We start from the raw sequence: 140828 nt of genomic DNA on the forward strand, positions 1-140828 counted from the left end.
ACATCATTTATCGGAGAAGAGTGAGCTGGGAATTGTTCCAGATCGAATGAGGGGTCGGTTACCGGTATGGAGAAGGAGAAAGAGCAGCCAAACGTGGGGAAGTGGGGGGAGAGGGGGGGGGTCAGAATGAATGGGCAGTATTTTCTTTCGTGCCGTGACAGCTTTGATAGGCCATGACAAGTCAGTGAATTGCTCTGGAGGATGGTCCGATTGTGGGGTTGAGGATTATTGGACCTAAGGACCTAGGGACAGCTTCAAGAGTCAATACCGTCAAACAGCAAAAGCTACGTCCTTTGGCGGCAGTCACTCGACCCAAGCATGCATAATTTATACCACGGCGGATGGTTCTATTTCCGCGCCTGTAGTGGTTTGACACCTGATATTGGTCCGATAGTATTGTGGGTTGATTTTATTGATACGCGTCAACGTGTTGCACGGTGGAGAAGATAATTCCACAGATAACTGCCAATGAAAGTATGGTTTTGGGGGTTTCGGGGGTTTTGTTTTGTTGTGTGCTACACGGGAAGGATTATAAGCGATAAGAAAGTGTCGCCCAATTTACGTCGCTGGGCGCGTGGAATGACCGAAAGCGAAAGCATTTATGACAAGTCGGGGTTAGACTTCCGGTAGATTTCATGAGCAAGGTCAAGTATTTTAACAGGCAATTTTTAAAATAAACGTCATCCGAATCTTTTGTCCTGTGCGACAGGTAAGGGTGTGTAGAAAATGGTTGAATTTAGTTCGCTTGAATTGCTAATGGAAGTGGGATATAAGTAACAAACAAAGCTTGTTTTGGATAAGTAGGGAGTAGGGAACATGTCAAATGTGTCGATTAGGTATTTTTAGCAGTAAAGAATAGGGGTCGATTTCTCGTTTTTCCGTAGTAGACCCGGGGTGGCCAAGTCTTTTACAAGACAGGCCCAGGATTCAAATATAGTGAGAGCTTCAACTACGTGGTATCAGCAAAGTCTAGAAAGCCAGTACATGAAGGTATAGAGATTATGCAGATCAAACTCCGATGGCATTGAGGCTTAACATTCAATATAGATACAGTATTGGACAAAACAAGTGCAACTCAAACAGAGCAATCATACGAGGGCTGACAATAAAGTAAGGTCTCCAACGCTGCAATTTCGCCGGATCACGCGTTAGGCGAAATCTGGCAACACCGCCGTGTTCCTTGGTTCCCCCACTACCACTTTGCTGCTGGGTGAGGCTTCCCCGACCGCTCAGTCTTGGCTGAGCAGCCGTCAACGATGGAGGTACCCCTCGCGTCAGCGTCCAAGTGCGAATTGCGTTCTGTAATACGTTTTTTGAGTGCGAAAAAGGAGACACCTATTGAAATCCATCGTCAACTAGTTGAATTTTACGGGGAAAAGGGTATGGACATAAAAAACGTGCGTAAGTGGAGCCACTAGTTCAATTCCGGGCGCACTAATGTTCACGACGAGGAGAGAAGTGGCCGACCGTCGGTCTCGGATGCGATTGTTCAAGCAGTGGAGGCAGAAATGCTCAAAAACCGCCGTGCGACTATTAGGGACTTGGAAGAGAAGCTTGGAGGAGTGTGTAGCAGCGAAACAATCTGTCATATCCTTGCCGTGTATCCTTGGAATGTGCGACCAAAGTTATCATCATCGATCACCCTCCCTATAGTCCCGACGTGGCCCCAAGTGACTACCACATGTTCCCCGCCCTGAAAAAACATCTCGGAGGGAAGAAGTTTGAAAGTGACGCGGAGGTTCAGAAAGAGGTCAACACCTGGCTGCGCGAGGCGGACGGAGAGTGGTATTCTGCCGGCATAGACAAGTTCATCGTGCGGATGCGCAAGGTGTTGGAAAAAAATGGCGATTTTGTAGAAAAGTAGCCAAGACCTTGGCCTTTCCAACGGTGTATCGCTTTTTGTAAATAAATGTCATTTTCTATGAAAAAAAATTGGAGAACCTTTTTTATTGTCAGTCCTCGTAAAAAGAATCAGCAAATCAATTTTTTTGAAATAGAAAACGGGACACTTACTGCAGTAAACGGTTTATTGCAGCAATCAGCTGTCAAATTGACAAAGCACAGCGAGTGTTTTTTGGACAAGAACCATTTTGTTCTGATCAAAACAACTGCAACTACTCGCTTCTTTGAACTATTATCTCTACCAGCATCGTTTAAGAACTTTGTTTTACGTTGGAAAAATATTCGTTCGCTGGAAAAAGTGTGCTTTTTGCATAATTGTACTGACGCTTTCTTTATATTTTCCTTACTAGACACCAAAATGACACATGAAAGCCTTGAATGGAAAGTAAGAAATGGAAATGGAAATGGAATGTCGCAAATAAAACAGATTGTTACAAGTATGCGTTGAAAAAATGGACCGTATCTAGACTGTGCAAAATAGAGGTGGAAGACCACGGTCCACCACGCTAAGAGAGGACACCATGATCGTAACGAAGCATGGAAAAGGGTCCTTTCAAATCTTCGTTCAAGGTGCGAATGGATATGCAGTTCTCTGTTTCGGGCCGGACAATCAGACGACATGCCATTGAAGCTGGATTGTTCTCTCGACGTCCTGCGAAGAAACCACTGATTTCACTTAGGAACCGGAATAAAAGCCTTCTGTTTGCTCAATCTCATATTTACTGGGATGTGCAGAAATGGCGGACGGTTCTGTTCAGTGATGAGTGGTAGTTCAACATCTTTGGAAGCGACGGGGTTTGCCGTGTACGACGACCAACTGTCAGAAGACGGTGAAGCATGGCGGAGGCAATGTAATGGTCTGGGGATGTTTTTATGCGAACGGTCTGGGTCCAATTCATCAAATCGATGGAATAATGGACCTGGAAATCATTAAAATGGATATTCCAACAAGAAACCCATCCCAAACACACCACCAAAGTGGTTGAACAGTGGTTTTAGGATAATGAAATCATGGTGATGAACTGGCCGCCACAATCTCCGGATCTGAACCCTATAGAGAACCTGTGGGAGTTCGAGAATCAGTAAAATTGATCGTGGAGGTGTTCGACGCAAGGATCAGGGCGTGGACAGTGGGATTTACAATGAAATATTGAATGCCAATTTAATTTTGGCAAACAGCACGCGAAGTTGCACTTGTTTTGTCCAGGAGGAAAACGTTGCACCCTTCAATGCAGGGTTTCATGATTGGGATTGATTGGTTGCACTTGTTTTATCCAATACTGTAAATGCTATGACTTTTAGAAATTAGAAGAGCAAAATAGAAGAGCGCATTTTGACAGGAAGATAGATCTCGAAAGATATGATTCCATTTCCCATCACATTCTAATACAATCACATTCCTAATACATCTCTGTTCATCTATGATTTAAATTTAAGACCATCAGAACATTCAAAACAAACATAATGTATGTTAGTTGAATCGCAAATGTTTACCTCAAAACATGTTTTGTCTGCTTCATGCATGAATGCAGTAAACAAATCGAAACCTTGCTCATTTTATGGACCCTTTAGGAGCCGATGATGATGATAATGATGAGTTGCACGTTTGGAGGACGCATATTGCGTAGGGTAGAGTCATACAACCGGTTTTAGAATTTCTACGCCAGCTTCACTTCTGTCGTGGCTTTTTTTTTTTCAAGACCTGTTCAAGACCATTTTCGTGCTAGAAATTGAGCGCAAATGTCAACAGACTGCAGAGTTACGATCTAGGGCAACAATGACCGTAAAGGACAGGTGAAGTGGTTCGCGAAAGGCATCACTGAACGCTACTATGCAATAGAAGCTGTGTGTAGTAAAAGCTTGTACAAAGTTTTGTCACAGTGCGAACAATTGGTGCGTTTTGCGTTTATTTTAACGTATGATCGTTAAGCCTGCGCGACAAAAGAGTGAATGATGAGTGGTATGAAGTGGAATGATACTTCACATTTTTTCGTTGAACCACTGCCGTAAATCAATGTTAGAAATGTATAAGAAACAAAAAATAAAACACTCAATCACTACTTTGTTTATCGTTGCGACCAAAAACAGAATAACGCACTCGTAACTCAACTCACGTCGATGTTCAAATTAGCGGATGTTCTGGAAACCGCCATGACCATCGTCACCTTTTTCCCCATCTTTCTCTCTCTCTCTCTCTCATGCTTGCGTGTGTGTGTGTGTTTTTTTTTGCACAGATCATTTTGGATAACGTCTAATTCATACTATTGCTAGATTTCACAATTTGTTTTTTTTTTATCTTAAAATTTCCTCTACTCATTCCGGTCAGCAACAATAGCACACGGGCAGGTCGGCCCGGCAGATGATCAGTAGGTCAGCTTTATCCACTACTGCAATCCGCACGAGCGACCGCAATAACACGAGCGAGAGAACATTCTTTTGTGGTCACGCTGTTTTCAGATAGTGAGTACACGTGGAACACTCCACAAGTACGGCTGTACGGCTTCATGTGAGCATAGCACGGTTCCATAAAAAAATGGTTGAAATTCAAAAAAAAAAAGGAAAAAAGGCCGCTCTGGCAACAAAACGGTAACGTGGCCCAAACCGCCACAAGCGTCAGCCTCTCCTATGGACAGTAGTAATTTCACACTATTATCATAATAACATCAGCGCATCTGCGCTTCCGCACTGGATGGACAGCGAGCAGGGAACCGACGGACGGATGGCGGTTGACGGTTGTGGCCCGAGGTGCACAATAGAACCGTGGCAGTAATTTGATCGTCAAGCGAAACCTGAACCGCGCGATTGGTTAAATGATTTAGCGAATAGGATTCAAAGTGTTTAATTGTGTAGGTATTTTAAAAATCACTTTCGTGCTTTTGATTTGCGCGTTTTTTTGGTAAACAGGTTCACACATGAATCATGAATTTGAATCTCTTGTCTAACTACACTATTGCTGTAGTATGTTCCCTTTTGCCCGGTACGTTACACACTGAAACGTCCGACAAACGAGCACCGTGAATAAAAACGTAAAGCATAGTTTTGTTGTTTTGCTTGGCACAGGGTCAAAACGCTCTGATACACACATTTGGTGGTTCGAAGTTTTGGCTGATCAACAACACACCCGTCTGGAAGTTTCACTCGATTGGCACACCGCGGGACATCGCGCGCGAAAGCTGCTCGACCACTTGTAAAATGTGCTTGCAGTGCGCACGGGACTCGATCTCAAACTAAGGCATGAGAGCTTCCGATGGCCAATGAACGCAAGAGCGAGTCTAACGTCAGGGATGCTCAACCGTTACCAAGTCGATGAAGTAATGCTTTTGAAAAGGAGGTTATACTTTTAGGAGAAATGTACTTTTTAAGAGCACAAACACAAACAAAAAGGAAGCATCATGACTTTATTAACAAATAATTTGTTGAAAAGTTGGGAACCGTTAGTAATATTGATAAAGTTTCTTGTTGATTTGGCTGCTTAAAATACCTGAAAATTCCTTAAAATGCATAGAATTCGTTGACTAAAATTTAAAAATAAAAATAAAATTGCAAAATCTTTTTAATTCTTTTCTCGATCTCATCGCAAATGTCTCTGCGGCCTTGGTTCGATGGGGGCTCTCTGTAGACTGTGCATTCGTACGGATGATGTCTCGACAGCTGTGGAATTCTTATGCTTTGAACGTCCATCAACAGCATATACCGCTGGCTCAGATGAAAGTGTGTGTAAATTAGGCGAAGGATACCACAATGTGGATCACCTTCTGTGGTCCTGTGAAAAATTCGAAAACTCCAGACCCTTGTAATTGAATACAGTCGAGAGCCTCGGCAGGGAACCGGGTAACGAAATTGGAGATTTGTTAGCCATGAGATATGTCAATTACATTAGACTCATCTTCTGTTTTGTCAAAGACAAAGGTTTTATCTTATGATTTCTTTATTATCCTCTCCATTCCTTTCCCATCGTACCATCATTACCATCGTCTACGATGCATAAATGGAGGCAGATAGCTTCTTCGTCTTGGCTTAACGAACTCTAAGGTCACGCCGGCCATCGAATGGTTTATAAGACTTGCCGATACCATGTAGTTGGATTTTAAATCCTCACTACGGGAGGACGGTCCGGATGGGATTTGATCTTCGGTCGCAAATAATAAGTTAATAAGGGATAAGTTAATAAGGGAGAGTTAATTGCCAGGATAAGACAAATTCCAAGGAGGAAATGTCTTGTAAAGTGTGTGGTAAGTCAACACACACGGCGTTGGCCATAAGGCAGCTAGCCAAAATATTGGAATTATTGGAATTAATAATGGAAAAAATAAATAAAAATAAATAAGAATTGTGTTGATGATCAATGCGACAAAGACGAAATACCTGCTTGCTAGGTTGCTCTGATCGTGATAGAGCCCGAGTGGGAAGCAGCGTGTTAGTCGACGGCGACAATCTCGAGGTAGTAGAGAAGTTCTGCTATCTTGGAACTGTCGTAACTTCGGATAACGATGTCCGGAGACATCGCAAAATCCGGAGACGCATTGTACTGGGAAATCGTGCCTACTACGATCTTCAGAATCTGCTGAGATCCAGAAGATTTCTAGAATGCTCGAAATGTGAAGTATATCGCACACTGATTCGCTCGGTGGTCCTATATGGCGGCGAGTCTTGGACCATCGGAGCGGAGGATGCAAACGCCCTTGGCGTGTTTGAACGTCGCATCCTCCGGACCATCTTTGGCGGTGTGTTCGAGCATGGAGTGTGGAGAAAAAGGATGAACCACGTGCTTGCTGAGCTATACGGAGAACCGGACATCCTGACGGTAGCAAAGACCGACAGTATACGATGGCTGGGGCATGTTATGAGGATGCCGGACTCATGCCCCGCCAAGAAGGTATTCGTCAGCGACCCCCAGTTCGGCACAAGGCGTTGGTGAGCACAGCGAGTTCGTTGGCTGGATCAGGTGAAGGGAGACCTGTTGGAGATCGGGTACATTCATGGATGGGCAGCTGCAGCCAGGGATCGAGTTTCGTGGAGATCTATTGTTGAACGGACCATGTCACGACGACGTGCTCTTTAAAAGAGCAGGCCAACATAAGTGAGATTGAAATAAATAAAGCTTTGAAATTACATTAAATGTACACATTTACCAAAACCATCTAGTTTTAATGATTTTGCAATCGCCGACCCTGTACCCTTGCCGATCCATTAAATAGAAAAATGTCTTTGGCACAAAGTCCTTTTTGATGTAACAAAAATTTAGTACATAATTTAAATGGTTTATTTTCAAATATTAAGTTCAATTAAGTTGACGTGAGGTACGTGCCGACAACCGTTGGGAACTCCAAAGTTTTTTCACTTTCTATATCCTTTTATTTTTAACTCCTTGAGAAAGCGGAACAGATTACAAAGAAGAAATAATCCGAGACACAGCAGATACTGATGAGAAAAAAGGAGGTAACATACACATCGTTCTGGTTAGAATTTTTGTCTAAATAGCGGAAAAATATCATAAACATAAAGAACATTATCATACATAGAATTAAAGTCCGTGTTTGAGACGAATATTGTGTTCTTGATTAAAGAGATTACAATCTGTCTCAGGAAGAATCTGGCTGATAGGGTGGGAAATAATGCGTCATTCATTTAGAATTCGGTCACTCATTACAGGCTGTAAAACAAGACCTTTTTAACGTAGAAATAAATTTTCTACATCAAACGAAAGGTTTTTTATTGTTCTTTTATCACACAATACAAGAAAAAATAATGAGTTTATGTACGGAATTTAAGCACCATTCTTTCAATACCTCTCATAAGCTGCCGCACAACTGGTTTATCCACTTCAGTAGCTATTTTTTCCGCGTTTATGCGTGTTGGGCATTCGACAGATCTGACCAGAGCTTAATTGGGCCTTTATAAACTTTATTAAAAAGCAAAACACGCTTTTCCAGACACTGATCTCCATAAATTGTCAAGTTCATGTATAGCTTTGTTATAAAAAAAACCCGTGTTTTGTGTCCACAGCTGCAGATGGCTTGAAATACCATAATTTTGCGGGCAAATTTGTCAGCAAAAAACGAACTTCTATTTGGTGAGAACATCGTCTCTTGCTGTGACAAAATAAAATGTTTGGCCAGAATCCTGCCTGAAATCTATTTTTATGTATGTTTCTTCATCCATAAGAATGCAACCCGCGTACCTCTGACCAGAGCTTAATTTGAGGCAGGATTCTGGGTTTGGCCAGTATCCTGCGTCAAATCTATTTTTATGTATGTTTCTTCATCCATAAGAATGCAACACGCGTACCTCACTAGAACCTGGCCGTACAATTTTTGGAGCACGTGGTTTGGCGATGTAATAATGAGAGTTCAGAGTTTTGTTTGGTTGATTTGAGGCACGAAACGAGCGGTAGTCTGCACTTAATCCGATTCTTCTGATGATAGTTATGCTGCACCGTATATTTGCAATAACCCGAAATAATCCGAATAATCCAAAAGTCCAAAGTGCAACGCACAATTAATTGTCTACGTTGCAGCTTCATCGTTAATAATAATTGAAACAAGCAGGATCATGACGAAAACACTCCATAAGAGGGAAGAGTTCTCCAATACTACTTCTCCTGGCTAGCCCACGAAAGAGGGTAAACTTTCTAACCGTAGCGAACCTGGTGACACCCGTCGTCCCAACGTGTTGTAGACACGCGGATCCACTGGTAGGAACTTGTCCTGCTCGACCCAGCCTATCCGCCTGATACAAGTAGATCTGACGACGCAACAAGGAGCTGTGCGAGGATTCAATATTGGTCATGTATCCGGGATGTTCCCGTCGGAAACAACAAGGTTTCTCCAAATGTTTGTAAAAGTTAGCAAACAAATGCTGACGATAACGCAATGATCGGATTTAATGATATCGGTGCTGTATCTGAAACATTATATATTTAATCTAATCAGTTAGATACTTTCGGAACATAAAAGGGTGCATGGTTAGGCAAACCATAGAGAAATAACAGGCAGCTCTGATACTATCTAACTCGTTACGAGCTAGTGGATATATTGCAGGGTTCCCGAGTGTCAATTTTTTTAATGAAAAAAACAACAGAGAGCCTTACGAAGTCAAGTTTTACATCGATTAGAAAAACTAAGCTACAAAAAATTAGATTGATGCAACTCTCTGCTGAACCAGTCTCTGAACCTGAAGTGTCTGAAAGTGAAAGCCAAAAATGTAGCACCAATACCTTTCTATGCCTGTAAGAAGAAGAAGAAGAAGTAGAAGGAGAAGAAGAAGAAGAAGTAGAAGGAGAAGAAGAAGATGATGATGATGATGATGATGATGATGATGATGTTGATGATGATGATGATGATGATGATGATGATGATGATGATGATGATGTTGATGTTGATGTTGATGTTGATGTTGATGTTGATGATGATGATGATGATGATGATGATGATGATGATGATGATGAAGAAGAAGAAGACGAAGAAGAAGAAGAAGAAGAAGAAGAAGAAGAAGACGAAGAACGAAATGTATAAATATCAAAAGCGTTATCTATGAAAACATTCATAATCTCTAAGGATGTTTTACTTATTTAGTAAATTTATGAAAATTTTTGAGGACGAATATCTTACACAAGGTCGCATTTTCTTCCATTTTTAGAACCACCCGGTGCAAATGTTGCTGTTATACCATTTCGATAAGATTAGATAGCACTGGTTGGCAATGCTATAGATAAGAAAGAATCAACCAACATTTTACCTTACCGGTTGTGTGCCTTAGTACGAGTTAGTCTACGAAACAGAGCGTGGGTTTGTTGTAATATTTCCAGCCTGCCAGTTTACTTTTGCAACGATTAATAATTAACCAGTGGGGCAGGATGTTTAGTGTATGATCGATAGAGGATCGAAACTTGCTTGATCTACTAAGGGTAAGATGATGCGCCAAGAATCGTTGCTAAGCAACCACGATCGACAGCCTCGTATCGAGGCCAACGCAAACAACATTAAGCAAGGTGAGTTTCGTAGGCGATCCAGCATTACTCACCTGGTTTCGTCGATTGCGTAGTCAGGTCCGCGCCCAGACTGCGTTAGATAGTGGTGTGTTATCAGTTCTCGCTTATCTCGCATTAACCTGACCCGATGGTGGAATTCGTACCAACTATTTTGACAGATTCCATTGACTGCGGCGTGACGGCATGCAGCTGTTGTAATGGGCCCGGTTGTATACGGTTGGGTACTGCCACCTCGTTCGTAATATGCCTGTCGTTGGTGGCTTTCGTCAGTGGTGGCATCGAGAGCTACTTCCGGCTGGCGGCACACCAGGCCGCTAGCGAGTTAAGCTTCGATCCGATCGTTCTGGACTGGCTGCTGGTAACGGCTGGTGTGGCGCAGGGAGCATTTGCATTATTAGTGAGCTATTGGGGTAATCGGTTACATCGGATATCATGGCTGGGAGGCATATTTATGCTGCAAGCAATCAGTCTGATCGTGCTTATCATACCGACGCTGACACACAAGTGAGTATGCTATGCGGGATAATGTCGATAAATATGCAACAGTGTCGATTGGCAGTGACAAAATGTGAAGAGTAGTAAGACAAGTGCTGTTTACGCTGAATCGTACAAAAAACCTACCCAAGATCAACAGTGATTCGTTCGACCTTCCGATCGTGTCCACAAACGTGTTTGGAGTTGTGGTACTTGATTGAATATTCACTAGAATTGATTCGTTTTCTCCACTATTCACCACTTACGCCACAGTTCGGAAGAAAGTAACACCATCGAATCAATGAACCTGGACAAGACGTGCACGCTCGAGCAATCATCGAAGCTGGTTATGGATCGACCGTACGCCATCACAACACTGGTGTTGATGTTTATCGCACAGGTATTGATTGGTCTCGCGAACGTTGCCATCTACGCTCTGGGCATCAGTTATGTTGACGATAACGTGCGAACACACCACAGCCCCGGATTGATCGGTACGTAACGTCGTGGCAAAGGTGAGCAACTGATCGCAAAACTCAATATTGTCCTTCTCTCAATAGGGTGCGTCATAGCGGCTCGCATTTGGGGTGCTCAGCTCGGACTTGCGATTGGGCTGGCGGTCGGTGCTACCACACTCGGCTGGTGGTTGGGATGGGCCATTATCGGACCACTGACGTTTGTGTTGGGTTTCATCATCTCCTTGTTCCCGAAACGACTGCTCGCCACGATGGTACGTCAAGCGGCGAACGATATCGTTGAAACGGCCACCAACAACAGCATGCAATCGATCGCCACGGCCGACAAGTGGCTGGCCGACATTTCGCTCTGGTCGACGGTTAGGCGGGTGTTCTCGAACAAGGTACTCATCTGCAATGTGCTGGCGCTGGTGTTCATTCAGACCGGCATGGTGAACTTCCACTCGCACGAACAATCCTATCTGCAGTCGCGATTCTTTCTGCCGACGTCGCAAGCCGACGGTATCAACGATGAGTGGGCCTCCCGGTTAATTACCAACCTGATTCGACCGTTCGCGGCTGCCATGGGTGTGATTGTGGCGGCACTGGTCATTGCAAGCGCGAACCCATCGGCGAGGTATGTACAACAGTGTTTAATGTAGTCATTAGCAACGGATGAATTTAAACACATTGTTTGGTTGATGATGATGATGATGATGATGAGGCCGAGAGAAAATGATCGCACACAGTGAATTGTTCAGTATTTTCCATCAAATTGTTTTATCAATTTTGTAACAGTAGTTGTTAACATTCAAACATTTTCCTTAGGAGAGAGAGTGTATTCTTTTTCCATCTGTATATCTTCATTTTTATAAGCTTGTGAGGGAGTGTTACATCTCTTTATGATAGAAGTCTTTGTTGCTAACCAAATAAATTGATACATTGGTTCTGTAGCTAACTAGCTAACTTAATTATTCTTGAACTGTAGCTGCTGAAGGCATTGAAGGCAGTTTATCTGCTGAATACGATTATGCGAATGCCGACTGTAGCGAGGACAACTCTCGTTAATTGATATAATTCAGACAACAGTTGCAAAGCAGTATTCGCCACAAAGCCTGTAAGGACAGTTATTAAAGAACACTTCAGCTGACTTTTTTTTAAATTTATTTATAGGGGCTTTGTGTTGTTTAAACCATATTTTCCTTTCTACCTTCTGCTAACGACAGTAATTGAATTTGATTTACGGTAGAAAATGAGTCATCCTTCAAACAGGAGCAATATTGGCATTATTGCATAGTGTAATATTTGCTTTATTTATATTTTTTATATTAATTTTAACTCAAAAGCTTTATGTTTTTTTTTCTCGTTTTTTTAATGCAGGAAATTGGCCGGATGGAACATTTTCGTTGGAATATTAGCCACAGGACTATTCATCGGTAAGTTTTCCTTTATTTACTTACATTTAATTAAAAAAGTAAATGTACTTCCAATATTTTTTTTGTATTGTTTCTAATACTAATCAAAGATAACTTGCCCGACGTGAACCTTGTTGGGCTTTGGTATTTAAATATTTATCATGGTACCATGATCGCTTCGTCCGTCTTGATCGTAATTGCTTTTCAAATCGTGCTAATTTCGGTGGCGCCATCTATTAGAGAGTAGCGCTACCACATAAACGAATTTTTGAAATTTATTTTCTTTTTATATTTCTTTAAAAAAACTCTACACCGTCAAAATTGTTTTATGCAATAGTATTATTGTCCCCCTTCTACACCTTCTTTCAGCTTATATTTTCATCTCGTGTGGCGAGGAACAAATAGCTGGTGCTTATCGTGGCCGAAAGCTGATCAAACCTTTCTGCGCGTCGAATTGCGTTTGTGCGGAAAACGTGCCGTTCACACCCGTCTGTCCCATAGACAGTCGCTTTACGTACTTTTCACCGTGTCACGCCGGTTGTCAGGATCGGGAAGAGATTAACAGTATCGTCATCTATCGGAACTGTTCGTGCGGTGTGGATGTTGACATTGTACTGGATAATGGTGGCGATGCGACTGAGGGTGCCTGCGGGATTGACGACTGTCAACCGTACTGGATCGTGTTTCAGGTGTTGACGGTAATTGTGGCGATGCTTCTAGCTTCGGGTTTGACGGGTAAGGTGATCATCAGCTTGCGCTCGGTGCTGACGCAAGACAAGTCGATGGCTTTAGCGGTGGAGCTGACATTAGTGGGGTTGGTGGTTTATCTGCCTGGGACAGCCATCTATCAGGTGGTAGCAAGTAAGTAATCGCTACTATAAGCCTCTTGCATGGAACAACTTAAATTGAAAATTATAATAATGAAAACGTGTTCTGTGGGGTCCACAGCGCACACTTGCCAGTTTTGGTCTTCAAACGAGCGACAATGCTTTCTACACGAGACGCCGACCTTTGGAAACATTCTGAACATGATTACGGCTGCGCTCATCATTATTGGCTTAATTTTTGAGATGGTAGTGTTTTACTTTGTTAAGGATATGTCACTGTACGGAGAAAATGACGAGACTTTTCTACGGTAATTACTTGCTGGTAATTAATTCGTCTACGATAACAAGTGTAACGTTTCATACTCACCACTTTAGCGATCCGATCGAGATGCGATTCATATCGCCAGCGAGGACACAAACCATGACGGAAATGATGCCACTAAATAACGCCGAAGACACCACCCGACACACGGCCGACCGATCTACGACTTCGGAGACGCTCGTACAATCCGCTACACTGATTGCCGATGAGGACGTTCCCTCGGTCCAAACGATTCAAAATACCCAACCTTCTTATCCAACGGTTCGGTCCATCTCACCACTTGCTGCAAGTTCCGCAACGTACGCCCAGGTGGTGCGACAACTGCCAAAGCGGGAGAACTCGAGCGAAATCGACGAACAGCTAGACTTCCGGTCAGCGACCAGTTTACCTCGTGGTCAAACGGACAGTGATGATGAAAGCGATTATCGCTCCAGTATGGTGGGCCCTATGAAGCAACAGCAGCCTGTATCAAACTCGAGAGCTGACTCTGCGCTGCGACGGGATTATACACGAAACGGGCTGTTCTCTCCTCGGGCTATATCACCGGAAAGTCCAGATTCGGGAAGAGATGCGCTTGCAGTACGGTCACGAAATGTTCCCGGTCGGCCGATGAGTCCGGAAACGGATTTTTAAACTTAAATCTTGCTAGCCAGTATAAAACTTGGCCACACATGCACAAAAATGGGAGCATCGCCATAAAGCAACCCTAGTGTGCCGTTGCTAGATGATAATATTAAATAAAGTTTGTAGTTCTATCAGTAAGTCTTCACACAAAAATGTGTCCAGCAAATGTCATTCGGATTCATTTACTTCACCCAAGAGCATGCTTTATCATTGATTGTGTTTTGATTTATTATAATCTGTTTCTGTTTTTCAGTACTTTCTCTTTTTTATCATTCGGCGATGCACGCTTTTCGGTGCACAGCGTCGTCTCAACCACGGCAATTGCGATATATAGTTTCGATTCAGCATATGTTCCAGTTGTTGTTGTTGTTGTTTTTTTTTTGGTATTTTATTTTGCATTATAGTAGGATTATTTGATAGGACCTTCTTTTTGTTGTGTTGCAATAAATAAAACAATGTAAATAAAAAGAGGGACCTACTTTCGTAGTGGAAATTAATTTCTCCCCATTGGCTGTACGAACACAAAAGGAGAAAGCCGAAAGTTGCCAAGCGAACGATACCGTCATATGCACATATACTTATGCTTCCGTTCTGCTCTGCTTTATCAATAAATTCGTTTAACTTTCCATTCGCTCTATGCTTGTCGGGTATTGTTTCTCTAACGCTGCGAGTAGGAGTTTTTAATAACTAAACAAATATTTGTTGTTCCTATTAAACTTAAACGCTAGGCGCAGTTGACAAGCAATAAGGGTAATCTACTATTTTTATGCTTTTCGTGACTTGTTGCCTTTTCTTTCTCGTTTCCAAACCAGTCGGATGCTTGTATCACCATGCTTTGTTTCATCTGTTATCTTCGGATTGTGTACGATGATGTGTTACATTGTTCGATAAAAATATATAACATATGATCATTTCCATATCTTTTTCTGCCGTTGATGGTGGATGCGTTGCGTGAGTTTTGCCACTCCCTTGCGGCGTGTTAATACGGAGTTATGTGTTTGCATGTAATATGTGTGTGTTTTGTTTTAAATCTTCTTTTCTACTTGGATAATCCAGTCGGTTCATCGGGACATATTACTGAGCATCTTCATTTTGTGATCTGGTTTTGATCTATGCTTTGTTTTTGCAGCTACACAATGATGATAACAGTGGCTTAATTTTATATTCCTTTTGCGTGAATCCGTGTATGCGCCTGGTACTTGGTACCAATTAGACTACGGGTACGGTATAAAAAATACAAACAATAAAAAAGCACGGGCCAGCAAATACCTAGCACTCCTTTCTCTGTCTCTCTCTCTCTATCTCTCTATGTCTGTCTATTTCCTTATGATCACATCGCATTCAATAGCTACAACGTTCTGGCTACTTTTCTGGCTGGCTTTTCCACACACTTCTTGGCGATCGATTTTTAAGGTCCAGTAGTTTTTTTCCCTTTTTACACATATATTCCTATACACCTATATCTCGGTCGCCCATGGCATGAACGTGGTACGGGCTGCGTCGTGCTGTCTGGCGCGACATAAATCTCTTCTGCTTGTTTCAACATTCTCTATCATCATTATGTACAAACGAATCACATTGTATTTTGCCCTTTTAACCATCTGCATGTTTTTCCTAATTCTTGCCGAATTTTCGGATTCTAGTTACTCTCACACAAAGACCTGCTTTTTCTTGTGATACTTTCCCTAAGAGTGATCAGTATTAGGACTAAGCTCAACGAAACAGACGAACATAAAAGAAAATAATTTAACAAAGTATTGCTTTCCACCTGTACACACACACTCGGGCAGCAGCGGAAGGATTCTTTCTCTTTAACCGGGGCGCTTTCTTCTACTTCCGCATACCATTGCCCGTACGGCGAACAGAGGTAGGGGCAGCGATCGGTTTTTGGCGTAGTTTGCCGGCGAAAAGTAGATAGTAGCCAATAAACTGTAAACTGTGCATTTGTTCAGTGACGACCAATATGACATAGAATGAAACCTATGTGTAGGTAGAAATCCAAAGGCTATTAACCACGGGTACACATCAATACTTTGAAATAAAAGCACATACAGTTTGGATAATGCTGCGTTACGACCAGCATACGTTTTACGGCGTTCGTTTATTACTCTCCGGTGCATTTTTTTTTGTTGTTTTTGTTATAACCTACTTGCTTTGGGAGTTGGCTAAATGTATGTATGCGTTCTGCTTTTTCCGCTCACAACAACACTTTGCCTTATATTCACTTGTCACTAGTCACTTCCTATCATTAAATCACATTTTAACGTATCTCAGTTCCGTTTGTTGGCTTCTTTCCGCGTTCTGCGTTACGTTTCGCTAACCGTTTGTCTTTCCATCCCCTGCACACAATCCGATCTCTGGTGGCATTAATTTGTTGCGCAAGCTGTACCACATTTAAAATTTAGACAACTGTATTTGTGTATTTCTGCTACTGCTATCTCAAAATAGGCCTGCACTTTTACTTACTCGATGCCCTTTTTGCTTTTTCTTTTTTAGTCAAGAAGAGGTCAATGGCTTTAGCTTTATAAACCAACAAACATTACCGTACCCTCCCTACTTCTACGAAGTGGTGCTACGCTTTATACGGGTTTGAGAATGCTTAGCTACGTTTTCAACTACCATTGGCAACATCATGTTAGGTTTTAAGGTTTCTTCCCTTACTAACGCGTGCTTCGTGCCCCACACAATAGAAGCAAACAGGATCGAATCGTGCTTGCATTGCTCTTCGCTTTCCCAGGGTTTTGAGCGTCATTTGGCGCTATCGTTCGCAGTCGAATTCACTTTAACGAATCATATCATGCCTTAGCTTTATGCATACATATCAATGTTTCTTAGGAGCGTGTCTATGTGTAGTTCATCCCTGCTCGTGCTGCATCAATTCCTCAGCCCGAACGAAGACAGAAGCAACGTGAACCGGTACACCATCGAGTTAATATGCAAACAAGATCATCCGTGGGTGGTGGTCTGGTGTGCAAAAAACGTTAATACTAACAGGGACTTGGAATTACAGTTGCTGTATTGCTAAGCGTCGCAGCTCACGTTAGGCTCCTCAGCCGTGAGATAACCGGTGGCCGGAGTGGGTACACTCAATTGTCCGCCTCACTTCACCAATCAAAGAGAGTCAGATACCCGCTGGGGCTAGGGCAGAAAAACATTGCAACTCCTTCGTTTTGCTCATATAATTTCGAGTAGTACGGAGCATGGACTCCCCCCTAACGCGAAATATCTGGGGCTTCTATACACGCATGCATTGATGCTTTCAGTGATGATGCTACTTGCTTCGGTTAGTAGTAATAGTAGTAGTAGTAGTAGTAATAATAGTCTTTATGTCAAGTGTACGTCTAACGGCTGTTTTGGAACGCTAAGCTTAGGAAACAGAACCGTTGGCAGGGTTAGCCGAGGAGGTTGGTACTTTGGTGGAACCGGCGTTGGTGGTGGAGGCGGTTGTGACCTGCTGCTGCTGCTGCTGCTGAGCTGCTGCTGCTGCCGCGGCAGCTGCTGCGACTGCCGCTGCTGCTGCCACGCTACTACCACCGGTAGTCAGTTGCGCTAGTGTTTCCTGCGATGCGTTCGCTTTCAGAATGTTGTTCTCGTACTCGAGCTGGTTAATGCGATCCATCAGCTCCGATATCCTTTCCTTTAGTACTTCAACTTCTTCGCGAACGGCAAACATAAGGTGCGATTTGACCAGATCCTAAAATGGCAAAGAAGAGGGGGTAACATACATTAGAACACATATGTTAAACTGATGAAAATGTAATCAAAAGCAAACTATCTAAAAACTAAATTTTATATTTTTAATGCTAACACTAATGCTCATTAATCTTTTTATTCAATTAGAACGGCCTGGTCGTATTGTTGTAGTATAATTACTTATTGCAATCATAAATCATACTGAAGCTACCAGTGAGCAAAGTACAATCCAACAGTTCTCACACAAAACGATCGTTTCTGAGAATGTCAACATTGAATAATGTTTATTAATTGTTTGAATCATCAATACTTCCGGTGTTTGAGGAATGGATCACATAGCAGAAAATTTGATCCTATAGTTCTCCGGCAATGGGACAGATGGTGAAAGGGAGATACACAACTACAAAGCTTGAAAAAGAAAGCAAAAAGGGAGGCTTTCGATGGCGTCATCAACACACCATATTCTTCGCACTCCATTTGAAACCATAACTCTACCGAGCGATCGTCATTCGATGACGCCAATAAAAATACTCACAACACGACGCAAAACTATGACAACATTGCGGAAAAACGAATCACACTGTCAAGGTACGGCCGCCGCGATTGAGGCGTACCCACCGCCCGACCGCACACAACACTAACCGTCGCCGATTGATCACGCGGGTGGTGGTTGTCGCGCTTTGTCTTGCCGATGCTAATTGATACTAAACGGTGGGAATCGAGCATTTGTGTGCTGCGAACTGAACTGCATCCGATCAATGGCATCTAAATTTAGAAACGCTTCATGACGGAAGAGCGTCCAATTGGCGTCTTACACAGAGAGTGTCTATATTGGCCCCCCACTGGACTTGGTAATGCAAGAGAAATCAACAATATTTTCCTTCCCAAACTATATCGAACCGTGACAATATACACAGCCGTAGCATTAGTTCAAGTGGACAAAAACGCGGTACGCGAAATCATAATGATTTAGACAAAAATTTCCACAATCAGGAATAACAAGTGAGTGCAAAAGAAACATGTCTTGTCGCTGTCAGAAATGGGGAAAAAAGATGCTTAGATAAGATAAGCCACCCCGTGTTGTGAGTTGTTCAAGCAGCTTGCTGCTTTATTATACAGTAAGTTATTTGTTTCCCGTAGCTGCTTCAAAACAAACCGCTTACTCTACTATCACACGGTGTGTTCTCGCCTGTTCTGCTATTGCTAGAGCGTGATAAGTAATCTCTACGTCATGGATTGTGACAAACAGGTAGAAAGAATCAGGAAGGTGCTTTTTTATCAACCACGGTTTTGCATTACTCCAGCCAGTAAGTACTGGCTTTTATCATCCAAAGATGATCGATTCACGCGTCAGTAAACATTATTAAATCGACAGGAATTAGCAGCAGCCATATTCGTTTTCAATTATCAGAAAAAAAAATTTTTTGTGAAGGAAACGAACACACTCTGCGTTGCGGTGCACCAGCCCCCTTTCGAAATAGTTATCGTTTAGTTCACAAAACAAATAACAAAAATATTACGCCCTGGACCAATCGTGACACACTCTGGGAGGGCACAGAAAGCATGAACTATTTTCGAGCCGATTGATTGCGGGAACGAAAACACACAGATTAACATATTCTATTTATATCCTGGTGGTGCTGCTGTTGCTCCATTCACGCGCTCCAATGACCAAAAGAAAAAAAACATTCGCCTTCTGGGGTGTGCATCATTTGAAAACTAGCAAAATATACATTCGCGGTACAAGCGAGCGCTCTGCGAGTGATTGGCCGGCTGCTCAATTAAAATCAATTCCAGCTAGTCGTCAACAACGACAGCACCGGAATGCTGTGTGCGCCATAGGGTTCGGGAGAGGAAAAATAAAAACAGAGCATCGACTCGATCGACTGCAAACGAAGATTTCGTGGCCTCGATTGAGGTATGCTGCTACCCATACTGGCCGGGTGTCGTTGATTGATCAAATAAACTGCCAGAAGGGAACAGAATTCTTCCACCAGCAGAGTGGCTTGTGTGTGGTTTTAAATGCTTAAGACAGCTCACTGCAACTAAAGGGCGTCCGGTAGACGTATACGTAACAGCTATCTGTCAGCGAGGTATGCTCAAATATGCTTCAAGATTGAGGAAACGAATTAAGGAGGCCGAACTTAGTCCCGGTTGGAGTGAATTATCACCTCCTTTAGCACACCTACGTGACCGAGTTCAAGGACCAATTCTCGATCAGTAAAGTTGGGCGACAGGTGTTATTGGTCGAGCTAGGAAATACATATACTCATACATTGATGCGTTAAAATGTCATTTTTCTTAAATTATGCCAAATTTTCTCTCAGTTTTCTACCACAGGGAAGTGCTTTACGTGCTGGACGGGCTCAAGGAGCGTTCTAATGCCACGTCGACCAAACCAATGACTCATCAACAACATTCTACACCGCTTCCCCTCCATACACATTACTACCTGTACCGGGTGAAGGTTATCGGACTTAATTTCAGTGAAATAGTAATCGAACCCAACCATGCCACTGCAATTTAAATTTAATGAGCCCCAAGAAACCAAACGTTGGCAGAGCACGGTGAGTGTAGGAACAGGCCACGTAAATCACACACAATTGCGCGCATTGCCTTCGACGACTACACTTAACGATACGCGTTCTATATGATCGACGGTGGTGGCCACGACAGTTCGCACGTGTTCCTAGCACATGCTCGGTTGGTAGCTTGGAAGATTAAAAGGAGTGTCCCCGGTCTGGCTAACTTACTTTCACATTTTGCACCATCACGTAGTAGGTGTTGTCCTGACCCTTTTGCTTAATCTCGTAAAGCCAGTTCTCGGCCAATGACGACGTTTGTTGCTGCTCCTGCTGCTGTCTCAAAACCGTCGACAGTGCCGGATACGGATTGCTTATCGCCGGAAGGGTTTCCATTCTAATGTTTCCCGTTTGATCGGACACTTTGATCAATTATTTGCGTGTGTGTATTACTTTAATGAAATGTTACACCTTGCGATAAATGTTACAACTTTTGAAAGCTTTTAGCACTTTGATGAACAATGAGTAATTTATTACGAAATACACTCCGCTATAATCACGTGTGATCGTGTAAGACGAGATTCTGCACAAACAATTGCCTATCGTAAGATGACGCACATGAGAGCACTCGCTCGGCTAATACACATTCGCGGGAACAAGTTCACTGGCAGCCGACTAGCTCGTTTGAAGGACGATCGCTTTTTGATAATAGCACAACAATTCACGGGTTTGGTGGTCTCCTTATCGCTCGTCCAGCTGATGCGTTTGAACCCCCGGCCGTTGTTATCGTTTGTGATGTGCTTGTTATTGCTGTCTCACCACGAACCGGTTTATATGCTCCCGGTACTGCTTGAGGCTGAAGAACAGAGCAACCGAAATGAATAATGTTACTGGTGGTACGACCCAACAGACTTTCGAGCGGCGACTGACTGTCTGGCGGTGGGATGTGAGCAGTTTTATGGTTGAACTACACCACAGCTCCACGTCAGGGTGGCGCAGCTTGTGCTTGTACAAACAATCATCTCCCACAGGCCTAGTGTGACACAAACAACCTTCCCTCTAATGGTGTTGTTTTGCTGTTCTACTGATTTCTTATCTCTCGCTCTCTTTCTCTCTGTCTCTCCCTTTACGATGACGACGGTGTGTGTGTGTCTGTGTTTGGGATATGCGGAGAGCAGTTACAGTGCGTGTGTTGCATACTACAGTGGGATCCCTCGCTCGCAGGTGATGTTTTCGCTCACCACATGTCACAGCTCTCATGGTCCACGAGTTGGAATGAAAGGGAAAGGCCTGCAGTTTTGCTAGGAAAATGGGAGAATGATCGCGGAAAATTGGGAAGCATTTTATGCACCCAGTACTGCAGCTCACCTACAAAATGGAGAAGACACCTTTATCGGAATGCTCGGTGCATCTCCACACATTATAAACTCTCCCTTTTCTCAGTCGCTCACTCTCACTATTTCCGTTTCGTTCGTGAATGGCAAACGAACGTTCTACACCTTTTGGGGCCGTGTAAGCTGATACACCTTTTAATCGTATACCGCTGAAACACGAGCCCATGGCGTGCTATCGCTGTGGATCCCACCTAGCCACACACACACACACGCGCCCCCGGCAGGCAAATGTGAAAGAGAGCAGTTCTCTATCAACGGAGGTGTGGAGGAATCTGATTCTAAATCTGTACATATGGGAGAGTGACAGGGCGCTTGTTGAAAGTTGTAAATCTTTCTTTTCATTACCGATCGCTTCACATGGAGGATAGACATTTCATTTCTATTTAGCATCGGTGCATTATAAGAAATGCGAAGGTCATTACGCTGGTACCTAACATCACCTGATCGACGTATAGGCGCACACACTCGTCCCAAGACAATCTCCTAAGGTTTGTGTGCTTGTATTAGCCATACATTGCTTGATTTGATTGAAGATTAGTATAACAACAAAAAATCCTCTATTGTTCAGAGCGAGTGGGAGGAATGTACAATAGCAAAACTGTCGATAGTGTGCATTGATGGAAATACTGCAAGACACAACACAGATTGAAATTTTACATAAAAAAATTGAATAAAAAATTCAAGCAATGCAAAAAAGATTATTGATTCCGACCACAAACAGAGTATTGAAAAACGGCATTGAAAAACAAACTCCGAAATGATTAACACCCTTCAAATGCTCTCAAAACGACAAACATTGATATAGCTGCAGCTGATAAGAGTTGTAACGAGGTGCTGGGGCTTGGCTTTTTTACTTTGAAATAACTGGTTTCATCCAGATGGCAACGTTTCCTTCATGACGGATAATTATTCTTTTACACAGTTTTGTTACAATCACAACCGATCTTCCATCGACCAGACCGTCTCCGCACAAGACGCAGCCGATGGCGAGATATCAGCAATGAATAAAAATTTGTTTTGTTTTGCCAGTGTCGCGCAAAGCCTGTTACACACATGGCAATATGATGGGGAAGGTGCAACAAAGACAACAAAGTATGGTTTGATTAAATCTTGTGTTTTGGATTATTATGCTTGGATGGTCGAGCTTCCTGTGATCGTACGATAAGAACGCACAGTAATTGAAAAGAAAAACAATAACAAAGAACGGAACAATATAGCACAGGGGCAAGGTGGTAGAAAGAACTGGAAGAAGACATGTCCACCAAACTAAAACCTTAATGGAGTTTTATCTTATTTTAACCTGTCTTGCAGGGGCGACCTAGTGGTGTAAGCGACAGCAGCGCCGGTCTTCAAACGGCAGGACCGGGGTTCAAATCCCGACCGGGGTTCAAATCCCATCCGGGGACCGTCCCCCCGTAGTGAGGACTGTGACTATCCAACTACGTGGTATCGGCAGTCTAGAAAGCCATTTCGATGGCCGGCATGACCTTAGAGGTCGTTAAGCCAAGAAGAAGAAGAACCTGTCTTGCAGCGCCGGTTGTCACTGTCAAATATGAGGTTGATTGCCAAATCGATAGGCCATGTAAATCCTTGAGGATTGTGAAGCTTAATGCATGACACCTAAAGGCATTTAAAAATATTGCATACCATACGTGCGAAAGAACAGAAGAATGTGAAAGACAACACATATTGCGGTGTAGCTCCGATATCCTTAATTGGATTGACCTACTTGCAGGGAATGGTTTTTCTTTTTATGTTTGCAAAAAAAAAAACGCGACAAACCACCAACAATCCACACGCACACACATCCTTAAAATCGTTGGCTCAAAACCGCTCGCGTACGGAGAAAGTGCATCATCGGAGTTTACAATTGGCCACCTGGCCAGATGACAAACCGTAGAAGGAGATGTCGCTAAAGTTTAATTCATCGGAAAAAGTCTAACGATGTGATGAAGCGAAGAAATCGTAACCAAAGTCCATATATGTACGGTAAGCTAACTGATGGAAGTCGTCAGCCAGATTGGCTAGACAAGAGTACAAAAAACTTATTGTGTGTGACGTTCATTTCAAGATAGTACACCCGATAGATAAGCTAAAAATATCAATAGGCTCACGCGATAATTGCTAGCGATCGTAACTTGGCATGCCTGGTGCTGTTTTTATTTGATATCAAAATACGGTAGGCTCCACTTTTGATTAGATTTTTTGTTTGTAACCTTGAGACTGTAGAAAGAAAAGTTAATAACGGCTCTTTATGGCTTAAACGACTACCAGATCATACTCTGCCATATAATAGGCTTAGTAGATTAATTATTGCTATCTAAGCGAATAGCCGCAGGCAACGGACCGGTCTTGTAGAGATTTTAGTCGCGTCCTTCGGAGCATTTGGTTGTGTGCAGCAGCTTGCCTGAACTATTGAAGAAGTAATCTTACTTTTGAAGGTAATTAAGATGATTGAAACTACAGCAAAAGAGCTTGGGATGTAAAAAAACACATTTAAAATCTAGAAAACACTCCACACTCAACACGATCATTTTTGGAAAATGTTTTCAAATTCTTCACGGCCCTCCATACTGACTGTGTTTGAAGTATGCAGCCTATCAGTGTGTCCATAAAACAAGTAACTATCTTCAGTAACCCTACTCTGAAAGACTGAAGTTGAAAATGGTGTCAAGCAAACATTAATGCTGTTATCACGTTGACGATCAAGTACACGTCAATGCAATTGGAAGAACTTTGAAGCTGACGAGATTTGTTCATTATTATGAGTAATGAAACGTACTACACCTATCAACCGATGCATATAGGGGCGAAATGTTTTATTTTTCAAATGCACACACACGGGAATCATCAGGAGTAAAATCAAACAAAATCATCGAAAAATATTTTAGTACAACAAAAGTAAGGTTGGTGATTGAAAACAAAATCCGTACACCGTGAGGAATATTTCGCCTGTCTCAAAAATCAACATAACCGGTTTCAGCAGCAGTATAAAGTAAAACCCCATCCTAATAGGTAAGCATTGCGCGATGTTTACGACGTCTCGGATGGTCTTGAAGCCTGGATGGGGCTGGCAAACAAGGAACGGGGAAAGAAAAAGCAGTTCAAGTAAACATTTCATCGGTTGCTTCGGCATCAGCAAAAATGTTGATAAGCCCTAGGCTTTGCACTAACACATCTTTACACGAACTTCGAAATCATGATATGTTTACCCGTAACGTTTAGTAACTCGTTTCATTGCCACGTGACATCATAGAATTGGGCAGGATTTTTAACATTAAAAATCAAATCTCGTGGTAACTTAAATTGAATGCTTTGTCTATTGCAAACTAACGAAAAAGGGGGATTAATTACAATCTTTATAATGTGAAAAATGATTCATAATAAAGACAATAAATGTGTAACACTGCATGGGTCAGACTATGTTGGATTTTATCATTCTATATCAGACGCACAAGCAGGTTTTTGCACTTGAAAAATTATTACGTGTTGTTGGATAAATACATAACAATAATAATAAAGAAGACATAATTCTTTCCATATCTTATCTGACAACAAGTTGACTTTTGCTTGTCGTGTCAGGTCTATGCGTGTATACATTTAGAACTAAACCCTGTGACTAAACCTACTATTTTCATACTCTGTGACTAATCCTACTTTAATGTATTGAATTGGATTTTATACACTTACCATTGCTTGCTCGATTTTGTTATCGATGGCGACCGCACTTGTTCCCGAAGCACTGTAAAACAAAAGATAAGTTCATTAGTAACAATGCTCGTGTACGAAAAAAAAGAAGATTATTTTGACTATTTTAAATAGTATACTAACACACTATCTACATATAGGATTATACGATTGTTGTATAACATATTAAACAAAGTTTAAGAACTCAAATCCATGTATAATTTACAGTGACGGGAAATAGGTTAAAACCACTCATATAAAAGTATTTTTTCAAACAGCTGATTTCGATACTTTTGCTAAGAATAACTTTATTGAAACTTTCGTTGTAGTAGATTCGTTGAAAGCTGACTTCACAATCTCACAATTTTTGACTGATGAACAATGTGGTCTTACTTTGTTGGCGGTGACTGTATTAGTTTGGTTCTACTTTTAGAACCAAAGAGGAAAAAGAGACTAAAGGCCTGATTATCTCTTACAAGTCTCAAGACAAGCTTGTCAATACAAACGGAAAATAAATTTGCATTATGAAACCATTCTTGTGACAGACAAGTTTCGTTGAACAGTTCTAGTTGATAAAGGTCTAGCTGAACAGTTCTAGTTGATATTTAGGATATCAAAATGATTTTTTCAAATCATGTGAGCGATGATAGCAATAGTGCTGATGAAAGAACAGAAGATCTTACTAAACAACGTCGGCTGCTTCTTAAAATATTCGATCCTTTGGAACTTACTAATCAAGCATGAGTGTTAAACTGTGTAACTTTTGTGTAAAACCTTTATGATATGTTCTCGAAATGTTGTCTGCTACGCTGCGGTTTCTTGCGGAGAGGAGTTACCAAAATGGAATGGGGAAATAATTCAATAAAGCAATTGCTCAACCAACTTTCTCCGTGGCATTTACCAAGATTTTAATGTTTCGGAAGAAACGTTGCCGCCCAAATACATTTCATTAGAAATGGAACCAAACGAGTAGTAAGATGCCCGACAATACTTTTTCCCGTCCTTTCTGAGCGTTTTTTCGGGAGGATCCTTTCTGGAGTAATTTACAATTGATTATTACGGTCCAGTGCCGTATTGTCCTTTTAGTGTTTGTGTCAGTGTCAGTGTTTAAATATTTTGGAAGCAACGTTTTCGCCCAAATATAGTTCATTAGAAATGGAACCAAATCAGCAGCAAGATGCCGGACGATACTTTTTTCCCGCCCTTTTCGGGAAGATCCTTTCTTAAGTAAAATACACACATTTTGATTGGAACTGCACAAGAAAACGAATTGGAAACACACAGGAACGAGTGGTGCCTTTCCGTTTCGAATAGGTGACGGGTGACTTTACAAATTCTTGGCAGTTTACTTGTAAGTTTGCCTTTCGTTAAGTTTTTTTTTTCAACAGACAACACCAGCGGCTGTCATAATTCCAATCTTCCGTTTTTGAAAACTTGTCTTGACAATTTGTATATGAATATCAGGCCTTAAGAATCGATTTCATGACTGATTCAATGATAGGAATATATTTTGAAAATGTTGAACATAGTTTTTTTGTTTAACAAAGTCAATTCGATGCATATTGACTGCAAAATCTCATTTCCGCGTTAAGGTCAATAGGAAATAGCCTTAAGGCCTGATTGTGGAACGCAAACGTCTTCTCAAACGTCTCATAATTGTCACTTTAGTATTATGACTTTCCATTTGGCTAAATCAGACGTTTAAAAGTCCATGACAGTACTTTGTCAAACGGAATATTGAAAATTTCCATTGCCTGAGCCAAACGGAAACGCGCTATAGACAAAAAGTTTTCCGTCAGTCAAGTGCAACGGAAAGTATAGTTTGCATTCATAAAAAAACATGTTTGGGCGTAAATCGATAGAAAAGTGTATATATTTTACGTGGATATGTTATAACAATCACGTTGAAGTCGTTTTAGTGATTTTATTTGGTGGTTTGCAGGAATTATTCTGAAGCAAGAACCACGAAAGTCCGTCACGAAAAAAAAAAATCCACTACAAAAAGTATATTATTAAACCAAACTGATTCATTAGTTAATGATTCTTTTCTTAAAATAATCAATTAAAGATAGGTACAACTCGATTGAAATTATCCCTGAATGTATGAACTAAGCAACAAGTGCCTGCATGAATTTTATCAAAAAATCGACGAAACATTCGTCGATTTTAACGGGAGACCATAATACAAATTTGCTTTCCTTTTGGTTAGAGTCTTTCCATCGGAAAGTTTTTCGTTTTGCTTTGACAATCAGGCCTTTAATCTGTTGTTCGATTCAGATATAAATAATAACAAAACCATTCCAGGAATTCATATTAATAAATTGTTTATTTATTTATTTTAAGTATGACAGCTTGCGCCGTATTGTCGTATCAGTAGATGATGTTAATATAATAAAAATATATTTAAAGTTCATTGACGAGTAAAAGAAGTCTTAATAATAAAGAAACAAAATTGACGCTGACGTAATAATGCCGTTTCGATTATTGACGTGGCAGATTACACAAAAAAAAAAGTTTGTATTGACACGTTCCCCCAGGTGATCTGAACAACGTTTTGTTCGTTCAAAAATTATTCACCTTATGATCACATCACGATCGCCAAACTCTTTCTCCCTCAACGTATATTTTTGCTTTGCTATTGCGATCATTTGCAAACTTGTGCTGCAAGTGGCCACCTCTACCGCAGACATGTGGCAAACAGGGCTACATTTCGTCATACTCTACGCACTGCTACGTCATCGAGCTGGGAAGATTGACTGAGCACAAGCAGAAAAAATGGAAGGTTTTGCAGTGGATCCACCAATATTGGTTTGAAATCGTGGTGTGGTGGAAGGACTTGGTGAGTGTGCTTGACTTTGACTAACTAATGACATCTGCATGATCGCAATTTTAAGTAATAGATTGATCGTGTACGTCCTATTTCCTGAACCCTGCGCTCAGTTTGTCTTGAATGTCTTCTTTTAATGTATGGTTTTTAATTCGAGTTTTCTGAACATTTTCAAGTAGAACTGAATGGTCTATTGGCATACAGATTTTTTGTTTCACTCCAAGATGACGAGTGTACAGAATTTGCGACTGAAAAAAATCTCTTTACCAACCAGAAGCAATATAGTTAGTATTATCATCACGAGAGCTATAAAAAGACCCCGTTTTACAATCGTTGGATTGGATTTAAAATTTAAATTTCGCTAAAAACAACCGCACCGTAGTCACCATCAGCCTCGATCAACCATCGATCGATCGCGGAAAGGTGATCATCGCACATGGTGAACCACCTAAATGGTGTGTGAGTCCGAAAAAAAAAAAACACTCGCACAATCGACCGGCATTGCTTACCCTCCCAATTGGGTTGTTGTATAGAAGTGGGAGGGTGTTTAAAATTCGCACCGTGCGAAACGATGCTTTTGTTTTTATCGCGATCGCGAAACAAATGCTACTGTTTTCTGCAACGGGCACTCCGATGCCGATTGCAAACAGACACCAGCTGCGCGCGTTTGAGTGTTTTGTATCTTCAGTGTTTTCATGTTTTGTTTTCCATCCATGTTCGGTTCGATTGGTTTGTTATGTTTTCATTTTATTTTATTCTCCTCCCCCCCCCCCCCCCCCCGGGTTTCGTGCTGTGAGTGGAAATTAAATAACTCTTTGGATGTTTACGGTATAATTCCCGCCACACACCAAGCGTGCACGATCGATAAGCGTGAAAAAAAAACGTATCGGTGGGAAAAGCGTGTTTCGAGTGTGAAAATTGTAAGCGTAGCGCCGATAACGTTTTGCTCTGACCATTTAGTCCTGGTTGATGCAAGCTAACGTTGAGGTAGTTGTTTAGGCGAGATAGTTAAGTAATCCTTTCGCGCGTTGCTATCAAAAGGTTGTTCTAAATTCTAATGGTTGAGAATGTCACATGTCTGAGGACTGACTGTCCAGCTACGTATAATATCAACAATTCTAGTAAGCCATTACTAGAAGCGGCCTGGTGGTGCAGGCGACAACGGCGCCGGTCTTCAAACGGCAGGACCGGGGTTCAAATCCCATCCGGACCGTCCCCCCTTTGTGAGGACTGACTATCCAACTATGTGGTATCGACAGTCTAGTAAGCCAATTTCGATGGCCGGCATGACCTTAGAGGTAGTTAAGCCAAGAAGAAGAAGAAGAAGTAAGTCATTCAGATGGCCGTCATGATATAAAAGGCCTTTTATCCCAGCAGAAATATGCGTTGCTTTCTTTATACAACAATTTTTAATTTAAAATGCAATCCTCCTCAACACTCTTACTAAAGACGAAACGCGAAAAGGAAATCAATTTGTGTGTTACATTTTTTTTTTTTGTTAATGCCACGCTTAATAATGCCAGCCATGCAAAAATGAGACTCATTTCGAGCATTATTGCAAAAGGGCCTGGCGTACAGCGTTAAAACATGCCCGTTCCCACTCGTCGCGGGAGCTGAAAGGCATCAATCAATATCGCTCCCTTCCACCACCGATTCGATGCATGATTATTAGTTTTTGTGTGCCACCTTTTACGCTGTATGAGATGTGTCTGGGCTCACAAATCGTGTTTCCTTCCATCACACGACGGTGAATGCGCGCGACGCGACGCCGCTACGAGCAGGGAGAGAAGGCAGACGGACAAAACGGACAGATATTGCGCAAACACGTATTTCTTGCTTCGGCTGTGCTTGGGGTTTTCCTGCCGTTGCGTTACACGGACGGAGCACGGGCAAGAATTCACCATTCTAAAACATCGCTGCACGATCGAAGGACACAGCAGCGCTTAAAGGGTCTCTTCCAGTGTTTGTAGGTTTATTGTTTTCGGAAGCCACAAGCATGGAGTCGCATTGGCGCAGTTCGCCGTTGGTCGATTGCGTTACAGCAGTTTTCACTTTTCTCCCGACAATTCACTCTCACTGTTAGTGGAGGAATGTGAGGCGCAAAACAAAATGGGTTCGGAGGTTGCCTCGAGGTATAAGTTCTCGCCAATATCAAGGAGTCGGTCATTTTGCTCGGCCGACAAATGTAAAATTAATGCAGCACGACGAGTATAAGAAAAAGAACACGGGACTGGCATGGGCATGGAGGATACACTGGAGCACTTACTTTGGATAAAAATGATCGATGTACTTGATAACGACCTCCCGCAGGATGTCCTTTTTGCCGGACACGGAATACTGGTGCATAGCCATTATATCGCTTTTCATTTTCGTTGCTTTTGTACGACTATTTGTACGGATGAAATAAAACGCTCGCGCGATTTCTGGCGGTCGGTCAACGGAGCAAGCAAACCGTCAACTTTGCGACGTTGCAATCTGTTAAATTGTTTGGTGTTTATAGTCAAAACACGGTAAGGAACTATGGTTTTATATCGGCGAAAACTACAGTTGCAGCATTAAAGCATGATGAATCTTGTATACGATTTGCTGCACTTGCACCACAAACACACACACACACGCGAACAACCCGCCGATATCGGAACATGAGCGTAACATAAACGAAAAGCGAATCACACCTCGCCTTGGCACACTACATCCTTTTCTCTGCCTTACGTTGCAAGCGCCTTGTCCTCAAAGGAGCAAACCATTTGTGACGCGCGTTAGTTGTCAAAAAAATATCACAAACAGCCGCCGTGTCGTGAGAATCACATTTTTCTAATCGCTCAGCTCACACGCTAACTGCCGACCGCAGCAGAGCCCTTGCGACAATTGATTATGGGGCTTTTCTCTGTCTATCGTTTGAGAAAGGATTGGTTTTTTTTCCGACTTTGGTTGACGCAATTTTCAATAACCACTGCTGCTGCTGCTGCTGCTAGAGGATAGATTATCAACATGCATTTCACATTTCACACGCTATGCTGCAACTGCTACTGCAGGGTTTTTCTGCCAATGCAGCGGCGGCCAGAGACACCTGCACATATATATATTCATGCACAAAAGCTAGCGTACACGGGCTAAATAAACGCACACCACGACGCTCTGCAGCAGCTTCACAACCATGCACAATCAATAATACAGACGAAACCAAAATGGCCGATTGCCTCCCCACGGTCGGAGGTTTGGATGAGCAATGAACATTGGTGGCTCCTGCCCTTTTCCCCTTGGATTCGACGAGAAAAAGGGACAAATTTGAGGGTACGGGAGTTTTGGTTTCGAGCACGACCTTGGTTACCGTACTGTTTTTCCCGACAAACGGGCTTCACCACGCCTGGAGCTAATATAACGCGTCACAAAACCTCGTCGGAACGGTGAGTGCACAGCACTTCTTGTTATGTTTGTTCGCTTTGCCTTCACACGCGGTGTTGCAGGAAAAAGGTTTGTTGCACTATTGCTGACCCAAAGACGAATAATTGAGCCGTTTTGGCGTAAGCTAGGTTGACTGCCAGTTGGCTCTAAACAGCGAAGCCTCTAAACGCAACACTGAGGAGGGTTTGTTATAGTTTCTTCTGGTCGTTGTCCTGGGTGGTATGGCACAAAATTTGCCGACTTGAAAGCGCAGTTCAGTCTGCTGATAAGCGAACAGGAAACAGAAACAGTCCGAAAATGCACACTTCTTCGCCCCCCTCCCCCCCGGCACGGTGGTTAGGGATTAAATAATTGCCATGCTCTTCGAATTGCAAACTCTGTAATTTGTGCTGCACTAAATGTACTTTTGTAATTAAGTAGATTTCTTTGGCGTTGGGGCGTGAATGATACACACCGCTTCTGAAACGCACATCGAAGCTTCCCGTCGAGCGGCAGTGAGAAAAGATGCAGCACAGCACCAAAGCACGGCACACCGAACGACGCGACGCGGTTGTACGGATGAGAGTGTAGATCACATTTTTAAAACTGAGCACAATTTGTTGGACTAGTTTCCTTATTTCGTTGTACTTCGATGCTACCACGACGTTCGAGTGATCTCTTCGAGCTGAAACAGCTGCGAAGGTGGCGATTCGCGCTCCCAGGAACGGACCAGATGTCTGTTCGCTTTGGAGGTTGAGAGTTGATTACTTGGAGCGCCGTAGTGCGGGCGCGCTTTGGTAGGTATTTTTACAACTTCTCGATTTACTTCAGAAGAGTCACTCGAAACCCACTTTCATGAACGGCAGACCGCCTTTGCCCGAGACATGACACGATGGTAGCGAACTGGTTTTTGAAACACTACGCAGTTGGCGCTTGCGGACGCCCCGACGACATGATGTGTTTTCTGAAGTCCGCACTTTACTACGAGAATGTGCGCCACACGATGCAGTTATTTCGAGCCAAACATCGCCCCAAACACACGCATACGGTCAGCTCTCAGAGCATTACGGCACACACCACATGCACGGGGGTGGGGGGGCTAGTTTCTTCGACGGTCTTTCTCATTTTTACTGGCCCCGGCTCTCACTCTTCGCGGAGAGCGGGACATTTTCCAATTTCTGCATTTCTTCTGATCGCGCTAAAATCTCTCGCGAGTACCAAACACATTTAATCGTTTTGTATTACGAAAAGGTCTTACGAATGGGAGAAGTTGTAACATTTTCCAACCATTTTCTCCAACAAATATGAGAGCTGAAGAGAGCAGCAACCCACCCTAGAGCTCTAATGCTTCGAGCAACCCAGAGATACGAGAGTGTACCGAAAGTAGCTGTGTATACATATGTGTGTGTGTAGTGCTTTTTTATGATTATGCTGGGGGCCATTTTACGGAGTGTAAAAGCCCCATCTCTCTTCTAGCAAACGGCCGTTCTACGCGAGCAAAGCAACATAAGAGCAGCAATAACGGTAGTTGATTTTTCGGAGAACTGATACTCGAAGAGCATAATGCAGCTAAAAGGGAGTTTGGAGGCTAGAAATGCGTTCCCTTCAAAATGGCAATGTTGAGATAGGTTCGAATAAAACACTGCAATTGTTCTTCACTTCGATCCACACATGTAATTCCAGTGAAGGTAGTCAAAACCAAAAAGTAGTCCAGCCAGTCCTTTCGGCGTAAAATAAAAAGACATTTTACAAAGGCATTATGCGCTGTAAATGCATGCTTTATGTGGCGTGAAGCATACGATTAAAAAGTAAAAGTCATTCGTGCACACTACTGTCCATAAACTGAGTTTAGACTCTTGCAAATTTGGATCATACTCAAATATCTTGAAAAATTGAGCATCCTCGTAGATTGATGCTCTCCAAGGAAAACGTTTTGAACATAAATTCTCGAAGAAGAGAAAGAGAATTTATCTTCTGGTTGTGTGCGTTATGGCGATTGCGGTACATCAAAACGCGGACAGAGAGTTTTGAAAAACATAAACAAACATAACTTCCACCTATCGTAGCAGTGGGCCTTGGTACGAATGTTTGACGAACGGCAGCAGACATAATCATACCTTTTTTATGTTATACATTGGTGCTGTTGCTGCTGCTGTGCCAGAATTATCTTTGCAAACACACATGCAAACGTAAGGGGATTTCGAAGTTGACAAGCAGCATAAAACAGCATAGTGTAGGTGCATGCCTCGGGTGGAGCATTTTTCGCTTTAGGGCATCGCAACATCAAGCGAAAATATGAGCCACAATTTGGTGCTACGGAGCGTGAGAACTATTAAACTGGGTGTGATAATATGCGACTGTATCCAAAAAAATTCAACCTCAATTATTCTTCCAAATCATGATTTTAATTTTAACATTCACAACGAAAAGCGCAAGGGCTTCCCATTTCCGGAATGTGAGTAATTGGAAGCGAACGAAGAAATGTTCTGCACTAAAAAAAATCTATCCCTAGCAAACTTGCATGGTATTTTATTTTAGTTCTCAAGGACGGCCGTACAATGCTAACCGAACGCGATCCTATTCAAGATCATCTGGGCATGATGAGTAAATCACTAGCCGGCTGGGGTATGCGCAAGCTGCTGACGAGGCAAACTACAGAGGCGATACGAGTTTCGACAAGGATATAGTGCGAGCAGATCAGTCGTTTGCCGAGCGCGTTCGACAGAGAACGGCCAAGGCAAATAAACGCACAAATACCAACGCGCCATCTTAAGCCGGTCCTATACTACGCACTGCACCATCAGAGCCATACCATAAAGATGGCATTAGCTCACGGTATAAAGGCCAACCATACGAAGCAAAGAAGTAAAAGTTTAAACCCTTCACAACGGACCAACACATACCGCTAGCAGGTTTCATCCACCCATGCCGGCTACATCTTTGGACCTGGCAAAAGAAGACGGATGAAGATTAAAACGATAGCGAATTAAACAAAAAAAAAAAAAAACAAGGAACGTGTCTACGCCGAATTGTGCTGAGCGTGGTGGATTCCGTTCCGAAGTGGAGACAGCAAAAACGAACGAACTGCTGCCTTGCTGCTGCTGCTGACCTAAATCCGATACTTTTAGCCGTTCCCTCTGTCTACCGTCTGGTTCCTTCGCAACCCCCGGCGGCGGGGCGGATGCGAACACATTAAATTTCATCTCGTCGATCAAACGAGAAAAAGGGAAGGGAAAAAGTGCGTACACTCACGAATACTTACGCACATCGTGTTGCGGTGGCGTAAGTGTGCGCCGCAACAGCAGTTCGACTGCCCGATCGGGGGATGGTGAATTGCGCGATTCGTGCCGTATATGGTAGTACTACGCACCGTTTGCACTAGACTGTACCATTTTCACACATTAATTATCGAAAAGCTTTCCTCTTATGCGTTAGTATGAAACGCACCAAAAAAAGAAGAAGAATGCCAAACTGCTATTGTCTAATTTAAACCCAACTTTCATCCTAACCACTAATGATCTCTCTCTCTCTTGATATTTCTTAACTACTAATTTTTATTATTGCTTTGTATATCTAAAGAAACGGGCTGGCCGTATTACTCACTAATTTGATCTAATAATCATAATCAACGTTTAAGCGTTTTGTGAAAGCTTTATCGATCATCTGAGAAGATGTCAAAAGAATGGTAGAGTCGAGCGATTTGATTATAATATATTTTCTTCGAAAAACTTTTTTAAAAAGAAGAACTTAGAAAACGAACTCTTACGAACAAAAAATTCTAAATGGCTCAATTAAACTAAAACTAGAGAAAACAAAATAAAAATATATATTGAGTTGAGCTTATTTTCAGGAATTTATAATCGGTTGTGATTTATAAAACTCTTTTCTAATCATAAATAAATTAGCGTTACTTATTAAAAAACGTAAATTAATAATCTAAGACTAATGATTTTGAAACTTTGATGAACTACTTAACGACCAGTTTAACGAACAGCTAGAGGTTTCAGTAGCAAACGGTCCCAATGTACCGTCGACACCTGACATCGAGGCCACACAAAAAGCTATCCGTCGGCTAAAGAACAATAAAGCACACGGAACCGACGGAATCGTAGCCGAACTGGTCAAAAAGGGAGGTGCCTTATTAGAAAAGGAGGTTCATCAACTTGTTACTGAGGTATGGTATGGAGGTATGGAATCTCGGCATCATCTATTCCATATACAAGAAGGGAGATATGTTGGACTGCAACAACTACAGGGGTATTACGGTGTTGAATACCGCCTACAAAATATTCTCCCTAAGCCTTCAGGATCAGCTTGTCCCAAACAAATAGTTGGAAACTATTAAAGGGGATTGCGAAAAGAGGGAATCTACTACTGTCCTGGTCTTCCCACGCGGCAAATCTTGGAGCAGATGGCTGAACAGCAATTGAACACGTACCATCTCTTCATAGATTTCAAGGCCGCATATGATATCATAGCCAGGGTAAAACTTTACGGGGCCATGAGCTCTTTTGGAATCCTGGTCAAACTGATTAGGCTTGTTAGAATGACCATGACCAACGTCACATGCCAGGTGAAGGTGCTACCACCAAAGGACTGTGTCAGGGAGATGGGCTCGCCTGTCTCCTATTCAACTTGGCGCTAGAGAGGACCATCTGTGACTCGGATGTGGAGACTTCGGGAACCATCTTCTATAAGTCATCCCAGATCCTATCATACGCTGATGATATAGACATCATTGGTCTGCGGCTCTCCCAGGTAGCAGAGGCCTACCAAAGGATCGAGCAGGCAGCAGAAAATCTCGTGTTGCAGGCAACAACTTTAACGAGGCAAAGACCAAATTGATGGTGGCACCATCAGCAGCCCTACTTAGAAATCCGGTACTATGTGGGGGTGACGTACGGATAGGTAACCGGAAATTTGAAGTCGTCAAAAACTTTAACTATCTCGGGTCAAAAGTCAGCACCGAAAACAGCAAAAAGATGGAGTTGCGCGCTAGAAGATGGAGTTGCTGGCGGCCAGCCGGTCATTCTACAGCCTGAGGAAACATCTCAACTCAAAAAACCTGTCGCGACGGTCGAAGCTGGGACTATATATCGTACCTTTATAATTCCAGTGCTCACATACGCCTTTGAGACATGGACCCTGTACAAAACAGACAAGCTGCGCCAGACCCTCTTAGCCGCGCTCGAAAGGAAGATGCTCAGAAGGATCGTTGGCCCCGTATGTGTGGAAAGACAATGGAGGAGCCGCTACAACGACGAGCTGTACGAACTGTCAACCTCACCGTCGTGCTGCGAGTTAGGCTCGCCAGGCTGCGATGGGCTGACCATGTAATACGCATGGCACCGGACGACCCAGGACTCAGAAAGTCCTTTTAGGCCGTCCACACGGACAGAGGAGGCGTGGTAGGCTCAGATTGAGGTGGGAGGATGGCGTGGAATCATCCGCCATCAAGGCCTGGATAACGGATTGGCGGACCAAGACCGCAAAGTATGAACAAAACTTTTTTTAACATTCAGGTAGAACGGCCTGATCGTATTGCGTACGAACAAAACTTTAATTGGCAGAAAACTTCAAGAAAACAAAACAGAATTAACCATTTTCTAACGTTCATTAATTAATCAATGTTGTGCAACATACCATCAGTAGAATGATTTTCTTATGCACGTACTGCATACAGAACCACGGGCATGGGAACACAAATGGCCAAGTGATATGATGTGTATATGTCGTTCATGAACTACACTTCAGATGCACGTTTTACTTTCATTTGTACTTCTCGAAGTATATGAAAATTACAAGATTCAACCACATACCACGCTTGATGACAGAACCGAGAATCATTTTCAGCGTTTCCGTTTAATATTTATAACGCGACCGATAATCACTTCTGTTTAACCAAGTCGATGAAATGTTGTAAATGGGATACCAGAATGGACGAACCACAAACTCAATAATTCATTGTAACTCCGTTGTATACGCTGTAGCGAAAACCTTGTCATAATTTTTTTTCCAGACGCACGTCGTATTTGTGTCCTTTTCTGGGAGAGTCAATGAACTTGTTTTCCATGTGTTAACTTGTGTCACTACAAGGGATGTAGTAGAACAGCATTGCACAACCGATAAAACTGACCCGAAACAGCTTTTACACTGGTTTATGGCACACTTTTTGGAATGAAGAACTAATTTCCCTCTCGCACGTTTGTTTCGTTCAAATTATTACACAAAAATGTCTTTTGATTCTGCATGCCCATTAGCCACAAAATTGGCGGGCAAAAGATGAATTCTGCGCGCACTTTTTCAACGGCCTTGACACAGCGCAAACATTCTTCCACTACACGATGAACATTTTTGCAATCACAACTTCGTCTCACGCCGTGTTTCGAAATTCCAAGATTGTTTTGTATGCGCGTGTATTGGTGGGACGGTTTTGTTCGTATTCTGTTTATGCGCCCCAAAACTAGGCGATAGTAAGCGAGCGAAGGGAGAAAACGCCTCCGATCGTGACGCATTTCCACACCAAACATCAAAACCAAGAAGTAGTGGATTGGTTTTGGCTGGTTTAATACTATTGATTTGGTGCTTGGTGTATGGGCTTGCGCACTAACAGGCTCGGAGACACTCACGAAAAAGACAACATTAACACACCAACGCCGGAATCCCATGACCTAGGGCCATGAAAGGGAGCTCCGAATCAGAAACAGGTTGAGTTCCCGAACGCAATGAGTGGGATTGTGTGTAAATAGTTTGAAGACTCCTGTGAACTCCAACTGCATCTCAAAGGTCGTGAAAAAAACCTCTAAACCTCTTGTGATCTGGCAAAACAAAACAGATTTTTAAACAAATTATATTCTATAACAACATTTATAGCATATAATCATTCACCAATGCTCCAATCCTTATTGTTAGGGCCGCGGAAACGAAAGAGTAACTTCGAAATTCTGTAACAACAATTTAGTTTCTCGCGATGTGTTGAAGGTTTCCGTACAAAACAACTGCTTGCCGATGCCATTGGCAAATTTCGCCACAATAAATGGTTCGTATAATTGCGAAGGCCGTTTGTCAAATTTTGCAGCTCATTAACGCGCTCCTTCACCTTCATTCTATGGTTTTGCCTCTTTTTTTTTGTTTGGTTAATTTCAAACACCTTTATTAAGGAGCTTTCGCGAACTGTGAAGGGAAGGTATATAGTGGCCACAAACGAACGAATCAATGGCAGCCCCCGAAAGTACAAGTACTCGGGTAAGGTTTCAGTGTCAGGTAGGTTAGGTTGGGGACTAATTTTCGTCCGCACGACCTTTCCGTTAATAGCGCTAAACAACAGTCTGCACGAATAATCACGCCACCGTTTGACTGACCGTCGTCTTGTATGCTGTGGCTCAACATGAACCAGTGTTTAACAAAAAAAAATCCGTCTTTGTACAGTAAACATTCATGCAAACACATTAACGTTTCGCACTACTTGCAAATTGCAGGCCAATGTTCTACGCCCGGAGGAAGCTAAAAATGAAAATTATTTGCTGTTATCGATACTAGACAGTGGGGCGAGTTTGGCGCGCTTAATTACATGCTGCACGCCCTGCTTATATAAAAAAAAAACAGCAAACCGCAAATCCCACACTCGACTGCATGCAACACTCGTAGAACAAAAACATTCCTCAAAAGGACAAATCAACACCAATCAGGTTACGGTAGCTGCCGTCAGTTGTCGACTACGGGTTGATAAGCGTAAATGATTGATTTTTTATTCAATTTCAGCATTGCCACTCTGCAGTAGTATGCAAACACATTTCCTTCTTTTTCTCTGCGAAATTGTTCTGGCCTGTGCGTATTCACTTTCAAGCTGGTTGTGATCTGGTTTTTCTGTGCTTTTTTTTGCAACTTGTCCCGTCTGATGGATGATACAATGGCGACGAGGACGACGATGACGACGGCGACGACTAGTTTCGACTAATTTGTTGCTAAACGCCGGTTCCATCAGTGGTGCTTACGTTAGACAAAAACGTGCATATACCTATTTCACCTACAGCACACCACCACCACCAGCAGCACTTATAATCGCATGCTGTGCAATCGCTGGAGTCTCATTTGAGTGCAGTTGAGCATTTTGAGTTTGCGTCACTCGCACCAGCTGCGCGTGGAGCAGAAGCGCGATTAGTTCTGCTAGCCGAGAAAGCAACCTCACTGACAAACCAAGTGCGCCTTTGCTTTTCACAGTACACGCTGCAGCACACTGGAGTCGTACTGGTAACAGATGACGTGATGATGATGGTGGAGTATACAGGTTGTCATTTAGACATGCTTGCGGCTCATTGTGGCTAGATCGACAGACATCCACCGGCATCTTGGGCAGATGTTATGCAACGTTTTCGATGTTGTGCGAAGTGTCGAAGTGAAATCAATACACTTGTATCAATAGTATAATATGACCTTTCAAGCAGGAGCTGCTGGTGCTTTGATTTCGCAGTATTCTCGATTCTTCGATTCCGGAAATGCATAATTGGCGATTAGATGTAAGTTGCTAAACTGCATTCCCTAACATCATTCCACAAAAGACATGCCAAGTGTAAACCATACATACTATTGCATTCCTCTGGGGATACAATTTCTGGCATGGTTTAACATTATTTTGACATAAATAAATTGTACTTTAAATTATATTGGTAGCGCACCAAAACAAAGATATGACTTTGCTTACACATTGGATGCTAACGACAGAAATACTGCTTTTAACACTAGAACCACCGGGTTTTTCAACCTTACTAGAACCTCCATATGGGACAATTTTGTTCTATACGTTATGTAAACATATTTTTACATGTTTATTATTACCTAAGGATTTCTTGTGGTAAAATAATGCATAAACATCGTAATTAGGTATAACAAAGCTTTCAATAACAATCAATAACAAAAAATCGAATCGAATCATTTGATCGTTTCAACTGCCCAACCAAGGATATCAAGGCCAGTTTTCTTTACACTAATATAAAATTATATCACTTTTAGTGATGAACACTTACAATTATTCCTTGCAGGGATGAACGACAGTAAATCCAGGCTTAAAGCTATAAATTATTTAAACAATCAAGTTATAAGTAGGGTTTTTATGATAATAAAACAATTTTTTTGTTTTAAGTTGTTTGGGTCAACGCGGGCGTCTATGACTTCCTTTAGATACATTACAAAAAATTGATGTCAATACAGTTTTATTTTGCCAAAAGAAGAGGATAAAGCTTCAAAAGCAAAATGAACGCCTAGATTAATTATTCAAAGCATCGATAACACATCTTTAGGTTTCAAAATATTACTTTGTTTCATCAGAACCTGGCTCACATGAAACGCATACGTACGAAATACTTTTAGTACATTTTTTTATATGCTGGTCTATTGCATGTGAAGCATTCGCTAGCACTTTTGCCCTTGTGACCAGACATTTGAACCTGGCAGCATCGACGAGAATCTCTCTAGAAACTGACACAGGCATGTTAACGTTGGCGCTCTTATTTTCAGCGTACTCTTTGGCAAGTTCTTCGCCTAGCTTGAAAAGAAAATTGCGGCTAGACATCTTTTCTTTTGTAAGTTTTTTGTACAAGACCTAAGCATTGATTCCCGCCAATTCCGGAATATTAAAATATGAAGAAACAGGTCATCTTCTACTAGCACATTTTACGGAGTACTTTCTACACATTTAGTCAACTTCATCTGCTCCGCATCCGCATATGGGACAAAAATGTTCCATATGGCGGTTCTAGGTTAGAAATGATTTTTTTTTAAAGTATCATACGGGATACACAATTTTGTATGGGCGCATTTGAAAGATCGTTTCAAATATATATAAGTAAGAACATTTCAATGGGTTGTCACGACGGCAATCGGAATAACACACCTTTTTCGAGTGCGATGGGAGAAAAAAGTCCCATCGGCGGTTCTAGTGTTAAACAACACGCCGTAAGATGTGACGTTTATAAACATAGTACGGTATGAATAGGTGCCACAAGCTGTGCCAATACTAGTGTTAATTAAGTTGTTTGATATTAAAGCAACGCTTTGATCTTCCGATTTAATTCACACGTCCATGCGTGGAAAGTCTTGTGCTATTGAATGAAAGGATACTCAAAAACCGATCGTATGTTTTGTAAATTCTTGCAAAATCAATCAACAACATGTTGGTGTCGGTTACCACAGCCTTACCGGCGACAAACTGTCTGCTGTTGCGGTAGGTTTCACCCATCGCATTGACATTTATGCCGATTTTGTCAAGTTCGTTTGCTGATAATTTGATTAGCACTAATTATATTAGCAAAGCGATTGAGGTCGATATGTTTAAAGTCGGGTCTTAGTCACTAACCCTCTCCTACCCGTTGCACGCGTCGTCTGTCTGGTCTACATAGAGTCTTAGGAGGAAAAATATTCAAGAGAAATATTTGAAAATAGAACAGCGTGATACATGTAACCCTTGCAGTTAGGAACAGCTGTTTAGCGCATACGGTGTGTTGTAATGTACTTACGTTTAGGGGATAGATTATTGTAACGCAACACAGTATTATCATATTCGATCATACCTATTTCGCGTAATACCTACGTACATAAACTCGCTGTGTTACGCTAGTAAAACATTTACCACAAAAACCCATACTGACCTGTAATGAAAAAGAAGAACATGGAATTAACTACTATCTCTAGGATAAGGAGATATGTTTTCTTTTTCTCGAACCAACCCCACATTTGGCAATTACTGAGAACAAAAGACAGAACCTTTCAAAATAAAAAAAGGACTAACGAGTTGCATTCTAAATAAAAAAGTGAAAAAATAAAAGTCAACCCAAAAAACAACATCAACATTAGCTACACAAAGAAAACTATTCGAGAAGGGAACTATTGCACTCCCGATTAGACGTGTACGCCTATGTGCATGTTTGTGTGTGTGTGTGTATATATATATTTTGGGATGTGTAGTGGCGTGTATGCAAGAAGATGTTAGTTTGCAGTAGAAAAACGAATAATAGAAACACAAAATCAACAGCTTTCCAAACGATGAGTACAACGGTTAACAATGATGTCGACAAGCGGACAGTTGTGTTACAGTAGAATTGCCTATTCCGGTACACGAGATTGGCAACTGCCTGCCGATGGTCGAATACTTGACCGCCTCTCGAATACTTCACGGCAATAAGCAGAGGAAGTAATGGAGCCTTGCATGCTTCGCAAAGGGTTTTTACATGATAATCCCGGTAAGTCCGCCAAACGAATCGAAATGTCGGTTGGAAGGTTCCTCAAGGGTGAATGAATCGTTAGAACATTCTGAGACCCGATCTAATTATTTCAACCGTTTTTGAGAGATAAATTTTGATAGACACTCGAAAAATGTTCAAACCTTGCGTGTTCGCCACCAGCGCTTGGATGAAGAACGGAAGGCGAGGGAGCTCTGCTAACGCGGGCACTTCCTCCACCACCACTATACGAAGGGCCGAGCGTGTTCAGGAATCGCGGTGGACTACCAACCGGTGTTGTGCCATGCATGAATGCTGGACTCGAGCGACCCGAGGCAGGATGCGACTGGGAACCGCCACCACTGAACAGATCCGAATCGGTGCTCATATTAATCATGCTTCCTGCTTTGCTTAGCCGATTGCCGCCCAGCTCCTCTTTGATCAAATCTTGCACACAACGGTGCGGATGCGTTGCCGTGCACGCGCTCACGCTGTTGCTGCCGGTAAAATTGCCCAGGAGGCTGCTAGCCGCTCGACAATAGCCCGTTCCTTCCTGTCCTTCTGGCAGCTCCCGACAAGGCCCAAGAGAACCGATCGAACGAGTCAACGATCCGCCGGCCAAGCGATTGGCCACTGCCGTCGCTAATATAGGTGTCGGTTTCATGAGGTTTTGGATGCTTTTGCCGAGTGCAATATCAGTATATACGTTGCTGGTGTTGCCCTGACTCGGTACGTCCGATGCGCTGTTTGAATTGGGCGTCCCGGCTGTGCTGCTAGAAGTAACAACATTGAAAGCGCGTGCAACAGGTTGAAATTTGCGTGCGTGCTGCTGCTGCTGCTGCTGCTGCTCTAGACGACTTTGGGCAAGTTCCTTCCGAAGCGATTCCTTTGCCGCGGCACTCATGGACGGTGGTAGTGAGTATGCTTTCGATAGCTTCTCTCCATTATCGTTGTACAGCGGAGCATGAAACTGTTGATACTGTTGCGACTGTTGTTGCGGCATTTGCTGAGGCGGCTTAGCTATCTGCGGTGGCAGAGCTGCCATATTACGGCCCCTGTCTAGGGAAGCATTTTGGAAGCTTTCGTTCGACGCGTTCGCTTCAGGGAAAAGATTTGCGTTTAATTGTTGCTGCTGCTGCTGTTGCTGTGCAGAAGCCAGCGACTGCAGTTGGTGCGACTGCTGCTGCGTCTGCAACCCGCTGTTGCTATAGACAATGAAATAATCATTCAAGAAATATTCAAAACTACATCGCCAAAACAACAGGACATCGCAACGATCGAAAGTAGGAAGGTAGGTGGTTTTTGCGATGATTCGTTTCCTCAAGTCGCATGGTAGTACATGCATTTGAATGATGGTGTCAGCACAGTCGCATACTTAACGACAACAACAAAACGGTCAGTGAACGTCGTGAATGGTGAGCGGAGCTTCGCGAGCCGTGAAATCAAGAGTAACGGATTACCAATCAGCAGCAGCAGATATGCGAAGTAAGGCACGCGCCTTTGTTAAAGCAAGCACTTGTACAAAATGCAACCAAACACCCCGACCCGCGTATATGAATGGATGGTGGATGATGCGCACCATGAAGCAGCCAGCAAAGCACAGTATATACATAAAAAAAACCGCAAACCATGCTCGAACGATTGCATTCCCATGCGCCAAACAAGGTAGTAATAAATCGCTGGCCATGCTTTGGCCCAGCAGCGCGAACAGCATCCTCGCAGAACGTAGAAAGCATTCCCTGCACCAACCAGAATATATGCTGAAAAAAGCATTTCAAATGAGCGAAAGCGAAACATAATGACCAACGAACTACACACAAAACGAATGATCATAAATGGGCTTTTTTATGGCGCTTCAGTCCATTGGGACGTATGATGAGATTTCCTATCCTTCAGCAAATGCTGCAGTCAACGGCGCCTGCAACGACGGACGAACTACGTGATCTGCAACCTATTTTCGCTACTATTAGTGACAAGATCGCTTGTATAACAGAGCAATTCGAAAACCGAACCGTCAAAGGTTTGCACGCTACCTTATCACTTCCACTACATCGGTCACGATCGCCAACGACTCACGTCATTCAGCACCAGTAGCAATATGGATACGCAGTAGGCACTTCGGAACAAGTGATGGAGAATGGTACGGGGGTGGTTGGCGAGCAGTATTTCCAAATCGCGTATCCAGCAGTACACATGTAGCATGCACGTGCATGACAGCATGGTTTTTGCAATGGGTTCGCCAGCATTAGATTCATTGCTGCAATTAGTTTTAACGATGAACCACCACCGGCCAGTCCGCGTTGCATTCAAGGGTTTGAGAAATAGTCGTATGTATGTTCATTTGCGATTGCATGAACATTATTTGCCGGTTAACGAGTAAATTATTCCTTCGCGACTATTGTACCCAACTATAATCGGGAAGAATAAGCTGGATAGCAAAAAAAAAAAAAAAGTTTCTGCGAAGAACGCTGTGCAAGCGGAGTACTCTCTAGGTGAACAACATTCAACATCCACGTGTGTTGGTTGTTTGGTTCAGCAATACTCGTTAATAATAAAAGAAAAAAAACAGCTGTTTGTTAGCGCATTATTACAATTCTGGGCGAGATTTTTTTTTGTCGCCACATAGACGTATAGACGGACCAGTTGTGTGGACGTAGCAAATAATTCGTTCTGTTCCAGGTGATCTCATACATGAATCGGTGATATCATTATGGCGTTACAGATTCAGCATGTGACGAAAGTGGTTGTTTGCGTCGGGTGGTATTTATTAGCGTAAAACTGTCAGCTTTGCACGATAATATTATGTATTACAGTGCAAATGAATAACACGAATAGTTTGGATTTTTTGTTATGTCATTTTAGATATCCGAGGTATAAATATGCACCGTAATTTTTTGTTATATTTATTTTAAAAATCACATTCACAGCCATCAATCGTGCAAAGGTAAGTGACTGAAATTTCCCTCAAAAGCGTCTAGCGCCATCTACATGCATGCAAGCGCTTACAGCGCCATGAACAAATATGGCGGTCGCTAGATGGTATACCAGTTTGAATTGTAGCTGTTATACGCATTGACTCGAACCAAGTTCATAAACGAATATGCTTTAGCACAATATGTAGCGAAAAATGAACATGAGCGGTGCCAGCTGTCTGGCGAGTTTGCCAAATTTTAATGCAAAACAAACGAGAAACAAAATTTGTTCTGACATCGTGAAACTATGCGCTTTGTTTCGGAATGATGCAAACTGACATGTCCCCTTCCCGTGCATTAGGAGTGGGCTTATTAAAACAAGTGTTTTTTTTTTCTTCAAATAAACAATTTAAATGGAAATCAAACAGGGCGTATGATCATGCAAACCACGATATCACCTACCCCAGGTCCGAATTGTGCGGCTCTTCTGCGCAAACGTTCGGTTGATTTCTTCTGCTAGATTTGCTCCATACGTGTGCCATTTTGTGAAAGATGCGGCACCATCAAAGCGGCACCAAAATGATGCCAAATCGATAGAGCACAGAGGCACCAGCTATTTGCACACAACAAGCTACTACACCGCAACGCAACGAGAACTTCTCCTTTGTTACGTAAAGTTAAATTTCTGAGCAAGCGAACGAGAAAGCATCAAGTGGTCACGATGAAATGATAGTGACCCGAAAAGGATAACACACGGTGGTTCCAGCTTCGATGACTGCCACAATACAACACTATCCTCATGTGCATTTGTGTCGGGTTCGTCGGGTGGGAGTGGACGTTGCACACATTAACGCCTAATGTTTTCGAACACGTGCACTTCTGACTTCGCCAATCAGCGACGGGTTGGGGGGTGGACGGATAGATCATCAAACGACAGATGGCACATCAGTTTCCCTCTCTTTCTACAGAGTCACACCGAAGTGTCGCACACAAAACTCGCGAGTTTGCTTTAATTTGTTGTTTTGTTTTACTGATTTGTAGCGCCTTTCTCAAGTGCGATTCCTTTTTCTGTGCACAACAATAACAGCAACCTGTTGTGAGGTTGCTATATCTCGCGTGCATGCAAACGACAGCGACAACACACACTGGCGGACGCGCATTTACCCAAATGCCTTATTGGTGCCCCGCGAGGAGCGCGCGACTGTAAATTGCTTGTGTCGTTGTCGTTTCGCAGATCGGATTGACAAGTGCACAAACACCAGTGGCGTACCTCGTGTCATGCATTCCATACCACCCTCGGAAACCACCAAACACAACCCAACACGTTCCTAGACGATCTTCGCTTTTGCTTTTCTATTTTCCATGTCCTTCGAACTACATGACGACGGCATACATGTATAAGGGTAAGTGCGGAACTCTCTTTACACTGTGAATCTTCTCACTGATGACGACGTTGTCGAACGGCACCATCTCGAAACGATGATCATTCGATCGCTTTTCAAACAAACAGCAGCCACACATCTACACAATTCCATTCCTTTCTCTTTCTCTCTCTCTCTGTTGAGCTTTAACCATGGGATGAACTATCACTAAGTGATGGAAGGAGCAGCAACAAAAAGCAGACACCCGTCCCCTGGAGGAACTATGCCGCTTGTCAACAACGAATCGCCCACAATCACAGGATGGGATGGGAACGGACGGAAAAAAAGGGAGCGTGATTGGCGGGATTTATATTTGGTTGAGAGAACGCGAGGAAGATGTGAGAAGACACTCGTCGACTATGCTCGCCCTGTCTGCTCGAGCGATCGGGAGGAAACACACGGCTTTTAGCTCGTTAGTGCAATAAGTGGCGGACCAACGGACACCAACGGATTATACACTATTTTTAGCCGACTTGTTATCATCTTCTGGCAGTTAGGTCGGACACCGCATCAACGTGGCCTTCCTTCCTTCATCTTTACACCGGCAGGGCAAACCGTACACCAACCACACTGCCACACAGTCGTGGGTATGGGCAAATTAGACGATGGACAATGAGGTCTCATCATCCCGCAGCACACCGGGGCTAACAATGGAAGCCGCGAAAGATGATTGAATTAAATTGAACCTTCGGAAGCATGTCGTTGTTCTAAAACGTATCACATTTTAACACACGTGGTTTTTGACAGATCTACATGATGACAGCTTAAAAAAATTCTCATTTGAAAAACGGGTGATTTACCCATACGATAGAGCAATGATTAATCCTTTATCGCGCACAATTCAAAGGCTTAGTATGATTAACCATCCATAGTATGCGTCATAACGAATGCAGGCCTTGTGATGTAAAATACAAATCTTAGTACGTTACGGAGTCCAACAAAAATAAACGGACCTGAGGATTTCTTGAGCTAATTTCTCTCCAATGATTCACACCACTCCGCACCGGTGCCTTTGCGATATTCACATATATTCACAATACGTGTAACGCATAAACACTTCATCCTTGCATTTCTCGCAAAGCATAGCGCAGGTCTGCCATTAGCCGCAAACTTTGAACATACAACAACAAAAGCTCAGAATCTTCGTTTATAGTTGAATGAATTTTATAATACTTCACATTTTCCCACTGTTGGCTGGAGTAATGATAGATACAAGCGCGAAGTGATTACCGCTGTTCATTTACCTTAAGGAGATGCGCCTCGGGATGCTCACAATTTTCGACGGTACACCACCGATGGTAATTCTGCGCACTGGCGGAGTAGACATATTTTCGCTATCCTGTTTCCACACACAACGCGGCGACGACAACAATAGCCGTTCTTGGTCGTATCGAGAACCAAGTAACATCGAATGCTGTTTATACCAACCCAGTTTAAAGGATGGATACCGTGGGTGAGGTTAATCAAAGGAGGTAACACACACTTAACTTCACGCAATGTTTGACTGGGAGTTGATCAAACCCTTTTTCGCAGCCCCCACTGACACGATGCACTTGTCATGGGCTAAACTACCTACACACGGATTCGCACGTGTTATCACTCGTATCGAGGTGCGTATAAATCACTAGGCTCAAATAGCACTGTTGACCATACAGATATGCAAAGACTAGTATTCCATGTGCGACAGCACCTATGAACTTGATCAATTCTATTTGCGTTGTATTAAAACGATCCAAATACACAAATACACTTCCCCTGATTCTGGCCCACCTCCACCAACCAGAGGCTGCCCTTTTGATACAATTCAACAGCAGCAAACCAAATTCTGTACGCTACAGAATTGCCGAATTCTGTATATAAAATAAATCGCTTCCAACGCCCGGGGGATTCGTTGGATCTCTTTACTGATTTTTGAAGTAAGAAAAACGCGTTCGTTTTTACCGAAAAACCACACAAAAGATTGTACCACGTCGAAGGGTGGCGCGCGCGATTTACTATACACGAGTGGGGCTAGAACACGACAATATCGGCGTAAGTAAATTGTCTGAATGAAGCGCTACGTTGGTGCATTTACGATCCGCTGCGCTTTGCTCTCGGACCGCCTACTTCCAACCCTAAACGGCCGCACGTCATTGTCGATCGCACCGAGATCATAATGTACTATCGCGTATGCCACACTATTACTACGAGGGCAGGGAAGGCGCAGAAATATAAACAAAACTGACCGTCGACCGCTGTGAGCGGCAAAAACATTCCATCCGAATACTAACAACTAGCACTTGATGGCACAGGGTGATAAGGATGTGTGTCGAAAACTTCAAACCAACAAAATCAACAAACACACACACTTGCTTTACTCCTTGCGTAGGTTCAGAGAAAATGCATGTAAAAAAAATGATTTGTTCTACGATGTGAGCTTAAATCAGTGTAAAGTTTTGTTTCACGAAAGCAATTTAATTCCCAATTTTTTTGTTACAAAATAGATTGGTTTGTCGGCAAACCATCCATTTGATTGAAAATGTATATTTTTGGAAAATGATCTCGATGGGTGCATTGCAATCCTATTCTAAGCACGTTTTAGCGAGTACCATTGTACCAATAGAGAAGATGTGGGACGAAAATTCGAAGCAGATTTGCATATCCTTCCCACTAGGGCTCACCCTGTATTTGTGGCACGCGTAAAATGGTGCATTTTAGCTGTTGATGATTCAATTCACCTAGGGGTATTAACGAGACGTGGCCGCCCCATGGGAGAACCTGGGGTAAGCAAGTGCAGCTCATATACACTATTTCACACGTATTTCATCACGAATTTCCAACTGTGGTTAACACACACACATAACGTTAGTTGACACTACTACAGGCTGACCGGGAAGACGACGAGAGATAGGCAAACACTCGTACGTAGCGGTTGTGCATCGGTTATATGATCACCCTGTTTGCAAGTGCAGTTGAGTGTGGCGACGCCGATCCAATCCCCGTTAGCGCAACGCGGAAGGATGAGCACACGATGGGCAGGTTAATGTAGGACTGGGGGAAAGAGGGAAAGCATTCTTTGATAAGGGAGATTGTGCTCGACGCAATGACACTTCACTCGACAATTCCGGTGACGACGGACGATTCATGGGGTAAATCAAGGATTTTTGAACCATTTTTAATATAATAAAGATTTGCAAAATTGACCCTTACGACGGATCTATTTCGAAGTGTGACATTTATCTAATCATTAAAAAAAAAATATTCCAACACTGCACCTCTAGGGCACCTCTAGTGAGATCGTTCAAAAACGCCCGTAGTGTTGTTTACACTATTATTCCATAGATGTCGCTAACGAACTGACGGAAAGACTTCCGAAGTAATCGATTGCGGGAGAGAAAATATTAATTCATTGTCAGTTTCCATTATCCTACCTATTATCAATGTGCAGTTCGATTGAACTCATCGACATCATGTTTGCATATTTTTAGAAATTCGATTGGTACACCACAATGGTACAACACCGACAATCCCTGCTCCCTACCACAACTACTACTACTACTAGAGGTAGTACCCGAAAAGATGCAGTCCAAAATAATGCGGATGGACTAAAGTAAACAGGAATTGGTTCAGTTTTCCCAGCGGTTTCCCGCATTGCATTTTCCCATACAAATAAACATGGTGTTATTCTGTCAACAATGCCGTCGTGTGGTTTGAAAAAAAAAATGGAGAAGAACAGAAGAAAGGCGTTCCAAGAAATTACATTTTGATTTTAAAGCATCTCCACAGCATTATAAAGCTAATAATCTGCAATAGTGTCTAGCGCGGTAAAGGTAATCTAATTATAACGTTTTTTAAACCTGCTCAAGTAGAACGGAATACGAAATCGGGTTCGATACGGCACGACTTTTGGTCAACAGGCATTTAATGACGCTGCGGCGAAGAATAATACTCATCCAGCATTGATAATTTGATGCGTAAAACATTAGCAAATGTAACACAAATTGCGTTGCATCCGGTAGTACCACACAATCTCCATTACTCACCATCTCGGAACCATCGAGTTTCTTCGCAGAATGTAAAAGTTGGAGCTTCGGTAATACGATGTACCAACTGCTAGGCTGTTCCCAAACATTGTTACTAGTTTTGCTTGTCCACAATTCATTCACTAAATCACAAAGCCACCTAATAGTGGCTCACACAACTGTCACTGAGGGAAGCAAGAAGCGTTAATCCGGCTTATATATGGGGCGCCGAACACCCGGATGGCTATGTGCACAACACAACCGAACGATGTAAACTGATCTTCATTCCAGGGCGTGTAAACGGAATCTGGGAACTTTGGACTGCTTTAGACGGAAAGCCGCACACCAGACTCACTGACCAAATGGATACGTCACGGCATCCGCGTGCGGTGCATGCTTCATCCAACGGCAAGGTCAGCAAGGTAGCTCGAGATGTACAAGAGACGCACTACTGCAGGAAGATTTGTTTGCTTGCGTACTGAACGAGCCACGGTACACGATCAAACAAAAGAAATACATCCGAAGAACGCACAGTTTTTGATCTAGCCCACATACAATCTGTTCACTACACTAGCTTCTTGGGTACGTACTACGCACTATTAAATTGCGGAAGGTAGCGCCTGAATTGCCGCTTTGGAATCCGGGAAAATAGTTGTAAGTTTAGTTCAATTATTGCACAATTTTTGGAATCACCCCAGACCTCAAACACACACAACACGCATAAATGGCAACAACAAGAATCGTTTCGTTTACATGGCAAACATCAACAAATACAGTTCGACCGCGTCGATCCTCCAGTGATGAAAGCTCACCATCAATCTTCGTGCACAGGTTAAAGGTTCGTTTTTACGTCGGACACGTCGACGATATCGATACTCTACTCCCAAACGCGTAGGATAAGCTCCGTGCACCACAACGCCACACTAAACTAAACTGCGCCGACTATGGCTCGGTCTTTCTAAGCGCGTACAGCGCCAGTTGTACCGCAGTAGACTGCTTCCGGTACGAAAGGATACCTTACACGATCCACTGTGATCGCCATTCGTCATGCTTGAGGAAGTAGAACGGAGCGCAAGTCGGTACACCACACACCGATGTTCTTTATTGGACAGGTTTTTGGTACTCGATCGCGCCGCGCTCGCTATGAAAACTGTTGGCACTTAAAGCTTGGCAAAATATAGTGGAAGCTTTGTGTTCACGACTGTTTACAGTATTTAAACAAATCATGAAGCTTCCAATATGTTGTGGGACAGACATGTCGAAACACGTATTAAACAGGTTGATGACTTTTCCAACTTAGTGTGCAGACAGACATTGGGGGAGATTATGAAATATTCCGAACGAACACATGTCACACTTTTGGCTAAGTATCAAAGTTAGAAGCACACTGTAAACATGCATATTTGCATGCAAACTTCCATTAGAAAAATTGGATTATTAATTAAAATCAAGTTACCATCAAATATGTCCACCGTACGATTAGCCATCGTCAATGAACCAGCACACGCATATCCCCCAACAAAAACACGTGCCGTCCGTAAGTAAATATCGATTCAACAAGTTCCTTTCACAAGCTCGCGGGTGCTTCTTACTAGCAAACTCGCGCACGCAAAACGCGGTTCTCTACCGTTCATTTCATAAAGCATTCACTGCTATATAAAAGTTATCGAATAGGATACTACCGAACGAGGGAGTAATGTGTTTAGTTGATGCTACAACCTGAGTCGATACTTTTTGTCGATCCCATTGAGTGGATGCCGGGGCATATAGCTGTACGGAAAAGTAATTGTACCTTAGGAGATGCGCACAATTCCATACAGTTGATTGTGCACTTTACCTCACCACATGGCAGGATATCAGCACACAAACACACACACCGATGGGCGTTCGCTGGTAGCCGGTAGCGTACTTTGGGAGTTCGTGATTACCTTGACTTTTTTGCACATCGCATCCGGCCACAGAATTGTCCATGACCTTCGATGATGGATTTTGCTTTCCCACAAAAAAACAAAACAAAAAAATTTCTACTACACCGCAGAGGGTTTTGCACAGGTTGAAGTGCAATAAATATTAGGAATCGGTCAAAGCGGTGCTCGCCAGCAATTGTGTGCTTAGTAATGAATGGAGTAGTAGGTTCGGACAAGCAACTACGGCTTCGATTTTTGCGACCAAGACGAATAGAATGCATTTACAAGCAGGCAATGCATTAGCGAATGGCAAAGAGAGTATGCTAATTAATTCGATTCCGCCAATTTAGAAACACAGTTACATATCCATTATGTAACTTTAAAAGGATTAAACTCTCGTAGTACACGTTTTGCATTGGATCGATAATAAAGAAGAAACAACATCTTGTAGAATATTTAAGGCTTTTGCCGTCTTTTCCCCGAAAAAGGCTCTGTTTTCATCTCATTAAATATTTATTCCGGACCGGTGCCTTTTGAACGAGATGACGTGCATCTCGGAGCCTTGCAACTCAAATTCACTATACGAAAAAGTGAGCTAATCGTTTAGTTTTTACAACTCATCGTTGTAGTGGCTCTTCAATTGTCCTTCCAAATACACACGATGGCAAGAATCCTTTTAAAACATCTGCATCTAGGACACCTACTAAAAGGACTCCTTCCATGTCCATGCCTCAAAATAAGACATAAATGAGTGTAATGAAACTATAAATTTTCTATAAAGTCGCAGCTACGTTCATTGCGGGAAGTATTATGAGGGAAAATGCTTTCGTTTCAATCCTCTGTTATTTACAAACATTCATAATCACTGTTTCAAGTTCCTATGTGTAATACGATCATGAATATAATAATATTTACAAGTATTACATAGTCCAAGGTTGTTAATAGTAAATTGGTGCAAACATCTGGTATATGTGGATTTGTTGATGCTTTGTCTAGAACATAAATATGTACAAAAAAACGGTAATAAGCACGCAAGCATGATTATATGCTAAGGCAGCTCATTTGGGAATGAAATATTTTCTAAAAAATGTAATTTGTATTATTATTTAATTACAAAACAGTAAATGTAACTAATCCATACAAGAAGAGGGAGTTAATATGCATTAATAACAGTTCTATTGAAATAAGATTGCAATCAAAGAAAAGTCTTATTTAATTTCCACTTTGAATAAGCAACAATGAACCCCTTTATGAAACAAACGTTCATATTCTTGATGGTCCTTCTTAGGTATCGTGACACGTGATCACACTATACATCAATAAAGACATTATTGCCTTCATTATACACGAGATAAAATTTGTTGTATGATGTTATAAACAGCGTAAGAATAAACAAATAAAACAAAAAAAGGACCAAAGGACATAAATGAATTTCGAATATTTTGGAGTGGTGAACGGTAAGGATAGTTTAGGGTAGCGTTTAGTAAGTACTAATATATGCGATTACATTAAGTAAATGTACGTAAAACAACAAGCGTGAAACAGAAGCGTTTGAGAAAAGAAACAATTAATCCCCAGTAATCCCTACCAACATAAAGCGCACTTACCTTTCACCATCTTCAGCGTTGACCTTTTCAGGGTCCTCGCCATCACCGGCCCCAGTTCCGGTCGTAACGCCAGAAACAGCGGACAGTAGTTTCGCTTCCGACGACAGCTGATCCGCTGCCGTATTTCCAGACCCTGTCGCTACAGTGATCGCGTTAGTTGCGCCGATAGCACCGTTGGACGACGGAGATCCGGCCGCGACGGTACCATTCGTCGTGGTGGCACCACCCACCGCGGCACTGTTGCTGCCGACAGTAACGGAATTGGGTGCTGCCGTGTTTTGTGCAGAGGAAGCAGGATCACCGATGGACGCGGCAGAAGCACCGGCACCTGGCGGAGGTGCAAACGTAGTCGATTGGGGAATTAGCTGACCGGATGAGGTCACCGGGGATGAGGTGGCCGACGGCGAGGAATTCATCAGCGGATCCGAGGCGATCGATACAGAGCCAGCTGTATCGTGTGCACTTACGCCACCGGCTGTCGCAAGGACAGAAACTGCATTTGCCGCACCGGCGGATGGGGAAAGGATATTCGTACCGGCGTTGGCACCGCCGTTCAGAGGAACGCTTTCCCCGGGAACGCCAGGGATGGTGTTGTTGTCGATCAGGGACGTGGGTACGACGACGGGCGAGTTCGTTTGAGAGGCTGTTTGCTGCGGTGGTTGCTGTGGTTTAAATTGCTGGTGGGGCGATGGGAAGCTCGATTGGATGGTCGGATTGTTGATGATAATGTTCATCTCCTGTGATGTTGGGATGGGCGCGACCAGTGGCGGAAGAATGTTGTTGGAAGGGACAGAGGTGTTATTGGCCTGTTGCTGCTGTTGTTGCTGCTGCTGCTGCTGCTGCTGGGGAGGAGGCTGTTGGGGGTGGATTTGCATGTTGCTTGGAAGAGTAGCACCGTGTTGATGGTGTTGATGTGCTTGCGGCTGATTCAGGTCGGCCAGATTCGTCATCGTGTGGGGATAGTATTGGGATTGTCCTTGCTGTGCTTGCGAGTATGCTGCGTTTTGTTGCTGCTGTTGCTGGCCCGCCAGCGCGTTCTGAAGCTGCGACTGAGGTAAACTGTGCGGTATTCCGGCCCCACCAACAGTGCCGGTGCCTGGGCCGGTTGCGTTAGACTGAACGTGACTAGTAGCGTTTCCGGCAGTTCCGGCAGCTCCAACCGAGTTGCCACCAGCAAGCGGAAGATTTAGACTCTGTCCGGGAGATTCGTTGTTTAGCATTCCGAGTACGACACTGCTCACATTAGAAGCGGTGTTGGTCGACGTCGATGTGGCCACGGAACTACCTACCACAACTGGAGACGAGCTGACCGCATTCGGATGGTAGTCCACACTGCCCATCTCGCCAGTGGCCGTACCGTCCGACGGTGCGAAACTAGCGTTATCGTTCAAGCCCACTCCACTGTCCTGTGTCGTGACAGATGCATTGGTACCACCGCCTGCATCGTTTCCCTCTGCACCGGTAGAGATTTCCTTCGGCTGCTGCAACGTTGTATGATCGAGATAATCCATACACACCCACCGGCCACGCTTGAACGGCTCGGTACTTTCAATTTTAACCACCTTAAACCGTTCGTTCCGATGGTGCAGTTCCTTCCCGTCGCTCATTTCACCCTTGCCGTGCCCCATTATGTTAATGCCGCCGTCTGTAACGCTGACGTGCATCGCATCTGCCAGCACTTCACCACCGTGCGTTCGATCATTCGGCGCTACGATCGCCAACCCGTATTGCGAACTTGTCGGAATGACTGGCACACTTCCGATCGCGTTCGTAAAGAAAACATCCTCCTTGCTAAACGTATCCTCCGAAAAGCTGGGCGTTTCATTCTCAAAGTCCGTAATCCGGCTATTGTCATCGGTGTGTGACTCGTCCAGATCGTCCGCCGAATCGTCCCCATTGTCCGCACTGTGCTTTCCAGGACCGACGATCACCGATGTGATCGTAAAGGAGGACGTTTTGCCACCCGCACCAGTAGCACCACCAATTCCACCACCTGCTCCACCATGACTGGCGCCAACGCCTCCACCACCACCACCACCACCACCGCTTGCCGACGAGCTGGCACTCTTCCGCGAAATACTGTTCGCCGATGAGGACGAATTTAGCATACTACTGCTGACAGAGTTTTCACTGCTTCCCATGTTCCCGGTTCCACCGCCTCCAGTACCGATCGTTGTTCCGCCACCACCACCGCTACCGCCAACACTGTTGTTCATTGCTGAGCCGCCCGCACCTCCTCCACCACCCAGTCGTAAACTTTCACTCGTAGTCCGGTGAATTACATTAGTGTGATGTTTACTTCCGCCACCTCCCGCCTTGCCCGTTCCGCCCATGTCCATCGATTTATGGTGATTGTGGTGGTGATGATGATGAAGATGGTGATGATGATGCATTCCGCCTGTTCCACCCGCCGTGGCACCGCTCCCACCAACCGTGACCTTTGACTGGGCTGACGACGGCGGCAGATTGCTGGAGACCGTGTTTTCGGCCATACCACTACTACTGCTTCTGCTCATCTGCCCGTGTATCCGCCGTTCCAGATCCCTCACGGTCCGGGAATTGGAAGCCGGAATGCAGATTCTTGTTGAACCGATTATGGTCTCACTTTACGCACGAATTCTACGCGAACGATGAAAATACGCACCAACAAACGCGTACGGATGTGTTTTTTTACGGTCAGTTATGACAATACCACAAACACACGCACACAAACACCAGCCCACGCACAAGACTAACTACACACGAAAATACGGAAACACACACGCACACACACCGACGAGCAATCTGCCCGATTCTTCGTGTCACAGTACCTCAAGCAAAAACGTGTTTTGTCGATCGGATGTTTTGACACCAGAAGACGTACGCACCACACGATGGGCTAGCAATTTTGAGGGGGTAGATACGGCAGTGCGTTGTGTACGTGTGTGTATGTGTGTATGAATTACGCGAGGGTTGTCTGGTGCTCTTCTCACACACCAATCTAGTAAACACTTTTACTGACAGCTGGAAAAACTATGTTGTGTGTGTCACCACCCAGCGATCGATTATTCCATTGCAGCGTGTTGATGCTCTTCTTCTAGGACACTTTTTACTACGGGGCGAACGTCGCTGGCTGTAAAAAGGGGTTTCACGTGCTTTTTAGTAATAAGTACGAAAACAATTCACCAGACGGTGTCGAGCGCTACACGGGCACGACTGCGACGACGGGGATGCTTACGAAAATACGGATTTTTTGTTCACGAATTCATTCAAGGAATTTCGTTGCCGTTGTTGTTGTTGTTGTTGTTGATCCCGCTGCTGTTGCTGAAATGGGCGACACCTAATTTTAAACGGGAACGGGTTTACATCACGGGATCGGGGTTTGGGGATACACATTGGCCACAAAACACTTCTGTTAACCCATCAGCACAATGCGAGGGTGCGATGTCGACGATTGCTGCGTCTGATGTTGTGCGCTTATTCACTTTGTTTGCATTTCTCCGTCACACAATTTCAACGCACACTATTCAATTTTACGGGGCTTTACATGCATGGTTTTACACATTCCCTTGCCTTGGACTTTGTAGGCTGGCACGATTGCTGCTTATGCTGGCACTGGCTAATGGAAAACTAAACAACAACAACAACAACAACACATTAAAAGAAAAGTAGAAACGTGAGAAGATCAATAATCCTTTCCTATTGCTGCATCCATTCCTTCTTCCTGCCTTCCTTTTGCTTTTCCTGGCTTCTCGTTACCTTCTTCTGTCAAATGCACTGACATTTTTCATTCATCGCACACGCACACACACCGCTGCAAGACGCACGCACGTACTACGCACACACACATACATAGCCATACGCTCTATGCGTCGACAATTACGAATGAGCACACCATGCAATTCCGAACTCCCCACCCTCTTTCAAACTACCCTCTTTTGGGGGCAAAACGCAATGGAACAAAAATGATGCCCAACTTTCTTCTCTCCAGCCGTATGCACCGTCCGTTTCGAAGCCTCACACACTGCCTGTCACTCCTAGGCGCCGATGACGATGGAAGGCTTCGGGGGGTAGGGCGGAACACAGGCGCCTCGGCAGCTGATGGCATTTAACCATCAAATGCAAATACTCTAGGTCATTGGCAGTGCAGCGTACGAAGCAAAACACGCCATTACCGAATTTCACCAAACAACCAACGCTGGCCGATTTTGGGCCCGTCCCTAGCGCTCTTCCTGATTTACTTTTTTCACCACTGACTCAGCCTGCACGGAAAAATGAATCTTTCTTGGTTGTTTTTCGTCGTATTCGCGCAATGTCGCGTACGTCGTCGTAGTTGAGTTCGTCACCGAGATAGTCAATTGCCTAATAATAATCGCTGGACGGGAGGCTTCTGGACGCACTGTTACGCACCGGAATGGGAAATAAACCGTACACTAACACCTTGCGGTCGATTCGCTATTGTTCAAAACAGTCGCCTCGCTTGCGGTTCAATTTGAGAAACTTGTTTAATATTGACAAAATCGACGGCAAAAATTTTCCACACGGCAGCCATGTTCGTTTTTTGCAACACGAAGAACGTTGGCTGCGCAAGGTTGGACAATGTGCGTCGCTTTTCCACGGACTGTGTTGACAAAGCAACACGAATGTGACGTTTGGCGAACAGTGCTGCCGTTACCCAAGTACCAAATGGAAGCCGCTGCTTATTTTAGTACAATACGCTTTTTAATTTTTCGGTTATATTTTGTATTAGTCGTGTGTTATTTGGCTACTAAGATGATTCTATACAGATATTCAATAGATTCAATAGAGGGACATGGACAAAATGTGAAATAAATAGAATTCCATAGAAACTCCTTCGAGAATTTCCTGGCAACGTGAAGTTCTAAAAGCATCTGTTCGATGGCTGGCATTTGACTGTCCGTCACTGTGCGGCAACTGTTTATTTATGTTGTGCTGCTTGCTGTACACTTGGTCATTTATTTTTATAATGACCAATTTCGGGCTCGGAAATAGTTTGATTGTTTTATTATTTGCCTTAGCCGTCTTCAAAGATCCCTCATGATGTGAGTGGGTTTTGTAATCTAAAGGATAGGTAAAATTACATACAGTTTTTTTTTTGCATTTTAGTGGAGCGAATTTGGAGTGCGTTGGAAGCAAAATTATTATCAGATTACTGGGAGAGGCCAGGAAGCAACCGGATCCCCAACCAAGGAAGAAATAGGATACCAGATTACCATCCGGCGTGTTTTAAAATTTTTAATAGGTTTTGGATTTGGAGGTCGTCGTATGATCAAAATGTTCCGTGTCGGACGCATTAGAGAATGGACGACTCTTCATCGTAGTAAGATGCAGAGGCAGTCGCGAAAACGGCGAGAGTAACGACCGTCATACATTTGATGCTATTAGAACTTGCCATTACACCCTGAGAAACAGATGCAGAGTTATCATAAAACGGTTAACGTGTTCCAGAATGTTTGAACTTGTTTGTCGTGTAAAGCTGTATAACCATAACTGAAACCGGTTGCCGCAACCATTATATTTATGTATAACTTCGATTGGTGTTTTATGACCGCCTGCAGAAGCCAGAAGAGGATCAACCCTATAGAAGTATCGAATGCCATACAGCAGTACAAATTCCCTGAAAAGCTGGAACGGCTGTTGAAGGCCCCTAGATACTGTGTAAAGTCGTGTATGGATTGCGATGAAATTGGCATCTTTGGACGGACATCGGAGTTTCTAGTACTGATATTTAGTCGTAGAACAACATAATCAGGAAAATTGGGAGATTTATTTTTCACTGAAATTCACAACTACATTCTTTACATACTCCTGCTATTCAAAAGACTGCAGGAAGTAACGAAATGCGCGATAAATTGCCCACTGATTCATCTGGTGATCATCTACGGGGCATGTAACGAAGATGCCGAATTCATGTCCTATAACAAAAGTGCTGGTCAGCGAGCCGTGCACCAAGAGGCGTAGAGATGCAAAATGAGTTTCGTTGGCTGTCAGAGACCGGACATATACGTAGCTGGAGGAATGCTGGATCAAGTTTCTTTAGAACGGATTGGCCACCTATCAATGAACGTGCTCGATAGAGTAAGGCAAGAAGAAGTAATTAATTGTACGACTTTGAGGCTCATTTTATAATATCTAAGGCTTTGCTTTACATCTTTTTATATCCGTTTTGCACATATTAGTTATATGCACCTCACTACGGGGGGACGGTCCGGATGGGATTAGAACCCCGGTCCTGCCGTTTGAAGACCAGTCGCCTCTGTCGCCTATACCACCGGGCCGCCCCAATGTAGGTTATTATATAATATCCTGCATTGCCTATGATCCAACGAGTTCTACGAGTTATTGGTACCCAGTGGGACATGTTCTTTTTTACCATTCTTTCCAATCCTTTTTTCAAAATAGATCCGTTCCGATACAGGTTGGCACGAGTATCGCTTGCACTGTGGCTATAAAAATTCTAATTAAGGTTTTTACACCTAAGCACCGTTTGCAATGAAAGTTTCCATAAATTTTTCTTTATTTTATACTTTTATATATTTACACAACTGTTTGACACTCTGGTATGTGTAGGGTGGGGTCCATGGATGATTTCAAAAGCAAAATGAATGGTTTTGATAAGTGATTTAATCGCCCTGAACAATGCGCCTTCGAATTTCGCTGCTTTCGTTGTTATCTGAAGTTACGATCATACCATTGTAGCAGAACTCCTCTACCACCTCGAGATCGTCGGTCAGGGCCTCCGGCAAGCAGGTATTTTGTCTTCGTCTCATTGATCCTGAATCCAATTCTAATAAGGTAACGCTTGGCATGACACCCTCCAGAGCAATGTTGAACAACAAACAGGAGAGTCCGTCTCCTTGCCTCAGACTCCGCTGAGATTCGAATGATTCCATCAGCATGCTCGAAACTCTCCCCTTGCACTGTACCCCGTCCATAGTGGTCTTTAGCAGTCGTACCAGCTTCCCAGGGAATCCGTACTGCTGCATGGTGTTCCATAGCTCGGTCCGATCTATGGTATCGTAGGCCGCCTTGAAGTCAATGAACAGGTGGTGCGTAGGGATCTTGTGCTCCCGGCATTTTTGGAGGATCTGTCGTAGAATGAACATTTGGTCGGTTGTCGATTTGCCTCCAACAAATCCAGTTCGGAAGCTACGAGCTTCCGATGAAATCTGTAGCAAGGGGCTATACTAAATACTAAAACGAACTAAAATACTAAATAAATGAAATAATAAATAAAAATAATAATATTAGGATCCGATTACGTTAGCCATCAAACAAATCCTTAATTTCCCTAATTCCTTAATTAGGAATTTGCTCATAAATTCCCTAATTAAAATCCCTCACCTTAATTAATCATATTAAATCAAGTATTATGTAAAGAAATTGCTAGAAAACATGATATTGTTAAAAAAAGCGATGTTACGTGTTAGATTTGTGATAGTTAGATTTGTGATGTGTTAGATTTGTGATCATTCAATATAAGATTCACGCGATTTTTATAAATGTTTTAGAGAATGGGGTGAACGACATGCTAATTGTTTTATTAACAATGCTTAAAAACACCGTAATCATATAATTTATTACAAGAATTGCTACTGTAATACATATAATGTATTCAAAGATTCGCAACGGTCACGTGTGGTATTAACCCTAATCAGAATGTTGACTCAGCAGGATAAATAATAAACAGTATAATAAAGCTATATTTAAACATATCTCGTACGAACTGCATGGTGTAAAACATTTTACCCATATTTGTTCGCGATATAAAATCGCTGGTAGGCAAATAAGTAAACCAACACATTTCGGCTACCGAAATGTTGTTTGTAGAGCCAATCTGTGATTTTGTTGTTTTGAACACGAGATACATATGTCCTAGATAACGTCAGAAAGATTTGTCACGTTGTGTAATAATCTAGCAAAGTGTTAAAGTTTCCGCTACGGACGTAGTAAAAAGTTCAACCATGCTCACGAACTACATTTCAAACGTACATCACATCCTAACAATCGATCCTAAATTGCTTAACAGTTTTTGTATTTTTAGAAGTAAATTTAGAATATATGAAATATTAATTAATTAAAATCGTAAAAGGGTGTGGAAAATTCAAGAAACAAATAAAGTTATAGAAATTGTGATAAGATTAGCATAATTTATATCACTCACCTATGTATGAAGTACTATCTCATGAGTCTCGTGAATCTTAAGATTTTGAGTACAGATGGCACACGTTTTGGGTAATCTTCGGTTCAGTTAACATCCTAGAACTAGGGACAATAGTTAGACATTACTCTAGCTAAAGTATACCTGTGCCAAAAACTACGCGAACACTGTTGCAGATAATAAGTAATTTAGTGGAAACAACATCAGGAGCACCAGTGTACAACCGAACTGATGAGACAGCTTCACCGGAGTGATAAGACAGATCAGATGGCAAACATTGCACAGAAACTTCTTATCGAGCAAATATTCATATGAACGCTTGTCTACGTTTGCGTGCGACAATGGTACACAATAGACGGATCGGATGCTTAATCTCCTCACCACATATTCGACCACAGTCACAGGGATCTCAGTTGCGTCTCTCGTATGACGTAGAATATCTTCTGGTCGTTGTCATCTGCTGCTACAGCCGGAAGATGAGCAACTGGACGAAGTAGCTTGTATGTGGTAGTGATCGGATCACGGCTCAACATGCGGCCAGAATGTATGATTGGAAGATTACCTGGAGAATCGCTTAACTAGCAGGGGACTGTATGCATCAAGTATAATCTCAGCCCTCTTGGCGGATATTCAGTACGTCTACGGTCGTGATCGCGAGTGGTTCGTTGACGACGATCAAGTTCTTGGGTACGCGTGAGGATCTACTGGTTCGGTGTAGCAATGTATATAGAGGGAAAGGAGTGTGATCACGTGAATAGACTTTGGTTTTGATATCTCTCAAGCGATCAGTGTTGCAGTGTTGAAAATATCTGTATTTTAAAATATTATCCTCCAAACCATTTCTATTATTCTACGACCGACCAACCACTACGAGTAGAGAAATACTTTTCGGTGCGGTGATATCACGGTTTTGTAATAAAAAAAAAATGGAATCGTACAGACGGTTATGATTTGCCATTGAATTTGGTATCACAAAAACATGCATGGAGGTGAATGAGATTTGATTGAAAAATTGCTCTCGTAAGCCCGGCTGTTTGCAACATTAGTCAGGAAGGCAAGAAAGCGGATGGCGAAGGTTTCCGTTGGGTTAAAATTAGTGAAGGGAATACCTGCGCTTCATTTCCAACGCCAAGTTTGCTTGTTTTAGGGGCAAAAAAGTGTGAATGTTAGTTCTCAAGAGTTCAAGAGCACAGCATAGGCAAGAATGTGTTTCACTCGAAAGATGAGCGATAAAACGGCCTGCGGCACGAGACTAGTAAGCGTCCGCAAGGCTAATTGAATTGAGCCATTCAGATTAGGGTTAATACAGCTCCCGAACTTTTCCGCTGGTCGCTCATTCGCTAGCAACCTGCGTTACTCCGGCCATCTACCAGTCCACATTATGATGCAAATTCAAGAGCATCTAGATGCAAACATACCGCACCGAACCGGTCTAATTATATCCGTCTTTTAAGCTGCTTTGTGGTCCCGACTGCCCCTCTGGACGCGACCGGTGGTGGCTGACGGCGATGGTGACGGATGCCGTCGCTATCAACTCGCGAAGGTATCGGCTCGTCAGGGTGGATGGATTCTGTGGTTAGCCGTAGTAAAGTGATACTAACACACCGCGCTCAATTACCGGAACGTGATGGGACTCGATGGACTCGGTTGGCGGTGTACGGGTTGAGTCCGTGGTGAGGATGTGCAGCAGGAGTTCAGTGTGCATATCAAAATATTTGTGCACATAAGACACTTGCTTCATCGAAGATGGTCAACTATGTGATCAGATCGGATGTGACGAATTAAAGAACCTTGCTTCATGTGGTCCAGCTGAGCACTCTGTCTCAAGATTCTGAATTAGCTGTAATTTACAGAAAATTTTCTTATGGTTTTCAGCGACCGTGCTGTGTGAACTTAACAGTTGGTGGTTTGATTATTGCGTGGAAATTGTTATAGACATAGTGAAAGGCTAGATTTCGTTTGGTGATCGTAAAGTGACCATAGCCGCCAGATATGGCAGCCGAAGAGAATGGAACCAGTGCCATCAACACTGTTGTCGGGCCGGATGATGATCCGATGCGTGATCCAACGCGGTGGGAAAAGTTTTGCCAGCGTCATGGAATCAATCCGAACCTGATCATGTTGAAGATAACACTGTTCGTGATGTATGGTGGTAAGTATGGTGTTTCTGTTTCTTATTTCGAATATAAAAGTAAAAATTGTAATGAGTTGAAGAACAACAGAATCAGAAAAATAATACGCACACAAGTAGAAAAAACAATATTCCAATATTCAAGAATAGTGCGTGGCGGTGAGCTAACACGTTCGATATCATGTCACCCAAATTTGAGTGACACTCTCACCTTTAGAGAGTCTCTAAAGGTGAGACTCATTCATACCTATTGTATGAATGAGATGAACTATTACGTTTATTTTTCATTAGAAAGAATCGTCAGGATCCTGCCGAACGTGTTAAAGTCTTACATTACGGCACTCCAATCAAAAGACACTCCAGAATTTTAGACTATCTCATATTGTGACCACATGCTGACTACAGACCACATGATGACTACAGACCACATGCTGAGTAAATGTTTAAAACATCATAGTGTACCATCTTCATATTGTAGTTTCGGGATTCTGTGAAGCAGTTACCGTCCCGAGACTGAAAACTGTGCAGTACACATCATAGATTTATAGGTGTATATTTACAAAGTCATCAATTAGTTAGTCCTTGTCGACCGAGACCTTGAAGGCCGCATCGGATGACATTCCATCTACTACATTTAGAGAATTAGACTGTTCAGCTTCGAAGCACCATGGAATCGAAGGGTTCTAGTTACTGGATCAGAATACCCCAAGATAGAAGAAAAGGATATTAAAAAAAAACCCTAGAAATATGTTAACTGGGCGGACCATTGGTTACTGACGGGTTTAACGGTGCGTGGAACGAGCGGTCGTTAGTGGCCGCGCAATCACAATTTACTCACACAGATTCACACAATTACTCAATCTGATATGGGCTTCCAGTAGCAGATCTAGAAAAGGGACTAGTAAAGGAAAAGCTAAATTTTTTCCGGAACGAAAAGAATCTATATTATTTTTAAAATGGAACGGAACGAACCTGGTAGGTTGTTTGCAGCTATTCAACAAAACTGAAAAGCGTTACAGTGTCTTTCTGTGCAGGTGTTGTCACTCTAGTCTTCTCGTTTACCTAAAAATATCGTGGATTAAGAATTTTTCTTGAATAGAGAGGATCGTAAGATCCTCTAAAACTATTTTTTTAAATCTAATTTCTTCTTCTAGACTTAAAGACCTATTAGGTCACACCTTTCATACAGCAGGACCGTTCCCGCGTAGTGACTATCCAACTACGTAGTATCGTCAAGTCTAGTAAGCCATTCGATGACTGGCGAGACATTAGGGTCGTTAAGTCAAGAAGAAGAAGAATAAGAAGAAAAAGGAGGAGGAAAAAGGATTAAAGTGCACGTTTTGACATTATTTTTCTTAAGGGACGGTCTGGCCATATCGGTACATTTTAACTATCTAATGGACAGAAAAATGTAGGTGCAACAAACCTACTTTGTGATTTTCTTTGAACCTAGGTTTGATCGTTAAATTTAAGGAACGAGTCCCGTTGTGGTGGAGAAGAAGAAATTACTCGGACGGTCGTCATGTGGCGGAGAAGAAGAATTGTATTCACGGTCGCCATATGGTGGGGAAGAGGAATTTCGTACTTATAATCGCGACGAGAACGGAACAACGTGATTGCTAGCTGTGCGGACCAATATCTTTCTTTTATCTGACTGTCCAGGCAGTCTGAAGATTCTAGATCAGAATCTTCCTTACTGGAACGTTGGAGAGATCGAGGTCTTACCCTTGATAGGGGGACTCTCGATGCTCATCGGCGGAGCAAGTCGGCCAGGCGACGTTGGATGTTCAGAAGGAATATCCCTTACAGGCATGTTGGAGGTTTGAGGCCTTACCTTGGGTAGGGGGACACTCAAGCCTCTAGAAAGAATTGAACGCAAGGTTTGGTTTGTTGTACCTTCTCTCTCCATCTGTCTGTCTGTGTGTCCTAGATCGCTTTATTTTTACTCAATTCTTACAACAGTTTTTGTAACCAAAAATTGTTTCTTAGTGGTTGTTCTTTTTGCTATTGCATTTAGTACAAAAATATTTACATAAGCACAAAATGCGATTGATTGCTGCACTTGCAAGAAATGTGTCGCTATTATTGAACTGATTGGTTGGTCAAAATAGCTAAATGTACATTTTTTACGTTCTTGGTTAATGCAGGTTTTTTGTTAAATTGGTGAATTTCTGCTCACCGTATAATGCTACGCAACGCTTGAGATGAGATGTTTAGTAGATATGGTACACCGTTGAAGGAAAGCATCCCTCCGGTCACATGGTGTAGATGTACAGGGGTCTCGGTACAGGAGTACAATAGCACAACTCTTCAAAGGACCTAAAAAATGAGAAGTTGATTAATTAAAATAAAAAAACCACCATTTTGTTCCACTTTATTGATCAGATATGATCGGGCAAATATCTGTAAGGTTCTGTCACTTCCAGAGAAGAGAAAGCCTGTAAAGTGTTCGCTTGGATCTGGCTGTACGATCATTTTAAGCGATTGGAGTATTCAACAGAAACAGTAAAACTGTGGAGCAAAACAATGAAAAGGGAGTCACGTTCCGTCTTCGTTTCTTCAAAACTAGGTATCACCTGAGACATTATAGTGCAAGGAGTCTTCCAAAATGTTGCCACCTGCACAAGGTCTCCATCAGATGCTCCAGTTTTGGGCTTCAGCTTGGAACCTTTTTCGAGTCGGAGGCCCCAAGGGTGTTACGAATAAAAACACTGTAGTACGTTTTTAATCGCGCGTTTATTATCACGTTATCCTTTTGCTCTTATTACCCGATAGCGGTTATCGGTTCGCGGTTCGCGGTTCGCGGGTTTTTCAGTCGGCTTATAGGAAAATCCGCCAGTGCCAAGCTTAGTGGAACAATTTGAATAGGAGAATACACATATGTAAACAATTTGTTGTCCAAAATCACGGGTAAATTGTTAAAATATGCGACCTCATAACTAAAAACAATATTCTGTTAAAAAAAATTTTGTCAACTATGGCTAAAATCATGTTCCACTGCGCAAGGCGATGTGGTCGGGAATAAAGAATTGGTTACTGTAGCTTTTTACATTTAATATTACCATCTGACAATGTCATATTTATTAATGCATGCGTCATTACGATAAGAAGAAACTGCTTCTGAACCAATGATAAATAAGATGCTGCTAGTCAAAGAAGCGGGCTAGACAATTCCTTACCTTCTGGCACATTCCGATGGTTTGATGGAAGTAACAGAAATCGTCTAAAAAGAATCCAGAAATGGTAGTTGAAGTCGATACGAGGTTGTCGTGACAAAATAGAAAAGGAAAGAAGAGAATAGATTTTTTTTTATCAACTATTGTAAGACCGCTTTCGGTTCACTGTTTCAGTGAAAAGCAATTTACAAATCTTCAATTCGAAACTACCCAACAAAAGCCAGCAAGGCGTAAAAGTCAAGACAAGAGCACGCCAAAATTTTCGCATCAGTTTCCCAAGTACTGAAATAATCAACTCGACAATAGACAAGTGGCAACTGCACCCGCAGCGCACACTGGGCACATTTGCATGTTTCGGTTTTGATACTGATGGGTTGAAGTTGCAGCAAGTGCAGCTTCGATTGCTTCAGCTGCCCCATGTATTGATAGTCAAATTTATCAACTTGTTCCATTTGCTGTTGGATCGTATTCTCAACGAGACTCTCGTTGAGCTAGCGCTGACCTCTTGTTCCGCAGCAAAGACACCGTTTCGTATCCAGCGTCCACCGGAACGTTTGTGTAGTGGGGGTTGGAGTTGAAAAATTGAACACGTTGAACCGGGAGGTACTTTTGCACGAAAGACGATGACCGACAGATCGTTAGGATAGGATCCAAGGGACCACCGCTGCAAATGTTCGTCAGACTCGACTCGGACTCAACCGGTTCGAACGGACCAAGCGGGTCGAAAGTCATCGAATTTACATGATACTCATGGTACTGTGGCCATCCTTGAAACTTCTTTCCTGGTAAGATCGGTCAGCCGTTGCACGGAGGGAAAGTGTGTAGAAAGGCAGCGGTAGGGTATAAATACAAAATGATGTTTCAAAAACCTATTTCTATTCATAACGTTTTCGTTTCAATTTCATGCCACAGAGATGCCATAGAGCAGCCGGGTCCTGTGCACTGTTGGGTGTGCATTAGTGGATGTGTGTAAATGTAGAAATGTCACTGTTAAAATGCATCTGCTATTGCTAATGTTGAGCAATAGCCGGTACGGCATTCCAGTACGATGATGACGAATGGACATAGGGTGGCACCGTAGTGGCCGGGCAGACTAAGTCTCGGGAGAGCCATTGAGTGATGCCGGGAATGCTTCGAGCCCTTCAACCAAACTCAACCGTCGTGTTGATTGGGTTGAAGGACCAATCTACCGGGGAAACCAACGAAACAGTGCGAGTTTTGTACGGAGTGAGCAACAACCGTGAAGGGGAGGAGCATGCAAAGAAAGTGAAGAGGAGAACGAGAGGGAGGAGGAACTGAAATGAAATTGAATTATGAACTTTGCTGTTTCGTAGTGTGTAGCTACATATGTTCAATTCGACCAACTCGATTCAGTGAACAGAGCCGAAGACTGCCGGCACTGACTGCTGGAAACTAGAAGCGTAGCACACGGGCATTGTGGGATGCTGATCGGTAGATCGGTGTTGCGGTGTAGCGTGTCTCGAATAAAACAGCACCTTCTACCGTCAGCGTGCTGGGTACGAAAGTGGCGTCAGTTTCAGAACTAGTTTCATTCATTTTCCTCGTAAGCTCCGGCAAGCTTACCTAACGGGTGCGACTCTTCAAATAAATGACACCACACCACTTGCAGTACATAAAAACCGTTTACAAGGGGTTGAGAGTGTCATAAATTAATTTGCTTGACTTATTTTTACATTGTCGCTTTATGGCGCCTTCCTTCCTTCCTTCCTTCCTTTCCTTACGATAATACCGTTGTGTTGCTGTTGTGTTTGATGTTTGATTAGAGCTATCAAAACACTTACGGGCTGCAGAAGGGAAAGGATCCTTTGGTAGCTGGGTTCACACTAAAATGGATATTAACGGCCACAATTAGAAACAATGAGTATTTTGTGTGTGTGTGTGTGTGATAAGGTATTCGAAGGACCTTACATATTTTCGTTCAATTTGTTTTGGTACCGAAATAACGCACTTGAACTTCTGAAAATATTCAAAAAATGCAATAAACTCAAGGACGCCATTTTTGTTGGCAGCAAAACTTTAAAACAATCAAATAACCATCCTCCGCTTTGTACTTTATATTTTAAAACTTTTTTTCCCCTCTCATCGCCCTACTTCTAGCCACCTCTTCGCTGCTTCCGTATCTGACCATCCACATGCAAAGTACCGGCCTGACGGTGGAGGAAATCGCAATCATCTACTTGGCGCTACCGTTCACAACGTTCTTAAGTCCACCGATCACCGGTAAGTATTCGGGCGGAAAAGTTCCGGCTCGTGCATTCGGTTTTGTTGCTTAAAGTTCCCATTTGCCGGCCAGCATCTTATCAAACGGTTCAGTTGATAACGAACGAATTGTATGCATCTACTTCCGTTTTGGTGAGGTGTTCCACCGTTAGAATAAATGTACACTTTACGCGATAACACGGGCAACAGAGTTGTTTGTTGCTTTCCGTGTTTGGGGGAAAGCAAAAATGTACGGAAAGCAGATTCCATGAAATAAGTTTTGGGTTGAAAAATAATGGAAAAAGAATAACGAATTAGCGGCGGCCGCCCTACACGCAAACAACGCAGACACCGCAACTGAGCACGGATCGATAAAATAAATTAAATGAAAGGGATAGACGAAAGCGGGTGGTACGCGGTCGGGATGTTTGTAAAATCCGTGGCCAGGAACTGTTTGATCTTGAGTGAAGCGTCTTGCGAAGGTACGCGCGCGCGCGTGTGTGTGTGTGTCGATTTGTAAGAGTGTACGAATTTTGGAGTGTACAGCAGCTTCTCATCGGTGGCTCGGAGTACTTAAGTGCGTGAAATCAGCCAGAAAGCTTTACAAATTGAAACCTGCCATCATTAGCTACAGCAAGACAGACGGACGACTGGGATGATGATGATGATGATGATGATGGAAGCCCACACAGCCCAAATATCGATACCACCGTTGCCATGCAGGATTTGCAGTAGTTCGTTCGCACGCGCCGGTATATGGTTGTGCTAAAAGTTAAAAGGCTAAATGGGGCAAAACGGCGACGTGGAGGGGAAAGGGCCGTGAAGGTGGAAGCAAAATTAATTATGTTTTTGTATAACATAAATTAATCAATCTCACTAACAGCATGTTAATTTAAGCGAATACTAATAGGGGGGAAAATAGCAGGCCGTGCTATTAATTGAAACGTAAGCATCTGCTGCTGATGATGCTTCCCAAGTCGCATCTGGTCCTGCCCTACCGGGACTCGGGATCCTGCTGCGGCACTTCGTTTTGTTTGGCTGATAATTGCATTGTAACTTGGCATCGGTTTGCCATCGAGTGTCGGTGTTTATTGGTGCATTCAATGTTTTCCATAAGCTTCACTAATGGATGCTCTATATTATGATACTAATTTGTGTTGTTGAAACAGAAATGAGAGGGAAAATAGTTGGTTTTGTTAGAAATTTATGGTAAATAGTACATGAAGGTAAAATATTAGAAAATGATTTTTTGTATCGTTCGCTTTTCTCCTCTTGCTTCTGTTCATTGATCTGTGTAGAGTTTAATTTAAAAAAAATGTTTTGGTCGGTTGTTTTGCTTGTTGCGTGTCTCATGCAGGATTTATTGGTTCAGTTATAAAACTGGCGGGTATCATACACGAATCGACAACGATACTTCCATCTCACCCATCACACACATCACATCCATACCCATCCACATGGCAGTGTCGACAAAGTGATGTCTAACGGTGATGTTTTGATTCGCGGCAGGATTCCTGGTGGACAAGTTCGGACGGTACAAACCAGTGGTCATCATGAGTTTGCTATTAAATGCATTATTCCACCATTCGCTGCTGCTGATCCCGCAGCAGGAAATACCTGGCAAGGTACCGGAAGCGTACGTAATGAGACATCCCGGCACGGGAAATGTAGAGGTGAGTGTTACAACACATTCATAATTCAATTACTCGGCAGGAGGGTGTTGATTTCGTCAAGCTGCCAGGTCGGGCCGGAGTTCGCACTAACGTACGACAATCGTGGCGCGGAAGGGTCCTGGCAGCGTGAGCTACTCGCTCGTCTAAAAACTAGCAAACATGACTCCATGATTTTCCATGGGTAAAGTTTTCTAACATCATTTGTCACACCTGCTGCAGCGATTTGCAAAACTGTGACCTGATTTTTAGCTGAGCTCATAGATGGAAGCGAACAGGACATGGGATTGAGCCTTTGTAGAAATGTGTGGTTTGTTTGCATGTGTTATTAAAAACAATGTTTTTCAAGTGAAGTCCTACAGCAATAGAAATATAAAATAATTTAACAACATGAAACTCGAATGGTTTTCAAACTCTTTCCAGGTATGGTGGTCACCCTGTCCTAGCCGCGAGTGCCCGGAAGAGGAGGAAATCGATATTGTTGTGGACCAATGTTTGGATCACTGCCTGCTGCAGGAACAAAATCCGAAAATTGAACTCGCACCACCACCGACCGATCTGCCGCTCGTCGTCACACCGATAGGCGTTGAGCCGAACGACCCGAAGGACGATCTCGATCTGTACGTGCAGAACAAGGGCAAGGGCAATAAGAACAAAACCGCGGACGTACTTAGCACTAGCAGCAGTTCGAGCACTACCGAGCTGTACATCGACAGTAGGTTCAACGGGTAGAGGTTCGTATTGACAGGGTTTGATATCTGAAGGGCAAGTTTCTCGATTCCCAGAGTCATTGCTTAAGGAGGTACCGGAAGAGTCGGAGGAAAGCGAAGAAGGTTGGGTAGTGGCGGGCAGTGGCGATTCCGCATTCATCGTGCTCGACATGCATCCGGATCTGGGCGAACCGATCGAGCAGCTGGGCATGGAAATTGAACACGATGACAATGCGACGGTGACCGACTTTAAGACGCGGTTCGGTGTGGCACTGCTCTGGAAGCAGGGTGTTAACGTGACCGCCCTGGAGGAGGAGGATCTTCGATGCGGTGGGCTCGTAATGACGTCCAACATGACGCTCAACAGCAACATCAAACTATCGGAATGGGCGGCCGATTGTATGGTACAGCGGTGCCGTTTCCGCCGTAACGGTCCGGACATCTGCCCACCGGACTATAAGGAAAGTGATGACAAAATCTTCTGGATATACTTTGCGCTTCGCTTCCTGGCTACGACGATGCTGTCAGCGGGCGTCACCATCATGGATCCGATCGCACTGACCATGATCGAAAAGTATGGTGGAGACTTTGGGCGCGAACGGTTGTTCTCCAGCATCGGTATGGCGATCTTTTCACCTATTACGGGCATTCTGATCGATTTGTTCTCGAAGGACCTGGGCTACACGGACTACTCGGCGGCGTTCTATACGTACGATATTTTGCTAGTCATATCCTCGGTGACGGTGTTTTTAATGCCGCTAGGGGAGAAGCTTCCGGCGGATAACGTGTTTAAAGATTTACTCAATCTGCTCAAGTTGAAGCACGTCATTATCTTTATATGGTTCCTGTTCCTGTTGGGCAACTTTTGGGGTTTCATCGAGAGTTTCCTGTTCCTGTACCTGAAGGAGCTTGGTGCACCCAACTACTTGCTGGGTAGGTTGAAGAGCGCAGATGTGTGATTCTATCATAAGACCGCCGACTGATTGAACAACTTTTCCCGATAGGTATCACTATTACCGTGGGTACGGTGAGCAGCATACCCTTTCTGTACGGCGCAGGACGCATTACGAAAATGGTGGGACACGTGAACTTGATCGTGATAGCGTTCATCGCACACGCTTGCCGCCTAGTAGGATATTCGTTTATTGAGTAAGAATAACCGTGCCAGCTGCGCATAGCGTATGAGTTGAATTCTACAATCGATTTTACCGACTAACTTTACTAGGAACGCTTGGTGGTGCTTTCCGTTCGAAGCGATGGAGGCACTCTCCTGTCACCTGATGTGGGTCGCTGCTGCAACTTACTGCGCTTTGTTAGCTCCCAAAAGTCTGCTAGCCACACTGATCGGTGTCCTGGGAATGGCTCACTTTAGCTTGGGTCGCGGTAGTGGATCATTCTTCGGTGGTTTTCTGATCGCTGAGGTTGGCACTCGTGAAGCATTCCGGTACATGGGTTTGGTTGCCGTGGCGGGAGGACTTGCGTACAAGTTCATCCATTCAATATGGCTTCGCAAATACGATAATCCGGTGGGTTGGAGCTCGCTTTCGGCGATGGCGATGACGGTTATGGTTATTCCAAACTTCTGTTTTCTTATCGCCCTTTGGCAGGATGCGGACGAAGAGGCAATAGAGAAGGGTGAAGCGGAGAAGCTCTACACCGACGGTGACGAGCCGAAGACGAAAGATCAAGGCACCTCGATGTCACAGGAACGGCTATCGCTCATGATAAAGTACAATCAGATAGGCAGCCTCACGTCCTTGCCGCGTGGTTCACGGGTAAGTAATGTTTTTTTTTTTTTGGTGTTGTCGTCAGGAACGTATCTTAATTGGAATTGTTTGGTAATGTGCGCACCGGGTAAGTGTTTACGTGCCGGTGTCCTACACGCCTTCACGGTGGTGGAACCTAAACGCGAACCAGATGAAGTTGAACCGAATGTAGTTGACTTGGCAAAGGACGAATACATGCATTCGCCGTTGTTGTCGTTAAGGAAGTACATTACGCTTTTTAACCGTACAGACAAGTAAGCGACTGTTACATCAAAAGGGATTAGGTGCGGTAAGACACAGCTTGATTCAGTGCAAGACACGAACAACAGCAGCAGGTGTCTTTGCGTGTGGGAGTTTTGATTTCCCTTGATATGCCCATCGTTTCATTTAGCTTTTTTTCTGTTTTGTTTTTTTTTTTGTGCTCTCCGCACGGATCCATTGTCCCAGAAACAGAGCGCGAGTAGCGAGTTATTATTATCAAAACACCTCTCTTATCGTTGTTTACTTTTGCCGGTACAGCCCAAGCGATGATGCTGTGGAACTGTGGAAGGAGCATTAATGTTGTGTGTGTGTGTGTGTGTGTGTGTGTGTGTGTGTTTTATCTTCTTATACACACACACACACGATTCCTTCGCTCACTTTCCGGTGGTACACATGGCAGCTTTCGCTCGGTTCAGTGTGACCCATGTCATCTGGTAGATTTTATACCACGATGTGAAGGAAAATAAAATGAAATAAAACACGCTTGAAAGTATAACTCACTCACATGGAATATGTTGTGCGTTCCATTCCAGTCCGATAACATTGGACCAGTACGGGGTGCTCATGTTTGTAAATTATTTGTGTTTTTTTTGGTTTTGTTTTGGGAAGAACAAGAACGATTGCTTGTTTTGCTGTTGCTTGCGGTTGTGGCTGGTTTGTCTGTGGTATCGTGAAGCTCCACTGGATGGATACATTTGTTAAGAACGCGAAAATAAAATAAACTTTGAGATAGCAGTACGAGTCGCAATAATTGTTTCGTTTCGGAAATGTCACACGGTTTGGTGATTATGAAATTATCAGGACGAAATACTTTCCATTGGATGACAATTAAGGGGCTGAAAGCAATGGCATTTGTCTGTGTTTTCATTTAATCTTTGTTGGCGAGACGTTCAAAACTGGCACGTGTGTTGGAAAAGAGAAACTCTCAATGATACGTTGCTGCAGTGCGAGCACGTTGCCTGATTGAATTCATGTCTTCCATGTTTCCAAAGAATAGCAACATAGTGTTTTATACATGAGACGCGGCAACCACACACCCCGGAACATTTCTTCCCTACCTGGACAATAAAGTAAGAACCGTACATGTATCGTTTGATTCGATTGGTTGCTCTCAATTCCAGGGCGACGTGAACGATGTCTTCGCCAAGCGTCGTAGCAGCTACAACATCGAGTTCGTACGCGCTCAAAAGGGTGGTGGAAGCGCTTCGAAGGTAAGTATCATTCGGAGACTACCATGCCCGGTCCGGAAGCATGGAACCTGCATAATTGTCGTTATCGTAAAAAGCGATTGATAATTGTTATCCGGTTTTTTTTTTCTCGTGTGACCCGTTGGTAGGTGGACCTACTGAAGTCGGCGGTCGACATCAACCACAAGGCGTCCCAGCAACATTTGCGCAAGGAGGGCAAAGCGTCCGATCAGTCACTCAACTCGAAACGTGCCGACAGTGCACCACGTTTGAATCAATCGAAGAACATCTCGCAGCCCACCTTAAGTGCGGTCGTGGATGAGGTAAGGCGATACTGGCAGGTGGCTTACTGGCCGCTTGATAGAAACGATAGCCGGTTTGAAAACATTTTGCGAATCTCCCAGACATAATCCATTCCCGTTAAGGGTGAACGTTTTGCTGCTTAGCGGAGATATTATGAGATGAGGAGGGGGGGCAATTCACCCTTTTTTGGTCTGTTTCACTGACGATGTACGACTGTGTTAATGGTTTAGGATTTGCCGTCGTCTGTACTGTCGCGCCACAGGAAGAAACATCATCAGAGCGGTATTTTGGTGGTGAAGGCCTGCAGCCAGGATGGTGATTTGGACCTGCGTAATTATTTGCGGGTAATTTTGCTAACCGTAGCCCACGTGGTGGCGCCGTTGTGCATGATGCATGATGTTTGCATGTCGGAATCGGGAGAATTAGTCGATTGATTGGGCATCGGTACTTAATCGAGATTAAATGGGCCCACTACCATCGTAAATCATGCGTGATAATCCGAATCCGCTGGAAAAAGGAATGTCAAATGCTTGTGATCCTAATTGGGAGGAGTGCGATGAGTCGTGAGACAATTGTGGGCAAAACGAGTGGCGTGATTTGGTGCATTGATTATTCATTTTTTTATCCCTTCATTCATAACAACATATTAATTTCCATTCAGAGTTTGCATCCAAAGAACTGACTTCACTAGAATTAGCTCATGAATGGCAGAATATTCAAAGAAATTGCTGTATATACGTAGAAAACAATCTTGTACCCTTCGGTTGGAAAACTATTTCGAAACCAGTTTGATTGGGTTTCATTGATATTCCAGGAAACGGAACAACGTGATTCGATCACCGAGGGCGAGGAAGAAAACTACAAACTGGAGCTCAGCAAGAAAGCTTCTCGTGGCCATGTGCTCAATGACATCCCCGAGCGCACCGTGGAAGCTGCAGATACTACCAGCGGAAGCGCTGGGCCGGTGGTAACGCCAGCCGTGGTGGAAAGCACGGAACCAGCAGCAGTGGCTGCCACCACACCTAGCATATCGGATGATCACACAAAAAACAATGCTTCTTGATAAACATGATGGATGTAGTAATGAGCCTAGAAGTAGTGTGCGCCAGTATTGTGCAACGTTTACGAGATGCAGTACGGCCCTCCAAGCCGCCCCTTTTTTTCTTTTCGCTACGAATAGTAGCAGCAGATTGCTTTCTTGCAATCTTTTGTTTTCCATGTGTCCGCCGTTGATTGCGTTGCAGTGAGCATTCCCAATTAGTATTGTTGGCGCGTTCTTTGGTTCAGACTATGAAATAATTGGCGCAAATTAGCGCTCGCCATAAGTACAAGCAGCAAAAGTAAATAAACACTGATTTGATTCCGTTTGAAACGAGGTAGTTTTGAAGTTTTGTACGATAAGACACAAGCGCTATAGAAACAGAAGTTTAATATTTTGCTGCTAAGTTGGTTGTAATACCTTCGTCAGTTTAGTAGATTAGATTGATTTGAAAGACGTGGAAAATATGTAAAATAAACTAACGAAAACATTCAAACCCCGTAGACTGAATACTTGAATCGATTTTGGGGAGAATTGAAAGAAAAAAAGAAAAAGAAAATGGGATAATCAAGAGAAATGTCAAGTTTAAATGGTATTTATTTACAAAGCGAAAAACAAACAATGTGCTACCAAATTGAACACTTTATTTAAAATACAAAAAATAAAAATCAAATGTTCTGTTGTCAGTGTATGTAGCAATACCGCACTGATACGGGTATGGTCCGACACCTCCTGAAGGTTAATATTGGATCTCCATGGTAACATATCTCTCCAAATATCTGTGCTTGGGTACACGGGGAAATCCAACGCGTCATCGGCATCATCGGATGGAAAACTGCGGCGGTGTGCGAGGCGTACACCCGACTGAAAATCGAGACCAATTGAATTGGATTCAGGATCAATGTGACGAAGACAAAATACCTGCTTGCCGGAGGCTCTGACCGTGATAGAGCCCGACTCGGAAGCAGAGTATCAGTTGATGGCGACGATCTCGAGGTGGCAGAGGAGTTCTGCTACCTTGGTACGATCATAACTTCGGACAACAACGTAAGCAGCGAAATTCGAAGGCGCATTGTTCAGGGGAATCGTGCCTACTACGGACTCCACAAACTCCTGCGCTCCAGAAGACTCCAACAACACACGAAATGTACGATTTACCGCACCTTGCTACGTCCGGTAGTCCTCTACGGGTACGAGTCTTGAGCTATGCTAATGGAGGACGCCAAAGCACTTGCCATTTTCGATCTTTGGCGGCGTGTGGTGAAAGAGAATGAACCACGACCTGGCTGAGCTTTTGCTGGCAATGCTGATATCCTGACGGTAGTCAAAGTCGGAAGGAAACGTTGGCTGGGGCACGTGATGAAGATACCAGACTCATGCCCCACCAAGAAGGGTCTCGTCAGCGACCCGTTCGGCACGAGGCGTAAAGGAGCACAGCGAGCTCGTTGGCCGGATCAAGTGGAGTTAAACCTGTCGGAGATCGGATGCAGCCGTGGACGGAAAACTGCAGCCCTAGACCGAGTTTCCTGGAAACTGATTGAATCCTGCTCAATCCTGAGCAGGCCAAGAAGAAGAAGAAGAAGATTTAAAATACAAAAAGTTACAAAAGACCACAGTACCCTCCAACTCAAAGTAAACATTTGTCATCATAAACTCATACAACAGTACATATGAAACACCATAATGGGATAAATTTTATAACAATTTTCTTGTTTATTTTGTCACTGTCTTGTGTTATTACTCATGCAGTTAGAAGGTAAAGGTTGCTGGAGCATCGTCCACCAGCCATCGCCTGTCGGTAGTTGGTTTTGTTTTTGTTATGTACGAATAAAATATTTGTCATGTACTCTCTACATTAATGACTATCGTCTCGCGGCGCTCACCCTTTGCGCTTTGCGTATTTGCATGCATGCTGGCGATCTCTACTACCGCACCTTGAACAATTATTGGATGCAGGGGGGGGGGGGGGGGTTGTTTTTTGTTGTTGTTGTTGCACGAAACGTAATCTAAAACATCATTACAAACAGCATTATGGTCACAGGTTGCAGATTTGGCAAAAAGGACGTGTTTGGATGGTAACGAACAAGAAGCAGCATTCTCGGGGCTTGTTTGGCTATCTGTAGGTGTATCAATCTCAATTCGGTTTGTTACGTCACCTTTTTTTCACTGTTTCTCGCTCCTGCTTTGGTGACATATTCTAGTGCCCCAAGTACCACCACGCCATTGATTATTTTATTAGCTAGCTTAAAAACCATTCTCCGTTGCATGCTTTCTGGTTCATCTTTCGATTTCAAGTCTGTACGCTTTGCTTCTAATGTTTGCTTATCGTTCTAACAGTTTTGTCAGTTGCCTTAAGAATAGAGAGCGCAAGCTGGAATGGAGCAGAAGCGTAATGCTCAAGAATTAATTGGCAATTGGAAAGGGAAACAAATGAACTTGTCTGCTACCGCAAACATTAAACTTTAAGATGGAAGTTTTTTTTTCTTTTCTAAGAAATTGAGGGAAAGTAACAAATAAAATACACCTCGTGTTCTAATACTTCGTACTAAATTAACATTAATATAAGAAACGTAACCATACTATACTAATCACTCGCCATTTTCTTTTTGTAGGGAGTTTAAAAAAAAATGGAAGCAATATCCTTATCCTTTCTTCTTAACTATAAACAAATACTTCCAGCAAGTACGTACACCCAACATCAGCGCCCACACTTTGTATTTCAATTGACAGCGGATCGGTTCCGATACGTGCTTTGTTCGCCTTTCTCAGGATCGATGTAGTACAACAGTTCCAGCAGTACTGCATCCACTTCTGCACACCCATTTCGGAAAGGACAACGAAGTGAAAATCAAAATTTTTGCTCCAAAGCAACCACTGCAATTTATCATTCATGGAGGGATTGTATGCTTTTAGTTTTCGACTCACACACACACACACACACACACACACACACACACACCGGACCAAGTCGACATGTCTGGTGTGGAAAAAAACTAAACAATGAAGCCGTATGGTGCGTTGCTTGCCTACATGTCGGCTACTTGATGTCGACTACTTCTGGCTGTGTTTCAGCAGCACACAAACACGCGCACCTACACAGGCTGAAGCGTACATATACACCACAGACCCATTTTAAATATTACCGAATGGTGCCAACCATTATGCGTGATGCTACCATACCATGTGTTGTGTCTGACCTGTCGTTGTGTTAAGATTTAAAATCCAGCATCCAGCGTACGAGCAGGATATATGGGTAGGGGGGTTAGCTTGCTTTGTTGTCAACAAATTATTGCACGATGGTGGTGGTACATGTTTCCTTTCGTATTATAGAGTACTTCAGTTTTGGCAATTTCGTTCAGTTAGTTTGGCTGTGGCGTATGTGTGCGCGTGTTTTCTGACTAATTATTAATCTACGATAAAGATGTACATTTGATTAAATCTTCTATTCTCTTGTAGCCATGGGAACGCAATCGATACTTAAAATACTCTGTTCCCCAACTGTTTTGCATATCGATCAAGGATCAACGCTGAGTCGCCGTATATGTTTGCTGCTGCAAGCACAGCGTAATTCCCCCCTTTCTGCTACGTTCTTTTTCTTCTTCTTGGCTTAACGACCTCTCTAAAGGTCATATGCCGGCCATCGAAAATGGCTTTCTGACTGCCGATACCACGCGTAGTTGGTTAGTCAGTCCTCACTACGGGGGAACCGGTCCGGATGGGATTTGAACCACGGTCCTGCCGTTTGAAGACCGGCGCCGCTGTCGCCTATACCACCGGGCCGCCCCAAGATCAGCTACGTTAAAAGCTCTATAAATGAAGCTATGACGGAGACGGAGGTTGAAGATGTTTGAAAAGGTTTGTAAATTGTTTTAGTGTTCTAGTTCACTAGCAGAAGAAAGCACGGAAGGGCTGGGCAAGTTGGGTATAGTTTTGTTTGTCTGTCAGCAAAACTCGTGTAACTGAATTTTTTTTCTATAAATGAACTATCATTAATATTGATTATTTGTTTCGTTTCACTACTGCAATGCAAGCGAAACAATCGCTATCAAGGGCGGAAATGAATAGAATAATCTTTTCCTTTATCTGCACCATGCTAGTTTGTTTGTGTATTTTTCTTTTCATGGAATGAATTGGCTGCGACCCTTTTTGTTTGAAGTGTTTTAAAGAGAGACTAGTTTCATAGAAAACTGAAATGGGCAAATCAGCTCGTTCTACTCTAAACTGCTACGAGATGCTTCTATGACATAAATGTGATTCTGAACCAGCCTCAGCGTTTCATACGCATTGTTACAGTGCCTTTGCCCTTTCTTTTTCTATGTTGGGTCAATGTTTTTTTTTGTTTTTTAGCTTGCTCGCTTGGAAGAGTTCAGTTGTATGGTTTTGGTTTTGTAATAAAGTTTGAAATTTGTAAGTAATTTTATCATTCTCTTGATGTATGTTATTAGTTTGTGTGTGTGTATTTCACTCATTGTCAAGTAACTGGTATTTTAGCTAAGATTTTGGTAGCTTAAGAAAAAGTCGTATTTATTTTTGTTATGTTTTTTTTTAAGATATCAGTGAATTTTGCTTAGTTTCTGTTAGCCTTTTTGTCTAAGCTTTCTGTTTTTCCGAAATTATTACACTTTAGGTAAAGTTGCTCTATCTTTCTATGCCCGCGGGTGTCTCTGTTTGTTCATTATCTCTTGCACACCGTTCCAGTTCCAGCATAACAGCATTTTGCTCTAAATTAACTTTCTTACTCTAATATATGCATTAAATGTTGCTACGTTCGTTCAATGAGATTCAAAATATATTGGCACATTTTATCCACCACACCACACCACACACACACACAGGACCAGCACATCTCACGGTACGGACAAACATCGACGATGAACGTGAAACAATAACATTTAGATAACGATTAAACACAAACATTGCTGCTGAACAGTCCGACGTAATAGCCGGTACCGTTCCAAAATCGTGTTACATCTGCACAATGCTGCTTTGTCCGGGAGTTTTCTTTAACATTTTTAGCTTTTCCCGCGATGCAGTGCGTGCGATTGTGCCTTGTCCATTAAGGAAAGAATATGGATAAGGTTAGCAGGAACGAAACCTTCTCTTTGACTTGTGTTACGCTATTGAATTCAATGAAATCTTTGATTTGCTGTGCTCACGATTTCGAAGAAGCATCCAGCATTTTACCTCATAAGCTTCCATTCACTTGTGACCTTTCTCTCCGCAACGGCACGCAAGGACGTTATCTTCTTTGGCCATCGTTTGCGCAACGATAATACAAAAAAAACTGTAAAGTTTAGTTGTTCGTTTGCCGAAAGATCCATTGCAGAAGGTGTGCGAAAAGAGTTCCTTCTCTAGAAAGGATTCTTCTTTCCCCGTTGCGAGCCGTTTTTTTTTCCTCGGCAATCCCGCATTGCTGGATTGCTGGTCCGGGCTAAAAGGACGGCCTTTGGCGGAGACACACGAAAGTTATTGGTTCGGTGTCGAACGAGTATCCCCGGAGGAGAAGGCTACGGTCACAAGCTGCTGAGTAAAATGTAGTTGTGCTGTTTTAGCCGAGTTTCGTCATGATCTTGTATTGGACAAAAAGACTGACTTTTGAGAGTCCTGTCCCCACGAAAATTCCCTCGACTTATTCAGCATCAATTTATGTGCGGATGGTTATCGGAATGTGGCTCGTCCAGTCTCAGTATCCTGTCGCTATTACCATCGCTTGCAAGTTTTATTCTTATCCAGGCAATGGTTTGTTGGATACGGATCTTTAATTTCCGACCCGTATTGTACTGATTCGTTGAAACGATGCATCCCGATTGTGCGTAAAAGTTGATTTTTTTTTAAATTCACACAAACCGGTTCCTCGATTTCCGCTCGTTCACTGTTGTAGTCAAAAGAGCTTTCACAATATTTGTATTTAGGAGAAAATTAGTAGCAACAGTCTGTGCATAAACATCAGCGCAATTACATACCATTTGGAACAACGAAATTTTGCACTTACATTTACGTTCGTAGCTATCGTAACACTAGTTCACATACTTCGTTCGTATGTCTCGTTGAAAAGGCTTCCTAACATGCGGGCGGGGATTTTTTGGAGGGAGTTTCTTTATTGATTTAATTAATTTTTAATGTTGTTTGCTCCAACTAACGTTCGACACGGCTCTCTGCTTATATTTGTCAATAACGCCTGTGTCCGCCTGCGCTCGCACACAGGCACATTCCAAACGGAAACAGTGTCATATCATATTGTACTTAAAAAATGCAGAACAAGAAACAGAACAGAAATAAGGTATCAAATACTTCCCGACAATCTACTCTATCCACTAGTTACACAACTTCACATTTGGCCGTGGCATGGTGTCGGGGTGCGAATGATCGACTGTATGGCCAAGGATCAAAGCGAATACTGGTCGCAATCGCGTACAGGGGTCGCTCGCCATCGTTTTCTCATCGCCAGTTTCCACCACTCCCAGTATCCACCCACAACGCCCATACTCACGCACAACACACCTCCGGTGCTCCCTGGTTGGGAACGGCGGTTGGTACTCGTTGCGCTCCTCATCATTACTGTATCAGCGGCGCGTTCTGCGAGTCTCCAAAGTCCACCGTGTAGTACATATCGTTCTCCAAATTCATCGGCAATGGTTTGTTGATTATCCGTTCCGGCTGGAGCCCGGCGTACGAGTTGGGCAGCTGGTGTGCGTAATTGTAGTTCGGGTTCGTGTGGCTCTGGTGGTGGTGCGGTTGCTGCTGATGTCCTTTGCCGCTGAGCCAGTGACGATTGGCGCTGGCAGGCTTCGCCCGGCGTCCGAAAATGGGAATGAGCTGACGGTGCTTGGTGGCAAAGTGCCGGTAGCTCTGGTGCACCTTGCAGTGACATGCGGTTACCTAGGTGAGGTAAGGTGTATGGTACGTGAAACGAGAAAAGGGTGCGATTATGTTTGCTCGCCGGTAGGTGGGACAGCAATAAGCGGGTTATTTGAACCGGTACTTTTTATTCAATGGAAGAAATTTTTAAGCTTTAATCAAATAAAATACTGTTGGAATTTGTTAAAAACAATTTTTTTTATTAATTATTTTGTTATACTTGAGGATAATAAATTAAAAATGTAACCTGCAAAACATCGTATCAACAAGTTATAATTTTTATAATGTTGTTCCATAACTGTAGCTATTTGATCACAGCTATCACTTATGATGAATAGTCACTTAAAATGTTGAGAAAACAAACGATAAGATATAATGCAACACCCTACTCAATATTAACGCACTTTTCCTCCATAGAACCAACGTGTTCGTTTCCCGTGAGATAATGAAATGGAATGGGCCAAAGGAGGATTATTATTTTCTTTCGCTTGTTGCTCGACACGCAAACCCCGGTCCCGGTGGACGCGCGCTTTCTTTGTAGCAAAGTTATTGACTTTTATCAGCAATCGATAGCCGCCGATAACTAATGAGCGACGATGCTCGCTCATGTTTGCGCTTCGCGTTCCCGATGAGTAATAAATTGCTGTTTCGCAACCCAACCTTCACGTCGGTGGGAAAATGGCAAAAATGCGATTGATGGAACGTGTCCCGGGGCATGCTACGAACCGCCGGTACGCTTCCTTGTGCGCGTAGAAGGAAAATAAAAACCCCGTGAGAAAGCTTACCAAACCCCGCAACCCGTACTTACCACGATTGCCACTATCAAAATGGCGGTGGCCAGCGTCCCGGCCGCAATGTACGCATTGTGTAGCTCGATCGCACTGTTGTGTTTGCCGGTGTGTGCTACAACACCGTCGTCCCCGTACATGGTGCTGCCGCTAATGGCACGCAGCCCGTTCTGATTGGTGAGCGTGTCGGACAGCATCTCGCTCGAGCTTACCATTGTATCGATGACGAAGTTTTCTGTGCGGAGGTTAAAGCGAACGTAATGATATCATAACACCCGTGAGATTAGGAAAGTTTTTGCCCGTACACGGTACAGGCAGGGAGTGCCGATTGCCGAGATCGCCTCCCAAAAAAAAAAAAAAAATGGCACAGCCTTTGGGAAGGATTTGGCCAACAGCAAACAAAAAAAAAGGAAGAAGAAAATCTACTCGAGAACTGAACGGGTCACACTCCCTCTGGAGCACTCTGGAGATGTGAAGCGGCAACTGTTTAATTTCGTTCGGTGAAAGTTTCTTGAAAAATGGTTAACTTGCTTTTGGCGTAATCCACCAGGATAGCACTCCAATTTGTTTGGTTCCTTCGAGAATTCACTTTCGACGAGAGCAGGACGAACAAATGCGAACGAACGAAATATCATGAAAATCGATACATTTTCAGCAGCATTGGAGTGCATTGAATGTGTGCACGTAAAGGATTTTTGTTTGTTTGTTTCGATCAAAGATTATAAAAATGCAAATGTTATGTAAAACCTAGCTTACCTAGGCCTGGAACTCAAGACAAAAGTAATCTTCATTAAAATGTAAGCATTCCGCTTTCAAGCTGTTCAATTCTCGATCGATTGGCTTCCTTTGAAAATGATAATTTGGAGCGTTGAGCTCTTACCTTCACACATTTTGCCGGTAAATCCTGGACGACAGGCACAGTAGAATGATTCCTCCGTTGTCCAGCAGGTGCCACCATTGGCGCATGGGTTCACGTTGCACAGCTGTTGTAGATGGGGCGAGTGATTGTATGTTAAGGATTGAAGTCAAATACGTGTGTGTGTTTGTGTACAACTCTATGAATACGGTTCAGCGGGATGAGTATATGAGGTTTTTTTTTTCTTCTATTCTTCTCCTCCATCTGATCCCTTATTTAATGACCTGACAAAGGGTTTCGATCATCTGGTTTGCATTTTCTATGACCCTTCAAAAGTGTATCCGGTATCCTCCCAGTGTTCTGATGATTGTCGGCAAATGCTGGGCAAGATTCTTGGGTCCACTCGACGTGGATAATATGTGGAGCTCGGAGGCATATGGGGCAGCATGGTACAGGAAAAAGATGGAATCGATTGCTATCGTTCTCAAGGGTTTTGCTTGGTTGATTTCGGCTTCTGATACATCCCTATCGTTTGGGGACAAAAGCGTATCTCTCTGCATTTAACGCACCACTTGGTGCGTAGAGAATGACCATCATTAAGTTGGGTATGTTTTTAATCTGTTTGTGTCACATGTCTGGTAATATACATGTTTCACAGTGAACTGCTCTTAACACGATAACCTTGTATTAAGAGATTATTATAGTAGACGTATCGTAAAAAGAGTGTTCGAACTTATACCAGTAGAAAATATATGATTGGATTAGACAACAATTAAATTCTTGTCATACCTCTATCCAAATATTCATCATTTGTCCCGATGTAATAAAATAACATTTTTATTCCTGTCACCGATCTCTTGTTCCACATTTTTTTCACGCCTGTTCCGATTGACTTTAAGCTCACAAAAACCGCCATAATGAAAATGTTGACATACACACTTTGTTGTTAAAGTAAAAACGTACATATCGTCATCGTGCGGCGTCGTTTGCCGAGCAAAAAGGCCGTTAAAATCCATACTCTAACAATAAGACCAAAACCTCACGGATTTGATTTGTGTGCTCAGCATGGGAAGGCCAACTTTAAGCTTCACTGTGCTTTGCTACGAACGGCGTCGGCAAAAACAAACCCGATTGAAAAATCATCAAACTTGCACGGCATGGAACTGGAAGCGTGTAGCCGTGCTTGGATGGATGGTTGGTGAGAAAGGCTTAAAAGAAAAAACGGCCCCCAGATTAATTGGTTCGACACCGATGGCAAACAATGTGTCAAACCGACGGAAAAAGCTGATTTCGATTCATGAGAGCGTTAACGGTGATGTACTGATGCAAAAATCCGTGGTGGCTCATGTTTCAACAAACGCTGGCGTGATTCGTTTTATAATTTTTTTTTATTAGTCTTTGTATTTTTGAATTATTGCGTTGCGCTTTGATCGGTACGAAGATGTTTGATGCCAGTCGGCGGAACGGATGTGTAGGATTTCGGTAATGAAATGTAGCATGTAATCGGTGTATCTGGCAGTGGAGCAGAAGTACAAAGTATTATATTTCCACAGGTTTGTTAACCGGGAAATGGCATTTCCCGGGAGTTACATTCACTCGCACGAAATGCGATCGGTGCAATAAATCATCGCTGATGAAGATGGATTCATCCAATGATGATTTGTATCACGTATCACCAAGATGAGAAAAAAACATATGCACTGAATCGTAATGAGCAGTAGCAGTTCAAAGAACTCAATCAAACAAATTGAATGGAACTTTCATGTTCATGGGGTATTTTGCGTCCAGTCTAACCCATTCTACGCTACTCGAATAGAGAAAAATTTTAAAAATATTCATCGACTCAGAAACACAACGACACACTTTATTAAGCTCTACTAAAATTGTTCATATTTTACGCAAACGATTGAGCAGCTATACTTATGGATGTCCAAATCAACCAACTTACGTCCCAGCAGATGCAGCTCGAATGTCATCCACACTGGATTTGACACTTACCAATTACGTACATTCTTTTTTTAAACCTAAAACAAGCACAGCACTCACCTCAGACCATTTACCCCTTTCCTTCGCAATTAAAAACACTATTACCCTAAACACTATTAAATTACTCCTTGATTTCAAAATCTCAGATTACCGCAAAGCCGATTGGGTTAAATTTAAGACCAACATCATTAGATTTAACATACCGAGACGCATACTATCTGTTGGAAAAAAGAGTAGAACACCTAATATCCGAAGAACGGAATAAAACATGGGATATTACACTTGAATGCATTAAACCACAATAAAATAACAATAATTGGCTCTGGAAACTAGGAAGAACAATAAGAAATCAACAAGTAAACTTTAAAGATCACTTCGCGAATGCTCACAATTTAACTCACAGCAGATTCATTCTCATAGAACAGAAAAATTCCCAGAAAAACACTTAACTTAACCAACACTTAACCAAGAAAATCAGTTAGATCCATCCGAATTCATCAAACCAAAAGAGCTGATGAAGCTGATAAAAAATTAAAAAAAACAAAAAATCAACTGGTTGCGATAAAGTTACAACAAATGTATCAAAAGACTCCCGAGGAAGGCCATAATCTATCTAGTCCAAATATTTAACGCATGTCTAAAACATGGCTATTTTCCTATTACATGGAAAATTGCTAAAATAGTATCCATCGCCAAGGCTGGCAAGGACCGTACTCAACCGGAAAGCTACCGACCAATTAGTCTCTACTTCTACTAGGTAAATTTCTGGAAAAGCTTATTGCCTCCAGAATTCGATTGCATGGTGACAACCACAACATCATTCCTGATTCTCAGTTTGAGTTTCAACCTTCTCTCAGTACCACTCATCAGATTCACAGATTGAAAAACACCATTATCGATGATAGGTTGTTTAACAAATCTACAGGATTAATGCTATTAGATCACGAAAAAGCTTTTGACTCTCGTATATGGCACCAGGGACTTCTCCACCAGTTAATCAAACAATCGAAAAAAACATTGTACATATCGGAAAATCTGAATCATTGCCCTATGTACCAGTGGCCGGTGTACCACAAGGTAGCGTATTGTCGCCTTTATTATTCAATATTTATATAGCTGTAACAGGTTGGCTGATAAGTCCCCGGTCTAACAAAGAAAAACACATTTTTTTTGTCAAAATTCGTTTTTATTTTTCTACATAGTTCCCTTCAAGAGCGATACAACGATTATAACGACCTTCAAATTTTTTGATACCATTTTGGTAGTACTCCTTCGGTTTTGCCTCAAAATAGGCCTCAGTTTCGGCGACCACCTCTTCATTGCAGCCAAATTTTTTCCCTGCGAGCATCCTTTTGAGGTCTGAGAACAAGAAAAAGTCGCTGGGGGCCAGATCTGGAGAATACGGTGAGTGGGGAAGCAATTCGAAGCCCAATTCATGAATTTTTGCCATCGTTCTCAATGACTTGTGGCACGGTGCGTTGTCTTGGTGGAACAACACTTTTTTCTTCGTTCTTTTTTCGTTCGTCAAGCAACCAAAAGTTGCTTGACAAAAGACGCTCTGTCTCACAAACTAATTGAAATACAGACGTCAAATTTTGACACGAATCATTTGAAGGTTGGTGCTATATAAAAATAATATGCATTTAATACTAGCGGCGCCATCTATGTGTCAGACTGGGGACTTATCAGCCAACCTGTTAATACCAAACGCTGACGAGTTTGCAATCTCGTCTTCTGCAAAAAATCGTAAAGTAATTACTAAACATTTAAACAAAGCTCTAGAAACATATGCCCATTTGGAAACTGAAAAAAAATAGCTCAAAATCTGCATCAATCTTTATCCTAACGAAAATTTGTACGAGGAAACTACCACAAATCGAACTGTTGATGAGTCACGGGAATAGTCCTTGGAAAACAAACACAAAATACTTAGGCGTCTACTTTGACAAACGGTTTACTTTTAAAACAAATATTGAAAATATTCTAGTAAGAACGAACAAATCGAAATTGAATTTTAAAAACAAATTACTTGTATACAAGACATTTTTTCGACCAGTACGTATACGGTCCCAGCTTGGAAGAGCATAGCATTCTCATATCGTAAAAAATTACAAGTATTGCAGAACAAGATATTAAAAATGATCATGAATCCTCCTTGGTTCAATACTAGAGAGCTTCACAGAATTACAAACATAGCTACAATTGAATTTAATTTCAAGTAATTTAAGAACATTGAATCAGTTAGCTATGCTGGTTTTTCGTGGGTTTTTTTTTTGTGAATTTTATGACTAGCAAAAATAAAATAAAAAACAGCAATCGCTAACCAAAAAGAGTCAGTGAGGAAAGCAAACGGTGCGAACCCATTGTTAGTGAACAAAAATTTGTTAAACAGCGCTATAAATATTAAGTCCAAAATAAACTACTGCTGCTACTACTACTACTACTACTACTACTACTACTACTACTACTATACTTATGGATGTGGATGCTTACAACGCATCATCTGTTTTCGATTAACATCTCAGTCCACCGGAAGGAAAATCAAATTAGTAGCATAATCTTATAATTTGCTTCAATAAAGTACAACACATTGATCCTTTCAAAACTTACTCATCCATACAGTGAAAGTACCACAGCACATTCCACCCCAAAAACCCGGGATGCATGGGATAGCAATGGCAACACTCGCGGACGGGGACAAAAAACTAAACGATCAACCCGTGTCAGACGCAATCTAAATTCCTTGCGAGATGTTTTCATTCCTACATCGGTGTGTGATGGCGAGAAAAAGAAAAACGATTGCCCAGATGGAGAAATATTTCTTTCCATTTGTTTTCTGTTTATGTTATTCATTTTCCGATTCCGACTGGCGCTGGATGTTCCGTCCAGGAAGGAATAAATAACGATAGCAAAGGAGTGGCTTACAACCAAGTAGAAAAGAAGCAAAATACAACGAATTGAACATTTCGTAATTTCTTTTCCTCCTTTTTTTCCTTTTACTTGTCATTCCCATTTTTGCCACGATGTGGCACACCATAAGCGTTCAACTTCCGGTTGAGGAGAGAGAGAGAGAGAGAGAGAGAGAGAGAAAAAAAAGGAAACCGCCACATAGCATCGACGAGTTTATCGAATCGAAGAAAATGCGACGTCAAGTCACTGGTACCCGACAGGCGACGGTGTTCCAAAAAAAAAAGGGAAGATGATACTGATGACGATGTCGAAGTGGTTGACGATGATGACGTTGGTGAGCCAAGTGACAGTTCGGGAAGGGTTTTGGCATCGCAATCGACACTGGAATGTGGTAGAAGAACGAAAAAAAAAAAAACACCACCGTCCAGAACCGATGAAAGAACGGCGAGACTAAAGCTTTTGCGATGCATACAAATATGAAAGTTATATCTGATTTATTCGATGTCCAAGTATGTATGTATGGTTGGCATCAGCAAACCGTGAGTTGTTTATCGTACGACCTGGGGAGCTCGGAAAAATGTCGGACGTAGAACGAAGGCTACGGAAAAAAAGGGGACGGTGTGGGACAGTGCCATTTTCGCAACAGCAAATCAATACAGATTAAATCTCCCCGGGGAGTGCTGATGCGAAGCAAAATATGAAGCATCACAAGCATCGTCGGAGTCGGGGTAAAAGTGGTAAACAGTGCGATGGTGCTGGCCGTGTGTTTGCAAGAATTTGTATGTGCATCGATTCCCCGAGAGCATGAAGAACGTAGCAACGAAATCCCTTGACAAGGGTGTATTACATTTTTTTCTACCACTCAAGGATTCCGTAGCCGTGCCCGTGCCGCAGTACGCATTCGAGTGGCCATCGAATCGGTTTTGATGGAGATGAAACAAGATTCCACAGTTTCGACATGCAAATGATGCGGCATACGCAAAATTGAACGTATGACCGAACACGAGCTATATCTCACCTGAGCTTCTGATTGGGTCAGAAGCATTCGAAGGTGAACTTGAGAAATTCAACTACCCGAGTACTTCAACATACTGTGTTCTTGGGGACAGTAAAACAGACTCACTTCTAGTGATTTGTTTTTCGTATTTTCCATGTATGAAATGTTTCAGAATGGTGTTTAAGGCGTGATATTTCAGACGAAATCTGGTTCTTTCGGAAGGAGTCATATAACATCCCGGTGGTGTTTGGTGCCCTTAGCTGCTAACACTAAAGGACTGATATCTAATCGAATGTTGAATCCAGCTACTACCAGCTTCAGTTGGTAATATTAAGTTCAGGCAACCAGAAACGGCAAAACACGGCCGTCAGGGTTGTTAAACCAAAGAAAAAGTAACTGAATAAAACATAGCAAACACACTACATTACACGTACAAATAACGAATAGCTTGGAAAAGAATATAATTTTAGCAAAAGCCATAAAATCTCAGGTGAATCTGCGCTTGTCCTCCACGTAAAATTTATCGAATGTTGCGTTGGAAAGACGCCTGTGTGAAGTCCATACAAAGATATATTTTTATGTAGTACGCGCAAAGCATCTCAACTCACACGACCTGCACAGCGACCGGGGAGAAGCAAGAGTAAGCCGGCAAGCTGAAAAATTCATTAAATATTTACACTGCTGCTCTGCACGTCTCGCATTCAATCTTACCAATCTTACCTACAAGAATAAAAGGCCCTTTCTTGTGTTAAATGTCATTCAATATCCACATGCGTCTAATCGTGTATTCACAGGTTATTTAATCAACATATATTGTGATGGATATGTGCCAGGAAGCTCGGCAGCTTATAAAAAGTTCCTATTTCCTCTATGGATCGGACGCAACGCTGCTGTAGAGCAAGGTGAACATGTGAAAGATGAGCACACTATCCGACAGGGGCTGTATTAACTTAAAATTAACACCATCATAAATTATTTTTCGTCCATCGTTTTATGAGCAAACACATGCCTTTCGTTTGGCCGATTGAAATTCTAGCCGTGTCGCTTGATCCGGTTCTACCGACGCAAAAGGGCACAGTTTTGAAGTGGGTTTTCCGAGGAAAAGGTTGATTTTACGCCTGTTTTTCTGGGGCTATCAAAAGGCAATAAGGAGAAATGCAGAGGAGGAACATAGGTTTTTTTTTTGTTGGTACGATCAAACTGATCCTGACAGCAAGAAAAACATTCACAACCTCAAAGTCCAACCTTTCCAACAAACGAAGTGGCGTAGGAAAACATCTTGGATCAGGATAGAAAAAGTTGAGTATGGTAGAAGGAAGAGCTGAATTGAAACACACGACTAACAGGAAAGCTTCTGGTCGTTCGGATGAAAGGTTTTAGGGGCTTTTGTGGGAGTGTTTCGGAAAGCGGATGGCGGTGAACGAGTTCGGTGTGGAACATGCTTCCACAGAGAAGAATAACAGGCCTCGGAAAATCTTTTTTGTATGGTGCTGGTTTATGGCACAAAGAGAACAATATATCTCACGGATAGGCGAAATATTTTCTCCCATTTAGGACGAAAAGTTGGTGTCGCCGGGCGATACCGGTGGTTTGGTTTGGCTGGCTGGCTAAATGGATGCGGCAAATGGATGCGGCCTGGTAAGTTTCCGCTGTGCGACCCTACGGTTCGGGACGTAAAGGTGACGGATGAGAAAGTCCAAACAATCGAACCAAACCGACAGGACAGAACCAACCAACCGACCGACCGACCGAACGGCCAGCTATAACAACAAAAACGGTTCTATCGCAAAAAAGCGGAAACGGCTTCCGAAGGTGGTTAGAATGAAACAAGCGGTGGCGAAAAAACCCGTCAGCGAGAGCAGAAAGAAGAACAAAAAAGCCAGTCAAATAACGAAAATAAGTGATTCCCATTTCCAGGTCCCTGGGTAAGCTGATTTATGTTTTAATCCTTTTTTCCGTTTCTACGCCCCCGGTCTTGCTGTTTGTGCTGGAAGCTGCTCCGGGAAATGAAAATGCCATCGATGGGTTCGGGGGCAGAAGAAGAAGCAGCAGGTGAGGAAGCAGGAAAAAAAGAGTAGTGAAAAAGTATAACCGAGATGAGGCGCGATGGAAGGGACAAAAAAGGGACCCGATGAAAATGGCCACAGCGGTTGACTGCCACACGGGTAAGTCATCCGCACTCATTCAATGATTTGATTTGTAGCACGGTCGGTTGACGGCTTGGGTACGCCTGGCCGGTTTACGAATTGAACCTTTGATTCTCGCATTCCTCGTACCATAAAGTAACCGTTGAACTAGTGTTTTTACTTCGGAACTGGCTTTGCTGGTAGTTTTAGACTGCATCAATAGAAGCTTTGCGGTTACACCTGCAACTGTGCTGGCACAAAAGAACCGTAGATAAAAAGATATTCTAAGCACAGCTGCAGCACGTCGTGCAGAGAATCTGGCGTAGAATGTTTAAAAAAAGACCTCTACCACACGGATATATCAGTGATGTGTGGATACGCTTGATGCACCGGGTTAAATTAACAACAAAGTCATTTAAGTTTAAATGGAGGCGCCCAGTCGTTTACTCTGAAAGCTCAGCTGCTTGGGAACTGAGCGCGGCGCCAAAGTCATGAATTTTAATTAGTTTTCAGCTGATTTCGTAAGGAGATATAGGATCATAATTATGCTACCTACCCACCTACTGCCACCGAGAAACTGCGGAACACGGAACTGTCCCGTTTGCCGGGAAGCAAGCGGAAGAATGTTGGTTCCAGAAATGCAGTGATGCAATCGGCACCGAACCGTGCACAGAGGGGATGTGAAAGTTTGCGGCAAAAAAAAAAGAAAAGAGTAGAATAGTGCCGAACAGCGCCGCGATGTAAACGAAAGCGGCTGGGCAACGGTAGGTTCCCGGATCGGATCCCGTAATAGCGGATAACACGCCACATAAATCAAACTAAATGACAAGATAATAGAGTGTAGAAGGAAATTTGATGAAAGAGACGAACATAGACGAAAACGGCAAACATTCTAGCATTACTGGTCCACCGTACGGGTAATGTGTAGTTGAGCAAAGCCACGGTGCGAAACTCGGCGCAAACTTGCTCAAAAAGTTTCCTCTATGCACCGACGGAAGCCGGAAACCTTCCTTTGCAGCCGGATATCCCAAGATGTTGCATCAACAAATGGAATACTTTGCCTTTCGTAAAGTTGTGTTGCATCCCATGAATGGTATTACTGGCTTTGAGTTTTTAGCATGTTACACTAGAAAATACCTCGTCGAGGAACCTTATGATGAAAGCAATTCCAGAAATAGATTATCTTAATAACAAAAATGAGCGAATGTTTGGGAAATATCAAGTCAATGTTTACCAATTAGTATCCTTAACTAATTGGTATTTTTCTTTGAAATCTAACGTATTCTGGCAGATGAATAGTATCCATTACGCTACACCGGATCGCTCGCTGAACCGTAGTATTAGGTTTTATACATTATTTGCACATACCGTTCGTGGAACTTGATTGCAGTCCGGACCATTGCGACCTCCGGGACATTCGCAGGTAAAGTCATCGCCATGGTCGATGCATCGATGGCCATCCGGGCAAGGATCGTTGGCGCAAAAATCAACCTGCAAATAATGAGAACATCATTAGTGTTGTAAATCGTACGTGAAGGCCTTTGCCAAAGCATTGGAAAGACATTTGCTACCGTGCAAGGCCCTCAGGCACCACGAACGAATGAAGCCCTACGCTTATCGATTTTGCTTTCCTTGTGCCACTAGACGAACAATTAAAATCTTCTGCACAATTAATTCTGGACGTCATCAGTTGGTCGGTATAATTTAAAATAAGTTTCACAGTGCAGAGTGCAAATGCATTTGCATCTGGTGGCACCGGAAAAAGGGGGAAACACATTGCGCACACACGATAAATGATTGCTGCTCATTTTCCGAATCCCGGATAGAGCTGTTAGCTGCTGAACGCCGCATTCAGTACTTTGCTCTGGGTAGACATTAGATTGGTGCTGAACGCCAGCCGGCAGGGATCGGTATTGAGCTTACCTTAATATGACATCGTTTGCCAGTGTAGCCTCGGGTGCATTTGCATGAGAATCCGCCAATATTGTCGATGCATTGGCCACCGTTGATGCATGGATTCGATTCACATTCGTTGTACTCAAAGTTGCATAGCTCTCCGGAAAATCCTGCAAGTGCGAGTGAAGAAAACGAGCGTCGGAAAAGGGAAGTTAGCAGAAAACGCAGTGCAACGTAGGACTGAAAGGGCTCATAACGTTAATGTGCCATGATAATGAATAATTGGCACGCCTTCGGGGCAATGGTGTAGACAGTTTTCTTTGATTGGTAAAACAGGGAAACCTGAGTGCTCTTGGATCGTTCAGTTTTCACCGATGCGTGGTTGTTAATGAAGTATAGAAGCAGTTCATGGATCAGTCGAAACACCGTCGGTGTGTGTGTGTGTGTGTGTGTGTGTGTGTGTTTTTTTTTTTAATTTTTCGAGCATATTGTCATACAAAATTAATATCCACTTTCTGATTAGAAACATCTCCCTGAGGTTGCTTAAGTTCGCCCTTTAGATTACATTTTTAATAATGAAAGTTGAGTAACACTTATCAAAAAGAAAACTTCTTTTAATTCTATAATTTTATTATAAAAGCAAGTGTTAAAACAGAACCTAAATAATGCTGTAATTATCCATTCAATCGTTCATGCATATGCGTTTTTGAATGTGTCGTGAACCAATGAGAATCGATTTTCGATATCATGTGCGAGGAATTTAATTTCACAGCATTTATCCATATGCACCGTTAGAGATTTACTTCCGCAAGATACATCACAAGATGAAGCTTAATATTATGTTCGAACCGAGCCGAGTATCGTTCCAGATTTCTCGAGATTGCAGCGCACGGGAGCGAATATTGCGAAACGGTGCAGAATCATAATTTCACGTCAATAACATCAATTTATTTTCCATCACAAGAAAATTGAATTATTTTCCCCACAGACTTTCATTTCTGTGGGTAGTCGCGAACTGCCACTATCGGGTGTCGACGTATTTGTGTGGTGAGGTGCTGTGGCACTATCGCCACCTTCGGCTACCCCCGTCCGGTAGTGTCGAGAGCGTTGACTTTCCATTTTCTCGATCCCTCGCGGGCATTGCCTACCGTGGGTTCGGAAAAACTATGTTTTGATAACGCCGTGCACCACCACCGTATGCTTGTGCATCTCTCTCTTTTTTTTTCTCAAACCATTATTTTATCCTACAAATGCTTGTGGTTGTCGGCACGGTAGCAGCAACCGTCTATTTTCGGCAGCCAATCTATTACAAACTGTACGAAAAATGCACGATCGCATATACTCCCTGCGGGTATGGCAACTGGTAGGTCTTTTGCGTGAAAATGGAATAAATTTGAAACATCGGACGGCTGACGAACACATATACATGCGAGGGACACACACATACACACACGGACATACACTTTCAATACAGGAGTGACATTGTTTGAGAGTGTTACGTTACACGTCGGCAAACTTACTTACCCGGTTGACAGAAGCAACGGAATCCATCCTCCTGGTCGACACAGATACCATGCACACAGGGTGACGATTCGCATTCGTTCAAGTTGTGCTGACACAGCGGCCCAGTATAGCCGGAAGTACAATCGCACCTGAAGACGGGACACACAAGCAAAACGAAACAGCTGATTAGTGTGCTGCACGTTCCTGGTATGACATTATGCTAATTGGGTTGGAGGCTCCGATGATACATTCGATACGGGGACATGGCATACTAACCTGAAATGTGTCGAATTCCCAACACAGGTACCACCGTTCAAGCACTGCGATGGATTGCATGGGTCGGACTCGAATTGACAGTTTTTGCCAGTGTAGCCTGTAAGAAAAGCCGAGGGGAAAAAATTAAAAAGAGGCCACTGGAACTATGTTTAAATAAACCAAAAAGGTATACCGATACATTGGAGAAGCGAGACCAGGCAGAGAAAGTGTACGGTTCATGTGAACACAAAAAGAAGAAACTGCAAGAAAAAACTGTGTCCCAATTGGATGGCTTGACCTATTGACTGCTGAAGTCGCCTTAAAAAGCTGCAAATGTAAATATACACGTCAAAATTGGACTGCTCGAACATATCCATCAAACCGATGCATACAGGCAGAAAGGACAAATGGAGATTGTGTCTAGAGTCCTGTGTAGCAGCCGGACGGACGATCGAGCAGGACCAAAGGCAAACGGTAGGTTTGGTCATTGGTCGTAAAATATTCAAATGGGACCCACATAAAACCGAAACAATTCCAACGGCCACAAACGCCCAACAAACAGCCTCAGACCAAAGCTCGGAAAAGGAGGTCCGGGTTCAATATTTTATCGATACGCGCCGTTCGGGACAGGTTGACTCTTTCGTTTCGGCGGTGGTAGTGATATATCGTCATCAGGTTTCGGGAGACGAGCGAACAAAAAAAAGCAATCCCTCCCATTTCGGTTCCTCCTCCCCCTAGTAGACCGATAGAAAGTGAGGGAAAGTGGAGCAAAAAAAAAAAAAAAGAAACAAACAATTCGTTCAATTCGTTGAAAGCAAAGGAAACGCAAATACAAATAAAACGCGAAGCGATATAAATTTTTATGTGATCCTGATTTTCGTCCCGCTTCTCTCGGCACTGGACGGAAAAGCGGCAAAAAAAAAACATATACAAAACAAAACAAGAAGCTCATTGGCATCAGCAGTAGCAGCAGCTGGGCAAGGTTGAACAGTTCAGGGCGCGAACAGGATTTGTTTGCAATTGCGGAACGCCGAACACCGGCACATAAAGAGCGGGATTAGGCATTAAGCTTGTTTTACTTTTATTTATGCAGAATGCTTCTTTTTTTTTTCGTCCTCAGCAGTATTGTTGCATTGTTCGTCGCAAGAACCGGCTCCTCGGATCCCTTGCCGGGGTGTGAGGTGGCGAAATCGTTTTCGAAAAATAGTGCTCGCCTTTTGATGTACGCTGGTGCCGCGATAATGCTGCACGCTAACCCGATGCAAATTGAGATTGTTATTGTGCGGTGATTGTGGCAATAAATGTTTCGCGCAAGTGTGGCCATGCATCGTGGTCATGATCGTTTGGCCGAAAAACCACGGGTGCACGGATCGATTTGTGTGTTTTATTTCGGGACATTCGGGAGCTCTCGCGGCGGCGGAGAATGAACGTGACTTGATGCGTTTGGTGGGGAAGTGTGGTGCAAAACGCATACAAAACTGGCATTTGGAATGTAATATAATGGAGCACCGTGGAATATTTATTAGTATTTGTTATTTGTTGGCAGTCAATGACAAGGAGGAAATATTTTGCCGCTATTTATAACTTTACGTCTCACACGTTTTATTACTATGCCGTTTGATGAGATAGCATAACAACGAATCTCTTCGAATTTTATTATTTTAATAAGATAGTCCTGGTTTACTGAACTATTTATTTTTCGAAAAAAATAAGTCTTGATACCGCGGCAAGAATATTATGAAGTTGTTTTAGTTTCTGCCTATTGAACGACAAACAACTGAAAGCATTTATGCTTAGCATGTTGTGATTGGCAATAAAACTAGTCATTAAAACTCTTCTATTTGTACATAAATTGCAATCGACACATGACTCAACATCAAGCACTTACCGTACGGGCAGAGACACTGATAAGCGTTGCCTTCATGTCCTTGTGATAAATCGACGCAAATTCCGTTGTTCGTGCATGGCGATGGGCTGCAGGCATCAATCTCCTCGCAGTGTGTGCCTGCAAATCCGCTGCAGCACTGGCATTCGTATCCTTCCTGCAGGCGCAATTGCAGCAAACAATCGGGGCGTATAAAAGAAGACACATGCACAAGAGACAAAATAGAAAGGGGGAAAAAGTCAAAGTGTGAGAAATCAATAGAAAATGCAACAATGGCACGTATCCCTGCGTTTCCGCGTTCCCACCGAACACTCGAATGCGCGAAGCATCTGCAAAGCTATGCTGCTGTACGGATGAAATCATCCCTTGCTGACGACGCCCCCATCGGTATTGTCGTCTGTCTCCATAAACGGCAACATCAGCAGCAGCAGCAGCAGCATCATCAGCAATGGCATTATCATCATCATTACCATGACAAATGCGGTAACATCGCGCTAGCATAGACTGGAAAGCGCTCAGCCCACCGAAGGACGAACGCCCTGGTGGACGCGCGCGCACACACACAGTCGCTTGACAGCAGCGTCGGGCATGAAATGTGCTTAATGCTTTACCATCCTCCGCATCGGCTACGACAATCCTCCATTAATGAGGTCACTATTTCATTTCGGCCCATCCCGAACGACGTTCAGCAGTGGTGCGCATTCGGGCGTCATCGGTTTCCGGTCATGGTCAACGAGCATAATAAACGCTGATGAGCTGCTGGATTGATTCGAGCTCACGCTAATGTCACATTTGTGTATATATTTTTACTGCTTTTTTTGTTCTTTGCAATGCTACGAATCGTAATGCTACGACAGATGCTGGTCAGCATGTGATTCAGTTGGTCCAGAAGCTTATCGCTTCTTATTTCGCGACATTATTACAGAACGTTGGGATGCGGCTCGATCTGAGGCTGCTCGTTATAAGGATGACAAGTGACATAGCAGCACGTTTACTTACCATAGAATTGTTCGAGTAGCATACACCCTTTCCGGAGCAGTCAGCATTTTCACCACAATTGTCTGACTTTACGGTCACCTTCAGACGGACGCACTGTTGGCCCCACTGCTCCGATACGACTGAAACGGAAGAAAAGGATTCGCTTGCTGTAATGGTCACTTTTGCCAATGTGTTGAACCGAAACGAAATCTACACAATTGATTCGCATCCTCACCGAACTCTGTGTCTATGAGTGTGCCAAAAGCTTTATAGTCTTTTCGTACTGTATAGCTCGTACTTTCGTACTTATAGCTTATCGAACGGAAACATTGTCCGGGAAAAATGGGTCGTCACGAATTATTTGATTATAATTCCAACCAAAGAAAAACACCAACCTAGGGGTTTCGTTAAATACTTCATTCCTCTTTTACATATTTTAATTGTCTGAAACCTTTTTTGTTCTTTAGATTACTCTAAAGTAATGACACATGAATTCTTCGTCAAAAAGTAGTAACGATTTGTAACATTTACTTTCCTCAGGGATTTTCTTTAATTTGTTTGATACTTACTAAACGCCTGAGAAGGTTTCATAAGTCTGTTTTGATTTCTGCTTAATGATCCGTTAAAATAGGTAGCAAAGTATTGACAAACAAGGGACAAAAAGTTTTATCTGTTACCACGGGCTACCCTTACTACCGATCCCTATGCCTTCTTCACACTACGTAATGATGATTCTATTATCAAATTAACGATATTCATTCGTGTCACGTAAGCTACCTTCACTGTTGTCGAAGCGCAAAATGTGTTCGAACGGAGATAAAAACACCATTTTTGGGCTCCCATCGCTCCAGGCTAATCGGTTTCCCAGTTAACGGACACCGATGTTTCGGTGCTTATTTTCTGCTGCTCAAGCAAAATAGCTGTATTGGAACAGCTCCAAGTACCGGATACCGACGAATTTGCGCCGACAAGTTTTGCGTTTCGGGAACGACCTCGGCAAACCTTTCGGGACCTTTCGCTTGTTATGGGTACCCAAGAAAACCGCCATCATTCTCGGATCAAGCTAGTATGGGTACAGCAGAAAAATCTACGAAAACGAAACGACACCAAATCATCGAAAGCGAGAGGCCGAATTGGCCTGCGGTATCGTGTCCGCCGAGGGTCCAACTAATGAGACGCACACCCAAATCGGCAGCCCCGTTTGCTGGAAGACGAGAAAGGAAACGTGAGATAGATCTTACTTACCAATTAGTAGATTAATTCCCTCCGTCAGATCCTTGTCGTAAAGGGTGACCAACTTCTTGCCGTCGGCCACCAGCGGTGTGATGTCGAGCAGGACGCCTTCGGTAATGTCGCAATTCTCGTGCCCAAGTCGAGTAACTTGATAAACGGCAGTGGTCGTGTGATGGGCGCTGATTTTAATTAAAAAGGTGGACAGAAATAGCGGCGTGAAATAGCGGTGAGTGGGAAATGGCCATCGGGATGTACAACATGGTGGTGCCGGGGAGCCCGGGGAGAAAGAAAAATGATGATTTATTTCGTGTGCAGCGCGCTGGAAAATGGTAAGATGCTACTTCTCCTCGTGTCGAGTCGCACCGACCGGATACATTACGGGCTTCCGGTGAGGGAAGTGAAAATGAGCGTAACCACTTGCAATAAATGACGCTTAGCGCTCGGGGGCGTCGGGTATCGGTTTAAAAACCCTGTACGCCCATCGGATTACGTCGTGTGCAGTGAGTTTGGACGATCAAAACTACGAAACGAACTCCTGCAGCTTCGTTGTGAAGGAAAATTTACTCACCGTTGCCCCAAAATGGAATACTTGAGGCTGGCATTTATTTGGTGCATGAAGTACACAAAAGCTGACGAGATGAAAGCTATCTTGGGGAAAGCGGCGACTATATATGCACTCATTTTTCCAACTAATTTCGTCATCTGCCATCTGCCATTCGCTCCAAAAGGTAGTGCGGTGTGATAATGTTTAGGAAATGCGATTGCTGAACGTAATTTTGATGTGATGCGTAGTTTTTGTGAGGCTTCCAGATAATTAACCCGAGGGATGTAATGAAATCTGACCGTGATCACTACTAAAACCAAGCACTGAAACGCAACCATCTTGAGCAGAGCGCTACAATTTGGATCGTTGTATAAATAGCTACAATTTCGGGCTGCTTCAGCTAGAGTTATTAATGCAATCAACGTAAATCCAGGATTCAGAAACACAGGACGAGACCCGGTAGCATCTAATACTGTTCGCTCGAATGAATGACCCTGTGGGGCCATAATATTCGGCAATAAGTCAACCGTCAAGACGCTGCCTTGGTTGAGTTATCGCTTCCAATTGTGGCTATTTCCTCCTTCAAACGGGAATAAGACCGTCCGCAAGCTTTTGGATTTAAACCTCACTCCACCACCACCACCACCACCAGCACTCAACAAAAAATGAATAAAATGTCACAATTCACAGATTTGGTTGGATAATTTTAAACCATATTTTTCGTGGAAAATTGCTGACATTTATATCACACAGAAGGAAATACATTCGCAATAATAAGCTTCTACGCAACACACACGACGCGTGGAAAGTTAAGAAACGGAAGAATGTGGATGCTTCGTGTGAATGAACTTACCCTTCCGACGACCTGTTGTAATTCGACGGTATCAAATGATGATCGTCAATTTCCACGATGAGTACATCGCCCGACTGAATGTCCGCTGTTCCTTCCCAGGAAATGGTAGTCGGAGTGCAGCTAGATCCTGCTGAACAATCTTCGGGTGTCTGGAAATACCGAGTCGTTAAAAGAATGAAAGCTAGTTAATTGAGATTTGGAACAGTTTTGTAAATTGGTTTCTTTTAATTTTTGGTTGAGATTTTGTTGTTGTTTTCTCTTCTTGTATTCTACTTCTTAAGGACCTACTCGATCATACCGGCCATCGAATATTTTACTAGACTTATTGATATGCTCGTAGTTGGAAAGTCAGTTCTCACTACGGGGGAATGATCTTCTTTTTATATCTTCTTAGCGCTGCCATCTTGAATGGCTCTGGCCTACCATCAATGGATTTCCTTAACTCAATCAGACGCGTAGCTAGATAGTTATTAGCATGTTTAGTGAAATGACTAATCCAGACAGGATTCGATACCCGTTCCTACCGTGTGAAGACAGTTAATGCTACCGTCACTAACATCGAACCGTGTTACTTAATTAAGCGTATCAATCCTAAATGGTTATAAGGATAACCGTATCTTGGCATCTCATTCTCAGTCCATATTACATTTGCTGTACAAATGAAGCTACAAAGAGCGAACAGGAAAGCTGATAACTGGTCAAAAAGAAATATCCTTTTCTGAGGATATTTCTTGACTACGAAGACACAAAATCCTTACTCAACGAAGACAACTTCCGTTCCCGGTAAACACTGTCTGCCGAGCCTAAACTTCCTATCCGAGAACAAATAGTCCACATTCCTGTTACTTTATACTCTTGCCGACGGGTATCTGAAATTTGTGTAGAATATCCCGGACAGATGGAATGCTGCACAAGAATGTTGGCAGGATCTGCTTTACGGAGAGAAGAATCAAAGGATAAGTTGTAGAAGTAGCCCAGATGTCGTTTTTGTTGCTGTCTATTTATGAATCCTGCTGCTCGTAATGCCACCACACAAATGATGATGATGGGCTGGATTTACTTCCAAGAAGGCGAAGCACCGTTTCAAGCTATAAAGCCATCATCCACAGGTAGTGCTTAAGCTGGACATTAACCACTCCGAACGTCCATCGGAGATAAAAGTTTGCTAGTGCGCGTGCCGAAAATTGGCGTACCCTTCCGCATTATACGCTTCGCAAACGTCAAAAACATTGCTGTCACGTACGCATTGCAGACCTAGTCCTGGGCCAAATCTATCAATTTTGTGACAGCTTAATGGATATCTCATTCCATTGAGGGGTCTAGCAAGTGATCGTAAGAACAAAACATATCTCGTAAGTTGTTTTGTTTTCCTATTCGGAGAATAAATGTGGCTTATACATGTGCTTAAAAATGTAACTTAAAGCAGAATACGAATGCGTACGATACTCTGCGATATGTAACTTAACTGTGGTAGAGCTTTAATCGGACTTATTAGCGTATCATGTACGACATGCATGATAAATACCGATTGTGCAAATGCACGCAGGGGACTGCTACCGACGAGCAGCTCATGCATATGCCATATCATTAAAACCGTGTCGATTGGTGGTCGGCGGTCGTAATTCTTCCGCGTGCAGGACACATTTGCTCAGCAATATGGGTGGATGAATTGTGGGATTTGGAAGCGATAAATTAACAGGCGCAGATTTGCATACAAATTGAAATATTATCACTAGCCCAGAATAGGGTTGACCGTGCGGCGCTGGTGGCAAACTCAACGGACCGTATCTCGCAACATTCACGACGATAATCGGACCCGCGGGCAGTAAGTACTGGGGGTGGTGGCAGCATAACGATAAGGTGCGTATAGTGGTGTGAGCGTGTTTTCATTATGCTACTCCTTGAAGCATACGGCGAACCGCACATTGTGTGCACCTCCTTCTGGCCGGAAGTGTTGACGAAGATGCGTTGTGCCAGCGATCATAAATTCGTTGCTAGAGTGGTACATCGATGGCTGTCATTAAGTCAATGATGATGGATGGACTATCATCTTATATTAGCTAAACTAGTGCTACCAAGATGTTGGTGATTGACAGGGAGGCAGGAAAAGGATAACGATAGACGGTTGAAAATTTGCTAGAAATGCCAATCAAAGTCATTCGTGACTCATTGATACTACGCAAATAGCAATCATATCGAATAAAAGCTTTAATTACCATCATCAAGCACTTTCAGTGCGGCAATCCGATTCTCAGTTTACATTTATTGATGAAATGCAAAAGGGAGAGATAGTGAGAAAAATAAAGAGAGAGAGAGAGAGAGAAAGAGAGAGAGAGAGATATGCAATCTAAAGCGGAAACACAGCAGCATATTAATTCCTTATATTCTCCAGCGACTCTTCTTCGAATTCTCTACAATCTTCTTTACAAGATCAAACGATGTTTGGTCAAACATTTAGCAAAAGAATAAATTCACCACCAAAAAAAAAAAATGAACGAATGAGCGCAGAACTGAATGGTCAACCAACTGTTTCAAAAGAGTCGCAAGAAATGAAACGAAACGAAACGAAATTTCACTGAAACGTTCACTTTAATTTATTCCATCAGAAGAAAACTAGCTATCAGAAAATAAAAATGAAACCAATGGTGCATCTCAAAACGATTGAAATGGGTAGTGGATGTTTCACATTTTTGCTTCTGCTTTTTTCGCAATCAAACGTTTCAAAAAATGGTAGATTCCGTGGGCGGGAAAGAGTTCATAGTTGAGCTTGCTTAATAACATTATTACAGCTATGCGAAAATCGTAAGTGTATTTTAAATTTTATGAAAACGTAACACAACAACGTTCCTGCAAAGCATGAACAGTATAGCACTGAATTAGATTTAGTTTACCGTTTTTAAACCATGAATAAATTCGAAAGAAAGACAAATAAAACAACTACAACAGTCAATGCTATCAGACTGTTAGTATTTGCTTTTGATAACATCTGCTTTTGCTTCACGTTGTCTATAACGACGCGAACCAACGGAACATGTATTAGGTTGTGTGTTTGATTAAGTTTCCCGTGACAGGATTTCATAATTGATGGTACTTTTAAAAATTTACGCTTTTTTGTTCGCTTGCTTCATGATCCAATATTACAAACATATACTAAACGACCATTATTCACAGTTACAAACGCTCATTCGAGCCCAACGGATATTGGTCGGTCATTTCTCTAATGAAATATGGATAAAGTCATCCCGTGGCGCACACCGAGCGGGATCGTAATAAAACGGGTTAGCAAACAAAGGAAAAACTGTAGCAACATAAACACCAACTTTCCGACCGATGGGTACTTTCGTATTAATTAATTTATTAGGTGGAAATTTCGACGGTTTCTGTATTTTCTTCGTGGACCGCCCGCGTTGATGAGAGCAGCAAACATGGCAAAAAGGCGTTACTTTTCAGCGGTATCTCAATCATGGTTTCATGGCGGTGCGCTAATTAAATCTTAGCCTTGTTCACCCCTTTTCGCTTATATTTCCGTAGCCAAACGCGAGCAGATTCCGTTTTTCTTTTATTCTTAAAACTATTCAACTGTAGAAGGAATAGCGTAAAATATTATTGCAATGTAAGAAAGAAAGTTGGCCACTGTAGACAAACAAAAGAAACCACCAGCTCATTCAAGGTTCGAATGTTTAGGGTATGAGATTATTCATTGATGATGTCGGTTTCGAACATCTTGCATTAAAAGCAATGATGTGGTGGTTTTAAACTTATCTTATACGCGCCATGAGCGTTACGGTTGTGTGGTAGTGCGTTGGTATCATTTCTTCGTTTTTTATGTTACTAAAGGAAGTTGAAAAAGATTAGCTTTCGGGTTCAAATGGAATTAGAACGCAAAAAAACAAAAAGTACTTGTGGAAGCCCTTGTGGAAGCAAATATTAACGAACAGTGAAAAATCAATCCAAAAGAATCAATGGATAAGTAAATTATAATCATTAAACAAAAAGTATTAATTAAAGTAATTATTTCTGTAAAGTAAATATCAAGAGTTAGCTTTATAGAATGTATGAAATGGATCGACAGATATTAAATAATATATATCAACGCTTGTGACTAAAATAGTGTTAAGCATTTTGTAAAATAACTGGTTAAAACAGCTCGAGTACAAAAATGTTCCGAGTTTGTTGTTGGGTTTAATGTGTTACAATCTCATTTTATAAACGTTCCGCAGATGAAACATCATACCTTTCGAGTACCCTTTTACTAACCGCAGTGACCTTGCACGAGTCTTCATCTCGCGCACGGAGATTAACTGCATGATTGCAGCAAGGCAAGAAAGAGGTAATTACGAAGTAATTACCCCGACGGGTAAATGCACAACGAAAGCTGCTACCGCATTCCGCATTCCTTCTCATTTTGTAACACCTGGATGTGAAACGAACGCATGTGAACGAGGTAAACCCCTTTTGACATTGCCTTCTACTTTTCCAACCACGCTCGGTAGCAATTTACTTGCCATCGTTGCTTCTTTTTGTTGGGGAGTATTTTTCATCGGTTGAGTTAACAACAACAGGAAGCGGCAGCACTGTTGTCGTATGTTACATTTCCAGCAGGCTCATTTTGTACGCTCATGGTAATACTGAGTGAGGCACAGTATGATACAATAGTGATGAGCTGATTTATAAGAAAAATCAAGACGCTGTTAAAGCATTGTTTAAAATGGCTAATCAAAATATGGCCTCAAATCATCATAAAGTATTGTAATCTGAAAAATAATACAAGCTATGACAAACAATTTCAATAGCTTTTTGAATCAACACAAAAGGGACCATTTTAAATTGATATATTATAATCGCGTAGCGCACTGTATTTCATATCACTTTTCGCGCAACCAATGCGCTGTGAATGCGGCTTTAAAAACGGATTCAAGACGGAATTTTCACCTTTCCGCCCATGGTGCGGCCGGCGTACATGTCGCTGGCACTGCTGATGGCATGAAAAGACACATCGTAAATGGCGCATTCAAAATGGTGTATTCCGGCTGTTGTTGACAAGTGAACGGAAGATAAAGCAAATGGTGTGTGGGTTCGTTTTATTATCCGTGTGTCGAGAGGCCCGTTATGCGGTCGGGATAAGATTTTCCTGTCCCATTCCTGAGCACTTTCAGGTCGTTTCATCGGCAGTAGTCGACAGTTGCTTCGCGTCACTTGTGTGCATTGTTTTCAGATTTAACATGTCAGCTTTTATCGTGTTTATCAAAAACGAAAAATCGTACGCTTATACACGTTGCGGACTAATCAAAAAGGGCGTTTTCTACGCTTTCCTATTGCGTTTTTTTTTTCAAAACAATTTTGATAAAGAGAAATGTACATCCAAATTAGAACAAGAAGATATGCATTTTGTTTAGCTCTTGAAGTTTTTTATGTTCCTTCTTAAACAAACCGCTGTACGGCACTCAACCATAAAAATACCAAATAATCCGTCGAAACGCTGCTACTAGCATAAAACTGCACTGTAAAGATAAACCGTACGAACGTAAGCAAAACGAAACTACGAATCAACAAAGAACAACACAACCCCATAGAGGGGAAGCGATAACAAAATTAATTCAATTAGTTTTCTTTTTTTCCTGTGCCATGCTTGGGTACATGTTGTGAAAGGGTGTGCTTTTTTATATTCCGACTCCGATTGGGTTCCGGGTTGGCTTATTGGGCGAATAAAATTGTTCAGCCTGGACGGTGTACCTTGTTTTGGGTGCTCGCTCCACTATGCAAAAAAGTAGCTTTCTCTAGTGGAATAGATTCTATGCTATCGACCAAATGAATCAGCTTCAGCCAAGAGCCATGGTCCAATACGTTAAGGTTGAAGGCAAATTTGGTTTTAAACTTCTTCGTTCCGTGGTCGGACTTTTCGCTTATAACTGGCTCTGATCTTTATAACTTTCCGCTATCTTAGTGGTTAGTTGTTCAATAAAGATTATGTAAATTAATGTTTCTAAAAATCGTAAACTTTAATTTATAGTTCAAAGAAACAATAATAGAATCGTTAAATATATTGAAATCTTCACATCTTCCTGTTTACTTTTAATTAAAATACCATGTATTCTATTCAGAAAGATGGCTACGCATGATGTGCGTCCATTGAAACCTTTTTTTAAATAGGCTAAACAAGCCCTCTAGCGCTAATGATCAATACAGTTGGGCTTTGCTCATTGCCGTAGCCGTCAAATCTAATCTTACATTCAACACATACAATAATACAATTTCCACACACAAATATATATGTATATGTACATTCAACCCATCCGCAAGACCTGGTCAATCTGTGCGAGCAAAGTTTTTAGCAGTAATTAAAAGCATCCACTAACTTAAATTACCCATAAGCTACTCACCATGGCTGGCAGCTGCAGTTCGTGCGTTTCGTTACCTCGCCAGACGCTCGAATCGGGCGCAACACTTTGAATTTCACAATCGAGCGTATTAATTTTCTCGTGCAAACGGGACAGTGCCACAGATGGCTTCGACATCAAGCGCTCGTTGGTCGCTACGCTCGTCGATGCTTGTACGGTGGTCTCATCCATTCGGTTGGATACCGCAGACGTCACACTGACACGGCTGGCATCATTACTACCAGCGTCCGATGTCATAACTGGCGACGATGTCACCATGGAAGTCAACGTGTGAGAGGATGTTGTTGCAACGGCAGCTGCCACTGTCGCAGTTGTCGTCGTCGACGCCGTCGTCGTTGAAGCTCGGTTCGGTTTAGCTAGCTTTGCAGTGGCAGCAATGATTGCCGAAGCAGCAGAACCGAGTGACTTTATCTTTCTCTGTTGCGCATCCTCGGCCACACTTGAAGTGCTGGCTTTGCTGACCTTCGCTCCAATCGGGACCGTTTCATCGTTCAGTACGAAGTTGGTCTTTAAGGTATGTTGCTTGAAATCTCCCTTAGCTAAAGCCGCATCTGCCCCGGTCGATGTAGTTGCTTGCGCTCTGGAAGATTTCCTGGAAGAAGCTGCGAAAATAGCCTGCGCCGGTTTGGACATTGTTTTCGCGGTAATAATATCCTTCTCCGATAGGATTGCCGCGGTTGCTTTGGACTTTGCAGCCGTTTGCGTTCTGTTCGGAACCAGCGCCTGGTGATGCAGCTCACTGTACAGCTCCTTGCTATTATAGAACTTTGTAGTCGAAAACTCGGGCTTATCTTTTTTGCTACCGTCAGCAGAATCGGACACACCACCCGGACCATTGTTGTCCGTGTTAAACTTGGTGGCGGCAAAGTCAATCTTCTTCAATGGAGCGGTCTTGCCAAGCTGAGCTAGCTTTGTAGCTGTCGAGGGATCATTCTTTTTGACACGTCGAGGTATGAACAGGTTACCGTAGCCATTTTTGACAATATCACTGCCACTGACAGGGACACCGATCTCGTCGTCGTTTGACTGCTGTTCCGTGCCCGCCACAGTCGATGATGGCATGGACGCTGGCGTAGGAGGAGACGTTTGGACGGAATCTTGCTGCGAGGACGAAAACGTAACCGATGATATGGCAATCGTGATTACTTCGTCGTCCTTCCGGCTATCCACCGCATCGCGATACTCGTCCTCATCATCCCCACCGGCAGTCCCTTCGAATGCCCGGAAGCCCTTGAAGTTTTCCTCGATACGACTAATCACCTCGTCATTCTCCTCCAGCTTTTCCGTAATGTTGTCTATGGTCGGTTTGCTGCTACGTTCATCGCTTGCCGATGTTTCCGACGTGTCATCGATTAGTTCGATCTCTATCTTCGTGGTAGAAATGTCTCCGCCATCCTGGCCGGTTGCATTGTTTGTTGGACCGATGCTGCTGCTGCTGCTGCTGCTACTACTACTGCTACTGGCGCTTGTCACCGTGCCAACATTGGAAGGCCGTTCCATTACATCACCCAAAAGTTGCTCCTGGTATTGACCAGCCTTCTCGTCTACCTCGGTCGTCGTCAGTACGGGCAACACGTCTGAGGGCTTCATGATAGTAGACTCGAACAATCTCTCGCCATCTTCGTTTCGCAGAATAGATTTCTCCCGTAAGCGGTTTTCTTCGTCGGCACTGGATTGCTGTTGCGCCTGCTCCGGCTTAAAGTCTTCCAGCTTCGAAGGGTAAAAATCATCAATGTTGATCTTGCTTGGGTAGACCGATTTGTGTAAAGGTAGTTGGCGTGCCCCTTGCGAACCCAACGTGTCCGTCATTAGCATATTTTCGTTATCATTTTCGCGCAACCCGTTATCGAACTCGTCCGTCGTTATTTCCGCGATTTTAATACGATACAGCCCATTTTTCAAGTTCCGTTCGACGTGTATTTCATTGGAAAATGCGTCTTCTTGTGCGTCCTCGGAAAACTCAAATGCACCACCAGCAGGTTCGTTATTCAATATCTGAGTATTAATCGTAACGGTTGATTGACCGTTTGCTGTAATTGATGTGGCGCTGCCATCCACACCTTCCGGAACATTTACTTTCCGCGAGCTATCGGAAGAAACGGCGCTTGTCGACAAGGAGACTGTCGATGGGGTAGTATCTATCAGATCAGCTCCATCTTCTTTTGATGCAACGGTTTTGCTAGTAACATTTTCCTGCACCTGTGTTGCATTGGACAGGGCAATTTGGTCTTCGCTAGCACGCTCCGTGCCGGTAGCAACCTCTACCGTAAACAACCGAATGCCGAAGCTAATCACCGGCGTTTCGCTCTCCGGCTCGAGGTCAGACGCTTTCTTATCGTCACTATCGCTCTCCGGAGTGCTGTCAGAAGCAGTACTCAAAATGCTCTCCAGTGACTTTGGTGCGTCCGTGAGAACTTCTGTTGTTGCTAGTGTTTCCGGCGACAGGGTTCCTGCGGTGTTAACCGAAACCAAACCCTCGCCTGTGGGTGTTTGACCACTAGAGACAATTGTGCTCGACGCCATTAGTAGCGCTTCCGATGGTGTTGGTGACGGAAATGATGCTGACTCCACCTTTGAGGGCGTCGAAGACGATGCCATAGATTGCGACGGCTCATCCACAGGCACGTCTACCGATGATGCCGGTGACGATAACAGAGGCGCTGACGATGATGAAGATGATGATGACACTTCCGTTTGACTGTCTTCGACAGAAGGCTGCGTGAACGAAGACACGGTTTCGACTAGCGACTGTTCCGTCGGCTCTTCGGAGGAGAGGCCGGAAGAAGCGATAGTCAACAATACTTCAACATCCTTCTCTGTCTCAGGTTGGTCAGGGGTTGTGCCTGCTGTGACACCAAGTGCCAGGAGTGTCAGGCACAGGGCAATTGCACGTTGGTTCATCTTGCAGAACTTCAGACCGGGTGTGACTTTAAAAGTGCTATGCTGCCGGTTGCTGTTTGATGCTCTGACCAGGTAATGTTTGCTCGGGTTGATTTTTACCCTTTGAGTGACACTTCAGAGTACTGGTTCAAGATGCACTGAATCATTCGATCGATTGGCAAACTTTATGCATCGAGTAAGCCTGAGAAAGAGAAATAAAGAAAACAGTTTATTGTTTATTTTAAAACGATCAACTCGAATATTTATTGAATAATGAAAACAAAAATATAACGTATATCCTGTAAACGAAATAGAAGTTAGTCTTGTACTGTTTTTTTTACATGATGATATATGGAAAGAACAAATTCATGCACATGTGCATTACAAAAAATCTTTTGAGTTTAAAGTATTTTGGGTCAGCTCTCTATTTCAATTCGAATAAAACAATCGACTGAACTTTATTCATTGAGTTAAGTATTACACTTCAACATATTTAAATTTTATGGGCTTTATCAACCAAATCTGTAAAATCTGAGTAATGCTTTTGCTTTTTTGTTGTTCATGTTTTGTTGAAGTAGCATAGCTACGTTTCCCTACTGCTATTTTCCGATGCAAGTACGCTGGACACATGTCACATGAAAGCCGACATTTTAAAATATATGATTTTTGTTTTGTTTAATCCTTCGCACAATATGTACCCCTTTGCATCGTTCCACTAAGGCCCACAACAAACCATACTGAAGTGGGAGGATTGAATATATTTGTGTTTGTTTCATCTGATTTTTTACTTTACTGCAAACATCTGCAGATTCATCTTATTTGGTACGCAACTGGAAAAGGTAAATGCATATGTCCCTCGGCTTCAGGATAGCCGATTCTATGGGAGGTTATTTACACAAGGATCGTCCTTCACAGCCAAGCATAACCTGTGACTGTTTGTATATGAGCTTCTGGTCGAGCAGTACAGGATTTGCTTATCGGAAGATGCACAAACATCGGAGAAGCAAAACAGAAGGCTAAGAGCAAATAATACTACCCGCATATTTTAGATTGTACCACACATAATAAATATGCTGTTTTTTGGGTTAAAAGTAAAATTGTTTACAAACCATTGGTGCTAGGATTTTATTATATCTATGAGTTTGTGTAGTGAGAGAAGCAAATATTTTCTGCACAATGCACTGATCAATCATCTACTGATGGAGGCGCCCAGTTCTTTATGATGTCCGTAAGCAAATATTGGCTATTAAGAATTTTATGAAAAATGACTATTGCAATAACAAATTTGGTGTATGAAAATTGTTTTTTTTTTATTTTTGAACCTATCTTCATACCTGCAGTAAAAAACGTGCCTCATGAAATTGAAAGTCATTTAATTTTTGCACTCACGATGGAGACGCCTAATCTTTCATTCCGATGCGTTCGGGATAATTTTGACAGTTACAATTTTGTTTATAACTCGTGATGGAGTTGGCATAGGAAAACAAGCAATACGTCATTCGACAGCTAAAAGTGTACGAAACAAGCCACGAAAACATCCCGTGATAAAAAATGCCAAAAAAGAGTACATTGTGGAAGCGGATCACATGCATCATGATGATCCGCGCCGGACGCGACAACCGCCGACACGGTTAACACCCAGAACAACCGGTGGCTGGCTTACTGCCCGGCGGACGTGCCACGGGTGCCGCAAACCAAGTTCCCCCAGACGGTGATGGTGTTTTCCTGCGTGTCATCGGAAGGGGACGTGATGCCGCCCCACTTTTTCGAGCAGGGACTGATGCTGAATGCGGACGGGTACATTTCCATGCTGGACACCGTTGTAAAGCCTTGGATCACGAGAGTGGCCAACAGCAGATCATACGTGTTCCAGCAGGATTCCGCTCCGTGGCATACAGCCTCCAAAACGTTAAAGTGGTTGGCGGCCAATTTCAACGACTTCACCGCGCCGAATGTGTGGCCTCCCAGCTCCCCGGATCTTAATCCAATGGATTATTTCGTGTGGGGCGCGGTGGAACGGGACACCAACAGAACCTCCAGCAACACCAAGGCGGAGGTCAGGTCCGTTTTCGTGGCCCTACCACGCGAAACTGTCGCCAGGGCTTGTTCCCGGTTCCGGAGACGGGTGAAGGCCGTAATAGAAACCGAGGGCGGATATTTTGAATAAAATGAATAAAATGCATGGTAAGCTACTATTTCTAAAACGAAAACAAAAAATTTCCCCGATGATTAATTTTGCCATAATTTTTTTTCCTTCCTTCCTTATTACTTCCTTATTAATTTCTCATTAATAAGGAACCACGGCAGCAGCAATCTACGTGCACATAACAACTGGTAGATAAATTTTAAAACAACTTTTCAATAGTTCCAAACTGAAGTATAATTAATGTATGAGCATTGTCCACGAGCATTGTTTTGCATGAAAAGGTAGCATTTAGTGACAAAATGTATATTTTACTAGATAAGTTAATTGTTTGTATGGGCGGTTCAGTGATAGAGATGACGCCACGCAAACGGTAGAATCGTTAAGCCAAGAAAAAGAAGAAAAAGAAGTAAAAGAAGAAGATATTGTTTGTTTCCAGCTTAAGAGCAAACCCTTTTTCATTGTTTTTTAAAGTCTTATGTCACTATGTTCATTCTATCACATGTCTTAAGGGGTGGTGTTGGTAACACCCTTTAACACCCTTTAAGGTAAAACCTGGCATTGCATATGCAATATTTGCTTTTTTTTTAATTTAAATGTTTCTACATTACATAACTCTTTTCGTTTAAAACTTAGCTATGAATATAATAACATAAATCGATCAACACGCACTATGTCCAACGTAGGAAAAAAGCATGCTTGCATAACAAATCGCATCTCTTCACATTGACAGATGACCCCATTTCCTGACAACAATCAAGATTAATGCGATGCTATTACAAAATGCATTTAAACCATATCCCTTTTACTCCTAGATTTGTAGACAACATATCGAACTAAACGAGCCGAATTGAGCGACTAGTTAGACCTGTATGTTGCTGCTCGGAATGTTAATAACTTGTACTACGTGTATATCTAAATCAGGCGGCCTACTAGAGGACCAGAGCAAACGGTAGCCACAAACATGATACACGATTCCCATGGGTAACGGGTAAAAACATGTACTAGCTGTGGCCGTAACCGAGTGGTTCGTAATGGCACATTTTTTTTTGCTGTACATCTCGTTACCGTCAGTTTTTATTGCAGTTTTATGGACCATAGTATCGCAATTAATTTAAGCTTCTATTGACCCAATCTATGAAGCTATCGTGCGAGGCAAACCTATCGACACAACCACATCTTTTGGTACATCCATTTTGGCTTCAAACACCGCACCGACCATAAGCTATGCATGGGACGGGGCCAGTAAACCAGGCTTTATGCATTAGTCGGTAAGCCAATATCGACCTCGCGGCTTGGAAGCATCCATATCATCTACATTTTAGTGGTTCTTTTTCTCTAAAAAACAACCAATGGCCAGTGTGAGTTGATGCTATACAGTAGTTAATTATAGTTTACCGATAACGGCAATCATCCTTATTATGGTCACAGAAGTGATGGAAAAATCAATTTCGACAATGTCAATAAAGAGCAGTTGACTTCAACGTACGTTCTACAACATCAGGTGCAAATGTTACACTATGCAGTGAAATACGTACGCTCGGCACTGCTAAAATGAATGCGCCGTGCAACCATTAACCAGAGAGTCAATCCTAAGAAAGGTAACCCACTAATCTTGTTTACCCTGGCAACCACAATTCATTCTACCGTCGGATTCATCCTGCTTCCCTAGCAGACCTCAGCTCGAAGCCTTCTCTGCCTTTGATGTTGGGTTTAAATTTTCCTAACCTTATTTACCTTCGGTCGATAAAGGAACGCACATCAGCAACACGAAAGGTACATAGAGCAGCACCACACTACACTACGGTGATTCATCAGACCTGCGTTTGCACCATCGAGTGTACCTATCGAGTCATCTTCACACGGTTTACCGACCCGTGTGAAGTTATGCTTAAACCAACGTTCGCTCCGGCAGTGATGGTAATCTGCCTGGGATTAAACCACGCTTGAAGCAATAATGAAAAACGATATCTTAAAAGATACGGATTGCCCTGCCGAAGACGTGTAGGAAATATACAGTTGCAGCAGTAGAATGGAAGCATTAGAATGGAAGAAGCAAACTATATACTGCAACGCTTGATTTTGGCAATGTTGGGTAAATATGGGTTGCAAATTGACCTAAACATGAATACTTCAAATGCGAACAGTTAAGATGTATGTGTTTTGAGCACTACGAACTTCATGCAAACTAAACTTTTCACTGTGGCTCTCATAATACTAATATGGCTATGCAGTCAACTTTGGACTGTTTCTCAGTGACGGATGCACAGGAGTTATGTTATATTATGTTAAGTTATGTTTCACAGTGTCATTAAAAGATGTTTAGATAAGAATTCACGAGACAGTTCACTAAAGGGACCAGCTTACAGCTTTAACTTGACACGGTCATCGTTTTGGTTTTAACAGTGCAATCTGTTAAAACCAAAACGATTAAAAACAACAAACCATAAGTCTAGAAATTATGTAATTACAAATTGCCGCTTAACGTTACACAGTAAGAAAAATTTTTGCCATACCTTATACGCTCGTTTGGGAAGGAAAAGTTCTAACCGGAAAGCAATCTGTCGCACAATTTACGCATTTTTCTCCCACTTGTTTGTTGATCGGCAGTGAAACCTTTGACCAACTGCAGCAACGCGTACCCTGCAGGAACCAAACGCAACGCAAGGGAAAGCGCTCGAGAAACAATCAAAGAAATAATTACGATTACGAAAGTTAGTTTTCCTCCGATCCGCACATGCATCCCCCCAGCCCTATCGGTCCTATCGTTTGCCACAGATTGATTCGTTCAAGAGCGAATGTTATTAGGAATGAGATTATGCGATTATGCTGTGCCACGATTCGCGCGCAAAACACTCCCGTCTGTAAGCAGAACACTGTGTTAGTTACGCGATCTAGCAGCAATGGTGTGGTGATGGAACACGGACAGCAACGTGGATAGCCGCGAAACAAATTACGAGCTGCATCGTGTGCGTGAGACTCGAGCGTTGGAGACTCAGCGAGGGATTAAATTAAGCTTGTCCCTTTTTGCCATAAACATGATTGAGACACGATAGACATAATTTACTGCTAACAAAATAAAACGAATAAATAACGGCAACTGTGTCCGTAATGCCAGCACGACTACGCCATTCAAACAGCTTGAGCACTGTTGTGTCCCTTTTCACACCATTTCCAGTAGGATCTGTGCGGTGTGCCCTTAAAGCCCCGCTTAAAGCGATCCGCTCGCTAGTGCTGGATAGAGACGAAGCAACTAAAAACATTAGCCCTCTTTCCCCCACGACCGTCTACATTACCTATCGCCAGTTTACAATCAAAACTTTGATAAAATATGAACGAAACTATCTCTTGCTGGTCATATTCCTCGACGCTCTTACCCCGACATTTTCAACCACTCCCCGACACTAGCTGACATCCTGGCAATGAATGGTGCGCCAGCAGAACAAATAGTACAAAAGAAAAAAAAAACATCCCGAATTCCTCTCGAATTGCGTTCGGAACCGTTTGCAAGGTCTTGGCTGGTTGTTCGCCTTTCATTTATTCGTACATTCCACGCGATGCGCTACGGAACACTGGAAGATGAAGTAATTGTTGGGTAAACACTTTCCCACTGAAAAACTCCAACTTTAAAAGCTTTTATCCTGGAAATAGGTTCTTGTTCTTGTTAAACTAGAAAGGCTTATATCGGAAAGTGGAGTAAGCTGGTCGAAAGAAAATTAATAAAATAAAAGGTTTTGCTCTTCGTCGCTATCGTGATAGCATGGTAAAGTATGTTCAAATGAAATATATGTATGGTAAATGGAAGAATTTGTATTGTGCTTTATTTGTTATGTTTTATTGCAATGTTTCAGTGGAAAAGTGTTACCAGTGTGTTTTTGTTCTCTAACGAAGGAAAGTAGATGAATAGCTGTTCTTTACTTTTCATCTCAAAACTAATAGCTGTTGTGATTTAGTTGTGCTCAACAATCACGAATGAACAAGTAAATCCAGATATTTTATCAAACAGGATTTTTTTCTTAGAAAAAACAAACATTAAATCACATATTGGTTATTAGGATTTTCCTTTCAATAATCTTTAATCCCAAAATCTAAATAAGTCGTAGTACAGACAATCAGTGAAGTTTTTCCAGCGATGGTCAAAACAGTTGAGAAAACACTTTGTAATTCTTTAACTTGTTAGACAAATTCGAAAATTCCTAAACGAGTTAGATTTCCAACCTCCTGAAGGTGTTCTGGTGTTAAAACTACCACTGACCAGATCTTCACCATGCGGCAAATCTTGGAGAAGATGGCTGAACAGCAGTTAAACACGTAACATCTCTTCATAGATTTCAAGCATATGATAGCATAGCCAGGGGAAAACTCTACGAGGCCATGAGCTCTTTTGGAATCCCGGCTAAACTGATCAGGATCTGATTGTCAGAATGACCATTACCAACGTCACATACCAGGTGAAGGAGGATGGAAAACTCATACCAGGTAAAGGATGATATCTTCCTCTCTCACCAAAGGCCTGCGTCAGGAAGATGTCCTCGCCTGTCTCCTATTAAACTTGGTGCTAGAGAGGGCCCTCTCTATGACTCGGAGGTAGAGACTTCGGAAACAGGAACGGTCTTCTATAAGTCAAACCAGATCCTGGCATACGCTGATGATATAGACATCATTGTTCTATGGCTCTCCCAGGTAGCACGTGTTTTTGATTGAAAAGTTTCTCAACTGTCCTCAGCAGCTACCAAAACAATTTTTAGCCAAACCGCTATCGGATGACCTTATGCAAGCATTGTCTATCCAATACGGAATAGCCACTAACCGTTACGGTCTAGAAAGAGCTAAAAATAATAAACATTTATTTTTGTGACATTTATTTATGGCAAAGGGCCAGCTAACTGCCAAGGGCCGCCCAGAAAATGGCGGAATTAGGAATAGTGAATTATTTGAACTTCCTAATCTATGGTAGTTTTATTTTCATTCCTATTCAAAAATAATCTCTTTTGATATACTCATTCGGTAATTAAGATATTTAAGATAAGCTCCGTTAGTCCGTTGTTTTCCTGTTTTCGATAAGGCGTGGTCCACAAATTACGTAACGCTAAAATCTCGCCCCCCCCCCCCCCTTCTTAACAACACGTAACGCTGGAAGGGATCCCACTCCCTTCAATATTACATAAAGCTAATGCAATCCTTGTCCGCTTCAAAAATGTACTTTAATTTACAATTTTGAATAAAATGTCAGGTTGATTTGACAAGTTGATTTTTGAATGTAATGTCAAGGCAGCAAGTTGTTAGTTTTTTACTTTAGCAAAGAGATATGATACACAAAACAATGAAACATTGGATAAGGGGTCATAAAAATGATTAATATGCAATAATATTACAATTTTGGAGCAATCGCTTCTTTGTAAAACCTGTAGGTTGTCCCTACATTTCTTTTACCCCACTTTTCTTTTGTAAACTATTTTTTAAGTTGTTTTAAATAAGCAATGTTTTATAAAAAAATAGCCGTAAATAAAACAAGCGTGTCCGCTCTGGTCGGGTCACAGATAACATTTTGTTAAGTAACAAAAAATGCCCCCTCCCCCCTTCCCCCTGGTGTAACAAATAATAAAGCTAGAGGGTACCCCCACTCCCTCCCTTCGAGGGTTACGTAATTTATGGACGTCCTCTAAATATTTATTCTTGTCTCTTCTATTTGGCACAACTTCTGGACGTCTTAATCTGACATTTTTAGTTTAGTTTTTAGCATTTCATCTTTCGGTAGGGAATTTTTAATTCAGGACTGCCTTCCAAGGTTGCGTAAAACAGTCAGCACATATTCTAGAAATTATCTAAATTTGCTATGAACTTGGACTTTTCTATTCTGATTGTCAGTTAATATGATAATGTTTCTTGTTTCTGGATTGGTTTATGTCAGTTGTATACACGTTCATTAAGAATTTTTTTTCTATTTTCTGTCTTTCTACTTACAAATAAAAATAAATAGAAAATCTATAAAAATGCACAGTACTCAATCTAGCAACTGATTCTGGTACATTGAAATGCATCATTGACACACAGTCAATGATTGGAAAATTTCAAAACGTCCTACAACAAACAAGGACCTATTATCAGCAGAATAATTTGTAAAACGTTTTGTAATTTTATGTAAATGATTTTTCGAACCGTCATTCTTACGTCCTCACACCTACGCGTTTCTATGCGAGTCTTTTGTAAAATATACAAATCGAACAATAATGTGCTTCGTTTCGCCACTTCCTCCGATGCTTCAGGCCGTCACAGTCGAGAAAAACAAAACATAAAAAAAACCTTACCATCAGCGGACAAAAACAAACCTTCGGCAAAAAATAGCACATTTTTTTGCGCCCCGAGGAAAGCAAGCCGTTTAGGCTGAAGCAGTTTTCGTGCCGAGAGAAAATGTGAAAACAAACCCCCAGTACCGATGGAGTCGGTCCCAGCTGGGAACTGCTCTATGACTCGACAGTGCCCGGGCAAACGGAAGAAAAGAAAGTTAATTGATCTCGCCGCTTGGCGCTGGATTACTTTTTTATCATTTTTCCTCATCCCGATTCTGGGTGTGTATGCGTGACTGGGAAGGAAGGGACCGCTGATAGAGCGGTGTGAAGAGAGGATGGGTAGTGAGATTTTTTTTTCCTATTTACATCAGCTCGTACACTTTACCTCATTTCAAGGCGATTCTGAGATCTCATCAGCTACGATAGCCTTGCCATGGGCTGAATTTTTCCCATTTGCTCGTCGATGAGACTTTCCTCAAGACGTTGTCGAAAGAAAAGAAAGAATGCCCGCTACAGCAACAGCAGCAGCACCAACGATCGAAAGGCGGCCTGCCTGATTGCTTTGGGTTAAGTGTGCCCCGGCCAGGTGCGACATAGCGCAAAATGGAAATGAAAGCAGAGCAGCAGAGGGCAGCAAACACTGCGGACAGCGACAGTGCCAGCAAATCGACGCCTTTTATGCTGTATGCATAGGCACGGGACGCGTACATCTGTAAGCGCGTCGCAGGCAGCACGCGTGTGGTGGTGGCGCGCGCAGTGAGAGAATGTTTTATGAAGATGAAGAGTTTGTTTACACCGTCCTTTTGTCTGATGGAACACGTTTCAGATTTCTAGGGTAGAGTCCTTCTGTCTCTGCCACGCTTCACTGTTGCACGCGGTGGTAGATTCGGGTTTCGGGTCGGGTATGGGGCACCGATGAGTATGCTCACCTTTCACCTCACCAGCCGGTGGTGTGTGTGTGTGTGTGTGTGTGTGTGTGAGTGTGTATAAAATTCTAGCTATTTTCCAGACATTCTTTTCTTCGTTTGTCTGATGGTGGCACAGTTATACTCCATTCGAGGACTCGCTTTACCATGCCAAGGCACATAATGGAGAATTTTCTTATATCTTGTCCTTGTACCGATGAGTACAAAGGTCGGGCTGCCAAGTGCTGCATTTGTTTCCATTATGAGCACGATTATAAGCACGATCAGGTACCTGTTTTCTTGTACTCTGCTAAATGTTTTTTTTTATATTTTTTTTTTTGAACTTGATAATTGATGGAAAATATTACAGTATTTCTGCCAAATTTTGGTAGATTGTAAATATGAAACGGCAGAGGACCAAATTAACATACGTTGATTGGTTTTGCTTAAAAAAATGCATTTGAGAAAAGCCTTCAAACCACAACCAAACGATTGCCATAAATCGTATTCTTCCACTCCTTTAGCATGGTTTTTACAGAACATCATATCCTTTTTCAGCTGCTATTTTAATCGAAGTGTCATCATCATCAACGGTACATCGATAAAATGTGTTTCAAATGATTTTAGGAAAGATTTTCAACGTGCAACAACCACAATAGGACTGAACAACAACAACGACCTATCCACCCATCCACAACCGAGTATGCCCGGGTTAAGGCAAAAATAAAAACCTGATATCGAAATAAGGAGGGGGATCTGATCGTTTTCTAGCCTAAGGTCCTCTCGCTATGGGCTCAATATTATGAAGATTTAATAAACGATCAGTGCAACAAACAGCTAGCGGCTCCACGTGCAGATGATATCATGCTACTGCCGTCTAGCATTGAGAAAATACGAAAGGCCTTCCTTCGGCCGAAAACCAACAGGCACTAGGCTTCTATGGCACATCAGCCGACCTGGTCACAAATGGTGGAACGTATCATCTATTCAGTATGTTAAGAATTACATGCTTTAATAGAATATGTTATGGTGCAACCTGATGACCAGAGAGTGTCTAGCTTTGGGCAAGCAATTGTCAGGTGCGTGAGTGAGTGTCTTAGGGCGCTGACCGCAGTATCGGGTCAGCGCGCATTCTATAAGCAACCAGCGAGAGAGGAATTCGGGAGACACTCAGTCAGGAGATAGCCAAGCGTTCGGTGTGTTGCGTGCGGTGCGTGTGTTACCTTAATAGGTTTAATAAATTATTGTATTAATCGTTTGTGTCTTAAAGTGCAATGATAATATAAACAACTCGGACACCCGAAACCCAAAGACACAACAGAATATAACAGCTCAGCTTGGATAAAAATATACGACGAAGATTAACAATGATCAACACCACACGGATGAAAAACTCTCAGGGAATTTTGCTACCACTAAGAGTATGTACGTGGGAAACAGGCTTACAGGATGTATATTCTCTTTCATCTAGTGCTGAAGAAGGTCATCCAAGACTCGAAGGTGAAAACTACGAGTCTTCTTCTTCTTCTTGGCTTAACGACCTTCTAAGGTCACGCCGGCCATCGAAATGGCTTACTAGACTTAATCAGTCCTCACTACGGGGGAACGGTCCGGATGGGATTTGAACCCCGGTCCTGCCGTTTGAAGACCGGCGCCGTAGTCACCTATACCACCGGGCCGCACACAACTACGAGTACCAGTATTAATAATTCAAAGCAGATCCTAACATGCATTGATAACACATAGGTGATTGGATTGATGTTCTCGTATGTAGCAGAAGCTTAGCAAAGGATCAAGCAGATGGCACTAAACTGACTTCTAGACTGAAAAATTCTCTTAGTCGTTCTTGATCAGAATATACTCAGAATGGTTTTTGGCCCCGTATTTGTAGAAGAATGGAATCTTACGGAATTCCGTCCGGTCTGTCTCCTCATACGCAAGACTTATTAGACTATCCAACTTCGAATAAAATAAATCAAAGGAATAAATATAATTTCAGTGAAAGACCTTTCAAGGAGGTACATATAGAGAAAATGTTTAGACGAATAAAGAAAGGAGTCACTCCAACGGCGATTTCGTAATTATGTTGCGATTTAAAATCACCAGGTTCCAATGGACTGGTCAATTCATGAGAATGGTACCGTACGATTGATTCCGTAAAGTCCTATAAGGCTATACAAAAGGACGGAGGTATATCTTTCTAGTTGAGAGTGATGGCATTGACGTGTCCACCAGAAAGCTCGAGATATTAAAATGACAGACGACGGCACTAGATCGTGAGCGTTTTCTAGAATTGTTGCAACAGATCAAGATTGTAAAGCAACTGTAGGATATTAGTAAGTGAATGATCGACATATGCAACGATAAAATGTATTAGCTCAAAATGAAGAACAATTTTTACGTTCGCTACGTTTACCGTTTTACGTTATTGGTCAAAAGTTGAGAGTTTTAGTTGAGAGTTAAGTACCAATCGTTCTTATAGGCATTTTTCTTCTTGGCTGCCGGCCATCGAACGGCTAACTAGACTAACTGATACCAAGTTGTTGGATATTTAGTACTTACAGTTATATAACGCTTGCTCCTTTTTTCTCATTACAGGGTTTCTGAGTAGAACTAGACAAGTGCAAGGCATGTCTAGACAACGCTCAAGATTAACTGAACATTCGTCGCCCTTTCTTTTTTTTCAAGTTGAACTGGACAAACGCTAGGTTGAACTGGCTGTCCAGTTCTACTTGACATACGTCGACCTACGTACGTAGAACTGGACAGTCATGTTTGAAATGGTTGGTTAAACGGTTTCAAGCGTTTCGGGAACGCTTGGGAAATTTTAAAATTACTAAAAAACTGCTGAAATACACATTTTTTCTTATTTCCCTTTCTAAATTATTCCCAAGCGCACGTATACTTTTACGCCGAATATAATTACAATCCGAATGCATGGTTTTATTTAAAAATGTGAGGTAGAAATAAAATATTTGCAATACCTGTTCAAAATTTTATCTTTTGACAGAAGATGACAGAAGGCGTTTCTGTTTATAATCACCGAATCGAGTTCTTGTAGCTGTTGTCATGGATATTTAGCACAGAATAAAAAAATATAAAATCAGACGTACAAAAATTCATATACATTTGTTTTACCGCTTTCAAATATATTTAAAGTATAAACTATATTACAGGGTTTCTGAGTAGAACTAGACAAGTGCGAGGCATTTCTAGACATGAAATGCCTCGCTCAAGATGAACTGGACATCGAGTAGGTTGAACTGGACAACCGTCGCCCTTTCTCGACACTGAGGTCAAGTTGAACTGGACAAACGCTAGGTTGAAGTGGACAAACGTCAAGCAGAACTGGACAGTCATATTTGAAATGGTTGGTGAAACGGTTTGAAGCGTTTCGGAAACGCTTAGCAAATTTTAAAATAAAAAACTGCTGAAATACACATTTTTGTAATTTACATGCATAACATGCATTCAGTAATAACATTAATACAAGGAAATGCTAATGATAGCGTGCGGCGGGCCAACTTTAGCGAATATTCCAAGCGCTTACGAAATCCTCGGCCACTGATATAAAAACTAAATCATTATTAAACTTTAAAATATAAAGATAAATAACTTGTAAAAGCTCTTTAAAAATTATGTTGACCTGTACAAACATAACAGTTGATAAATTTTTTTTCTAGAACAAGTCGTTAGTAAACATATCGCGTAGACTAGTAAACATTCATAAAGGGCGACCCACCTCAAAACCTAATTCTAGCCTGCGGAAACATATTTTGTTTCGACTCTATGTAAGCTCATTACTTTCTGCATCTAAATAACAGCATCACAAATAGAAACGGAATTTCGATGTTCCAGCGAATATCGTTTTCCCGAGCGAACAATCAACCACCGCTGTGTTGTTAGTGGGGTGCACAGTAGATGTTTATTCTCTCCGGAAGAAACAAATCGACATAAAACGCTACTCTCTCTGTTTTATCACTTTTCTACCCCAATGGGCAACCTGGTATTTGTTTCTCTGCCGATGAATATCTAGCAAGGTTTTTCAGCTAAAGAAAGAAATAAAAAAAATCACTAAGCTGAATATTCGCAAACCCCCAAGGTTTGTCAAAAACAAACCTCACAAAAAAAGCCCCATTTTGTCCCTTACAATCGTCAGCAACAATCCCGACGTCTCCCGGCAAAGTCAACTAGTGGCTTATATTCCCCCAAAAGAAACAGGTTCTTTGCACAAGGGCTGCAAAATTTAGATCTCAATCCTAATGATTATTGTGGAAATTTGTTCTATTTTTGCATCTGTTGTTTTTTTCCCCCCTGAGTTTACTGCTGACTTTTCTCGTGCTGAATTTTGTTTTGTTGTACGTGAAATTTAATTAAGCTTTTGTGTGTACCACGCTTGGAAACAAACAAACCACAACAAACGAGAGCACATAAAAATGTACACCTACCTATAATGGATAAACTGCTTCCTTTGTACAAAACAAAACCGTCCAATTGTGTCCTGTTTTATTAGGTACTGGTTGTTTACTTCACAATCAATGACTGGACTCAGAAGGCGAGCACCGTAGGCTCCTCCGGGGACTGCTCTGCGCTTCGGGTATGGTGTACGGTCAATGTTTGAACAGCAATAAATTACAGCAATTATCAATGTTTCTCCATCTATTATTCCGCAACCGGAAGGAATTGTGAGTTTTTTTTTTTGTTAATGCACTTCCACTTTTTTGCACCTGTTTCACTTCGTTTCAACGCGTCTATATAGCTTCTTGGTCACGGACACGCGCGTATAGACACATACACACTTGAAAGCAAAAACAATAATCACTATAGCTCACACGCGGTGGTGTGCAGGACGCACAGGCACTGAAATGAAAATATAATTCTTTATTATTTAGCCACCAGCAACGCTATTTTGCTTTGTTCCAAAGGTTGTATTTTTCGACACACTTTAACACGACACACTCTCGTCGAAGAGGTTCTGTACACAGCGGCAAACTGTGGTCAGTGTTATCCTTAAGCACACACCTACGTACACATCGTAAAGAACAATTCCAATCACACAGTTGCACCCACACACACACACACACACACTCTCACGCAATGGCCTTTTACTTAGAGAAATACCACATAAATCATGCAAAGCGTGTCGCTCGTCCCATGCTGGCATCTCAATTTCAGTACGTTCTATTGTTTTCCGGCACAGATTTTTATGACCTCCCCACCGGAACCCGTTCAAGATTTCCGTCCAACTAATGCGCGTGATGTAATATTTTTTCCCGTCCGAGCGTATATCTCGCGTTCCCTCCGCTGCGTCGTTGCAAGAAGCATAAATTGGCAGCAAGAAATGTGTGTTCCGCTTCGTTTTCGCACATCGTGTAAGGAATGAAAGCTTTTACCTTCGCCCTCCCGGCATATCTACCTTGCTATATCCCACAGCCCCACACATCTACTGCTGTACCAATGGCAAGAAAACGATAGCATGTGAGGCGACATGCAAATGATAACAATAATAATAAAATGGCCAACGGCAATAAAAACCTGGCAGCCGCAGAAAACGATAGCCATAAATTGTTACACCACGCACACACGCAGCACATATGGCCACACATTCAACCGTCGGCCAAGGTGAAGGTGACGTTCACTTGCTACACTGCACATAGAACCGGAAGCAGTCGTTCTCACTCCTTCCCAAGCCCATCACCCCTTGCGGCTCACTCCCGTCAACTAGCTTTATCGCTTGTGCTAAGTGATATCGGCGTACTTTCAAATGCGTGTTGTCATGCCGAAAGGCGATGATGGGTATAATTTAGGATTTATCTGCCAGCTCCTTCCCATTTGGCAACCAGGACAAGCAGGGCCACTTTGTTTTGCATCCATTCCAGTTGCGTGTTTAAGCGCGACCTGCTGTTACAACAATTATGCGCAGCTTGTAAAGAGCTTCCAGACGAAAATTCGATACCATTAAGCACTTCTAACCTGCGTAACTGTGTTTTAATTACTGCTTTTCCCAGCAGAAAGCATCAACACAGCAAGATGGGAAGGTAATTTGAAACAATCGGACGAAAAACCTTCGCTACGATGCTGAGCGTGTCATAATTATGCTCCCGAACTAATGGCCTTCAAGATACATGAGACGCTTTAACGCGGTAATAGCTTCAGATCAAGATACGGAAAGCTCATTTGAATAAAACATTTCTATTAAATTGAAGATCTTGGTTTTATCTTACCAGCCTTGCAGAAATCGTTCCACCTTTCACCTCGTCTCCTTTACATCTGGCGTTCATTTTGCTACAGTTTTAAATACAATTTACTGACGCGCTTCATGTTTGCAAATCCATACCGCAATGGCGCATCGTTCGCTACAGCTATAAAGTACATGTTTTACGATAGTGGACCTCAATTACTATTTTCGATTTCAAACATAAAACTCGTTGTAAAAAAAAAACTTTTCCAATTTTACTTTAGGCATTGTGAAAATAATCCTCTTTGCATAAGGATTCATTTATTCGTATCAGTTGTATAGTTTTCCGAAATTCCAATTGTACGAATAATGAAACAATAGATTTAACATTTTTATTGACCCCGGTAGTCCTTCTCATTGTGTGGGATCTCTCTATCTGGTAGTATTTGTCTCAAATTTCCAACCGCAATTGATGAAACCAACAAAGGCCAGTGGCGTTTCGATCATAAAATCAACGATAATCATCATACCAATATTTGATGTCAGCTATAAATAAATACTCGAAACCTTAATAGGGTAAAGTCAATCATCAGATTTCAGTCGAATTTTACAATCGCTCCTATTATCATTACAATTCCGAAAGGCAATGCGCAATAAAAACGGATATCGTAAGCCCACCTCCTTCTATAATCTGCCTGCATAACTGTCTCTTAAACCATTTCTTAACGGTGAAGCATGATGCTTGCAACAAATGTGATTAGAATTTTGCAAAATTGTTCATATTCACCACCCTCGCAACTCTCAACTCTAACACTCTATGTTTGAAGGCTTGTCAAACCAAATGGTGTGTTTTGCAAAGTTTGCTCCCATTTTTCAATGCATTAGTTTCAAACCTGCGCGATACCACGCTAAATATAAATTCTCCCGGTCTCGATTTGTGCCACCGAATCGCCCAGTTCTGCATAATGTATTCCGAACCATCGGCTCTGGCAGCCAGGTGTGGCACAGCTTCATGTTGTGAAATGTTTGGAAGAAAAACTTTGTCTTTGTAGCCACCTCAACGATCGGCTTTTCCTAACAAACGGGGGCTGTGCACAGACCGCGCGCTGTACGGTGCTAGGAAAATTACCGGAAAAATCTCGTACAAACCACCTGGCCACTCGCTTCCTCACCAGTGACACTTCCCCCCTCAAAGGCTTTCGAGCCAAATGAGCAGTTGCAAAAAGAGTTTCGGAATTCTTACCCAAAAATGTACACCCATCTTCCCTAAGGGTGTAGGAGGGATTGAATGCTTTGAAAGGCAGTTGAGTAGAACGACCACCAAAAAGCTTAGTAAAAAGGTAAAATCTCAGCCACCACTGCCGTTCGCGCAGGATATGGAGAATATCTTTGGGATTCTTTGACTTCAGACGACTATGCTTGGCAGCAGTATATACCCTATCCTTTCCCTACACTCAGCCATTCTCGTATCATGGGACCGATCCTTTTGTGCCCGGTTTGAGAAAGGTTTCGTTTCCGTTAGAGCTGGAGCACTGTTTGGATGATACCGCGTTGAAGAAAGCCCGTTTGCTTATGTACGCTTCTGGTCGATTTTGTACGAGTACTTTTTTTTGGCGTTTTTTTTTTCTGACCTTACCAACTTCGTACACCTTATACTATTTGTTAAAAAAGCCTTGTCCAGTCCAGTCCCTGCACGCACAACGTTGTATTTCATTTGCCGCTTTCGAATCCTATCGACTGATCATGCTACGGCCAAACAATAATCACTGTTGGGGCAGAAGGAAATCGAAGGTTTTCCATAACATCCGCCGCACTTCATGTTTCCTTCCGAGCAGCACAATACAACGACATCCGATGTTCTCGTCCCCACAACACAGAATGGCAACGGCTGGGTGTCGGCATTCTCTTATCTTCTTCAGAATATCTGTCAAGGAATCTTTGATACCGTAAGAAAAAGAGAACCAACAAAAAAAATCATCCACTGACGCACAAACACACGCTCACACATCCACAGCCACAGGACGAAAGCAGGAAAGACACAAACACACTCACACCACACAATCCTGTCTAACACACATGTGACGCTGGAAAAAAACAATGTTTTCTTGGCCGTGTCGTCTTGTTTGCCATTATCTCATCTCCAATCCCAATTTACATCTCCCGTACGAACCTCCGAAATGTCGGACAGACAAACACACCATCGAAACAGCATCAATATGAGCACACAGTACACACTGTCAGGGCAAAAAAAGGACACCTCCCCATCGCACTGCGATGAAATGGATCGATCGAATGAATGTTTCTTCTGGACGGAGCGCAAGGATACGCTTTCCAGCAACTCACTCGCGCACTCACTCCCTCTATTGCATTGCTGCCGTTGCTCGCTGAAGCGTAAATGATCCACCGAAAGGACAACAAAAAAGTAATGGCTAACCTCATCGGTGCGTACCCACCACACCACACATCGATGATTGATTAGCTCTCCCGGTTTTGGTGCGGGTTATGATGCTCCCTTCCTGCAAAGCTTGCACCTCGTGTCACAACCGTACACAAAATCTTGCCTCTACACCGTTCTCGGCTTTTCTCTTTTCTAATGGCCTTTACCTCACACGCCCTTGAGCAATGATGTTACGATTTCCAAGTTTGGGTTACTTTAGTTTTTTTTTTTTTATATAGAACAAACTTGCTTTCTTTCTTCCTGAACGTCAACGGCCTGGCACTCCCGATAAAGCGTTTTCTCCGACCATCCGTATGGTGTGAAAAGCTGTACCGAACTGAGCATGGAAATCATTCGTCTCCTGTGATGGCTCCAAACACATCGTCCTGTGTATCTCGGGCAGGAAGCTGGTGACGTCTCTTTTTCCAAAAAACACGCACGCCGCTCGTACTATCCTGGCACCATTTTCTCGAGCGAGAAGAAAATGGGAGCATAAGCACCGGCCACATCCGCTCCGGAGACCATGATGGAATGTGAGGGTTCTTCTCTGCGGTGGCCTCGAATGCGTACCATACTTTTTGCTACGAAACAAACAACAAACTCCACGCAACACTCGCCTTTTCCGCTGATGTCTATCCTTGCAGCTACTATGGCGACCGTCCCTGAAGTTCAACGCCTACCTGTCATCGGAGAGTGAGGCGTAGCACAGTGTGTTTGCGATTCTGCAACTGATGAGAGAGAGAGAACTCTCTTTTTCTCATCCGAGAAGCTGCAGATGGAAAACATTCTGATATAAAAGGAGAGAGAAGTTGAGAGAGTATTTTCATTTTCCGAGCGAAAAACACACCCTCTCCCTATAACACAATTTCCACTGCTTTTGGGGGGGTGCAGTTTTTTTATTCATGCACATGTGGAATTGTCCTTCCGTGCTCCACCAGAACTGTCATCTCTCAGCGCCGTGGAGCAAGTGCAAAGCATGCGCATGGCGTGCATGCACGCTGTTATTATCGGAGAAAGCTCCGAGAGAACTCCGTCACAGAGACGCTGCTAGTAAAACGAAAGTTTTGCAACTTTCCTGCTAAATGAACAACGACTCCAGTATCTGCGATGGAATGGTGTCAAGATGTGTTGCAAACAAAGTTTTACCATCCGGTTACAGCGTGTGGGAGCTACTTGTTCCTGCCGTGCCCCGTTCGGCACTAACGCCTTCATGATGCCACGCTGATGTTTAATGAGAGACTCTCGAGGGCAAAGACGCTATAGTTCATCTGTACGGCTATAACTACCTTAGCACCGTGAACTTTAGGTGAATGGGGAGTAAAGTCTCGGGTGCTACCACTTTCATTAGTTTTCGAACGAAGACTTTTTGCGCATCAACTTATGCATGCTTTAATTCTCGACCGATCTGAATTGGTTTCCTAGTTTTGGCTTGACAGTTGAGCGTGTAACTATACTTTAGGAAACAATCCAAAAAATAGTTCTACATAAAACGCAATTAATCAGAGCATCAGATCGAATGCATGCTAATTTATTCATATTTATCAGCTCGAAAGAAGCCGACACCGGATCACTCTTTTATTTCTCGTCCAGTCATTGCAGAAAGTATCACCCTATCAGTACAATTGGCTACAAATGTCGCTTGTCTAACATTAATTTTTACGACCGGTACTCCCAATAGTTTTGCACCAGCGACACCAAACAAAGCACGGAGAGTAAGCAACCGAATAAACAAAAAAAAACATGCCTTACCAGAAGTACACCAACCAACCTGCTGCACATACCATAGCAACACCACCGAAATGGAGGCGCAATGCCACAGAGAATCATAAATTACATGTGCAACATTTGTTCCTGACAATTGAAATTAAAACTTTCCAAAAAACTACAAACCGGCAAAGCCATTCGACTGCTAACCGAGCTCAGCATGATGATCCCCAGAAACCGTAAAGGACATGCCGCAAAAAAAAGGCGTACATACCGAGCCGGAAATTACTGCGCTGGTCAGTCCGGGTGGGGTCTGGGCTGAAAAGGTGAAACTTTTGCCCATCCGAAATTCATACGTATTGATAATGCGTAGGTACTTCCGACGGGGGTACATGTTAACATGTACACTAATATCCACTTTCCAGCCCGACCCCGAACCAGTGTCGCGTATCCAGTGGATTTTCGCACAGCGCAGTGATTGTAACATTTTCACTCCTCTGTCAAGCGTTGCTTGTACCCTCATCTGCGCTGGAACGCATGCGAATGTGTGTTCGCATTCGGTTAAATAGTTTCCGAGTGAGTGGAAATTTAAATTTAATTAAAAAGATATTAACGCTTCCGAACTTTGCATCAACTTTCCACCCGCAGACACCGGCACCCAGACATGGTTGTTGTTTGCACGTGTTATATCCTTGAGAGGGTTTTGAATCCTAGGCAAACCTTTTTAAATCGTCCCGGTGTCCCGGCTGCATGTGGCCGAACGTAGGGAAAGAGCACCGGCTTCTAGAGAAGCACATCTTTCACTCAACTCAACCACAAGTACCATTTGCATGGAGCAGGGATCTTAAAAGACAATTTAGTTGAGCAGCAGCAGCAGCAGCAGCAGTAGTAGCAGCATCAGAATGGGTGTAGAGAAAGACCGTCACCGAGCGACCGTAGTGACTTGGAAAGCAAAATTACTGGGGAAGGTAAACAATATTATGGGATTACGACATGCTGGATTTGGGCTGGTGAGAGATAGCTGCACACGAAAAAGGGGACGGTAATTTGTATACGATCTGGTCAGGAACGTGTGCAATTTCTATGAACACCGACGATGTTCATTAGGGATGAGAGTCTTTACGTCTTGTCCATATTTGCCACATTTTACAACCTACATATCGGTTTGAATGTGTTGGATTTTTTTATGTTACTACAAAGAAAGAAATAAATCAGTTGGGTTCACAATTACAGGTCCATTTTTCTATAGTAGCTCATCACTAGTCGAGTTGAGGCTTTAATTGTTACATTAGTAAATATTGAACTAAATTAATCTTAGGTCGTCCAAAACTTCACTTCTTCAAACATGAGTGCATGGTTTTGAATTGATCTTAACATAAATTGGGCGTTCAAATTAGCTAGAATCGCTTTTATTAACAACAAGCTGTTCCTTTTCTTCTTTTTTGCTCGGCTTAACGAATCGCTAAGTCATGCCGGTCATCTAATTACTTACTATACTTATTTATACCCCATAGCCGGATAGTCTGTCTAGCTTCCTACGGTAGAATGGAATGGAAGTAGTCGGGCGTGGGTGTTGCTACCAGAGCACGGATTATTTAAAGCTGTATTAACTGCTTTAGCAATCAACTTTAACGTCTGAAGTTCATTACTTACGATAATAATAAATACTTGATATACTATCAAGCTTCATTTAGTAGAATTCTGAGTATAATACATTTTTAGAGCTTGCACTTGCAACATTTATTCTGACCCTCGTTTCAATGTACTGAATTAAGTCATCGGTCAAACTGTTTTGTTCGCGTTTGATGTATATTTCTGCCCTGCGGCTAGGCGGTACCGGCATCGTGTCTTACCATGGTGTGATCGAATATCTGACCTTCTGTAGGGAAGACTATTTATCTACGTGGTATACATATGTCCGTTCAGCGACAGTGCCAGTGTTCTGGCTACCATGGAACGCGGCACCTCCAAAGACCTCCACATCCAGCTCCTAGACTCCATACCTGCATCCCCGACAATCGTTTTCTGTTGGATTCCGGGTCATTCCGGAACCTGGCAGAACGTACACCTCAGCATCAAACTCCGTCCCTTAAAGCACAACACCTCTTCATGGGAAAATACCGAATCCAGCCACATCCAACGAGTCCTTTCCCGCCTTCGTTTAGGTCATACCCGCCTTACACACTCCTAAATCTTGAACACATTCAGTCCTCCACTCTGCAGCTTCTGTGGTGTTCACATCACCGTCCGCCACATCCTCACCGATTGCCATGGTTATACGACACACCGAGCCACCTGCCAACTAGAAACTGATTTAACGTCAATCCTATCACCCGACAAACTTCATAAGAACCGCCTTATTCGATTTTCATGGATAAGTCATTTATACAAAGAAATTTAAACCATAGTTTAAAGTTATCCGATACCATATGCCACAATAGTTTCCATAGTTTTATAGGCAATAGTTTTCCATAATAGTTAAGCCACATATACGATAGTTTTGTATTAGATTAAACCATTCTTATTTTATACAGTGGAGAGGCGAATGTAGTCTCTAAGACTCAAAGCCTCTATAAATAAACGAAACAAAATTTATATGCATAAGTCCTGTTGTCTGATGACAATACGGTACTGGACCAATTGTAACCAATTGTAAATAAGTCCTGTAATCCATTGCATGAACAGCATGATCTTGGAGAACATTAAGAAGAAAATAAAAAGGATTGCCGTAAACAGAATCAATTAACACTATAACTACCGGACAGGAGTCATGTTAAACAGTTCTGCCGATGTTCATGCATGACTTTTACACATTCAATAGGTTTTTCTTTGGTATGAATTTTAAAATTAAAAATCTAACATACTGATTTTAATAACAAAATAATAATAATACAAAAAAAAGGCTAATGCTTTGATCACTTTGCTGTAAACGATTTGAATCTTCAAGGCTGCAACACAACAGGATAAACTATTGACTTGTTTTGTTTGATAGTTTTTCAATGCTAGTATAAGACACAAACAATCAAAGATGCATTAAGCCAAGTACACAAACTCAAAGAAATATGAAAATGTTAGTCAGATCTTAAAAATTATTTATTTGGTAACCCCCAGTCATTTTGACTTCGAGGTCGAGCACATTCGAGGTCGTCCAAAACTTCACCTTCTTCTTCTTCTTCTTCTTGGCCTGCTCAGGATTGAGTAAGTTGTGTCGACATGGTCTTGTCTCCAATCAGTTTCCAGGAAACTCGGTCTAGGGCTGCAGTCCTCCATCCACGGCTGCATCTCCTACAGGTTGGACTCCACTTGATCCAGCCAACGAGCTCACTGTGCTCTTCTACGCCTCGAGCAGAACGGATCGCTGACGAGCACCTTCTTGGTGGGGCATGAGTCCGGCATCCTCATCACGTGCCCCAGCCAACGTTTCCTTCCGACTTTGACTACCGTCAGGATATCAGCATTGCCAGCAAAAGCTCAGCCAGGTCGTGGATCATTCTCCTTCACCACACGCCGCCAAAGATCGAAAATGGCAAGTGCTTTGGCGTCCTCTATTAGCATAGCTCAAGACTCGTACCCGTAGAGGACTACCGGTCGTATCAAGGTGCGGTAAATCGTACATTTCGTGTGTTATTGGAGTCTTCTGGAGCGCAGGAGTTTGTGGAGTCCGTAGTAGGCACGATTCCCCTGAACAATGCGCCTTCGGGTTTCGCTGCTTACGTTGTTGTCCGAATTTACGATCGTACCAAGGTAGCAGAACTCCTCTACCACCTCGAAATCGTCGCCGTCAACTGATACTCTGCACCAGATCCAATATCCAATAAATCTTGGTAGCTTCCGACGAAATCTGCAGCAAGGTGCTCCAGTCTGCAGAAGAGTATTCGGGACAGGATCTTATAGGCCGCATTCAGGACTGGGATCGCCCGGAATTTAGCACAGTCCAGCCTGTCGCCCTTTTTGTACACCGGGTGTATGACACCCAGTTTCCATTCGTCCGGTAGTTCTTCCTGATCCCAAATCTTAACAATCAGCCGATGCATGACGGCGGAAATCCTCTAAGGACCCATCTTGAACAGTTCTGCCACCAGCCCATCGCTACCAGCTGATTTGTTGCATATCAGCTGTTTGATGGCACTGATGACTTCGTCCAGGAATGGCACGGGTACCTCTTCACCTATCTCGGGTTAAAAGTCAGCACCGATAAAAGCTCAGCTCAGCTCGGCTCCGGTGGGCTGGTCATGTCATTAGAATGACGCCGAGCGATCCAGCTCCGTGAAATCTTTTTAGGTCGTCCACATGGACAGTGGAGGTGTGGCAAGTGCAAATTGAGATTGTCTGATGGTTTTGATGCCTCCGCCAGAAGAGCCGGGATAATGGATTGACAGACGACCGACGCTGGACCGTGAGTGGTTTGGAGAATTTCTTCAGCAGGCACGAAGCTGTTGTAGCGCCTGATGAGTAAGTAATTAAGTCATTTTTAAGAAGTCAGTAAGAAGAAAATCATATCAAGAAGTCATCTACCCTATCATCACAACTGTCGTTTATGCTTTGATTGTTAGATTTATCCAGTTGCTCTCTCATAATTAAGATATGGTTTTTCTTGCAAAATATCCGAACGAATCAATTAACTTGAACAACTCACATTGCAAAGAGGCTTGGGAAGCACATCTGAAGCAACAATAAAAAATACATAAATGGATTCGGTTGCCATGAAAGCTTCGGTTTGGTAAGCTTTGATAGCCTTTATTAATCTTCAATATCTAAGTGGAGATGAAAGTATGTAGAAAAAAATTTGGTGGAAATATGAATAAAGTCATTGAAAAAACATACATTTTTTATGTAATAACACTCTTAATATATTTGCAGTACAAAGAGTGATACATAAATCTAATAAAAATTCAAAAACCATGTACGTTTGATGACCATACATGATCATCTGCATGTACATAATTACTTATAAATCACCTAATGATTACATTGCACACCGTTCCTTTTATGGCAAAAGCGTGTAATGTGGCAATTAATCAAACAGTTTGCATACTCCTGTTCATGCAACACCAAGCTCAACACGACGCAGATCTGACGTGGTAAAGTGCCATTTTCCGGTTTCTGGCCGACGATCGTATGCAGTGAACGAAAAGCCATCAACTGAAAACGACTTCCACATCGGAACGGAAAACCTATAGCGAGAGAAAAATTAACACACCTGAAGCCAGGATCAAGCATCGGGTACGGGTGTCTCGGCAGAACGTGAATTTAATAAATTTAATAAACTTTTCCACAGCTTCGGGCAGCCCTCCACCGGTGTCCGGTACTGATGTCGGCAAAACATGGCAAGGTGACCAACTGCTCCATTGCAATTTTTTGTTTTTTGCTTCCCTATTCCACTGGTCCACGAACACAGACGCCACCCATCTCGCTTGCTACATGCCCTTTGCTGCAGTGCATGCCGTTGAACAAAGACAGGTAACCCGATATAGCCGAATGGCTTCGAAGACGTGAGTGCTACAAACAATGTTTCGTCCTTCAGTCCATCCCGGCTACGCTACATCATCGCCAGCCCATACACCCACGAGTACGGGGAGGTCATCAGACTCCCAAACCACCCCGTGTTTGCCCGAGTAAAGGATCCCACGAACTTAATAATGATAATTAAAACTGCTTCTCGGATCAAGATAGTGACCAGGGGACCAGGCGACTAGGTACCAAAGCTAGAAGTAAAAAAAAAGTGCAACTTTTCACATAACGGAAAATAATCAGATTTCGGTACTTTTTCGTGCGGCACTAAGTGGGCGCTTATTTATAACGCTTGAAAGCAGGACTCATTCAACGCGATGGGTGTGAATCTTTTCACTATCTGCTTCATTCCACTTTTGAACAGTTTTTCTCGATGGAACCGAGCTGGTGTATCCGCCGCCGAGCGTGTATAGTATTTCGTGCGCTTCAAATTGTTGCCACTGGAGAACCACCATCTTGCCAGAGAAGCCGGAAAAGGAATCGAAAACCCGTTGGTATGGAAGCTTTGCGTTCCGTTCCTGATGCATTATGCATTGGAGGTCTGTGTTAAAACAGTAGCTTTCAATGGTAGAGTTTATTTAACAGAATAGTTTTGCTAAAGACTTTGTTGGTTCTGCATCATTTAAGTTCACGAAACAAACAAAAGTTATATGTTTGCAAATGTTTCGTTTAATAAAATCAAATCATAACTCTTCTTTTCGTACAAAAATGTTTGCCCCACTCTCTAAAGGTGTGATATGAGTAATGTTGCATAATTTATCGAGCATGAATTTTACAACAAGCTCGATTGTTGAGGTCTGGCTCAGTAAAACCACTGCAATATCATTCTCATCAACCATTAGCCTCCCTTCCCGAGAAGGTAATTGCATTAAATCGCAGTGTTATTAATTTATTCATGTCATTTATTTCAATCGCTATGGTCCGGCAAGTGGGCAATAATATGGGCATGGGATCGATGAATATGTTTGCAAATAAACCTGCGCAGCAACGGCTGTCGACTCACCCATTTGCATAGTGGATTTAGTTGTTTTGCTTTCCATTTTTGCTCGTGTTGCTTTTGTCATACACAACTCATTACCCGTGAAGCTTTTATTTGATGGCGAAAGAAACAAATATATACACTCACACACACACACAAACACACACACTCAAGTTGCTTCAAGCGCAACTAACACGGTAAAACCAGCAGCAAATTACTCGACTGCCCTAGTCGCAGCGTAAATAAAGTTCACGCTCTGACAAAATTAAGGATCGTAATACATGCAAATGAAATCAAAGCCCGTTGCTTCATGCCGTAGACTATAGGATCGGGCAGGATACGGGGGTTAGCGATATAGCAACAACGAAAAAAAAAAAAAGAACTACATATGGCTAGTCGATTAATCAAAATTTAATTTGCAAAATCCCCTCCTCCCACAAACAAGCGCAACACATGTATGGCAGTGCATCGTGTCGATCAATTCGTCTGTTTGGAGGGGTGTGTGAAAAAATGCCTATCTACCGAAAAACACGGCACGGTTTTGAATAATTGACACATTCTGTCGTGTTCTTGTACAGCGAATTTTCCTCGCTGCAGCTATAGCACCATTCGTGGAGCATGGTTGATTAAGCGTATGACAGGATATTGCTAGGTATAAGCCGTGCTGAAGAATTGCAGTCTGCACACGATACCGGACACCGGCATTTAAAGTGCGAAAATGAATGTGAGAAAAATGGCATACGCGAGTTTAAAAATGATCGTTTGTTTGAATTCACCATTTCTTTTCTAATTTACACTACAATGTGAGACGGTAGGCGACAGCGTTGCCGGTCTTCAGATGGCAGAACCGGGGTTCAAATCCTATCCGGACCGTCCCCCTCGTAGACTATCCAACTACGAGGTATCGGGAAGTCTAGTTATCCATTGGTTGGCTATTGGAAAATTAGTATGATTAAAACTTTCCCAGGTATTGTTGTTTTCGTCTCAAGATTTTTTCTCATTTTTTCTCTTACATTTTGTGAGAAATCTCACGAAAATTCGTTTATCTGTGCGCGTGTTCTTTCACCAAAACGTTCCCAACCGTTGGTTTGTAAAGTTTTGCGTGTAACGTTTTTTTCTTCGTTTATTAGTTGGCAGATGTCTCGGTGTGTCGTGTAACCATGGCAATCGGTGAGGATGTGGCGGACGGTGATGTGAACACCACAGAAGCTGCAGAGTGGAGGACTGAATATGTTCAGGATGTAGGAGTGTGTAAGGCGGGTATGACCTAAACGAAGGCGGGAAAGGACTCGTTGGATGTGGCTGGATTCGGTATTTTCCCATGAAGAGGTGTTATGCTTAATGGGACGGCGTTTGTTGCTGAGGTCTACGTTGTGCCATGTGGTGTTCCAGTGTTGGGAGATGATGGTGTTGGTGAAGCGGATGGCATCACGGCGTGAAAGGGTGTTGTATGGTTCGTCAGGATGGAACCGACCATCGTTGGCAAGTTGGTAGGCTTTCTCGTTTCCGTTGATTCCGGATTGACCCGGAATCCAACGGAAAACGATTGTCGGGGATGTATGTATGGAGCCTAGGAGCTGGATGTGGAGGCCTTTGAAAGGTCTTTGGAGGTGCCGTGGTTTCAAGGCAGCCAGACTGCGACTGTATATTCTGTATTGTCTAGAGAGTTCATGTTACAAGTTCAATTGAATTGGTCTAGCTCAATCTTACCACTAATTTATCTAGTGCAATTCGCGCGATCGTATATTGCGTGAAATATTTCATGCAAGATTTCATTTCAATTAATTCCAACACATTTACACATTTTACTTCGTCCAATGACTTTTTTAACGATTTTCGAACGAACGAACGAACGATAACGAGTTTTTTTGGCGACGTCCCGTTTTTATGACGGTTTCTCAGCTATTTTTGTTTTCGTCCCACAGATTTCTGACGGGTTTGATATTTATGAATATATAAACATCTGTTTTCTTTTCATAATAAAACAAAAACTACAAGAGATGGATAAAAACAATATTCTAGTAAGTTGAAAAGAATAAAATTATATGTGTTTCTACATTTTTTTACACAAAACACTACACTACATTTTTTGTAAAGAAGAAATTTACGAATTATAACATAACTTTAAACTTATATTTAGGAACAATTTGATGGGTATAAATAACAGTGAATATTTTCGTTAAAAAAAAGTTTGTTTAAACAAATATGTTTGTATCAAAATTATCAAAGAGACCGTAAAAAAACTATTGAATGAAAACAAACAAATTTGAGAAACCGTAATAAAATGCGAGACTTTGTCAAAAAATATACGAGAAAATGTAAAACACATTAGGGTGGAGTCAAAAACATTTGCATTATCATCACCACTCATATTCTAGTTGTTTTTTAAAATATTTTTCTCTTTTTACTTTCGATTTGATTTTGATAAATGAAATAATCGTTTTTATGTAAGAATTATTGTGACTCGACTCGAGTTAATTAGCCAAGAAATGCCAAAAATATCAGGCAAAGAAGGCTTGAGAATGTAGAGCCAA

The 140828-nt window shown here is 42.7% G+C and overlaps 4 protein-coding genes and 1 long non-coding RNA gene across 6 annotated transcripts; 2 read left to right on the top strand and 3 right to left on the bottom strand.

Annotated features, from left to right (window-relative positions):
• The first annotated feature begins 9813 nt into the window (after positions 1 to 9813).
• LOC126564111 (solute carrier organic anion transporter family member 4C1) lies at positions 9814 to 14018 on the top strand. The gene is made up of 8 exons (XM_050221045.1): positions 9814 to 9892; positions 10051 to 10396; positions 10640 to 10860; positions 10927 to 11458; positions 12202 to 12257; positions 12606 to 13097; positions 13185 to 13371; positions 13439 to 14018. The coding sequence occupies exons 1-8, from the start codon at positions 9814 to 9816 to the stop codon at positions 14016 to 14018; spliced, it is 2493 nt and encodes an 830-aa protein (XP_050077002.1).
• A 3182-nt stretch (positions 14019 to 17200) lies between these two features.
• Positions 17201 to 57222, bottom strand: LOC126563873 (protein bunched, class 2/F/G isoform). The gene is made up of 4 exons (XM_050220653.1): positions 54578 to 57222; positions 42894 to 43934; positions 25309 to 25360; positions 17201 to 17703 (listed from the first exon to the last, which is right to left on the bottom strand). Exons 1-4 carry the CDS (start codon positions 57091 to 57093, stop codon positions 17377 to 17379), a joined length of 3936 nt encoding a protein of 1311 aa, XP_050076610.1. The 5' UTR covers positions 57094 to 57222; the 3' UTR covers positions 17201 to 17376.
• An 810-nt stretch (positions 57223 to 58032) lies between these two features.
• LOC126565918 (uncharacterized) lies at positions 58033 to 59166 on the bottom strand. Its single transcript, XR_007607102.1, has 2 exons — positions 58997 to 59166; positions 58033 to 58186 (listed from the first exon to the last, which is right to left on the bottom strand). It is a non-coding gene; the product is annotated as an uncharacterized LOC126565918 (long non-coding RNA).
• Positions 59167 to 64717: 5551 nt separating this feature from the next.
• LOC126564028 (uncharacterized) lies at positions 64718 to 77255 on the top strand. 2 transcript variants are annotated; one of them, XM_050220930.1, is made up of 12 exons: positions 64718 to 64890; positions 70164 to 70286; positions 71775 to 71938; positions 72359 to 72650; positions 72706 to 73578; positions 73650 to 73794; positions 73871 to 74171; positions 74253 to 74420; positions 75794 to 75883; positions 76009 to 76182; positions 76393 to 76506; positions 76977 to 77255. In XM_050220930.1, the coding sequence occupies exons 1-12, from the start codon at positions 64731 to 64733 to the stop codon at positions 77223 to 77225; spliced, it is 2853 nt and encodes a 950-aa protein (XP_050076887.1). In that variant the 5' UTR covers positions 64718 to 64730; the 3' UTR covers positions 77226 to 77255. The 2 variants fall into 2 exon arrangements, with proteins under 2 accessions (XP_050076887.1, XP_050076888.1); XM_050220931.1 differs by having other exon boundaries at positions 72721 to 73578.
• Positions 77256 to 83704: 6449 nt separating this feature from the next.
• LOC126563811 (uncharacterized) lies at positions 83705 to 112327 on the bottom strand. Its single transcript, XM_050220560.1, has 12 exons — positions 109250 to 112327; positions 102870 to 103018; positions 101485 to 101651; positions 100261 to 100379; positions 99265 to 99418; positions 97398 to 97494; positions 97143 to 97270; positions 95646 to 95788; positions 95091 to 95213; positions 85728 to 85830; positions 84868 to 85082; positions 83705 to 84080 (listed from the first exon to the last, which is right to left on the bottom strand). Exons 1-12 carry the CDS (start codon positions 112166 to 112168, stop codon positions 83757 to 83759), a joined length of 4641 nt encoding a protein of 1546 aa, XP_050076517.1. The 5' UTR covers positions 112169 to 112327; the 3' UTR covers positions 83705 to 83756.
• Between the last annotated feature and the right edge of the window lie 28501 nt (positions 112328 to 140828).

Source organism: Anopheles maculipalpis, chromosome 3RL, assembly GCF_943734695.1.
Source record: "Anopheles maculipalpis chromosome 3RL, idAnoMacuDA_375_x, whole genome shotgun sequence".
Taxonomy (NCBI): Eukaryota; Metazoa; Arthropoda; class Insecta; order Diptera; family Culicidae; genus Anopheles; species Anopheles maculipalpis.

Excerpts from the sequence above, each read along its gene's own strand:
- LOC126564111 (XM_050221045.1), top strand. The coding sequence starts at position 9,814 with ATGATGCGCCAAGAATCGTTGCTAAGCAACCACGATCGACAGCCTCGT. Across the intron at positions 9,893-10,050 it reads CGCAAACAACATTAAGCAAG|ATTCCATTGACTGCGGCGTG; the intron begins GTGAGTTTCGTA and ends CTATTTTGACAG. Across the intron at positions 13,098-13,184 it reads CATCTATCAGGTGGTAGCAA|CGCACACTTGCCAGTTTTGG; the intron begins GTAAGTAATCGC and ends TGGGGTCCACAG.
- LOC126563873 (XM_050220653.1), bottom strand. The coding sequence starts at position 57,093 with ATGAGCAGAAGCAGTAGTAGTGGTATGGCCGAAAACACGGTCTCCAGC. Across the intron at positions 25,361-42,893 it reads GCTGGTGGCGAACACGCAAG|TGCTTCGGGAACAAGTGCGG; the intron begins GTTTGAACATTT and ends TTTGTTTTACAG. Across the intron at positions 17,704-25,308 it reads ACAAAATCGAGCAAGCAATG|GATCTGGTCAAATCGCACCT; the intron begins GTAAGTGTATAA and ends TTGCCATTTTAG.
- LOC126564028 (XM_050220930.1), top strand. The coding sequence starts at position 64,731 with ATGGCAGCCGAAGAGAATGGAACCAGTGCCATCAACACTGTTGTCGGG. Across the intron at positions 71,939-72,358 it reads CCGGCACGGGAAATGTAGAG|GTATGGTGGTCACCCTGTCC; the intron begins GTGAGTGTTACA and ends AACTCTTTCCAG. Across the intron at positions 76,507-76,976 it reads ACCTGCGTAATTATTTGCGG|GAAACGGAACAACGTGATTC; the intron begins GTAATTTTGCTA and ends TTGATATTCCAG.
- LOC126563811 (XM_050220560.1), bottom strand. The coding sequence starts at position 112,168 with ATGAACCAACGTGCAATTGCCCTGTGCCTGACACTCCTGGCACTTGGT. Across the intron at positions 100,380-101,484 it reads GGGAATTAATCTACTAATTG|TCGTATCGGAGCAGTGGGGC; the intron begins GTAAGTAAGATC and ends CTTCCGTTTCAG. Across the intron at positions 97,495-99,264 it reads TCAGTGTCTCTGCCCGTACG|GCTACACTGGCAAAAACTGT; the intron begins GTAAGTGCTTGA and ends CTTTTCTTACAG.